Raw genomic sequence first — 144,179 nt, forward strand, 5'->3', positions numbered from 1 at the left:
GAACATATCAAGCGTCTACATGGGGAGTTTCAGGCACACATTACCAAGATGAATCAAGAGTATAAAGCTAGGGCCGATTAAAGGAGAAGACATAAGGAATTCCAAGTAGGGGATCTAGTCATGGTACACTTACGAAAAGAGAGATTTCCAGCCAGTACTTACAACAAGCTGAAAATGAAGAAATTTGGCCCCTGCAAAATTCTGAAGAAACATGACTCAGGAAATGCATATGAGGTGGAGTTGCCAGATGGTATTCACATTTCTCCTATTTTCAACATTGCAGACTTAACCGAGTATCATGATGATGGTGCAGATGAGGAGCCAATGTTAGAGCCATGTCCAATTCCTACTTCTAGGAAGGAGGAGATAGAAGACATTCTAGATCATCGTGTGGGTAGGAGTACCAAAAATAGGCAGTATGAAAAGTATTTGGTCAAGTGGAAAGGACGGCCGATCGAGGACTCAACTTGGATATCAGCAGCTAAAGTTTCCCATTTGGGATTTCCTCTACCATTCATAAAGTGACAGGGTCACTTTTCAATCTACCCTGGGTGTTTGATGCAGGAGCATCCAAAGGTATAAGGGCAATCTTGTGTCACCCAAAAAAAAATGTACTTAGACTTAGTTTCTATTTCATGTGTTTTCATTTCTGGATACCCATTTGGGTCAAATAAAGGTTCCAACTCTCATAGTTCCACTATTAGTGTTCTAGGATAGGGCATTTGAACACCTTGGGATACGTGTAAATGCTGAAAAAATAGGAGTATCTCATTGAGCCATCATTTTGGTGAACTAGAAGGTGTAAATTGGTTGGATGATTGTAATTGTAATTTAGAGCATTCCACAAAAAGAATCAGGTCAAAAGGCCCCATGGTTTGAAAGTTATCGCAGTTATTTAGTTTCTGGAGACCTCCTAAGAATGCTTCAAAGTTAGGTTAGGGGCATTAGATAACCTCGAACAGGGCCAAAAATGGGGGACGAGAAAAGCTGGTCCATAGAGCTATGGAGCACTTCGAGAGCTTTTCGAGAATGTAAACGGTTCGTCAATCAGAGCTACGGTTCAAAAGTTATGCCTCTTGAAAGTTTGGTTACCATTTTTGGATTCTTCTAATTTTGTGCCGACTTCTAATGCAACTTCTAGAGCCTTCTATTTGGTTGGTGGATGCCAACTAGCACTTTCTAGAATGTATTCCTAATCCTTAACCCTCTGGGGTCTATTTAAGAACATTTCTGGCATTGTAAAAGGCAGTTCGGAGTGGAGTTTAAGAGGAGGTACTAAAAGGAGAAATTATCTCCAGACTTATACTATTGTAATCCCTTAGGGCATGTTTTGAAGTCTATTTTCTCTGTACTGAATGTAATAGCATATTTACACAGTTAATACAATTTTCCCTTTCCTATTGTGTCCATTCTGTGCTTGGGTTATGTCCCCATCATTCCTCCCACTAAATATCCTATTGATATATTTATTAAATTATCTCTTACCTCTTATTTGAGTGGCCTCCAATTTAGTTTTGATTGTGTTGGGACTATTCTCCTTATGACATGTCCTTTATAGTAGTTGTCCTTTCTAATTGATTTTCCTATCACAGGGTCTACATGAAAAATATAGTCAATTCACATATGTCAAATCAATTACCTTCCTGATTAATGTGTGGTACTATTTGCTTGCTCGATAAATTTATAGAATTAATGTATGTTCATTGCATGTTCATCCATATCATAGTCTTGGTTCCTTCCATCCTATTTGATTCATTTTATTGGATCCATTTGTAATTATTCAAAGCTTCAAATTTGTCCAGGTAAAGAGGATTTAGACAACAACTATGAAATTTGGCTACATAGATGTTGATTTTATTTACTTCAAGATGCTCAAAATTTTGATTTTTACATATCATACCATCCTTTCACACGAGATGGTCAGTCTTTCATGTATTTTGACAAGTTTTTTAAATTTCTTTGTCTATACTGCTTCAAATTATGCATATTGTATACCAGAGCATTTCCAAAAACAATAATTATGGTTGATAACTATTTCTATGGTAATGATGGATGCCCAGGATCTATTTTGTGTCATCATGACACAAGCAAGCAAGATCTTTTTAACAGTTGTGGTCTCAGACTTTATACCCTCTATTGTATTTCTTGAAGAGCATCTAAGGTCCATTTAACAAATCTATTATACCCATGTCCTGCAATTATCCATTTTCATTAGAGATACTTTTACAATTGTCTTTCTAATTGCTTTACACTCTTCTCTTTATGAGGAGACAATCAAATCCAAAATCTTATAAATTATATATTCAAATGTACTTCAATGACTCTTGAGTTCTTACACAGGTTGGTAGGAGAACCTGCTCTAATACCATTGTAATATCCTAGTTACGACATTATTTATTTATATTATAATTTGTATAAGTTTGATAATATTTGTATGATATCATTTCCATTGTTTGATATTCTATAAATAAGTGTATTTCAAAGAGTCGTGTCCTTTCATAATAATAATTATATTATATTAATAATCATATAATTATGTTAACTATATATTTATTTTTAGTTATATTAATTAATATCATAAGATATATTATATTAATAATTATATTATAACATATATTATTTTAATAATATATCAATATTATATTCTTTTATTCTTTAATAATATATCATTAAATGTATTTTTATAATTATATTTATTCATTGTTATAATATACTTTTATATAACCATTTACTCTAATAATTTAATATATTTATTTATTTGAAATAATTAAACTATTTTATTTCATTCACCTATATTACCATAATTATGGGACATGACACACATCCATCTAATACACTTTAAACTTTTTGTTTGTTGCATAAGCCAAGAACATTCTTACTACTTTAATTCATGAAATTGGTGCAAATATCTCTTCATAGTCTATATCTTCTTTTTGTTAATATCCTTTTCACACCAGTCTATCTCTATTTCTCACAACCTCACCTTGTTCATTCCTTTTGTTCCTAAAAACCCACTTAGATCTTATAAAAAAAATTCCTTAGGTCTAGGAACCAATTCCCATGTCTCGTTCTTAACAATTTGATCTAGTTCTTTTTTCATTACTTGGATCCAATGATCATCCTTAAATGCTTCATCTGCACTCTTTGGTTGAACTTGAGAAATCAAACATATTTCTTCATGTACTACGTTTCTTGTCATAACTCCTCTATTTTTTCTTCCAATAATCTGATTAGTAGAATGATTCTTTGTCAAATTCTTATTTGGTGTTGATGGCAGTGACTCAACTCTTACTTCTTCTCTAGGTTCAAATCTTGGTTATTTTGTAAATCATTATTAGTCTTATAAAAGGTCTCAACATTTTCTTGATTCTGCTTAGGATTAGCTTCTTCATCATCATAATTATGATCAAGCATTCTCTCTTGAAATCCAATCCTCTCATTGACTTTTACATTTTTTATCTCAACAATAGTCTTAGTTCTCTTATTAAAACATCTATAATATTTTCTTTTAAATGAATAACCAAGGAACAACCTTCATCACTTCTTGGATCAAACTTACCAAAGTCATCATCTCTCTTGATGTAACATGTACTTCTCAAAACCATGAAATACTTTACTAAAGGTGCATGTCCAACCCATAATTCATAAGGTGTCTCATTCATACACTTTCTATTATGTACACTATTTATTGTACATATTGTTGTATTATCTGCTTCTTTCCAAAATTTCTTTGATATATTATTCTCAAACATCATAGCTCTTATTCTTCTATTACAGACCTATTTCTTCTCTTAATAATACCATTCTACTAAGGAGTCTCAGGGGTTGATAGATTCCTCTTAATGTCATTTACTTTACAAAATTTATTAAACTCATTTAAGGTAAATTATTCACCTCTATCATATCTTAAAAATTTAATTCTTAATTCTAGAATCATTCTGAACTCTATTCTTAAACAACTTAAAGTCAAATTCTTTAGACTTTTCTCTAAGGAATGCTACCCACATCATCCCAGTAAAGTCATCAACAATAATTATGAAGTAACTTTCATTGTAGAATCCTTGTCTTTTTGGGACCACTCAAATTTGTATAAACAATCTCCAATTTTGTTGTTATAGTGAACTTCTTGCTAGGAAAAGAAATTTTCTTCTGCTTAGCCATAACACATTCCTTGCACACAACATTAGTAGTTTTTATAACTTTTGGTAAATCCCTAACAAAAAAGGTACTCTTTACTTTCACAATATCATCAAAATTTATATGAAAAAACTATTTATCCAACAACCAAGTGTTATCAACTTTAGCAACCAAACATGTCATCTTGGTTGGTGATAAAAGACTTGTGGTAAATGAGAATGAGGCTTTGGTCAATGAGCCTGAGGTGGAGGATAACTTGCTAGTTCAGCGAGTGTTTCTTGGTAAGAAGGTGTTGGAACCTTGTCAAAGGAGGAATTTTTTCAGGACTCATTGTAAGTCTGGAGGTAATTGCTAGAATGTGATTGTAAATGGGAGTACTGATAACCTAGTTGCTAAGGAGATGGCTCAAAAACTTGGTTTGATGAAAGTGAGACATCCTAGTCCTTATAGGATCAATTGGCTGCAAGATGAACATGCTTTGCAAGTGAGGGAGCAATGACTTGTTGATTTTAAAATTGGACAATAGGTTGATTAAGTATTGTGTGATATTGTAGACATGAGTAGTTGTCACATATTACTTGCTAGACCTTCATAGTATGATTGTAGAGTAGTGCATGATTGTGTCAGGAATGTGTTTACTCTTGAGAAAGGTGGTAGGAGGTTTTCCCTGATTCATTTACAGAATGTAGAACTTGGTAGAAGGAACCTGAGTTTGGTAGTCAGGTTAAGTTGAAGGATTCTTGAAGGGTTAGAGATCAACATGGGAAATAGACCTATGGCACACCAAGAAAATATGTGACAATGACAGTTGCAGGAAAATAATTTCACGACTAGAACAAAGGCAAGAGTGTACAAGTTGATAACTTGGAGGACATGTATGTGAATAACCAATTCAGGGAACCTTGATAGATGTTCTTCCATCTATTAAGAACATCTTATCTTTGCACCTATGGTGTCTGATGTAGGAGCATCCTAGGTAGTCAACAATCTAGTATGCTAGAGCATCGAGCTTAGATTTGTGGACCTATGATTCACGCAATTAACGATATGTTCAAGGCACATTGGAGAACCTTGTCCTAAGTGCGCATAAAGTTTGGAGTATTCATGTTGGAGTTAGAGCAGTTCTAGTGGTTGTTGGTAGCGAATTCCTAATTTCAATGGCAAACTTTGGAGATTGGTTTCACAAGCTTCAATCCGTGGGAGATTTGGATCATTGGATGGCACATGGACCTACGCCTAAGTATGTGTACTCTTATGTTTTCATATGAGTTAGTTATGCATTATAAACTTGGGGCTTGTCCAAAGTGTTATTTAATTTAGTCTATCACATGGACTTGTGGCTTGAGTGTGTATTTAATGTGAATGTTTATAATGTAACTTGCTATGCCGACCTGTTGCTTGGTTCAGTATAAGTAGAGGGTCTTATGATGTCTTGAGTCATGGTGCATTCAGCATAGAGAAGATGAAGTAGTTGAGAAGAGAAAAGTTTGGCAGAGCTAGGTTCTAAGTGTGGGCTTGGGAAACAATAAGGTTGCTTGGTGCCTTGTGAGAAAAAATTTAGATTCTCCTTGAAGTTTTTACTAGATTGTGGGTTTGGACTACTTGGTGTTTAGGTCTTGTGAGGTCTTATAGAACTATTATTGTAATTTCTTTATATTTGGTCATAATCTGGAAGGCCTTACAGTCGAGCATACTGGATATAAATCTTATGATTCTATTATGAGAACTAGCATTGTTGTGGATCTAAATCTCTGTGTTATTGTTATTATTTCGTTGTGTGGTTATTTTCTAGGGGCTAGGACATCTCCTTTAGGGATTCTCTTACCTTGTACTACATCAAGATTGTCTTCTTCTTTATTTGTTGCATGCTTCAACTCATCAATATGCTCTAGGTATTATTTAAATTTGAGTTCCTATGAATATACCTTATCAAATAAACTATCTTTTATTCTTGCATCAAAAAGGGTTATACTTTGAATATTTCTAAAGAATTTTATGTATTGTAGATCATATATTGATCTATTCGTTATAAATTTTAATTAAATAAAGTCCTTTTAAATCAGAATTTATTGTAAGCAGAATTTTAACTTCATTTGATTCTTTGAATTCTTATACAATGTCTACACATGTTCCTATTGAGTCCCCTAACCATTTTAATATATAAATGTGCAGTAGTTCTACTCGTAAATTTCTAAAAACAATCCATGTTGGTATGTCTAACTCGTAAATTTCTAAAAGCTATCCATATTGGTATGTCTAACTGATTAGCAGCTTCTTGATTGAAGTTTATAAAAGCCTTTGTAAAACATAAAGGACCATAAGCAAATTCATCTCTAATTTCTTTATTCATACATTGCAGAAAGGCCAAAATGTCTGGAAGGAGAGAGATACTAACCTTGTATCCATGGAATATAACCATTTAACGAGTTTTGAATCTTTGGATTTGGGTCCATTCCAATGGGAAAAGCTACCTAGTGATTTGCATCGATGCCATCGATCTTCACTGTATTTGTTACTAATAATTCCGGTATTTTCCTTGGCATTGTGGTTAGGGTCCGACTGCTTCAAAGACTTGTCTGTAATATTGATTCCATAGGATTGTAAGTGCATTTTTCCCTGGTTTGTTCTCTCCCAAATTCTAGTTATTTTACGCCATTATAACCGCACAACCATTTTGGTTGGGAGACAACTTCCTTTCTGTTGTAGTAATCTTCAGATCTCATGCCTTGTTCATTACTTGGATTGATCCTTAATCTGTTTTTGTAAGATTCATGGTTTCCATTGGATTTATTGAGATTACGTCTTGATCTAAGGTTATGAAATCCTAGATTGAAAAAATGGCGAGAGTTCTTCCCTTGACCCATTCTTACATTCATGTCTGATATGGATTTAAAGGCTTCTGACTGCATTGGATGTGAACTCTTGATTGGGGGAATGTGTCCAGGATCATTTTTCTTCTTTTTCTTTTTGGCTACCGCAATCCACTCTTTTGCCATATCATTATCCCTGAATTTATTAGGATTCTGATTACACACCTTTTTAATGCTTCGTGTGCCTCCTAGATCCTTCTGATCTTCAAAATTGGAATTTGTTTTATTCCTGCTTGAATTGGTTTTGCCATTTTTGGTTTTGGTGAGGCGGTCATTGAAGAAAAATTGGATGATCTTTGAATTTTAAATCCTTGATATTGGAGTTTGATTCACAGTGTTTTCCCAAGGATTTACTCATGTTTTTGTGCTCGAAGATCTGCTCAACTTGTTCAAATGAATTGCAGGGCATCATATTTGTTTTTTGTAGGGATTGATTTCTGGATCGCATATTTGGATTTGCTGAAAGAGACTACTTGTTTGTTTTTCGCATGTAAATTCCCTGAATTCGCCATTCCGATCAGCTAAAAAAATGCCTCCTTATTTTGTGGTGTTGGAGTGTCCTTGTCTGAGTGGATTTGATGACTCCAAGATTGTTGGTTTTTTCACCAATTTGATTTCGCAAAAATATACGCGGCTATCCTTCCTATTAATAAAATCGAAAAGACACTGATTTTTTTTTAAATTTTCACCATTTGATTATTATGATCTTCATATTTTTGTGATCAAAAATAACAAAAAGTTTGAAAAAAAATTACTCTCATTTTGTCAATCTTGTCAATCTGAACAAAAAACATGTTTTGACTTTATTTTGTCTTTAATGCATTTTGTCTGGAGATTAGCCAATGCCATTATTTTTAGGGCTCATTGACAAAATGAAGTGAATTGAAATAGTAAAATTCCTCACCGATTCTCTAAAGAAGAAGATGCACTCTGATGCAAAAGATCTGGAAAAAGTAATGCGAACATAAATGTAAATTTAAAATGAATATCAAATACATGGCACTATCTATTTTCATCTCTATGTGATCATTATAATTATTCATTGTTTCTTTAAAAGAAAAATCTCTTCAACAATGACATGCTTGTTACCAATAAAACATATTTGGATATTTTCTTGTCTAAAATTTGAATTATTTTTTCCCTTCTAATTATAAGGAGGAGATGATTACAAGCAATGAGCAAGTATGTATACTAGCAATCACACTTTGGTGTACAATAGGTATGCCAAAGATATATTGAAGATAAATTTTCAAAAAAATATATAAAGAGAGAGAGGTAGATAGAGGAAAATGGCATGACTTCGTGTGAATAATTCTATGTTTCTTTCTCCACCTCTTTATGTAACTCTATCTACTTCTTTATTTAACTATTTACCTCTCTCTAGCTTGTGTCTCAGTAACTTTCTCTCTCTTTCTATCACTTGTTACTCATCTCCATATCTTATATCTCTATATATTTATGCCATTCTCTCTCTCCTCTCTCCTTCACTACATCTTCGATGCCCCCTTCTCTAAATTTTGGATGACCATGAAACACATCCCGACCAATTTTTTTATCCTTGATACTTTGTTGCTTTAGCTGTAGAAATTCACAGTCATCACAATCAATGTATCCCTTTGGTTGTGTCTCCCACTCACACTCTCTATAACTCTTTATCTCTCCATGAATCTATCTCACCATCTATATTATCTTTTCCAATATCCTCCATTGTATCTCTCCCTCTCTATATCTCCCTTTGTATCTCCCTAGATCTCTATCTATATGTCTCTCAATATATATAAATCTCTCTATCTATTTTCATCTTAGTCTTCTCACTCTAAATCCATCTCTATTTGTATCTTCCTCTCCCACCTCTATGTCTAGATAAATCTCAATCTCCCTATCTATCAATCTCTCACCATTACCCCTTCTTGTACATTTAAATCTCTACATCTCCATATTTCTCTTTATCTCTCTATATATCTCTAACTTGTTATCTTCTATCTATCTCTATTTATCTTTCTATCGCTCTTTCAATCTCCCTAACTCTCTGTCCTTATTTCTATCCTCATTTCCATCTTGTTTTGTTTCCTCTTTGTCATTATCTACCTCTTTCTATTGCTACATCTTCCTCTAGATCTCCCCCTTCTTCATATTTTAAATATAATTTGACCTTATTGATAGAGAATTTAAATCAAAAAACAAAAAATTAAATCTCATTTACAATTTTTAAAATAAATATAAATTAAATAAAGATATTAATCAAATAACTATGTATATATTTTATTTAGTAAAAAAAATACTAATTTAAACTATATAAACAGTATTTTAATATAAAATCTAAAACCCCATTAAAATAATAAGTATTAAGAAAAATATTGCATACACATTTATAAAAATAAAAATAAACATAACAAACTTTAAAATCTAAAGGGGGTCAGAGAAGTTATGCTCCCGAATGAAACATAGAGAACAAAAGTAGGGAGCTTATAATACATCTGTATGATTGTGCCCTTTGATCCTTTACAAGGATCTATGCGCGCTCCAACCCAAATTTGTCGGTCCATAGAGTCACAGGGTTTGAAAAAATGTGATAATATACATTCTCACTCCTCATTTCATGTTTTACAATGCCCTTGTTTCCAACTCCACAATGAGTTGATGAGAATCCAACAAGATTTAATTATTCAAACAAGATCTCTGAAGAAATAAAATTCGATGTTCTCAGCAACTTTGTTTCCCTGCCCCATCTCATGTCCATGGTAGACATGCGAACAGGGATGAGGTCAATTAATGAAGTGACAAAATAATACAAAGGGAATTTTTAATTTCGTTCAATTGAGATTCTAGCCGATTTTTAAAATGTGTTAATATTCTTTAATAACTATTAGTTGGATGAGCTAAAATTATAATTTTAGATTACAAATCTTTTACGAGAGTGGTTTTTAAGATTCTAATAGAATTTATTCATATCAAATATAACTAGTAATCGCATCTTAGTGTGCAATGGGTACATCGTAGATGTATGGAAGGTTAAGTACATATTTTCCCCTTTGTTGGTTCATGCCTCTCATCCTCTCTAGATCTCCTCATCTCTTTACTAATCTATCTCACCATCTATATCTCTTTCTATTTTATCCTCTCTATCTCATAGTTACCAAAAACAAGAAATGAGAAACGTGATGGCAACGGCAACGTGATGAGAAACGATGTTTTCTAAAGGTTGCGCAAAAGAAACGTGCGCGCATGTGTTTGTGTGTGTGTATATATATTTATTTATTTATTTGCGTGTATTAGTATATGCTTGTGAACATTATATATGATTTCACTTAATATATAACTTAAATGTCTCTTTCTCACACACACATGATTTTAATTTAATATAAAATATTTTATTTCATCTAAGTAGATATGCATGAAATTAAATAATATATAGCTCACTTTTAAATATTTTATATAACTTCTTAAATATATATATGTGTGTAAGTAAACATGCATGATTTTAAAGTTTGTAAAATAAAAAAATATTATTAATTTTATTTATATAAGTAAACATGCATGAAATTAATGTTTGTAAAATATAAAATATAATCAAATAAAACCTCCATTATAAAAAAATTCAAAAATATTTTCAATTCTAAAGAGAAAATTCAATTATCACAATCGTTTGTGATTACATAAAATAACACATTAAGAAATCATCAAAATTTAAAAATCCTATTTAGAACCTAGCTCACTAAGGGCACCGGTAGGAAAGAGCTAGGTGGAGAAAACCTCCGGTCTCACCCCAAAATTCAAGCAATATTTTTTCCTTGTCTCCCTCTCTCCGTTCCAACATCAAGTAATTTTTCTTCTGCATTATCTTCAAGTACTTCTATTGGCTATTCATCATTTCCATCATCCATTGAGCCACCATAATCCCACATCCTATGGGGCCCTGATTTGTAATCAGTAGAAGCTCGAGAAACAATTCGAAGATTGTGATGAACATACACAAGGTCTGCTTTTTTGCTGCCAAGCCTATTACGCTTCACAGAATGTATGAAGGCATACTCACTCCAATTTCTTTCACATGTAGAAGCACTTGAAACCTGTTTTTGTAAAATAAAAGTAAATAACATTAACATTTTAAAATACATTAATAATCAAATGAATTTCATCCAAATCCTAAAACTAATGATGCAAAAATCTACCTGAGATAACACATGAATTACAGTATTTTGTAGTAGTGGTGTTTTTGTTCCATAATTCTCCCAAAATGTTTTGGCTTGCATATTCAATCGGTCAAATGGAACATCTTTATGCAAAAAATCATCTAATCCTTCAATATATCTTGACATTTCCTCCTTGATTGTAGTACGGTCCTTTCTACTTGCATAAACTCTATCAATGTATGTTTTCCATCCTATGGAAACCTCATCATCTAACCATGGTCTTTTCTGAAACCATTTTGGATTGAGTAAAAATCCAACTGAATGAAGAGGACTATGAAGCATCTTCCATCTTTTTAAACTACATTCCCAAACAATATCATGTGTCTCTTGATCAAATGATGGTGCCCCAACAATAAACATATCTTTTATCTTCTCCCTCATTTGATCTAGCTTCTCAAACACATCTCCCATGCATGGTTTATCATCATCAAAAAGACGAAGGACTTCAAGAATAGGCCAAGAAAGTGTTAGAAGATCACTTGCATGTTGCCAAAATAAAGATGAACCACCACCAATTATGAGTTCATAAATTTCATCACATGTTTGGCTGTTGATACTTGATCGATCCCTCCATCTCTCCCATTCCGTAGACACAACCATTTGCCTCAATGCTTGTTTTACCTTTACAATTTGGTCAACCATAATAAAATTTGAAGCAAAACGTGTTTCAGCACATCTAAGTAGCTGCAAAGAAGCATGTTTCTTATAAATAGCATGTGACATAGAGTGATTTACAATAAAATGTTGGATTTTTTTAACCTTTGCAACTATATCACAAATCCAAGGAATCTTATTGTGCAAATCTTTAAGAAGCAAGCTCATGCAATGAGCTGCACAAGGTGTCCAAAAAATATTTGGAAATTCATCTTCAATCCACCCTCCTGCCAAAACATTGTTTGAAGCATTATCAGTTATAATTTGTACAATATTATCTTTCCCTACCTATTCAATTGCTTCTCGAAAAAGTGTGGCCAAACATGTAGCATCTTTCACATGTCCTGAAGTATCATGAGATTTGATAAACATTATAGCATTTGGTGAAGAAACAAGAATATTAATCAATGGTCGATGTGCAATGTCAGTCCATCCATCTGAAACTATGGATACACCTGTATATGACCAACTACCTTGGAAATCTTGAAGCCTTTCTTCAATGTGTTTCTTCTCATCATCTAGAACAACAGTACGAAGTTTTTCATAACTTGGAGGTACATATCCTTTAGGTGCATTATTGACCATACTTATAGCCTCTTTCCATAAAGGAGACCTAGCTATATTAAATGGCATTCCACAACCAAAGAAAAGTCTTCCAATAGCAGCATCTACATTCTTTCTATCAGTAGCATCAAACATTTTCCCAATTTGAGATTCATAAATAGAAGAACTAGAACCACCTAAAGATCGTGGAATCCCTACTTGAGAATCTTTTGATTTCGCCACAATAGGTTTTAAAGAGTATACATAATTAAACTCTCGAATAAAATCAGCTCTTTTTTCTTGTCCAATATCAATACAAACTACCACTTGTTCTTTCTTTCCAACTCCCAATAAATGATATCGAATACGTGCAATTGAGCCACACTTATTTTCCTTACAAAATGAACACTTCCATTGCTTACTTCCAGAGCTACCATGATCTCCTCCTGAATAATTTCCTGTTATTGTGACAAACTTCCACAACATTTGCTCAAATTCCTTCTTTGCTTTTTTATAGTCTGTAGGCTTCATGTGTTGACTTTGGGTTTCAAGCATGGAAGGATCTGCTGAAGTAACATCCATTGTACCTAAAAATCTGTGTACAAGTATAGACAATATAAAAAACAAATTTATAAAATCAATAAATTTGTTTCAAAAATTTAAAACACAAACTTTTTTATTAAAAAAAGACAATTCAATACCTGATTAGCAAGGTCTCCTTTTTTCTTTTCACTGTCTTCCTAATCAATATATGAATTATAATCTCTATTACAATTCTTTTATAAAAAATTTAAAAACTAAATATAGGCATAATTATATTTAGAATATATAGATAGATAGATAGTTTTAGTTTTAGTTATATAGTTATAGTTATAGTTTTAGTTACAATAATATATTAAATTAACTTAGAATAGAACAAATCTATAAATCATATATATATTTTATATAAATCTTTTAAATATATTTTATAAAAATAAGCAATATACCATGCAATATTACAAAGGCATTCTCTAAAAATAAAATATATCTCTAACATTGATTGTTTTAAAAAGACATGATCATTTAATAACAATAAAAGTTAACTTAATATATAAACTATTTTACAAATATAATACATTATTTAAATTTTAATGCCAAATATATATGAGTGTTTAAAAATTCTAAATTTAATTTTTAATGAATATGTAGAAAAAAAATCCATTTCATTCTTCAAAAAATATTTAAAATTAAACTTTTAATACAGATGCATGACAATTAAAATTTAATATTTATAAATAATTCACTATTTAATTTTTTTAACTTCACTTTCAAAAATAGAAATATCTAATTTAAGCGATGCATATTTCATCCTTTTTAAACTTCATTTAAGCCATGCATATTTCATCCTTTTTAAACTTCATTTTTAAAACAGAAATATCTAAAAATATATAATTTAAGCCATGCATATTTAATCATTTTTCAACTTCACTTTCAAAACAGGAATATATAATTTAATGCGTTGAACTACTTATTTAAAACTACACTTTTTAATAAAAAAGTAAAAAAACAAATTAAAAAAATCATTAAGAGAAATGCAGGTTTCATGACGAGAAACTCGTTTCGTCCATCACAACGGGGAACGGGGATCTCCCGTCACGTTTTTGACAACATAGCTCTATCTCTCCCTCGTTATGTCTCCCTCAAAATTCCCTTAGATCTTAGATCTATTTCTATCTCTACGTCTCTATCTATCTCTATCTATATATAATATTTTCTTCCATCTTCTTTCTATATATCGATCTCTATCTATATCTTCCTCTCTCCTCTTTATACGTAAACAAATTTCCCTCTCTATCCATCCATCTCTTCCCATCACCCCTTTTCATATACCTTAAATCTCTACATCTCTATTTTTCTCACACTATATCTCCCTATATATGTATATCTATTTTTTTATCTCTTCATCTCTCTACCTGTAATTTATCTCCCCCATTTTAATGTTCATTTTGTTATCTCTTCATCGCTCTATCCATAATATATCTCCCACCCTTAATCCATCTCCCCCATTTTTGTCTCCCAATCTTCATATTTATTTGTATATATGTACTTATCTATATATGAGGTCTCTCTATCTATCTAATTATTTCTGCCTCCCTCCTCCTCTTCCTATGTATCTCCTTATCTCCTCATCTCTCTATTAATCCATCTCACTATCTATATATTTTTATTTATCCCCCTTCTTTTTTATCATTGGATCTTTTTGATCTCTATCTTCCTAACTCTCTTTATCTTTCTCTTGTCCTACACCACTATCTATCTTCTCCTTCTTTGCCTCTCCCCCTCTATTTTCATATCTCTCTTTCTAAGCATGCATCCCTCTCTCCATTCATCCATATGTGTTTCTCATTATTTATCCATCTCTCTATGCTCACTTTGTATATCTACCACCTATCAAATGTAATTGACAAAAAAAATGATTGACAATTTTGACTTGTTTTACAATTTTTGATGGATCATTTATAACAAATTTAATTTTTTTTCAGAATTTCTATGTCAAGTTTGGAAGGAAGATTAATATCTTCTTATTATTCATTGACACAACAAGCTTATTGGTTGGAATTGAATTAAACGTAACTTCTCTACTCTCAAATTTTAATAACAATCCAAATTGGCAACCCCATTAAAGGAAAAACACTAACATATTGTAGCCAAATTTGACATATCTATTTCAAAATTTAATCATCATTGATCATTCCTCTATTGAAAGCATTTTAATACTTTAGATAACAATCCAAATTGATCACCCAGTTCACTTGAATAAAAATCAATAATGAGATCTTATTTTTTATAATTATTTTTAATAATAAATTTTTGAAGGAAATTGTCCTATGAATGATAAAAAAATGTAATATATTTTGCTAAGGGTGTAATTATACTATTTGATTTACACATATAGGCTACCTCCTCCAAGTACCAACATCAAGCTACAGGCTACCTCCTCCAAGTACCAACATCAAGCTACAAGTTTTCTATAGAAAATAAGAACGTGGATGATTTCAAGGAAACATTTAATAGACAATATAATAAATTATTTTAATAATTTATATTAAATTAAATATTATTATTATTATAAAATAGTATCACGTAATGATAATATAAAAAACATAATAATATACTTTATATATAAAGTTAAATAACATATATATAACCATTAAACATATAATTAAAGAAATAGATCTCATCCATGCCAAATCAATTGTTTAGATTATCAAATATTTCTTAATGAAAGACATATAAGCTTGCCTTTTATAGTGAATGTCAGGCTTAGGGTAAGCATGCTAATTGATAGATTAATTAAAAGACCTTATGTATTGAAAATCTAGCCATTTCATTTTAATGCTTCACAATTTAGGGCTCATGGATTGGGTTGTACGATTTTCAATGTTTTTCGACCCCAACATGGTGCATTTTAACGTATTTTCCAATGTTCCATATTTATTTACATTAACATATTTTCATATTTATCAACAAAGTGTGTTATTGGAAAAATCTCCTTGTGATAAAAGAGATGGCTAAACTACATAGTTAAAATGACAAAATATAGCTACTTAGAGATTTAAATATAATGATAATATTACTATTCTTTTTTAACATAATAATAGATTGAAATTCATTTCCACAAGAATATCAAAATATAGGAATATTTTAATTATACATGTATAAAAGTTTGATTTCTATAATATAGTATAGGTATTGTTTGAGAAAAAATTAAAATTGCTATTAAGATTTAAAAAATAAAATTTAAAACTATTCAAATTAATAATAATAAAGATTAAAATTATATTAAAATACACTTCAAAAATATTTGAAATTTTAAAAATAATTATATTTTTTAACATAAGGTAGATTTTTTTTAAGTTAAACAATGACATTATTAAATAAATTTATATAATATAATGTAAAGTTACTAAATTACCTATTACATTATAATATAATTATTATTATAAATTTATAAAATGACTTTAAAAATTAACATATCCAATTTGGAGCCATGTCTGTTACATTTGTGTTCACTCAACCATGGCACAAAATCATGACAAAGCTAGAGAAAAATGATTTCTTCCATGCCGTTTCAAACGTGACTACAAAGACAGAAAGGCAGGAAACTATCCTGGAAATGAATTTCCCCAAAGTTCCAACTGTTGAAATTATCGGGAGAGACTTGCAAAGAAGTGATGAAATTCCCAGGAAAGCCCACAATCATTCATGTAAAGTGTAGTGAGATTGGTGAGGGAGAGCAAGTATCCTCAAGCAAACCTCCCTATCACCAATTCCAATTACTTCACCATAAACTATCAAACGTAAGAAAGTGGGTAAGGAGGTGGTTTCAAACTCTCAAGCAACTGACCATTCCAAATGGGTTTCGACTACATTAATAAGAAGGTGGTCAATTCAATTCTATGTCCATGACCACCCACCCACTGCTTTTTGACCTTTTCTTAAATCAATCTTATTAATTTCTTCGATATTAGATTGCTTTATATATGATGGAGCTGGCGATTGAAAAGACAAAGAGCACGAAAATGACAATTCAATGAAAAGAGGCATTAATGTCTATCCTAACCTAAACGTTAGAGGTGATGGCTTTTCTCATTTGCAGAACAATGAAAACATAAGATTAGATCTACATTTCAAATCATCTCAATGGTAGTCATTCTCTCTCTATGATTGCCCATCATTCGATGTAAAATTTATCTTCTTATATGAGGGAATGCCTTTGGCATAAAAAAATAATTAAAATTCACCATAGGAAAAATCCCAAATTATAACGTTGTTGTAGGAACGAAATCAACACCAGCCACATGTCATATATAGATACAATGATGCCATTAAAACACCATAAACAATGTAGTGAAATAATGTGAATTTAAATATTATAATAAAGATAAATGTAATTACAAATATTCTAGCATCTCTTCAAATTCCTCAGCGAGGGTGATCTACAACCATTTTTTGGCATCTATCATTAAAGAAGGGTTCAACCAAATGATGAAAATGCAAAATTTTGCTCATTCAGATATCCATCATAGGCCAAACCTCCTTCCTACACTATCGCTTCTATTTCACAATCTATCAAATATTCCACCCCTAAAATTGTAGAATTCCTCCTCTCACTATGGACAGTGACCAAAACATTTTTTCCCAGTAGACGAAACCCTTTAGAAAGCTCTTTCACTAGACTGGTCCCACCCAACTCCTCTACCATAATTGGAAGAAAATCTTAGAATTCTGCCTTTCAAGTTTCGTACAAAAAATTTTGATCCTAAGAAAGGATTGGAGTATAGAATGCAACGAAATGAAGGATTTTGTAACTCTACAACTGAAAAAGGATTAGACAATAGATTGCAGAGATAAATCAAGAGAGTTTTTTATTAAGGAAAATAGGTTTTGAAGGGTGCCTAAAACCCTTTACAAATCTAAATATTTTCAATCAAGTCTGCACAAAAAATACAACAACCCAAGGGTGAAATAGGATAGTTGTTATTACATCCATCGATGAATTCTCCAAGAAATCATAGACATCAATTATGAGGAAATTATGCATCATTGTCCAGCATCTGATATCCAGCCGCATACTCGAGATGATATCATCAAGAAAAGGTAGGCATTTTGAATTGAAAATTATAAAGCATTTTTAGTGTGTGTCCAAAAGAAGGTTGAGGTAACTTTACAACGATATTAAATAAGGCTTTTGGAGATTCGAAGATGAGTCAATTCAATGATACAAAGAGTAATTGAATTGTATTAAAACTCTGCCATTGATACTTCCTCTACTTGCACTGACAATTGGGTCATCGTCTAGCAACGTAGTCAAATTTACATTAATGGTGTGTTGACTTTAGCCCAAGTTAGTTTTCAAGAAGTGATGATGCATTGAACGACCACGATTTATTGGATGGTCATCTGGGGTTCTTAACCATTCTCTACCTTTGATGGAAAAGATCAACTCCTCAACCTCATATAGGGGAATGCCTTCGATATAATAAAGAGTTAGTTTAGAATCAAACATTTGATGTTCTTTTAGTATGTCCTTGAATTAAATCTTTTTTTACGCTAATTTTCTTATGTGCATTGATAGAAATGAAAGTTTTATTATAATTTCTAATTAATTAACAATCATTCAAAAATATAACAAAATTTGATATCTTGTATATAAAGTGAAGTACATACATCCTTAATTTAGAGAGCAAGTGGAATATTCTCCCTTATTACTATAAGTGTAATTGGACATTCTCCCTTATTACCAAAAGTGTATTTACACATTTCCTTGTCCAAAAATTAAATTGTTTTTTTTTTTCCCTTATTATTGAAATTGGGAGATGATGAGCATATATAGAGAGTTGGTTAGTTTAGAATTTAACATTTGATATTGTAGAGAGCGAATTTCCGCAATCCATAGTTATTCTTAGAGTGTTTCAAGATTCAATTGGGTCAAAGCTTTTTTGCATCAACATTTCAGATCACTCTTTGTTCTCCATCATCAAAATGGAAGATGGAGAACATAGAAGCAAAATGTATTATTATTTAATCATGTGCAATTTCAAATTAAACAAACATAGTAATATTTTCATGGTATACTTATTTCTATTAACAAAATGTTAATTAGTGTTATGATTAAAAAACTAATTTTCATTCGTATATTGTTCTAGTATGTCCCCTGAATTAAATATTTGAAGGATGTTATTTACTTATCTACCTTGATGGAAGCAAATGTATTATTATTTAATTATGTGCAATTTCAAATTAAACAAACATAGCAATATTTTCATGGTATACCTATTTTTATTAACAAAATGTTAATTAGTGTTATGATTAAAAAACTATTTTCTTATTTGTATTTTTAAAGAACATATAATATTGAAGAATAAATGTTTATGATAAAAAAAATTAAAATACAAATAAAATGGTATATTAGATGTACGAAATAAAAATTTAACTATGTTCAAAATATTTCTTCAATAAGTATATAGACACACACACAACACACACACACACACATGCACGCACGCAGCGCACGCGCACGCATGTGCACACACACGCACACACCGTGCACGCACGCACCCCACACACGCACACATGCGCACGCACACACCACGCACGCACACACACCGCACACCACGAGCACGCGTGTGTGCGCGTGCACGTGCACACATACACTAAACACACATGCGCACGCACACACGCACATACAAACGAATCAAAAACTAAATTCTATATGCTTAAAGTTTGGTTCAGCTCATATGTCATAGTAAAAAAAAATTAGACACTAGCATGTTTGCTAGGTGTTGAGCTACATCTTGACCATTTCAAAAAAATTAATATTTACATCCTTACAAAAGAATTAATGTATTGGAATTTAAAGTTACTTATCACGCAGTTGAACTTTGGTTCAACTTACGCATTTATCATGGTGAAAGAATAAGATTATAGCATGTTCCACTGGAAGTTGAGCTATACTTGTCTAATATTACATGGCTTTCTCTATGTACATCATCAAGGGTTTCAAATGTACAACACCGTCCCCTAGAAAGAGATTTCAAAGTTGAACCATTTCTAAATTAAAATGAGAATTGTGCAACATATATTTCCAATGCCAACTTCCACATATTGACATCTCATCAATTAAAGGTTCCATTGTACTAGACAAACCTACAACATCATTTATTCAACAAATAGTTAAAGCCAAAAATATATATACCTTTTTTGTTCTACACTAAATGCATGTAAAATAACAATCAGAAAACTAAAAATCTTAAAGTTAATACAAAACGACAAATTTGAAATGCTTTTATGGAATTTATTTGAAAATATATTACAACTTCATGTTTTAGCATGAAAATAACTTTTAAAAACATGAAATGTGACAAAATATTTTTAAAGATCAATTTTTTATTCAATAATAAACTAATAAAATGTTTCTTGTTAGTTTTATACACTTTGATTGTAAAACCCAACAAGTCATTAGCTCTAAATGTAATATAAAGTTTGTTTTTCAAATCTCAAAAGACATTTGTAAACCAATAACTATTTGTAGTATGCAAAAATCCTTGGAAACAACCAAAACCCTTTGCCAAACTATTCTCAATATTTGAATACTTGATTTAGCCCTTATTCTAACAAGATAAATTTACATGTCTACAACTATCCCCAATTTCCTCTCTTTTCAAGTAGAAATCATGAATCATGCAATTAAAAATTTAAACGTTACTAATGAGAGTAAGAATGAAGGTATTAGAAGGTTGCATCAAACAAAATAAATTATTAAAATGATAAAAGACGAAACACAACACAAATATTTATTTGGGAAACCCACAGGGTGGATGCAATTGCTCTTCTATTAGAATGTATTTTCAAATAAACAAGTACATATACAAAGAAGAAACCCTAGAACCTATTTCTATGTTCAACTTGTTCACCACTTTCTTCTTTCTACAAGTGCAATTCTCCTCCTTGTGTTGGGTTGTCAATTTCTTATTATTAAGAACTATGAGACTCCATAGGTGTGGAAAAGGTTAGGTAAAACTCTTCATGTTTTTTAGTGATACAACCACTTTTCATCAACTAGTGTTTATATTCTTATCGTTGAGGTTCAACACTGCCCCATGGTAGAACCTATCAATTTTAAAATTGATACATGTTCAAGACTAAAGTTTTCTTATTACTATGTTATGAGGGGTAATTTTGGTTCGTAAAACATACTAAAATGACTTCATGTAACGATGAGGTTTCCTCATAGATACCACCTCCATTTATATGAAGCTTTTTGTCTCACATAAGCTTAGTTTTAAAACAATAACAAATTTCTCATTCCATCTCTAAAACTTCACATTTCCCCACATTTCCCTTAATGATCTCCACGTGGATGCTTTACAAATAAGTGCCTCAAAATAGGAATTGGTAGTGCTCTATGTGCATAGATATATTTTATTTGACCTGAAAAAAACTCCATTGTCTCCAAAGTAATTCTCAAAACAAGTGGTGTTGTAAAGAAAAATTCAATGATGTCTTTATCATGTTAGAAACCTAATTATGTAAGAAACTTCTAATGTATTTGTGTTCTTTCAATGATTAACTCTATCTTGACCACTTCTTTCATAATACTCGATACTTTTCACATACTTTTCACCTTGATGATTTACATAACATGGTTCAATTATTGTCATTGATCGTAAACCATGTGACAACGATGGTCTTTTTGTGTTGCAACATATAGCGCTACTTCCATGAATGCTTCTCCTTGTTGTATAATTATTTATGGCATTGTAATCTAATCATTGCAACTTTGTATAAATAGAGCTCTTTTAAGGACTATTATTCCATTCTACAATTAAGGTCATACATGATTAGAATTTTGAAACTATTTTAAAAAGTGATATCTCATCATAAAATTGTAATTCTGTTAAAGTTATGACAATAGTTTGTGCAAAATGTAATAATGGATATCATTCACATGATAACCTTGGCATATCAAGCCAATCACAGTCACATTGGGGTTCATCCAAATTGGCTATCTGCAAATTGCAAGTGATCACACAAAACGTGAACAACACAAGTCATGCAAGGTTTCCACATATTCCTTGCAGTGATTGTTCACTAATAAACTCCTTGCAGGTTGTGGTATTTAGAGAGCCCAATACTCAAGGCACAGTGCATGTGGGATAAATATCCCACATCACTGCTCAACCCTACTCCTCCACGCACTGCTCGAGCAGTGCTCCCCCTTCCGCTTAGCCCAACCGCCACTACACCTTCCCAGTGGCACCTCCTCCACCTCCACTGCCCTGCTCTCCAAAGACTGCCACACAGAACTACCCACCACGTAGACCACCACAGTACCATGTGGAGACAATGTCAACCATACCTGCAACATCCACATTAGCATACAGTGCCCGATTAGCAACAACACACATTAGCTCGCCCGTACTGATATATAAGTGACAATATGCCAAGTCATCGATCCAGTTAGCTTCCACACAGACTATCACATTAGCAGCCATACTACATAGTCACATGTCACGTCAACATCTATACGACACATCATCAAACCAGCTAAGATTACTTGCTAGCATCATCTTTTTACAACATTTAATTTTATCGTGTTTGGCCGTCATCAGTGGCCTTTTTTATTTTGCATTAATGGTCGTTTGGATGTCATAATTAAGATATTGTTTTGCTAATGTCGTCCAAGTTTGAAAAGTCACTCCCTCACCATTTGTAGTTTTAGATTGTAATAACTTGGTCATCTGGGCTCCAAATTGAGTACAATGTTTTTTTAATCTCTGCTAAAATTTCTTAAACTTTTCAATGGTATTGTCATTTTCTAGTTTTGGTGCACGGATTTTGCAAAAATTCCAATTTTTGGTGACTGTACCTATTTAATCCTTCATTTTGCAACGTCAAAGGCTTCGTTTGGGCTCATCCAAACACATTTTCAGGTGCATTATTTTTTTAAGTGCATTATTTTTTTGTCTACTTTCCAAATATGCAATAATGTCGTAGTCTTGTTTGGGCAATAATATCACTTTCAAAAATTGGTCTTTTTTGGCCTTGTATGATCATTGTAAAGCATCAGATGTGATATGTCCACTTTTAACTCCAAATAACTATGCTACATAGAAAGACAATGTAATGAGTGTGTTAATGATGCATGGGTTAGACAAATATGTGGATGGTTCAAAAAAGAACCTGATGAGGATGATATTTCTCACACAAAATGGGATAAATATAATTCAATGGCAATAGGTCTCTTGAGAACACATGTTCATAAAGATGTCTTATATCACATCAAACACTTGAAAATTGTAAATGAAGCTTGGGATAAACTTGTTGAATTGTATGGAAAAGTGGATGAGGATATGAGTTTTTTGATTGAGATTGACCTTCTAAAATTGGAGCCAAGGAATTTTGACACAATCCAAGATTATCTCAACAAGGTCAACTACTATACATAACAACTAAAGGATTGTGCTAATCCCATACAAGACGCAAAGTTGATTAGTCACTTGATGAGAAATCTTCCTCCTGAATATGCAGCTTTTGTTTCCATTTACAATACTCATAAGTTGACTATAAGAAGTGCCTTCACCAAGCCTTCATTTGAACAATTTGCAAAAATGTTAATCTTTGAACACGACAATTTGATGACTATGGGAATTCTCAAGTCTTCAAAGTCCAAGGCTTTGGTGGCTAATCAAGGGAATCAAGGGAATAACAAGGTGGTAAGAATTCCAACAAGAAGCAAAAGCGGTGGAAAGCTAAGCCTCAAGATGAGAAACAATAATCTTATTCCTCACAACAAGGCAAGTCTTCTTTCAACAATAATAAGAAGGGGAACAACTTCAATAATAAGGAAAACAAAACATGTGCAAATTGTAAGAAGAATGGTCATGAAGGGCATGGACACTACAAGAAGAAACTTGATGAGTTGACAAACATAATGAGGAAACACAACATTGAATTGCCAAATGCCTACGAGGATAAGGAATCATCGTCCAATTCAAAAGGAAAGGGACAAGCTTTGGTAGCAAGTACAAATAATTCTGAGCAATGGGTTCTTGATTCAGGAGCTACACATCATATGGGTGTTTCAAAGGAGAATTTTTCCTCTTTGAAACCATCTAATGTACTTTACATCTATGTTGGAGATGGAGATGATACACAAGTGGAAGTTGAAGGAAAAGAGGATGTTGAGTTGGACAATGGAGTTTTCAAGGATGTTCTTTATGTTCCCAAGCTTAGTACCAACCTCCTTCCAATCTACCAAATCACTCACTATGGATTTGGAAACAAAGTGGAAATCCTTCCTGATTCAATTGCAGTGAAAAACCTTAAGGATGATTCCATGGTGGTAATTGGAAAGGCTAATGATGATACAAGACTATCATTTTTCTCAATTTGTGCCTAAGTCAACTTCACTTTCCTTGTTGACACACTCAAATTCACAAAGTAAACTTTGGCACGAAAGGTTTGGACTCAATTGCCTCTATCTTTAGCAACTTAGCAACAAGGGTATGATCAAGGTGTTAATGTTTTAGTGTCATTAGAAGTAAAACATTGATTATCTAATATACTGAGTTGTGCTTATAGATAAATTAGATTGTTGTTGATTATCATACCTACATGTATGTATACATAAGTGTGTGTGTTTCTATGTGTGTGTGTGTATTATATGATTAACAGCAGCTATCTAATCCACTGTTATCGGGCCTCATGTTATCGGGCTTCTTGTTAAGCACATAATAAAGTTGTTTTGTTTTGTTAAGCCATGCCTCCGAAGAGGCATGACCCTACGTGGCTCAAAGGCCGCGTAGAGTCATGACTCCTTACAAGATATATATATGAGCTGCACAAATCACAGGACGAGGACATCAATTCACGGCATCTCCAAAACCTGTGATTGGATAAAATACATTGTTTACTATAATATCATTTGCAAAACAATTCATATTCAATTTGTTTCTTCTATTCATTCACAATCTAAAGTCGAAGGAAGGTAGATCATGATCACCATGCAAAGCACTAAAGGAGAACATATATTCAACACAGTAATAATTCAAGTAAGGACATTCTCTGCTATCATAATTATTGTAATTGTTTTATGTATCAGAGATCCACAATTTTAACATGGTATCAAAGCTATTCTGATAAGAAAAACTATTACAAAGTAAAGTCTAAAAAGGAAAGAGGCTAAAACATATTATTAAAATGATGACTGATGTGAGAATAGAAGATAGGCTTGAGGGGGCATCAAATTTCTCCTCATGGAAAATCAGATTATTAATAATATTAAGAGAAATGGAATTAGAGAAAAATATTGAATCAAATTTACCCAAGCCTGAAAATGAATCAGAAAAAGTAACTTGGAAAAGGCATAATAATAAAGTAATGAAGATCATTATAGATTCAATAAAAGATCATATTCTTCAATCAATAGCTAATCTTCAAACTGCATTCAAAATGTTCTCCTCTATTCAAAATACATTTGAAATCAACAATACTAGTAGATTATTAACTCTAAAAAAAGATCTACTATATATAAAGATGAAAAATGGAGAATCTATAACCTCATATTTCATATTTCTTAAGGATTACTGAACTAAAAGATCAACTCGCAACTATGAAAAATCAAGTTGATGAAAAGGAGTTGAGCATGATTGCTCTAAGAGGTCTTCCTCTTTCATGGAAAACTTTTATTCGAGGTTTAAGTTCGCAACCCGAACTTCCTAAATTTGATGAGTTAAAGAATGAATGTACTCAAGAAGAATCCAGACTAGCTTCAAAGGACTAAGTGCAAATCAAGAGGGAGACATCCAAGCACTTCATGCTAAATCGAACAAGAAAAGAAAATTCAAGCATAACAAAAAGGAATCTAACAAAAATCACAAATCAAACAAGCAATGTGATTGGTCCAAAGTTAGATGATTTAAATGTGATAAAATTGGTCACTCTTATATGTTTTGCCCCAAAAAGAAGAAACTACAAGCGGCCTTAGCAGAAATTAAAGGAGAAAGTAAAGAGAAAGAAGAAAAAGAAAATTATGCCTTTTACTTAACCCTTTCAAGTGAAATAAATTCTAACCACAACACTTGGATCATAGACAGTGGAGCATCTCGGCACATCACCGGCTTTAAAGACAAATTTGAAACCTTCTCTAAACAAGCCTTAGAAGAAGTTACCATTGGAAATAACTCTACTTATCCTATTAAAGGAATTGGTTCCTGTTCAATACAACTAAATTCAGGAATTACACTACAACTCAAAAATGTTTTATATGTACCAGGAATCAAAAGAAACCTAGTCTCTATTTTTGGTCTTGTTGATCAAAGCTTCAGAATTACATTTGAAGAAGATAGAGTTCTATCTTGGCCCAAGAACTTTAATATTAAGAATGCCATTTCCATTGGATTTAGAATGGAAGTCTTTATAAGCTTTGTAATAATCAGAATCTAAACCTAACTCTTAGTCATGAAACTTCAAATTCCTCTTAAATTTGGCATAGGAGACTAGGTCTACCTATGCATTATCATCTATAGGGAAAATTGTAAAAGGTCTACCTCATCTAAAATCTGATCATTCAAGTATTTGTAATGGATGTGCATTAGGTAAGAATAATAAGAAATCCTTCCCTAAAAGTGACCATAAATCCAAATCCATTCTTGCACTAATTCACGCAGATCTATGTGGCCCTATGTCAGTTCCCTCTCTTAATGGGTGTCTCTACTATATAATTTGTATTGATGATTACTCTAGGAGAACTTGGATCTATTTTCTAAAACGAAAAAATTCATTTGAAGTCTTATCCAAATTGAAATGATTCAAAGCCTTAGTTGAAAACCAATCAGGACAAAAGATTAAAACCCTAAGGTTAGACAATGGGGTTGAATATATATCTGATATTTTTAAGAACTTCTGCATTACTGTTAGGATTAAGAGGGAGTTTTATGTACCTTATAATCCTCAATAGAATGGAATAGCTGAAAGGAAAAATAGATCTATAGTCGAATTAGCCAAAGCTATGTTGCATGATTAAAATCTTCATTATTCATTTTGGGCTGAAGCATCTAACACAACAGTTTACATTCAAAATTGATGCCCACACTCCATATTAGAGAATGCCACTCCAGAGGAAGTATTCACAGGCATTAAACATGATCTAAGTCACTTAAGAATATTTGGATGTCCAGTTTATATTCACATACCAAAAGAGAAAAGAACAAAATTAGAACCTTCTGGAAAGAAGGAGATATTTATTGGATATGGTGAAACCACAAAAGGATACAGGATCTACATTCCAGGTCAAAGAACAATTGAAATTAGTAGAGATGTGAAATTTGAAGAAGACACGGCCTTTGAAATCTCTAGTAACAATGATGAATCCATTACAAAGTCCATATCTGAAGAAGATCAACCTACAAAAATTGAGAGCTAGAATGATTTTGAACCTTCATCTATGTCTAGAGATTCTGAAAACATTAATAATAATAAAAAGAGACCTCTTTGGGCTAGAAAAATGATAGAAGAAAATCAAGTTAAACCAGATGAAGTAATTCAAGAAAGCAAAAGGACTAGAAATCAATCATGTTATGTTGCATTGATAACTAAACTTATAAAATCAGAACCTTCTAATGTTGAAGAAGCACTTTCAAATCAGTCTTGGAAAGAAGCAATGATTGAAGAATATAACTCTATATTAAAAAATGATGTATGGGATGTTGTACCAAGACCAAAGAACAAATTAGTTGTCTCTTCCAAATGGTTATTCAAAATTAAACATGCATCAGATGGCCGTATTGAAAAATACAAAGCAAGATTTGTAGCTCGAGAGTTCTCTCAGAAAGAAGGCATTGATTACGAAGAAACATTTGCTCCAGTTGCTAGGTATACTTCAGTCTGAACCATCTTAGCAATCACAACATCCAAAGGATGGAAGGTACATCAGATGGATGTCAAAACAATGTTTCTTAATGGCAAGATTAAAGAAGAAGTCTATATTGAACAACCAGAAGGGTTCAATACTTATGATAGAAAAACTCATGTTTGTAAATTAAAGAAAGCACTTTATGAACTCAAACAGGCTCCCAGAGCTTGGTATGAAAGAATAGACAACCATCTATTAAAGTTACAATATTCCAAAAATGAAGCTGACCCAAATCTATATTTCAAAAATGATGGTGATGATATGATTATCCTTGTATTATATGTTGATGATTTGCTAATAAAAGGTGAGGAACATCTCATAAAGAAATGCAATCAAGAACACATAGCATAATTTGAAATGAAAGACTTAGGGCTACTTCACTACTTTCTGGGATTAGAAGTCTGGCAACAAGACAACTACATTATTCTAAATCAAGGAAAATATACAATTGACATTTTAACAAAATTTGGAATGATGGAATGTAAACCAGCAGCTACTCCTATGGAAGTAAATCTACACAAATTGAAATATGACATGAACAAATCTGAACCTGTAGGTCCTACTTACTACAGACAGATTATTGCATCCCTAATGTATTTGGTAAATACTCGTCCTAACATATGCTATGCTACTCATGCCTTGAGTCAATTTATGTGTACACCTAAGAAGATACATCTACATGCAGCTAAATATATTTTGAGATACCAAGGGCACTATTGGAATGGGAATCAAATATGATAAAGTCAACATTGAACTTCTTGGATATTCAGATTTTAATTGGGCTGGCAGCTCTATTAAACGGAAGATTACTTCAGGATATTGCTTTAGTCTAGGATCTGGGATGGTTTCTTGGTCCAGTCGGAAACAAACTTCAGTCGCATTAAGTTCCACCAAAGCTGAATACATTGCATCTTCCTTGGGTGCTAGAGAAGCAGTATGGCTATGGAAGTTGTTATCAGACTTATTCAAAAGACATTTGAAGCCCACTGTGATTTATTGTGATAATCAAAGTTGCATAAAACTTTCATCAAATCCAGTATTTCCCAATCGCTCCAAACATATTGAAATTTTGTTTCATTACATTACAGACATGGTGAATCGAAGAGTCATTCAACTAGAATATATATATATATATATATATATATATATATATATATATATATATATATATATATATATACAAATGAGCAAACGGCTGATATCTTTACCAAGCCTCTTGCTAAAGTGAAGTTGAAATACTCCAGAGAAAAACATGGTATGATTAATTGTAATAATGAAATTTAAACTAAATGTTTAATTCATGTGAGTTTATGCTTCTATTTGATTACTTAGTAGCATCTAATATGTAATGAAAGGTGATGATCTTTCATGGACATATTCATTCAGAAGGAAATTATTTACAAGGTGATGATCTTGTAAATAATAGACCTAGTATCATGAACATCTCTAAACATTGCTTAAGTGCAAGTAGAGATCATGAGTGTGTCATGGACATCTCTAGACATTGTTTAAGTGCAAGTAGAGATCATAGGAAATATTTCATGTTGCTAAGAGATTCTAAAATTGTGTTGATTACATAATGATTTTGATTTTAATCTAATGATGTTTTACTTCTCCCTTGCTAAAGAGGGAGTGTTAATGTTTTAGTGTCAATAGATGTAAAACATTGATTATCTGATATATTGATCTGTGCTTATAGATAAATTAGATTGCTGCTGATTATCATACCTACACACACCCACACACACACACACACACACATATATATACTTATGTATATGTAGTAATGAATGTGTATTATATGATTAACAGCAGCTATCTAATCCATTGTTATTGGGCTCCATATTATCATCGACAAATATGTTAATTTGGGCCTCATGTTATCGGGCTTCTTGTTAAGCACATAATAAAGTTGTTTTGTTTTGTTAAGCCATGCCTCCAAAGAGGCATGACCCTATGTGGCTCAAAGGCCATGTAGAGTCATGACTCTTCAAAGTCATGACTCCTTACAAGATATATATGAGCCACATAGATCACAGGACAAGGACATCAATTCACGGCATCTCCAAAACTTGTGATTGGATAAAATACATTGTTTACTATAATATCATTTGCAGAACAATTCATATTCAATTTGTTTCTTCTATTCATTCACAATCTGAAGTCGAAGGAAGGCAGATCCTGATCACCCTGCAAAGCACTGAAGGAGAACATATATTTAGCACAGTAAATATTCAAGTAAGGACATTCTCTGCTATCATTATTATTGTAATTGTTTTATCTATCAAAGATCCACAATTTTAACACAAGTGTCTAACTCAAGTCAAGTATTCAGAGGGTGTATGTTCAAGTTATCAAGCAGGCAAGCATCCCAAAGAAAAGTTTGACAAGGGGAAGTCTTGGAGAGCACCAATTGTTCTTTAATTGGTTCGTAGTGATGTAGCTAGCCCATTTGCAATGCCATCACTTGGCACAACTTGCTATGTTCTCACCTTCATTGATGACTTTTCACACTACTCTTGGGTCTTCTTTCTTGCTGATAAGAGTGAAGTGCTCGATAAATTTATCACCTTCAAGGCTCAAGTTGAGAAGCAATCAAGGAAAGCCATCAAAATTCTCCATGTAGACAATGGAAGGAACTATGTGAACTCAAGACTTGTAGACTTTTGTATACATGAGGGTATTGATCTTCAACATTTAGTTGCATACACTCCAAAACAAAATGGTGTTGCAAAGACGGAAAATAGAACCCTTAAGGAGATGACCACTTGTATGCTAGAACATAAGTCTCTTGATCAAGTGTTTTGGGCTAAGCTATGTGTTGTGCCAATTACATCCAAAATAGAAGTCCTCATAAGACCTTAGATGGAGTTACTCCTTTTGTGACTTGGTGTGGAACACAACATGTGTAAAACACTTTCAATTGTTTAGTTGTCCAGCTTGGGTGAGGATACCTTGACAAAAATGTAAGGCATTGGAACCACAAAGCAATCCGTGCATATTATTTGGTTATCCTAACCATCTTAAGGCATACAAACTCATAGATCCAGAGACATGAAATTTTCTTTGATAGGAGTGTTTACTTTGAAGAGAATTGTCCTAGCTTGGCTTCTTCTACTCCTCCCTCTTCCTCCTTCATGGAAAATGATGACAGTGACTTGGAAGATGAAAGGTCATTACCCTTACAAGGTCCACAGATAGTCAAGGATATTCCTTCTTCATCTTCTTCCAGTAGACCTCGTTGGGCACGAAAAACACTTGATTCAGTGGGTTTATTGGTGGGGAATCCTTCAAATACTAGGAGGGCAAGGGCACAACACAAATCATTGCCACATGCTTATATCGCCATTTCTTCAGATCCACAGTCATTTAAGGAAGCATTAGGAGCTCCTGAATGGGATGATGCTATTAAGGAAGAGTATAACTCTTTCATGAACAACAACACTTGGGACTTAGTTCCTCTTCCTAAGGGAAGGAAGTTGGTTCGTTGTAAGCAGATCTATCAAACTAAGTTTGCAACGAATGGAAGTGTACCATCCCCTTTATCCAAGTCTTAGTTAACAACTAGCATAACATTGAAATACAGATACTACTTCACATTCATGAGAAGACAATTATAAAAGTTATGTTCATGTTAAACAGATTAACGGTTACAAACAAAAATATCACAACTAACTATTGAAGGCATCATCAATAAATCTAAATAGAGGATTTAAGGTTTCCATACCCTAAATTTTGAAAGCGGAATCCGCCTAGGGGACAAATACGACTTAGGCACAAATAGTAATACCACTATATCAAAATGACCAATACCATTTAGGGCATTGAATTCCACTATATCATCCCTGCCATTTCCTATTGCTAACTATGGCAATAAAATATAGTTAAAAGATACATTCAAATTCATTATTCACATAAATGAAAGACAGTTATAACAACCATCAAGTAAGCCTACCTCATGCATACAGATACATTTCATGTTCAATTGGAAAATCAACTAACTGTTTTCCAAATAAATTAAAGAGGAACTTATTTCTAAGCATTGAAGGGAATAACTAATTAAACAATACTAATTAATCTAACATATCTTCAACTTGAAATTTTCAAATTCATTAAAGTGAAATACCTGTTATCAACAGATATTTGAATGCATAACTTATCTGTCTTGTGCATGTCTTGGCATCTAATGGAGAGGAGAAGCATTGCCAAGGGCTTAACCTTCCAACTACAAATCGGCCCTTGAATATCCCCACACAATCTCAATCGAGAAAGGCCCTCCCTACCCTGGGAGTTGGCCTAGGACACCACAATCCAGTCACTGAGCAACCTAGTGCCAAAGTAACAAACCATCGTTCGACTTGACAACAAGAATCCTTACAAGGATTTCCATGAGCTATCATTTTATTGTATCGGAATGTTTTAACTAATTATACTTTTCTTTCATTCCAGGATTCTTCCCACTCTCTCCCTTCATCTTGACCTATATGGTCCTCATGGATGATTATTTGGGAGGATCATTTCTTGATAAATGTTTTCTTTTAAGATAATAAGAAAAAGAAGTGATGTGCTTATACATTTGCCATCACTTTGCCAATTTTAGTTGATGGCATCATGAGAAAGTTCAACCTTAAATTTGCATATTGTTCTTTTGTATTTAGAGCAGCTTATCCATCTCAATAATATACGCCATATCTTGTTTGGTTCAAAGCTCATAACATAGGGAAACATAATTGCATTTGATCTTAATACATGTTGCATGCACAGTCAATCGACATTCACAATTTATACAACTCTGACAAAGTACAAAGGAAATTAAAATACATCTATCAACTTATTCAATCGTGACTTTCTGTAACCAAGATCGGTTCTACAATACCACGGCAATACTAATTCATGATATAAATAGGATCAGATTTGGTTTGATTACAAGACATGATAACTTGGTTTGGCAGATTCAATATGGTGAAACTAATGGAATTTGATGCAAGAGGATGCCACCGCTATCAATCACTGCAATAGTTTTACTCGAGCAAGACATACTCGGTTTCCTTCACAAGCTTGACCGGCTTTAGAAATTCTAATACAATATAGTCATATTGGTTACGGACCTCAACATAATCATAATTACCATAACAATTATTATTCATAAACCATCATAATGGCTAACCACCATTTCACTTTTCATGAATTCATGACGAATAACCAACTTTCCAAGATAACATTAAAATATCATCATAACGATTAACTAGCATGCCAACTTCATATGAAATTATAACAATTAACCATCTTATCATTTCACATGATCATAACTAATTTTTCCTGTCAATTGACTTCACATGAAAACTCAACGGCTATATGAACATTTTTAAATTTTTCCAAAATTGGGATGTAACAAGAAGTATGGATAAGTATAATGCTAGACTTGTTGCAAAAGGGTTCTCATAGGTTCCTAGTGTTGACTATACTAAGACATTTGCACGTGTAGCTAAGATGAATTCCATTCGTTTGACACTAGCTATTGTTACAACTTATAGTTCATGGCCGGCATGTCCATCACATGGATGTGAAGAGTGTATTTTTACATGCGGATCTTCTTGAAGAGATTTATATGGAGCGGACATAGGGATTCATACAAGATACTAATATGGTTTGCAGGTTGAGAAAGTTTATCAATGGACTTAAACAAGCTCCAAGGGCTTGATATGCCAAGATGGGTTCCTTCTTTCTCTCTGGAAGATTCACCAAGTGTCATTCAAATTTGAATGTCTGCATTATTCAGAGGGATGAATCACACTTGATACTTGTGCTTTATGTTGATGACTTGATCATTACAAGGAGTACTTCATCCATCACTGACAGTGTAAAGAATGAACAGATTTTCCATTATAGACTTGGGTTTGCTTCATTATTTCCTTGGTATTGAGATCACACAATCTCCAATAGGGATCATGCTTTCTCAACCCAAGTACGCTCTTGATCTACTTGCTCGGTTTCACATGAGTGATTGGAAGGTTGCACCCACTCCCTTTCTTTCAGTGGTCAAGTTAGAGGCCAACTGTACCACGCGACTTGTTGATGCTACATCGTATAGACAACTTGTTGGAAGTCTCATCTACTTGACACACACACCCTAACATAGATTTTGCAATTGGCATGGTTTACCGCTTCATGCAAGAGCCACATGAGCTTCTTTGGAAGGCAACCAAACACATCTTGCACTACATGTAGGGTATACATACACATGGGATACACTATGCAGTTGGTACTGGACTTGGTTGGTTACATAGACTCAAATTATGCAAGAGATCTTGATTCCAACAAGTCTACTTTAGGTTACATGTTTCATCTTGGTTCTGAAACCATTTGTTGGCAAAGTAAGAAGTAGAATTCTATTGCTCTTTCTTTGACTAAGGCTGAGAATCAAGGAGTTGTTACTTCAGCTACAAATACTATATGGCTACAACATATCCTGAAGGAGTTCGGTTTCAACATTCCATGACCAACAGTCATTCATTATGATAATCAAAATGTTGTTGAAATATCAAAACACTCAATTCAACATCAACAAACAAAACACATTGAGGTTCATATGCACTACATCATAGAGATGATACAGGAGTCGGTCATTGACTTGAGGTATTGTCCTACAACAAAGAAAATTACAAACATCTTCACCAAACCCTCACTAAGGTCAAGTATCTTCATTTGCGAGATCTGTTGGGGGTGCAGGATATTCCATCAAAGGGTGGTCACTTGACTTCTCTCTTCTCCCTTAAGGGAGGGATCTTTTCCCCACATGAAATCTTCTTCTCTCCCATTTTATCTTATTGTACTAATCTCTTTTTTCGGAGGCGGATTTTTCCCATGTGGTTTTCCTTCTTCCTCCACTTTATGAGAGATTGCATTGCATATCTTTTGCACTTGCAGTTTGTACATGGGTACCTAACATGGTTTAGTAGTCGGGACCCATTTTACATTATCCAGCTTTTGTAAGCTTAAGTGCATTCTACTAAGTTGCACATAGGGTGGGTGTTGGTATAATAATTATTTACTATTTACACTTTAATTAAGTTTACTTAAGATAATGCATTTTCATATTAGTTGTTATGTAGGCACCTAGGAGTTTGCATTATCATATTAGTTATCATGTAGACACACAGGAGTTTGCATTCTATTTGAGCACATGTTGTCTCACAACTCTCTTTGTGTGATACACGTATTCTTATCCTCTTATTGTAGTACATATTTTCATGCACAATGGAGAATAATCTGCCCCTGGTGGATATGTGCTTAATTGTTATGCTTATCATTTGCATGATTGCTATTCATCTAGCTTTCCTTTATATGCAAGCACATCTATGATGTATTCATCCATTATCATTTGATCATTATTGAGATTCTCATTTGATCATATATTGTCACTTGTGCTATCTTTTGAGCTTCTAGATCTCAGTGTTATATTATTTTCCCTAGGCAATTTCTTACAAAAACAAAATATCCATGCACACAATATTTAGTGTATTCATAGTGCTATCCATGTTACCGTGTGTTTTCTCATTATTATTTAAGCTTTATATCATCCATGTAGCCAATCAACTTGGCATACCCCTACTTGCCCTTAAAAATTGCATCCATTCCCTTTCCTTCATCGTCCGTAGGTTTGTGGTAGTAAACTGAGTAGCTCCACCTTTATGATAGACCTAGATTTGTTACTATTTCAAATAAGTGAAACAAGCTCCATGTTGCAATAAAAATATTGCCAACAAAATGCACAGATACATATACCTCTTGCAATATACTTATTAAGTTGTCCATGTTTTTGGTTTAACATTCTTTTAAAAAGTCATGCACTATCATGCAAAAAGAAATCGTATTTTCCCTCCCTTCTCACAAATAATTGTATACAAAATTTCTATAAAAGAAAGAAATGTAAGAACGAAAATTAACACATCATCTTGTACATTCTTCTTGTTCCTTATCCCTTCATGTCCATTAAGTGGACATGTTCATCTGTAGTGAATGGGTAATTTTCCTTTCTTGTCTTGCCCTTATTTTTTCCACGTAAGCATGTTTTGAATTAATTAAGTGACCTTAAAAAGGGGCTAACACTTACATAAACAAGGCCCAAAGACTATATTACAGGCCATTGACAACACATAAACAACACCACAGGTGTTGACAAAGAGAATAGAACATAAAGTACAAAGGCTAGAAGCTCTTCAACGGAAGGGCCAAATTCACTCCAAGAGAAGATGGGCGAGATTTTGAAAAATAGTTCTTCTTATCCGTCGACCAATTGTCCAAGTGATGGTATACTTAAGGCTCTCCAATGAAGGAAGCTCCACTAGGGCAATCATCAACATAGCAATCAGAGTATTGTAGAAGTTGTGATTTGTCAATATAAGCACGGTGCAGAGTCAAAGAAGAAACAGTAGGAGAGGAAAGCTCCTAGTGGACAAAGAGGGATGCATTTGAAGTGGCAGGGGCAACATCCAAAGTGGCAATTGGAGCAAGACCTACTAGATTAGCAGCTGAATCATGACCTTGAACAACATGGGCATCATCCAAATTTTTAGCAAGGCTTTCATCATCCTTAATAGCCTATGAATCCTCAAAGCAGGATTTGAAACCAAAATCTGAAGCATAGGCTGTCAAATAATCCTTGCTTGCATCCTTTCGTGCTAGTAGTACACTTGTAATGCAACAAGGTGTAGTCTGTAACTGTATGCCCAATGAAGAAGCACCAACAACAAAAGGGAATGCCCTCATAGTCTGACACATGGGTTCATGGCTTCGGCCCAAACATGAGCATCTCACCCTAGAGGCGATGAGGAGATATCTATCTCAACCATAATGCAAGAAAAAGTATAGTGGCCCATTGTGGGTGTAACATCATCCACCTTCTAGAAACGAACAAGAGAGTTTTCGATTGCCTCAAAGCAAGACACATCCCAAAAGTAGAGTGGGAGATAAGCATTGAACGCACATTGAGTGGTTTAGTGAGAGGGTTAAGTGATGTTGTGCAAGGTTTGACAGAAAGGGAATGATTCCCCCAAACCCACAACTTGTTCAAAATCAAACCACAACCTTCAAACAAAGAGAACTTAGTAATAAAAAACCCCTTTGCACAAGGGTAGACTTCAATGTTACCTAAAACCACGAGTCACCAAGAATTAGACACCCATTAATGTAAAATCAAAAGAGAAGGCCAAAGGCACATGAGTCTGTAAATCAAACCATGCTATTGATAATCCAAGTAGACATGTTATGTGTTACCAATAGTGAATGAAGCATATTCGTTGCTTGATCTAATAGTTGATTTGGACACTTCAACACATCTTGATTCATAGGAAAATCTTGGAGAGCTACTCATATGCACATACAAATGAAAGCAAATTACCCTTCTCTCCTTTGCAATCAGATAGGTGCTCATAATTCTTTTACCATTCAATTGCGGGGAGAAGTCATGTGAGGTTCTCTCTTTGAACTCAATTCTTTGGTAAGCTTATCTTCCCCTAGTGGCTCCTCACTCTTTTTTTAACAATATTTTTGGTGAAGTTCCCAATGAGTCTCCAATACTTTGTTATCCCATTACCCTTAAATTGTGTGATTTATGTTTTTTAAAATATTTTTAATGAAGCTCTCAATGGAGTCTCTAACACTTCACACATATTTAAATGAATATGCCCATTGCCTCTTTTGAGACATCTTGAACTTTCCCTTTTCTGTCTTTGAAAACAAAATTCTCATTTGACATCATTTCTATGGAACTTGTGCTCCTAGTATTGTTTCTTTTTCACATTGTCATGCAATATTTAATTCCTCTATTGAAAGGAAATATAGAGCCTTTACCTTTTCTACCCACATGCTTTTTGGCCACCTTATTGAGCTTGTTTAGTGGTCAAGTAGGTAGAATGCAATATCCTCACTTATTGTTTCCATCTTTTTGAGTATCACTATTTACTCCTCCCTTCTTTGTTTTCTTGAGGTAGAGTTTCCACTCTCCTTTCTTACCGAGTTTCCCATGAAAGAATTTTAAGGAAAGAAAAATGATTTTAGTGTTGTAAATTTGGGAAAGAAGTGTGAAACATCCACCCTAAGGATTTCAACCAAGTTTGACGCAATTAAGGAAAACCAAAAGAATGAAAGAATGTCTCTAAGTTGAGTGGCTATAAACTTAATAGAGTGCATCCAATTCAGTTTTACCAAGTTTGTATGACAATAACCTAGACAAGGAGCTCTTCTCAAGTATCTACCAAGTGGCAATAACAACCTCAGACCACTCCCAACAAAGTCTCAACAAATACTGAATGTTGACTAGGATGTTGGACTGCTCTTCAACCAGTTCTTCTATTCGAGTAGCAAATGTCATGGAAAAGTGCTTCTGAAGAAATGTTTGACCAAGTCTAAGTGAATGGAGTGAGCCAAAACTGCTCCTCAAGTATCCTATGTCAAGATAAGCATCAAATGCCAGTGTGGAATGTGCTTAGGCACCTAGACCAAATTTTTCAATTGCTTAGAGATAACACTCCCCCAAATTTTTTCCTAATATGAATTAATCATGTTAAGTCTCTATATAGTGCACGCCTAGGTTTTGATATTGTTTGAGTTATAGAAGTATGTAGATGGAGAGACATAAAAGTTTGAGGCAAATTTTAGCAATCTTTTTAGAAATCTTATAGTTTCAAACTGATACAATCAGGCTTTATATTGGGTGAAGTCACTAGTTGTTTGTAGCTCATGTTTCAAGATTGTTGATAAGATCCATTGCGTTTTAGAATGAAATTGTCATGCTTAGGAACTTTTATTTTAGTCGCTTCTTTTACACAGAATCGTTGAGAAGTTGATCAGCAATTTTCTATTTTTGGCCTCTAGCAGCTTTTGATAGCTTTATGCTTTAATGTTCTCTCCTTCCTTATTTTCAATAGTTTTGAGTATTTTGCTTTGAAGATCATGATTTTTGAGATATATAATTAATATCCTAAATCACAAATTTTGTGTTCTTGTAACCATATAAATAAGCTCTAAGAGAATAAAATATCTTTATAATGGTACTCAACTTCTGCTAATTAAGTTATTTTTCAAATTGTCTTCCTATACAATGTTTGGAAATACTTAATTGAAGTGTAAAAAGATAATAGTTCCATGTTTTGTACCTATGGCATTTATTTACCTAGGCTGTAGCTTCTAATGTAACACAGCTTTTTCAATCTTGGAATCATGTGTTTTTTTTGTCGAAGTTATTATTCGCTTCGAAATATCATGTGCATTAGTGTGTTGATTTCTACTTTTAGCCAATAGGATAGTGTTGTAGCATTTAATATTTGTCACTTTCATTCATCAAACCTATAAAATATTGCTACTGAGATGAGTTGTTACCAATCTTGTACTCATACCTGAGGCATTTATACAAGGCCATTCTATCGTTTTATTATTGCAAAACCCTCCTAAAAGATTTTTTAGTGTTTTGTTTTGAGATAAGAAGGGTATGGGCCCGGACCCATTATATGCCAGTCATCAAGGCAAAAGAAACAAATCTCACAAGACATGAAATTGAGCAAAAATTAAACTAAGAGTCCTTAAAACAGAACAGCAGAAAACACAACAAATGAGCATAGAACCCGCCAACAGCTAGTATCATTGAGAGACTTTAGGCCCTTAAGAGCCTATCATTCTTTCTATAAAAACTCTAGACAATCTTCAAAAGGACCCCTTTGACAGGGACAAAGAAACCAGCAGCAACATTGACATGTTGGGGAGAGTTGAGAAGCTCAATCATGTGTTTTGCTATTTTTAGTACTTGCAACAAGAGGTTACCATGGGCCAAGAGCACTACATCCCTTCTCATCCTCTTCTCCTTTTCTCACCAGCTCCCAACAAAACTTAGATGGTTGTCACGAAATTTTAACCAAGTCCCTACAATACTCAATAATTTTCTTGATATTGTTCATGAGAAACCCCTAGTTTTCCTTCAATTTGGCAAAGCTCCTCTTCAATCTGAGAATTCTTTTTTGGCCCCACATCTTGTTTCATGTCATAAACTTCATTCTCTATCATGGGTTTGTCAAAGCCAACCAGTTTATTTACAGACTCATCGAAGGAAGTGAAATCTAGCGCAAAATTAAACTTGCTATGATGTCTGAAATGATTAAGCATGGGGAATAACAAAGCAATTAGAATACTTATTGCGGCCCTATAGAGTTACATACCTCAGAACGACTTTGGTGCATGGACTCTAGGTCTAGTGTTAAAGGTCAAGGTAAGGACTAGGTTATACTAGAAGAGGTGAGTGACAGGGGAATTTGTCAGAGCCAGCCAATTTGCTCACAAACACATCAAGGGAAACAAAAATACAGAATAAAAAGTTAAGCTTGACATGAAATGTTCAAGCATAGGGAACAAAAAAAAAACATAAAAATAGTTATAGCGGCCTTTCAGACTTACATGACTCATAAGGACTTTGGTAACCCTATCCACAAATACCAGAGAGATATTCTCTATTAAAGCTATTTTGGAGTCTGTTGACCTTTTTTCACAGCTTTAAAAATTTCCCCATGGCCTACTATAATCATCCTTTGTTTTTTCCACCGCTTTCACATCTTCATTGTGTATAACCATGGTCATAGCAAAGGTATCTGTCAAGAACTGAAAGAAGATATCCTGAACCATCACCACCATATTCTTTAAAGAATTAGTGAAATGCAAGGAAATGGATTGATTGAATCCCTACATATCCACAATGTATGGGGCGACCTCATGGAGTGCCTTATCACTCTTCAAATATCATACTCCCTGGGTTCATTTTGGACCAGATCCCCACCCATTGCACCAAAGTGATAGACACTTGACAGAATGATGAAGACCATAGGTTCTAGTACCTTGGGAGATGAAATTAATGGGCCTAAATAGCATCAAAAAATCCGTACAGGAAGGCTGCCTCAAAGACAATAGAAAAATAATTTGAAATGACATAAGATCCAAGTGTAATCTCTGGGCAATGCAATCCAGAAGAGAGGACTCTTCCTTACATACAAAAGCATCATTATACTGAGTAGCCAGATTAGCAAGAAGATCCACAAGCCTGTTGCCCTCCCTATACACATGTATAGCAATGTGATTCTTGTAGGAAGTGATGATGTTACAGGCATTATCTATCAAATCACAGATCCCAATTAGGCTTTGCCCTGTCATTCAAGAGGTTGATGAAATCGAATTATTGATCGAGTCACCCTCTACTCATATGTTTTAAAATTTTATGGCCTCTATATTTTGCAATAAGAATGCATTGATACACCCCAGCCAGCTCAGCAAAGTGCAAGATCTGTACACCTAGGTTCATGACATAGAAAAAGTCAGCTTCCCTTTTCATCTCCCATAACACCAACCCCTCCCACCTTCCCCAGATTGTCATGAGAAGAGCCATCAAAGTTAATTTTTAACCAGCTAGGAAGATTTTGTACTGTTAATAATTATGTGCTTTGTTTCAACTTGGTCTCAAGGGTTAATTTAGTCCTCAAAGAGCTTTCCCCTATAATCCAAAAAGAGGTTTCACCTCACATACTTTTTGGTTTAAAGATGTTTTGAAAATGAGAAGTATAAATGTTAACATCTTTGAATATATGTATGGGAATGAGATGACCGTACCAGAATCCCCAGTAGTTATCTGGAGCCGATGACCATCTGGAACTTCAAACAAATGATCTCCCTGAAGAGATAACATAAAATTTATTCACAATCTCAAAAACACAGTACACAGTTGCACTAAAGAAAAAAAGTTGCTCTATGAATGAAACAAAATACTTACACCATCCCTGACAGAGTTTTTAAAATAATTGTGTTAATGTAATCAGAGATTTATTGTACCTTGAGTACCACATCACGTGCATCAAACTCAGCATTTCCATGAAGCAAAATCTTTACAGTTTCCAATCTCTCAACTTTGTGCTGCCAATACACATTTTCTGATGATTTCCAGTCAACTCCTTTGTTTTCAATTTTTACGTTCTGTAGTCTGCATTTTCCACACCTTTCATGTACAACAAAGTTTTAGTTGAAGAAGAACTTCCCTATCATTAGGCTACTGAGAACACAAAAATGATTTATCTATCTTACTTTTGTCCATAGTGCAGCATGGCGTCTTCATTTTCTGAAGATTTTTCAAACCCCATTATGTTTTTGGCCAAAATAATTAGACTTCCATCAAGCTGCTTCACACGTAAAACAAGAATTTAGTAGCCAGTTAACAAATATACATGTATAATATAGATAATGGGTAATATATTGTCTCTCCATGGTAGCTAGAAGGTACTCATCACTGCCCACCTGCACATCTACCCATGAAAATTCTGCAATTTCCAGTTGCAGCTCAGAACCATTTGCAATGGAACCTCCACGAAACTGCAATTAAGGTATTGATTCAATTTGAATTTCCAAAATTTTCATATAAACAAAACAGATCTTAGCTTGGACTTAAGCATTTAGAGTATCACTTCATGTAAATACTTTCATATCAAAAGATACATGTGTGCAATTGTTTCAGGTGCATCATGAGTGAAACCGGGAAAGCATTTTAAAGTTTTAAACCATAAAAGTGAAAGTATGGCAATTTCCTTTGTAACAGAGACTATCCAGATACTGTTCCACCATTTGCCCATGATAAAATTACGGATAAGACCTTCCTTGCAACTATGGCTTTGCAAAAAGAAAAATGAAAGCTACATGTATCTCTTGTGACTTCTTTTTCTAACAATTTTCTTCAATAATTATATATTCAATAAAATGAAAGTTTACATTGAAATGCCACAAGATGTAACATAAATTACTGGTGGAAACAATGAAAGGGAGTAACCATACATATGGAAGATATATGTCAGGTTTGTAATGCTTAATTAAACATTTGATTGATAAGCTTAGTTCATATGTGTTGAGATTTTCATTTACCAGCTAGGACTCGATCCTAGAACCTTTCATTTGGTCTGGAGTGTTCTACCAACAGAGCAACTGGTGCCTATAGGACCAGCCCAACATTGGCCAAGGTGCGGCTTATCACCAACACCCATGATGGTCATTCTTTCCATTCGAAACTGCTATACATGTGATGATTTTAGCCATTCTTCTAATTCATTTTGCAGTGTTTCCTGGGCAATTTTCAACCCAGGACAGAAATTTGGACAATTCCATTAAATCGTATATTTCTTGTGTCCAACTTCAAACCAATGAAATGTTTTCTTGGGGCTTTATACCAAATATTACTTCAATATGTATGTATGTGGGCATTCTTTCCATTCATATCTGTTATACATGTGATGATTTTAGCCATTCTTCTAATTCATTTTGCCGTGTTTCCTGGGCAATTTTCATCTGAGGACAGAAATTTCGACAATTCCACTAAATCATATATTTTTGGTGTCCAACCTGAAAGCAATGAAATGTTTCCCTAGGGCTTTATACCAAATATTACTTCAGTGTGTATGTATGTTCATCACAGAAATTCTGATCTATCCAGTAGATATCAGCTAAGATACTAATACTTGTGCCTGAGCAGTGGATGCCGAAACAGATGTGGACGGGTACATGGACGCAGACGAGCACCATGTGAGTGCCACCCACATGCCACCCATAGGCACCCGGATGTGGATGATACCGCATCAAGGTCCCCGTGGGTGGCATCCAAGTGGCACCCACATGGCACCCAGGCGCTTCTAGCCGCATCCATGGGCCCAATTTAAAACAAAAAAATGCCTTTTTCTAAGAAACCAAAAAAAATGTGCTTATTTGCACATTTTAATCTTTTTTTTTGTGTCAAACCTTAAAATGGCCCTAATAGAGGCCTTTCAACCATTCAATCTCCATTTTGTTTGCAGCTCCTCTCTTTTCTCTTTTGCTCTCCATTTTTGCATTTTGAAGGAAAGTTGATTATTTTCGAAGAGGATTGTTCATAGAGCAAGGGATAGCTTCCACAAAACAAGTTTTAAGGAACTAAGATAAGCATTTAATCCTATTCTTGTGTTCTTTCATGAGTTTTTTTGAGATTTGAACGAATTTTTTCAAGTTTTTTTTTTTTTTTTTTGCAAAAACAAAGTAAATGCAAGAAGTTTAGCAATCTATTTTAGTTTTCTATCATTGTTTTGCACTTATATGCTTGATGTTCATAGTTTTTTAATTTTATTTATTTATTTAGTTTCTTATATATGGCCACCATTGGTAGTCAAAGTTTAGTAGGCCAAGCAGCTGACAGTTTTAAAGTTGATGTGGCATCTCCTTTACAGAGACATACCACAACAGAGGCAACAAAGCTTGCTGATCAAGTCATTGCACGATGTCTCTATGCCAACGGTCTTCCTTTCAATTTGGTGAGATTGCCATATTGGAAGGAAATGGTTCTACATCCCCACAATCACCACAATCATGGATGATGATGCTGATAACATCATGACACATGTTTTGTATCTACCACAAGTAGAACCGTTTTGGGCTCAAATGATCTTGAACTTGCAGCAGTTGAAGGAGATGGAACCAAGAAATGTCTGAAATAATGATGAGTTTTTTGCAAATCCATATGATACGGATTCGGATTGATAATCATTGAATGATGAACTATATTTTGATTTTGTAATTGATGATAATTGATAAACTATATTTTAATTTTGTAGCTGTGATGATTTGCTGATTTGCACTAGAATCATGAACATAGACGCATATGATATTTATATTATTGATATGGTTCATATTTTATAATCTTAGAGCTTAGCTACTGGATTCATGCCCTAGAGGTTGGATCTGGATTCATGTAGATCCGAGCAGGATCCTTGTTTTACACAGTGGATTCATCTGGATTCATGGCCCACGAATCTAGACGAATCCACTGTGTAAAACAAGGATCCTGCCCGGATCTGCACGAATCCGAGCACAAATCCTCAAGGATCGACGGGTTTAAGTGGGTCTAAGTGATTTAATATGACTTTTTAAATTATATTTTTTGTTTTCTAGTCCTAAAATGACCCTTTTATGCATGATATATACTAAAAACTGAGAGTATATATATTCACGAATCCTAATTGGGAAAAAATAATTGTGAATCCACAAATCTGATTCGCGTGCCTAAATCGCTAACTAAGTCTTAGAGTATTTGATTATGTATTGGTGAAGTTAAAAGCTATCAAATGTTTTAATTTTGTATATTTCTTTCATTTCTTTGCATATACATATTATAACTGTATGTGTGTGTGTGTGTGTGTGTGTGTGTGTGTGTGTATATATATATATATTTATATTTAAAAAATCTATATTATTATTATATACACATCCGCATCACCCCCCCCCCATCAAAAAAAAAAAAACCTGCATCTGCTTCCAAATCCGGATCCGAATCAGTAACTTAGGATATCAATGTAGCAAGCGGATCATGAATATGTATGCACATGAACCCATAACATCCAATTTGTAGCCACAAGAGAGCCCAAGACCTAAATCATTGAAAATCCGAAAATCTTTTGTTTTTTTAGATTACGGTAAAAGCAGGTTTTGAAGGGACCCCGAAACCCTTTAACAACTAGAGAAAAGATATAGCAATAAAACCACCAGGAAAGAAGTCTTGAAACCAACAACAAAATCAGGTTTTAGAGGAACCTGAAACCACTAACATAGTCCAAAAAAAGAGAACCCAGGTTTTACAAGGACTTGGCACCACTAAAATAGTTTAGACCAAAAACCAGTACCAAGTACCACATCCAGAAAATAGGACCAAAACAGGACAAAACCCAAAGCAACTATTGCAGCTCCGTAATCATCTTGATAGCCTCTTTACCAATAACAACAGTATCCTGGATGGAATTAGCGGCCGAAGCAACAGCATCTTTCAGGGCTTTCTTCCTCGAGCTCTACCTTGTTCTATTGCTTGGACCCTCAGGAGATATAATTTCTTCATTGACTCTTTTGCCAAGGCTCGCAGCAGCAGCACAAATACTAGATGTGACCTGTTCCATCCTTGTTCCACTTTCCTTGATAAGCATTCTGAGATTTCACTCATAGTTTTTGAGTTTATTAGGAATATCTCCCATTTGCTCTTCCAACTGGCTGATTTTGGCACAATCGGTATCCTTGATGTGTTGCAGAGTTTCCACTTTCTTCTTCAGCCCCATCAAGTCATTATAAATCCAAGAATAAACAGGGAGAATGGAGTCAGCTTTGAGCTTGGCAGAATGCAAGAAGGAGAGCTTGGTTTCCCTCTGCGGAGAATCGGTGATATCATCTACAAACTCATGAGGAGGGGAGCCAACCATATCTACATGTTCCTCCCTATCTCTCTATTCCTCCTCCCTATTCTCAACAGGAATTTCATTCTGAACAATGTCCTCCTTGTCATGACCTCTAGTTTCTGTAGTAGGTAAGGTAGGATTAACCATTTGATCCTCCTCTCTCACCTCAACAAGATTCACAATAAGAATATCTTTGTCTTTAACCCCTCCACCGGAAACAGTCTGAATGTCCTCCTTCTCAAGGTTGCTCTGTTTTAAATTTCCTTCACTTATGTCTGTCTCATTCCCTTTCTCCATTTTTCCTGTGGTCTCCGGATATCCTTAAAAATTTGAGCTAAAATCCCCAACATCCATACCATCCTCTTCCTCACAGATATCATTCTCTGAGCTAACAATATTCTCAGGCTCAGACAACTCTTCCACAACTTGTTTCTGAGTATTAGAGGGTTTACGTTTAGGGTTCTTTTCTTTTCCTTTTACACTGCTCTCCTTCTTAATGTTTTTCGAGTGAGAACCCTTATGTTTTTTAGAAGGGGTAGAGGATATAGATTTATTTTTACAATAAAACCCTCTATGAGAAGAATCAGAACTTCATGCAAAATAGGACGAGACTCCTTCTTCCTATGAGCATGCAAACTTTGAAGCAAAGAAAACTGCAGATAGAAAGGGAAAGAAAGTCTATCCTTATGCCTGAAATGATTGAGAAAAACAAAATGAAATTTATGAACCCTTTTATTTCTACCGTCGAGGATGAAATACTCACGAATACAGCATAGCACATCCCGCCAAATTTCTTTTATCTGCTCCACATCAAAGAAATCTCCTTTCTTTCCCAGCTGTTTCTCCTCAGCATCCGACTTCGAAAATTTTTTGTAGGCAGCATTGGAGATACTAGTCTATTTGGTGAACTTAATGCCATCCGTGGGGAACCCCGTGATCTCAACAATAAAGTCCTCCGTTAAATTCACAGTGACTCCATGAAGGACCCTGTCAGCGGACCAGTTATTAAAAAAGGCAGTCGTGATATGGGGTTTAAAACCATGCAGTCTCTCCAAGTAACTGGTCACCTTCCCTTTCTGTAAGATGTTCCAAACTTCCTTCCAAGCCTTCCATTCATCACACTTTTTAGGTTTTGGCTTCCGTGGTTCACCCCCCATATTCAGAAAACAGATAGAGCCAAGAACCAGAAACAAACAAACATAGAGAGCCGAGTTAAAATAAAACCAGATTTTTGTCACTTGAAAAGGAGCTCGCTTATTCAATGATACGTGCAAAGGCCACATTACATTCATATGAGTGTACTTCCTCGGGGAAGGCGATCTGACAGCCGTAGGGTCACTCCATAAAATCATTAACTTTCTAATCTGGGCAGATCTTTCCCACTTTGGAGTGAATGGCATCATAATTAATAATAGCTTTTAGATCAACGTGCTTGTTTAACTCATCATGCCACCTCACCTTATATCCCGGCTGTACTGCATGATTGGCTATCCAGTCAGCAGCCCCATTGGCCTCACGATAAGTATGGGAAATGACAACTTTTTCAAATTTATGTATTAGGGATTTGATCTCCATGACCGTTGCTTCTATCGTCCATGAAATACATAAGTTTTTTCTATCGTCCATGACCATTGCTTTTATCCGAAAATCTTTTGTTAAAAATACATAAGTTTTTTCTATTTTCCATCATACATTAATAGTTAACACTGAAGATAATCTAAATACAATTTTTAAAAAAACAATTTGTTGCAGCATCAGGTGGAGAATTGTGTCGAGTTTCATTCATAGTTTATTGTTTTCTCCTAATCATGTTTGTCTTAAGCTATGTCACTGGGTAGTCCAGTACTACTGGTAAAGCCCAGGTCCTGGCATGCATATGGTCCAGGTATGGTTCTGGGTAATTCCTGGGTGCTTGGATTCTCTCTGAAGGACCCACAGCAAACCCAAGAACCTGGGAAGCAGCACCAAAGGGCTGTAAACAAGCAAATATACCAAAATATGTGCATGTATATGTAATAAAAATGTATTAGTTTTAAATTCACATCAAATCTCTGTATGAAAATCCAAGCAAATATTTGTATCAAGCCTAGAAATATTAGGAGCAAAATATGTACCCATGACTACGTATGATACTTCTGCTGGAGAAAATAAGAATACGATATATGAGGTATTTTATTTATAACTTTGATGTTTGAACATGAATGCATCTATGCATGCATCCATACATAGTATATGTGTGTGTGTGTGTATGTGTGTAGATAGAGAGAGAGGCCACACCCATGCCCAAGGAAAAAAAATTGCCATAACTGTGCAGTGTATCCCACATCCATACCTCAATTGGCTAGTTAAGCCTTAAGTGGACTTTGTATCCACACATTCTGTACTAAAGGGCAAAAGATTGGGAACAAGCTTTGTCAATCAGTGACTCATGTGTCTCTTAGAAATTGTCAGTGAAGGATGTGTTTATGATCTTAAAATGAAATTATGTAATCTCTTCTTGAAGTGATCCAAATTTCAAACCCAATCAATATATCAAATTGCAACCAATGATATGCTATAAACAGGTTTTATTTATTTTGGCAGAATTTTATTCCTACAGAAATTGAACTGTTGCAAAGTTTTATCATAATCGTGCATCACAAGTTGATGGATAAAGTATGCAGAACAAGAACTGAATAGAGATCCAGAGTAAATTATTTCCCAAAAGGTGGCCTCATGTGATTGTTGACACAAAATAGCAGCAATGTGTAGGTATCTTTATCATCAATAGCATGTCCCCCTGCAGTTGGTGGTAGATGGCAAAAACTGTAAGATAGTTATGTTGGGGTCAGTGCCTACAAAGAAATCCTTCTGTAGAACTACCTTTTGGATTACTAGCGTAGGTGTCAACATTGTGGTTGGAATGGGCATATGTGATTAGATTTTTGGACTTGAAGCCATTACTTCATTGCAAAAAGAAAAGCCAGCTGTTAGTACAATATTGTTCAAGGAGACCTTCCAACACATCTATTACAGAATCACCTTTTTTATTGATGACTAGATGGCAAAGGTACTTAGAAGGCAATTTAAAGAGATTGAGCACTTATTCAGTTCTACAATGTTGCATTTTTCACACCAAACGTTATGAACTATCTTATGGTCTTGGAAGTACTGTGTGCAGTTCTTATACTCCATATTTACATGATACTGTTGACTACATCTATTGGTAGTGCTTTTAATGATATTGGCAACCTTGATGATCTTTGTGCTTTATGAGTTCATTGCTATTGCCATTCAGTTGACATGGAAATGTAATTTGGTTTAGATTATATATTGTTTAGAGAAGGGTTTGTGGTTCTTGAGTTTATGCCACACCTATGTCAACCTGACAAATTGAGTTGTAGAGTTAGTATGATTATCCTATATTCAGCATATTTGATAAGATTTGGTCTACCTGGCAGTTCAAAATTAAATCACCATAAGATGGTCAACCTAACAAGGTCACAATTTCATTACCAATGCTCTCTATCTGAAATTGTAAAATGCACCAAAAAGATTCAGATTTCCTATGACACATTCCTCTGTGCATAGACATGTTGGATTTTCTCAACAATCTCCAAAGGGAAGTCAACATGAATAATGCAAGATGCAAACTTATGACAAAAATCTTGAGATATTGGACACTTAAAAACTGTCTTTCACTTCACGAAATACCTCTTCACTTCCTTTGAAACACTCATTGTAAGGCTTTTCAAGTTATCAAGTGAATAATTTCATCTTCTATTTTGATATTTTTCATTTCATTTTAAAATACATACAAAAAACATGAATGATTGAAGGAGGATGTCTCCTGTAATCTTGAACCTGTAAGCCAATTATCTATTGCAACACCTCAAGATTACAGATTCTTCTATTCTGCAACCCCCTCATCAATATGATTTCTCAGGGACAGACAAGGTTAGTTCCTTCAGTATTGCAATGGGTGTTCAAGCGCCCCTCATAATCCATAGATTCTATGTTGATTGATCATTCTCAACTGCATCAAATTGTTGGCAGGGATCTTATGTTTTGATCACAGCTTTGGGTTAATAAACTTAGGAGGGACATTCTCAACTATTCTGAAGTTGGCTTAGTTTGTAGGTTTCAAATTTTATGGCCAAGTCTGGTTAAGCTTAATGGATGTGTCACCAAGTTCAGGCAACCCTTATTCCCAGAGGTGTGTCTTCGTTCTCCCTATGTACTAGGGCTTTTAAAGAAATCAATAATTCCCCCAAAGATGACCAAACCCTCTTGGAGGGGAGTCCTTGGTATTGAGGATCTATGGTGCTTAAATTGTAACAATGGCATCTAGATTCCATTTGATCTACTCCTTTCTTTCCTTGCCCTGATTTGGGTGTGCCTTCCTAATTTGCCACTCCATTTTTGCCATCCAACTAGCCTGAAATCTATAGGCAATGTTCATTCATCATTATCAATTGTAGGTCATCTCGTGTCTTGGTCACTATTTTGCCAATAAACTTTGGAAGATATACTCAACTTTTTGAAAGTTGTCTGAATTTGTAGGTTTCAAATTTAATGATCAAGTCTAGTCAAGTTTAATGGGTGTGTCAGAAAATTCTTGCAACCCTTTCTTTCAAACATGTTTGTTCTTTATTCATATGTGCAATTTGTGATTTTCCCAAGATCACCAAGCCTTTTTGGAAGGGTGCCCTATTGAGGAAAGAGGATTGCTGCAAACGTATTTGCACTGCCATGTTTGGTATGTGTTTTCCAAAAGCAGCAACCTCTTGTATTTATAATGAGCATAAGCCATGAAAATACATGTCCCTTCATGGGACATGCCTATTCATTAATTAGATAATTAATATAATAAAAAATTAATTATATCTATATATATGAATGTATGTATGTATGTATGTATGTATGTATGTATGCATGTGTGTATGTATGTTTCATTATTATATTAATTTCTCTCATATAATAATAAATTTATATCTTGTTGATGTGAGTTTTGTACCACTACATAACATATTAGCAATTGAATATCTGATACGGAGTATCAAACACACAATTCCTCTCTTGAAAAGTTAATACTCATGGGACATGAGAATAACTCCAATGTTCCTTACACCTGTAATACTCGCTCAATTTATCGATGTGATTTGCTGGTAATCACATAGGCAGCCTTACGCTATTCATTCAAGGATAACTTTGGGTTTTTGGTGAGATGGTGATGATTTTGTACGAGTGCCAGATGATGTTGATGGTGATAGTGATGGTGGAGGATGTAGCACCAAATAATGTTGATGTGCAAGGAGGAGGCAATAATGGTTCTAATGACTTCTACCTTCCTAACTTTCTCAGAATGAAATTCGACTATCCAACTACTCGCTATTCTACTCCTACTCCTATGAATGGAAAGGTTAGCAAATGGACACGGATTGAATCTAATGAAAGCTAACCAGTGGCCCCACCTTCACAGATGCAATGATTCAAAAGAAAAATAAACTAGTTTGCCACACAAGGCTTCCCAACAAGCCGCTAGGATGCTAGTGGTCTAGTATTGATCCCTATCAAACATTCACTAACATCACCCTACAATTAGCCATCTACTTCTACTCTAGCAACATGAAATGAAATCCTACTTTAATTTGAGAGATGAGAAGAAACATGCAATACACCAAAATGATCATGTATATCCACCATGCAAGTCACAACAATGAATAGAGAACAATTTTGATAGTATTATGGCAACAATTCTCCAACATAACTCCATCACAAATGAGAGCAAAATGGCCTTACATAGAGGCCAAAAATACAACAGACGGTAGAGATCAAAAGCAGAATCCATGATCCAGAGTGGATCCTAGAAACCTTAATTAGGGTTGCCATCCCATCGGCCAATGAGAAGGTGCCACCTCGTCAATGGACCAATGAAAAAAGTGTAAAAGTGGCAACCAATGAGAAGGCACAAAAATGGTGGCCAATCAGAATTAGACACTTGTCCTACCCTAAAAGAAAGAGAAATTATCACTTGGGGCTTACATCAAATGATCTTCTAATATAAATCTCCCTTTTTCTTTCAATCTTTTAGCTAAGGCAATGAACCTAGCTAGCCTTTTGTTGATTTCCTCCATGGGAGGACAAGGTGTATGCTTTATCTTGAGCTTAGCTGATTTCATCATACTGCTTACTGCCTGTAGTGTCTTCTCGTGATCCTTCTCATATTCTTTTGCAAATCCGATAAAGGCATTGAAGGAGGAAAAGGTGTTCAAATGTTTCTTCTTGATAGCAACCTTTCCTAACTCATCCAATCTTGATCCAAATCTTGTCTCATTGATATCCTCCTCTGATGTCTTCAAAATCAAGCGCCACCCCAACGTCACTCATCATGGTCGAAATAGAAGTGTCGATACTTGGGTTGTGATGTGCAACCGCCTTCTATATCTTCTTTGCCAAGGGGGATTGTCCTTCCTTTAGTCTGTCCTTTACCTATATCATGTTTACTGTACTGACATTGGTATTGGTTATTCGCTTCATTTTCGAGAAGAAAGGCGTTTTGGGCATCATATCCTCTCTTTCTTAGTGTTTGTCCCCTTAGGATTCTTGCTTGTACTAACATCCTCCATCTTGTCACCCTATTACGGGATGGTAAAGTGGTGGACAATTAGACTAGTAGAACCAAGGGAGGCAATCCTTAGACTAGAACGAAAGAAGGAAGTCAGCTTAAGGACCCCTTTCAACTCTAAATGATTAGAAGTCACCTCTATCAATAGCCAGATCTTTCTTTCGGAATTTAGGATAGCATATTTACTGTACCAACATTGGTATCGGTTATTCGCCTCATTTTCGAGAAGAAAGTTGTTTTAGGCATCATATCCTCTTTGTCTTTCTTAGTGTTTGTTCCCTTAGGGTTCTTGCTTGCACTAACATCTACCAACTCGTCACCCTATTACGGGATGGTAAAGTGGTGGACAATGAATGCAAAAAGAACCAAGGGAGACAATCCTTTGACTAGAATGAAAGAAGGAAGTCAGCTTAAGGACCCCTTTCAACTCTAAATGATTAAAAGTCACCTCCACCAATAGCCAGATCTTTCTTTTGGAATTTAGGATCAGACTTGAGAATTTCAAACCCTCTTGCAAATCAGAATTTCAAACTCTTGAAACTTGAAAAAATTGCCAAACATAGAAGAAGTTTCAGATCTGCCCCTTAGAAAATTCGCCAAACATGGAAATTCTGCCCAAGCATGGAAAAATCGCCAAAAATAATGCCAATCTGCCCTCTCAAAAATCGCCCAAGGAGGAAGAAAAACTGCCCTTGCAAGAAAATAATCGCCCAAGGTCTGAAAATCTGCTCCCTTAGAAAATTCACCAAGCAAGAGAAGAAAGCATGCTCCAAAAAAAATCGCCAAGCAAGAGAAGGCTGTGAGGAATGAAGAAAATTGGAGAGGGAGGAGCCCTCTTATACCATTTTCCCTCCACTCCTCCAAGCTGGTCGATTGGGACCCTAGGAGCAAAAATAAATTAATTAGAACACAAGGCATAGCCCCCAATTACATGCTTAGCCCAAAATTAACTTTGCCAAGATGAAATTTATTTTTTTAAATTGCCAATTAGACCAAAATTGCAAAAGGAAAATAAATAATGCCTTGGAGATGATAAATATTTCCATTTAAAGAAAATTTAGCAATTAATATGTCATTAAAATCGGATTTTGGCTAGCCAAAAGCCAATTTTTCAATATTAAATTACCAATTTCATTAAAGGCTTGAAATTTTCAAGGCAATTTTAATCCATTTAAAGTCAATTTTTGCAACTCAATTCAAATCGATTTAGCTAAGCAATTTTAATTTTTTAACACTAATAAAATTATTTCTCCAAAGTCTAAAATCGATTTTGTAATTTGATTCCACCATCACAAAAATTAATTTTCATTCACCAAAAATTTAAGATTTTCCAAAAGACCAAATTTAACAAAATTTTCATTTTTTTGAAAATTATCCAAATTTACACAATTATATCCAAATTTTCAAAAGAAATCATCTAAGTACAAAATTTACAGCTTTCTCTTGCCAAGTGTTGCTCTTTGAAATTTGTTTGGCCTAAGGATGAAATTGTTTGCCCTGGAAAATCAAGTTGAAACCGGGTGAAAATAAATCTAACCTTTCTCCCCCTGGACCCGAAGGCGTCCAAGACTTAAAGTTTTCTAAGACCGAAATTTTTTTGGACAACTTCAAAAATCATTTATCGCCAAGGCGATCAAAAAAAAGGGAGGTCCCCAAAGTTTTGGGGCGATGGTGTGAAAACCTCACAACATATCTCATATATAATGAACACATATAAATAATCTCATATATAATTATATATATTCATAGGTTTATCCGACTGAAGCTACCAAACATCAACACTCCCTCTTAGCTAGGGAGGATAAACACAAGACAGATATTACACCATTGGTAATATTAGGAATGACAAATTTTAAGGATATCTATGATCAAAAGATATCCACCATTTTGATATCATGAGTATTGACCTTTTAGAATATCAACACATGATATTCACCAAATACTTTGACTATTGGCCTATCAGAATATCAACACATGATATTCACCAAGTACTCAATAAGTTAATGGCATGCAGAATATCAATGTGATATTCACCAAATACCTATCATATATCTGTACAAACAACTTGTAGACCATCAAGTGAACGACATTAACACTTAGTTGTTGATTTACAAGATATAATCCATCATGATCTGTTTCAACATTTACATAAAAAGTATATCATGACTTAAGTTATTGTAAGATCATCACCTTCCAATAACTTCTACAATTACAAGTGATGATCATTTGGAAGTCGTCACTTCCTCATAATGTACTGATGTAGGAACATCCTGGGTTGCCTTGCTATCCTGCTCATCTTTGTGCATTCTGTCAGTTATTGTCGAGTTCCAATCCTGGTCGAGTGCAATAATGACCGAGTTCCCTATGATGGCCAAGTTCCTACTTTAGCTGAGTCTTGTAGTTGTCGAGTTCCTTCAACTGACGAGTGAGCTCGCAAGTTTGTCGATGCTCGGTTCCTTCTTTGACCGAGTTTCTCTGTGATTGGTTCTTAGTAAGAGCTGACTTGTTCATTTAATTTGAGTCATGCATTTAATGATAAGATTGTGCATTGGGATGTGTGCAGACCATTATAAGGTCAGCCTTCTCTTATGTAAAGATTTAGAATCTTTTGTAAGTCGTTTTGGAAAATATAAGTAGAGGTGTCAAGGTTTAGGTTTGGTAGTAAGTCAAAAGTTAGGAGAAGTGATAAGGAAGTCTGAAAGAAGAATCAAAGATCTGAGGATTGAGTTTTCGATTTGTAATTTGTAAACTTGTTAGCCGCAACACGAAAGACCTCACAGTCAGGCATGTTTGCGGATAATTTGATGAAACAATAAAGATATTGTTGTTTCTTCTATCCTTGGTGTTATTCTCTGTGTTGTTGCTTCCATGGTGTTTACTCAGCAAGGTGGTAGGATAGGTAGGCATGCCTTTGATCCTACCTATTCATATCCCTCCTTTGCATCAGGTGGTATCAAAGCCTGTGGTTTGTTCTTGTGGAGATTGGATCATGTAGAACTCTAATTGGTTTTTGGTTATAGGGTGGTAGATCTATGTATTTGACCTATAACTGGCAAAGGGTTACGATCTTGTAGGAACCTGTTTGTCAAAATGGTTCGAGGTAGAGGAATTGTTGATAATGACATATTGGACATGTTGAGATAGATTGCAATGAGATTAGATGTTGTGGAGACAACCCAAAGGAGAAGAGCACATTTTGATGATATGAGTGATGATGAAGCAATGGCACCAAACCCTAAACCAGAGCCTAAAGAAGATCAAAATGAGGAAGATTGTTGAGAGTGTTGTCTAGGGCACATTCAAAGACTATTGTAGAAATTGTTCCTTATGATGGAATTTGGATACCAATGTTGTGTTGGATTAGATCTCTGATATGGAGAAATTGTTTGAGTTTGAAACAACTCCCGATAATAGGAAGGTGAAAATTGCAATCACTAGGCCGAAAGGTCATGCCTCACTATGGTAGGAGCATTTGCAAATTGATAAACAAAGAAGAGAAAAAGTAAAGATTAGAACCTAGTTGAAAACGGTGAACAAGATAAAGAAGAAGTTCCTTCCTGCTGATTAACAAGTTAGTTTGTTGAGGAAGATGCAAATTTGAGACAAAAGGACATGATTTTGATGGAATACACTGAGGAATTCTATAGATTGGACATCAGATCTAGACATGTGGATGACAAGGTTGAGAGAGTTGCCATGTACTTAAATGATTTGAGATCTAGAATTCAAGATGAGATAAGCTCTATGAAATTGGATAGTGTGGAGAAGGCATACCAATATGCCCTCAAAGATGACGAGATCTTGACAAAGAAGCATGAGAAAAGATAGAGAGGTAGAGATGGTAGACTCCAGAGAGGCAGAGGTAGATCTTATGGAAAAAGTAGCACATCTAACAATTTTGTGCAAGATAAGGGTAAATCTAAATGGAAGAGTGAAGATAAAGGCAAGACCAAGTGGAAAGGTGGTAATTCTTACCGAGGAGGTAATAGTTCTTACCAAGGCAGAGGTAATCCTTACCCTAGAGGTGGTTTTCGTGGTAATTGTTTCAAATGTGGTGAAGAAGGGCATAGATCCTTTGAGTGTAAATACTCTAGTAAAAGTGAAAATGGTAACAAAAATGTTGTAGTTTAAGGTGAACCTATGAATCCCCTATGTGATCCTGAGGCCGAAGAAAACTTGATGGTCCGAAGAACTCTGTGTAGTGAGAAAGTTGATGAAGAACCTATCCTGAGGAGAAGTCTTTTCAAGACCAAATGTAAGATAGCAAGGAAGTGTCGTAAAGTAATCATTGACAGTGGAAGCTCAAAAAATTTGGCATCAGAGGAGCTACTTACAAAGTTGCAGTTGCAGAGGTTGAGACACCCAAAACCTTATCATGTTTCATAGATCAAGGATGATTATAAGTTATTAGTAAGTGAACAATGTGTTGTGAAATTCAAAATTGGACACTACTTTGATGAACTTCTATGTGATATTATGCCTATGGATTATTGTCACATTCTATTGGGTAGACCTTGGCAATATGATAGACATGATGTGCATGATTGAGTCGATATACTATTTGGATAAATGGAGTCAAAAACACATAGTTGTCTTCGATTGAAGTTTGACATGAGATAAATTGTATTGTTGTGAGAATCTATATGGTTAATGGGAAACAATTTGAAAAGGAGATGAAGAAGAACCAAGTTTTCTTTATTGTAATCCCTAGAGGACCGAGTTGTGACAGTAATAGCCAAGTGAGAGAAACAATAAAGAACGAGCAAGAGAAGACAACAAAGGCCAAGTAATAGCAGAAGTTGACAATGTTGGCCGAGTGCCACTAGAAGTTGAAAACTTGTTGAATGAGTACAAGGAGATTGTTGCAAAAGATATCCCTGATGGTTTATCATCAATAAGAAGTATAAGTCATTGTATGGATCTAATTCCTAGAGCTAGTTGCCGAATAAAGCACCATATAGATTGACACCTACTGAGAATAAAGAACATAACAAACATGTGCAGGAAGGTTTAATCAAAGAAAGCTTGAGTCCATGTGTTGTACCTGTTGTATTGGCACCTAAGAATGGAGAATGCAAAATGTGTATTGATTCCAAAGCTATTAACAAGATAACAGTAAAATATAGGTTTCCTATGCCAAGGATGGATGACATAATGGATTGTTTGAGTGGAGCCAAATATTTTAGCAAGATTTATTTTAAGAGTGGTTATCATCAAATAGGAATCAAAGAAGGTGATGAGTGGAAGACTACCTTTAAGACAAGATTGGTTTGTATAAGTGGTTGGTTATGCCTTTTGGTTTGACTAATGCACGGAGTACTTTCATGAGGTTGATGAATGAGGTCATAAAGAGATTTTTGAGTAAGTTTGTGATTGTTTATTTAGATGATATTCTAATATTCAATAAGACTAAAGAAAAACATCTTGAGCACATCAAACAAGTACTATAGAGATTGGAGGAGAAATTGTTGATTAATTTGAAGATATGTTCATTGATGCAAGAAGAGATTGTGTATTTGGGATTTGTGATTTCAGCTTATAGTTTGAGAATGAATCATGAGAAGGTTAAAGCAATCCTTGAATGGTCTACACCTGAGAATGTGGGTGAGGTAAGATCATTTTATGGTTTGGCTAGTTTCTACAAAAAGTTTACAAAGAATTTCAGTTCTATTTGTAATGCTATGATTGAGACTATGAGAGGAGATGAAAAGGATTTCAAGTGGACACATGAAGCTGATAAGAGTTTTTGAGGCTTTAAAACAAAAGATTTTTGAGGTACCTATATTGGCTTTACCCGATTTTAATAAGACATTTCAAGTTGAGTGTGATACAAGTGGTAGTGCAATAGGAGTTGTATTGAGTCAAGAAGGTAAACTTGTTGCTTTCTTTGGTGAGAAATTTAATGATGCTAAAAGGAAGTATTATGTGTATGATCAAGAGTTTTATGCTATTGTTCAAGCCTTAAAGAAGTGGAGACATTATTTGATCCCTAAGGAGTTTGTGTTGTATACTGATCATAAGGGTACACAATATTCGGTAAGTCAACATAAATTGAATCAAAGACATCTGAAATGGGTTGAGTATTTGCAAAGTTTCACATTTGTGATACATGAGAGTGGAGTTACTAACCATGTTGAAGATGCATTAAGAAGAAGACATTCTTTGTTGACCTAGATGAAGATTGAAGTTCTTGGTTTTGATGAGATGGAATTGTATGACAGAAACTCTAATTTTTCAAGGGTTGGGAGAGAGTGCAAAGCACCGAATCTATCAAATCAACTGAGTAAGTACGAAGATTATTTTATTCAAGAAGGTTTGTTGTTCAAAGGAATTCAATTGTGTATACCAAGAAGTTCTATGAGAGTTAATTTGATCAAGGAAAAGCATTGTGGTGGATTGGCTAGGCACTTTGGTATTGATAAGACATTGAGTTTGCTTAAGGATATGTCTTACTGGGCACAGATGTATAAGGATCTTCAGAAGTTTGTAACGAGTTGTGCGGTTTGTCAAATTTCAAAAGGAATAAGTCAGAATACTGAATTTTATACACCTATTTCTATTCCTAAGAAACTTTGAAGCAACATTAGTATGGATTTTGTTCTTGGATTACCTAGGACAGCAAGAGGGTATGATTTCATATTTGTTGTTGTGGATAGATTTGCTAAGATGACACATTTTATACCGTGTAAAAAGACATCAGATGCAGTGTATATTGCTGAGATTTTCTTCAAAGAGATTGTTAGATTGCATGGATTACCAAGAAGTATTATCTCTAACAAAGATAGCAAGTTTGTTGGTTATTTCTGGAGGACTTTATAGAAGAAAATGGATACTGAGTTGAAATTTAGTTCTATATTCCATCCATAGACAGATGGACAGACTGAGTTTGTGAATAGAAGCTTGGGTAATTTGTTGAGATGTTTAGTTGGAAATAAGCCGAGTAATTGGGATATGGTATACTATTGACACAAGTTGGGTTTGCATATAATAATTTTGTGAATAGGAGTACTAGGAAAGCACTTTTTCAGATTGTTACTGGAATGAGCCTAAAGGAGTATCAGATTTGAGCCATATTGCTGGTGAAGAGAAGAGAAGTGTTGAAGGAGAAGTGTTTGCTGATTTTACGAAATCTTTGGATGAGGAGGTGAAGTTGAGGTTGGTACAAAGTAATCAAAAGTATAAGGAGAATGCAAACAAGTCTAGAAGTCATCATGTTTTTGAAGTTGAAGATGAGGTGATGGTTCATTTGAAAAAAGGTCAATTTCCTGTTGGTACATACAGTAAGTTGAAAATGAAGAAGTTTGGACCTTGTAGAATTTTGAGGAAGTTTGACAGTGGTAATGCATATGAAGTTGAGTTACCTGAGGACATGGATATATCTCCTATATTTAGTGTTGCTGATTTGTACGAGTATCATGAGTCAGATGATGAAGTTGTGTTACCAGATGATTATCCTAAGAAGAAGACTAAAGAGGTTGAACAAATATTGGAACAAAGAGTTAGCAAGAGAACAAGAGGAAAGAGTTACTTTGAGTATTTGGTGAAGTCAAAGAACAGACTAGTAGAGGATGCTACATGAATTTCTTAATCTGATTTGGATTCAACTCAGGCTGTCACACTTTCATGATTCAGGAGAATCATTTCTTTCAAAACCGATTGTCTGATGCAGGAGCATCCTCCTCATCTTTGTGCATTCGGTCAACTATTGTCAAGTTGCAGTTGTTGTCGAATTCCAGTATTGGCCCAGTGTAATAGTGGCCGAGTCCTGTGGTTGTCGAGTTCCTTGGAATATCCCAAATGGATATTTGCTTTGCTGCTGCTATAATGTTTAATTATATAAATTATATTTTCCTGTAGATTTTCCTTTGATCTTATAGAGCTAGACAGAAGTTGCAAAATAATGTTGTTTCTTTTTGTATTTTTCAGAATATAGGTATTACAATAAATAAATAACAGTAACTGATAAAATAGAAATTATAGAAATCATATGCAGCAATACATACTGATCAAGAAATGATTCTAAAACCATACCAACAGAGTCTGATTTATTTCAGAATAGTACCAATACAGATGTGCTTCAAACAAAGTTGACACTAGCTGAAAATGGGATCTAGGTGAGTTGCTATAAAGAAACATCAAGCTGAACCAAAGTGGCTGCCTTCCCTAAAAATCCACTGCCTACAAAGTGGGACTGCAACACTAGAAATCAATCCTCTTCCTTGATCAAACTGTATGCATAAGAACCTTCGAATCTGATCTTGTTGAGGGCTGCGTCCCAACAAATCTGCTCTCAGCACTAGAGTTTGCGTCCTAGGTGAGGAATGCTCTTCCAGAGCTATGGCGTCCAAAATAGGTTGACAAAATGATAAAAGATACTCACCTTTAGGTTACCATCTCCTTATACCCCCTCTCCAAGGCAAATCGAACCCTAAAAGAACCCTAAAGTGGATTTCATTTGAACTTTATAATATAACATATTTCCCAAATAAAGACGTCCAAATAGAGAGAAATCATTACTTTATTAATGACAAATTGCTCCAAGCATCAAATAAGTCCCGACAAGTGATAATCAAATAGTAGTGATTGAGCTCTTTCCAGCGAGCTATCACACATAGGCAAATCAATCCAAATGGAGCTAGAAAACTCCTTATTGCTCCAAAATGGCTAAACACAGCCTTATTTAAATTATTAAAATGCTAACTTAGGAGAATATTTAAATATATTAAAATATTTCCCAAGTAGCCAAGGAACAACCCAAACACCTCCAAAACATGAGCTGAGTTTGTCACCTGCCTATGACTGATGTCGGACAACCTAGGCCAACTGGTAGTCCCACCCTCAAATCTAGGGATACTCCTAAAAAATAGGGAACACAACTAAATCTCCTGAAATGAGATTAGTGGTGACCTCATAGAACCTCAACTCTCGAAAACATCACAACCTCCTAAAAGGTAAGAATCTGCTCCTAAAATCAAGGAACTGCTCTCAATTGATCTACTACTGCCTAAAATACCAAATCCAGACACTAGAAACCCTGATTGAGTCCCTGATCACCACTGCCATCCTACGAGACTTCATAATAGGCTAACTCTCATGTCACTGCTAGACAAAGCTAAAGAGGGAACATGACATTCCTTCAAGTATCGAGTGAGCTCATTGGTTTGCTAATGCTCGGTTCCTTCTTTGATTGAGTTTTTCTATGATTGGTTAATAGTAAGAGCTGACTTGTTCATTTAAGTTGAGTCGTGCTTTTAATGATAGGATCGTGCATTCGGATGTGCAGACTGTTAGAAGGTTGACCTTCTCTTATCTAAAGATCTAGAATCTTTTGTAATCCATTTTGGCAAGTATAAATAGAAGTGTCTAGGTTTAGGTTTGGCAGTGAGTCAGAAGTTAGGAGAAGTGATAAGGAAGTCTAAAAGAAGAATCAAGGATCTGAGGATCGATTTTTAAATTTGTAAACTTGTTGGCCGCAACCTAGAAGGCCTCACAGCCGGGCATGTTTGCGGATAATTTGATGAATCAATAAAGATATTGTTGTTTCTTCTCTCCTTGGTGTTGTTCTCTATGTTTTTTCTTTCATGGTGTTTACTCAGCGAGGTGGTAGCATAGTTAGGTGTGCCTTTGGACCTACCTATTCCTATTCCTCCTTTACGTCATGTACATAAGGGGTAGGCCCATAAAATCATTCAATCACACACATGATACCAAAAGTTGACATGAAGTCAAAACTCCCTTTGATTCTAATATGATTGAGATCTTCAAAGATCAACTGAAACATATCCTCTATCCGCTCCTTCAAACGAATGTGTCAGACTCCCTCTAAAACTGATACCAATCCTCCCTTTTCCTGCAATAACAATCTCAAAGGAAAAGATCAAGGCAAATAGCTCTTATAGTATGTAGTGAAAATAAAAATAAGAGAGAGACTACAATAATACTCAATATAAGAATTTTTCAATAAAATGCAAATAATTATAAACTAACGGCATTTCCTATTATCTTATTAGAATGACCCATATTAAGTTTTACCCCATTTAATTTTATTTCATTTCCTTACAAATTCCCTCAAGGACTCTTGTCTTAACATATTATGACATTACATATAAATGATTATTTTTTTCCTAACAAATTAAGTAACATAATATATCTTGCATTAATAGTTAACCTCCACTACATATACATGGCTCCAATGTCATCTCCACCACTTCTAACACTCAAATGGAGCATGTAATTGTTGTAATGAATGTATTATCCCCCCACCTTTCTTGCTTTTGTATTTTGTATGCTTTTTGGTAATCCAAAGTTTCACACTATGTATGCCACATGGAGAGGTCTATGGTTAATCCATCTTCATTGGCAATAGTAACTGCTTGTTTATAATTGGTGCCTTCATACATAACGTTTGCATCTCTCATAATAAACCCTTTAGCAATCTGTTGGTTTTCATAAGACAGGCAATAAAAGATGGAAACTTTTATTATTTCCCTTAATATTCTACACGGATGCCACATTACAGTGCTGAAGACATTCGTTACTGCTATTAGGAGTACGAGTATCTGATTCTGGCCAGTGATCAGTTGTGAGATGTGGTCTCCAACGAAATGAATACGAAGTAGCCAGACGGTGCCTAGCTGGTAGCAGCAACATCTGCAACGAGCTATTGCCTAGATCGCTGGAAGCAACTCCCTTTGACATGGTGGCGACAATGCTCATCAAACTAGCAATTGCACGGAGGAGTTTGGATAATATCCCTGTCCTCGTTGTAGACCTAATGTCTTTTGTGATTTCTATTCTGCCTGAGATCTCTGCCCGTTGACTGAGGAAAATGAAGCCTTCTAGTTTGACACTTTTCTCCTGGTGATATCTTACAATGCATATCCTCTGCTGCCCGCAACACTGCTTAATGTATAAATTGTTCAATGATGATTTGGAAACCTATTCACTCTTACTCATTGCTCGATGGTCTGATTTTCAACCTCTCATGACATCCATCTGTGCCTTATATCGTCTTCTACCAGCATTGTCTTTTCCTGTGCAGTGCAGGTAATCCCCTCTATGTTTTATTTCTTCTATCTGCTAATTGTTCAACTAGATCTTGTTTTCTTCAAAGGAACATGGCTCTGTTGGATTGCTGCAAATGTATTTGCACTGCCATGTTTGGTATGTGTTTCCATAGGCAGCAACCTCTTGTATTTATCAAAGTAACGTGACTCGCGGCAAGTCACGCGAGTCACACGAGTCCACAAGTCATGGCCAACCTCCCGAGTCATAATGACCCATGACTCGCGAGCGGCGAGTCAAGTGGCGTGACTCGCGTAACTCGCCTAACTCGCGAGTCACATGGTGACTCGCCTAACTTGGGCAGCTTGACCCGGCCGCGGCAGGCAGAAAATCGGGTGCTTAAAATAATAATTTTTGCATACTTTTTTAATATTTTTTTTCTTCTTCCTCACTCTTATAACCTTAAAAGGGCTTCCATAACACTCTATTGAGAGAGAGAGAGAGAGAGAGAGAGAGAGAGAGAGGTAGAACAAAAATAGAGTTTCCTTGTTTTGCAACCAGCTAAAAGGAAGAGGAGAAAAGCTTGCATTTGTGACATTGGAGATTGCATTTAGATCATCGAGGAGTTTATAGGAGCTCTTTTCAGCACTTCCCGAAGCATTTGAAAGAGGTAAGAGTTGATTTTTTAGATTTTGATGATTTTTTTCTCTATGCTTATGAGTTTTTTGCATGAATTTTTTTGTTTGTCTATGAGTTTTTTTTTACTTTAGATCTTCATAAAATACAATGCTTAAATGGTAATATTTTGTCTAAAATGTCTTATTGCAACAACCTTTACATTTTTCCTTACTCATAATGGCTCCTGGAGGTAAAAAAACCAAGCTCTCTAAAGGCAATAAAAAAGATGAGTGTTGGAAGTTCAGCATAGATTTTCCGAGTAGAACTAGAACTCAAACAAAATGCCTATTTTGCAAAACCATTAATAGTGGGGGGATAAATAGATTGAAATACCATATTGCTGGCATACGTGGTCATGATACTGAGCCTTGTGGAGCTGCAATTTTTGAGGCTCAACGTTTTTGTTATGTAGCCTTGGAAAAATATATATGAACAAGAAAAAGAATTTTAAAAAAAACAATTAAAAGAGTTAGCTCAGATTGGTTCTAGTTTCCTTCCACGCTCATCTGAAAATGTTTCTGAGTCCCCATGTTGTGTTGGAGAAGGTTCTTCCTTTCCCCCCTATCGTCCTAGTGCTTCTGCTGCTCATTCTTCTTCTACATCTATTCCTTGTACTGCTAGTGGTGCTGTGGTTGCTGCCCCTTCTAGTAGTACCGGTACTACTAAAATTGCTTCAGGAAAACTTTTGATGGAGAGACACCCAAAATTCTATTGGACTCCATATGCGGCCCATTGCATCGACCTCATGTTAGAGGATATTGGCAAGCTTGTATGAGTGAAATCATGTGTTACCAAGGCCAAAAATCTTTGTAAGTTCATCTATAATCATGCCTTGGTCCTCAGCACTATAAGGCAATATACGAAAGGAAAGGAGTTGGCTCGTCCTGGTATCACAAGATTTGCCTCTAATTTTATCACACTAAAATCCTTGCTGACTTCAAGGTTAGATTTGAGGTGCATGTTTGTTGGTCCAAAATGGAGTTCCTCCTTTGCCAGCAACCCTGCAAGGATAGATACAACAAAATGCATTTATGATGATGAAGGTTTTTGGGAGACATGTTCGAAGATTGTGGAGGTAATTTATATTTTAAATTTTAAAAGCTTAAATATTAAAATTTTATAAATTAATTTATCTCATACATATTTTTGTTTTATTTTCATTGTCCAACTTTGCAAAGTTTCATCATTCACTAAATTGTTTTTTTGTTTAATTGTTTTGTAGATCACTAAGCCCCTTGTAGCCCTCCTACGAGTTGTTGATGGCAAGAAGCCCTCTATGGGCTACATTTATGAGGGCATGGATAGGGTCAAGGAGGCTATTAAGGCCAAATATGTAGGAGTTGAGGAAAACTAGGGCCCTATATGGGACATAATTGATAGGAGATGGCAAAATCAGCTTCATAAGCCCACCCATGCAGCAGCCTATTACCTCAATCCGACATACAGTTTCCGTGAAGATTTCAAGGTAGATGAGGAGGTTCTTAGTGGCCTATACACGATGATATCGAAGATGTCCCCTAATCCCACAAATATATTGCTTGAAATGGATGCCTATAATAATGCATCAGGGCCCATTTTTTCAAGTCAAATTTGCAAAGAAGGTCGTACAAAATTGTGACCAGGTAAAAATTGCAACTTAAGCCTTATACAATCTAGTTTCTAAATTTCTAGCTTTAAACTTTAAAGTTCAAATTTTGAAATGAGACTAATACTTTTTTGTTTTCCTTTTTTCAAAATTCAAATAGATGGTGGCAAATGTTTGGGCCTTCAACCAAAAACCTTCAGCAAATCGCCATCCGCATTTTGAGCCAGTCAAGTAGCACTTCTAGATGTGAGCGCAACTAGAGCATGTTCGAGCACATCCACTCAAAGAGGCATAATAGGTTATCTGTGCAGAAAATGAATAGGCTAGTCTTTGTGCCTTACAACCTACGCATTAAGATTAGGGAGATTTTGGATAGTGACACCTCTCCGATTACTCTAGAGGAGGTTGATCCAGAGTTTGAGTGGATCACTGAGGCTACTGATCTTGTCCTTGATGATGAGAACCTACAGTGGCTTGACCAGGCAGATAGAGAGGGGCAGGCTGAGGCTATGGCTATGGCAGCAGAGGACCAAAGAGCTCCAATTGTTCCTAGTGGCACCTCATAGGCATTGGCAGAGCCAGAGACTACAGTTGATCCTAGAGGCACCTCACAGGCTAATGCTATGGCTACTCAGACATCCAGGACCTAGCTTAGATGCCTTACTAAAAGGCATTTTATAGATTATACTGAGCCTGAGGTTGAGGCTGAGGTTGGGGATGAGGATGAGGATGACGATGACGACGACGATGAGGATGACGATAAGGATGAGGATGAGGATGATGATAAGGACTCCAACTAGGAACCATAGCTATAGTCTTGTTTTAACTTTTTGTTTAACTTAATATATGATCAGAATTTGGAACATTTGATGATGACTATTGATGCATTGAATCTTGATGTGTTGAATTTATCATTTCATAATACATAATACATATACATTTTGATGGGTTGCATGGATTTATCATTTTATACATGATTCTATGTTTTACTTTTATAATATTTCCTTCAGCTACTGTTTAAACTTCAAAGTTTAAACTTTAAACTTTAATTACTAGTAATATAGTATTTAGCAATTTACCTTTGTAGTATTGTACTTATGTAATCAATGTATGTTTGACTTTTAACTTTAAGTATGTGCATTATGATCAAATTATCTTCTATTTAATGATGTTATTGTGTCTTTATGCTTTATTCAATAATGGGTGCATGGAATGTTCTTTAAATCCTAAAAATCTCAAAATTTCAAGATTTTTTCACTTTGTCGAGTCACCGCCGAGTCATTTCCAAGTCCGAGCCGGGTCACGAGTCAAGTTACCCTTGCCGAGTCCGTGCCGGGTCCGAGTCACGTTACTTTGGTATTTATAATGCACATAAGCCATGAAGAGATGTCCTTTCATGGGACACGTCTATTCGTTAATTAGATAATTAATATAATTTTAAAATTAATTATAGTTATATATATATATAAATTTCTCTCATATAATTATAAACTTGTCTCATATAATGAGCACATATATATATATATATAGGTTTATCTGACTGAAGCTACCAAACATCAACATCCCCTTAAGATTGAGAGCCTTTAGCACCTAACTTCAAATGATGGCAACTAGATTTTCTCTATCTACTCCTTTCTTTCCTTGCCCCAGTTTGAGTGCAGTTTCCTAATTTGCCACTCCATTTTTGGCATCCAACTAGCCTAAAATCTATAAGCAATACTTAGAATAAGTTTTTTTTCCTCCTCAAAGACTTTCCATAGACTGTTAATGGCATTTTTTTGAATTTTGACTCAAATGAATTGTTTTATGGTCTCCATAAGGAGATAAAGCTGAAAATGGGTGATAAAAGTTGGTCTCAACCTCTAGATTATGATGGGTTGGTATGCCGATGCCATTCTTGCTTTGTGAATGGTCATTTGTTTGGTGACTATCCTTCACAAAAGAAGCATGTGTACTTGTAACAGTTGGTGAAAGGATGCTAACATTAATCTTGACCTTTTGTGAGTTAATGGTTCCTCTTCCAAAAAGGAGGTTACTTGTTAACAGTTAGTTATTTTCTAGGACTAGAATCCTTGTGGTTCAAATGTCCCTTCAAATCCTAATACTTCTGTTGCATTCCATTGAACGAGGTCCTGACGCAACCTTCTCCTTTGCACTCAAATATGGTAAAATCTTTATCACCTTTGTCACAAGTTTTGATAGCCTCTGTCTCTTCTCTTTCCCTCAAAACAGGGTATCGGTGCCGCCATCCCTCTCTTTTTCAACATCTATGGCACAACTCTTGGTTTCCCTACTTCTATTAGTTTCATTCCTTGTGTCTTTCTGTCCAAACCAAATAATCAATATGCTCCTACAATTTAATGGCCACAAATCAGTAAAAGTAAACCACTGATATTATCAGAAAATAGTTTTTTCATTATAATAAAAGTCCATAAAAACATAACTTGCAGCAAAAGAGTGATTTCATGAATGTTTTCCACAAATATTCTATTAAGCATAAAACTAGAGAGAATCAAAATATTCTATAGGTGATCATGCACTGGCCAGACTAATTCCAGGTTTATCAATAATTCCAAGTTGAGATTTTATTCATCTTTTTGTTGTATTCTGGAAAACAAAAACTCTTGTAATCTTATCCACTTTAAAAGCATGATACAAGAAAAGTAAACTTGCTACTTTAAAAAGCATCAAATGCAACTAGTGTGTTTTCTGCTTATATGGATGTCTCAAATTCATCATTTTCACCCTACCATATATTTCAAAGATCTGTTTGAAAATATTGTGCCCACACAAAGATCTTGTAATTTTAAGTATAGATGAGATTCTAAAGAATTTTGAATGCAGGAAGCCTAGCACAATACCTTCTGCCTAATAACCTCCCAAAGAGGTCCCAGGGCGGGATGAAGGAAGACAAGGAAAGGTGGTCCAGAATTGAGGTACAAGGTATTATCTTCAACCTGCTACAATTCACAACAGGATTAGCAAATCATTTTTTTGGTAAGCAGGAAAATCCATAAATATACAGAATTCACTAAAACAAAGCAGAAGAGTATTACTCTGTTGTATCTGGATACATCAAAATGTCACAGCCCAAGAATTAAAAATTCCAAGCAGGCAAATATCAGAGACTGAAGATTTACTATATTAGTGGATATTTTTGTTTGTTGATTCATCTAAAACCCACCTCAATTAACCACTAATTCAGATACTACATGTTGGTATGAAACTAAGATCACAGCAAATAAAATTTGATTGCCCCAAGAACCGAAGTTTTAAGGAAGTCAAAGTATAACCTTCAACATTTAGTACATAGAGGTTCGTGTTATTCTTTGATTCTTCTAAAACATGCCTCAGTTTTCCAGTTTTTCTTACATGTTGTTGAGCATGAATCTAAGATCATGATATACCAGGACAATTACTTGAAGATTTTGCACTCGGACCAAACATAGATGCATGCTTCAGACTAGTAATGGAGCCCTACGTCACTAAAAGAACTAAAAGGAACAAATTGGTAAACCAATCATAGAAGTACTAATGAAATTTTAACAATGATAGCTATTCCATTCCAAGAATCTATCTCATCAACACAAAGCTTAACCTACTTAAAACTGATACAAACTGATCAAACCAGCCAAGACATCAAACTCATCTAAAATCCAGAGTGCAATAAAACCAAGCGATCTCACCTGCCACCTCTCATCCACCACTACATCATACACATGCTTATCCACTAGAGCTAGTTCTAGTTGAACAGTAATAAGGTATTTTTGTTCCTTAGTGCTCACAATACTCTTGATGTGTAACATTTGCTTGAAGGTACCCCATAGAATCAAGAGAATCATCATGAGTGTGGATGGCATGCAATAACGTTTGGTATATGATAGCGTACCATTCCATGTTTCAAGGATCTCAACATTGAGATTTGTTGGTCAATACATTGATAGTTACTGAAAGGGGGTTCAAAGCACATATTCTATAGATTTGAACAGACCATTGTTAGACAAAGCTATGAAAAACAATGTCATAGGGAGTCAACTAAGAATTTGGTGCAAAAAGAGTTGGACTATTTATTTAGAGGGGTAGATAGATTGGAGGTGCATATTGATCAAGATTTTAGTAGATTTAGATGGGTTATTGGTGACCTTATTGTGGATAGATGCCTACCATGTGAAAGATATTGATACCTTGTACACTATGTTGCACAAAGTGATCATGAAGTGGGCATGGAGAGTGTCATTCAAGTTGTGACAAATAATGAAGCTATTGGAGTAAATGAGTTTTTCATTTACTCATACTTAAGTTTACTTAGGCATTATTAATTGATAATTAGGTGTATTTAGTTTTCTAGCAATACAATTACATCTGCCTACTCATTCATTACTTGCCACCATTATAAGCAAGGCACATTTGTACATTTTTTCATCATCTCATTACTATTCATCTTCCTGGTGAAATGTTTTTCTCACATTGTGAAGGTTAATTGTAGATTGTGCTCCTGGGAGGTTGATTTCTCCAACATTGTTTTAGAGACTTCAATCTATATCTCCTTTCATTGAGAGTTTTTCATTAGCCTGAATTTTTTAGGTCAAAGGAGTTTCCGATTGTCAATAGATGTGCCATTGCATTTGGCGCAGCTCCATCTATTGTTGTTTTTGTTCTTGTTCATTCCAATTAATTGATCAATCTATTAAGATTTCTACTTGAGTGACGAGAGTAAATTCCTGTCTATGTTTTCTGGCAGGAACATTTTCTAGTATATTCAACGATCGCATTATTTTGGGGTGGTGTGTTTTTTCATTGGCATACCTGCTTCAAGTTGTGCATTAGCTGCACTTTATTTGGGCACATCCTTTTATTGGGCCACTGCTCTTATTGAGTTTTCATTGGCAATTCAAGTGTATTTTGGTCAATTACCACTTTTCACTTTGCAAGGATCACTTATTATGTCTAACCAAGCACTTACAAATTATTTGCAATGAGTCCCTTTTGTGCTTGACCGGCAGCATTACCTATTGTCCAAAGCCTTTTTTTTGTGATTATGTATTTTTCTAATCTAAGTTGCATTTGATTTGGAAGACTCTTCATTGCACAGTTTATATACATTGAATCACATTGGATTTGTTTCTAGCCCTTCACATGGGGATCAACCACTTATTATGTCCAGTACCATATTATGTTTTTCAGTCATACATTTGCGAAGAGAAATCAAGCCTACATATTCATTTCAGTGGTTGGCAGATTAATATATTGAGGTTTCATTCTTTATTGCTGCACATTAATTGGCAACTTGTTCCCTCAACTATTGGCAGTGGCTTCAATCATTTATATATACTTTCCTTTCTACAAGCATGTATATCATTATAGGGGGACAATTATCTGTGTTTCGTCACACATAGTACTAGTTGCCCCCCATAGTATCCATTTGAGCTTCTCCCTCTTCATTGCTCATGCCCATATCCCCCACACATTCTTCATTGAAAAGCATCCACATTTTTTACCTTTCTAATGTTATAGTCTTATGCACAAATATTTCCTTTCCTCCATTTGGGGTTTGGTATTGTTTGTCAAAGTATTAGCGATGGACCCCACAAGCACATGTTGCTTGGCACACTTTTATCCCATATGAATAGCACATAGAGTTCTTTGGTGATATATATCCCTTGATATCCACAATGAATGGTGAACTAAAAAGAAGTTTGTAGGCATTATTGTGTCTTGGTGTTTAGTGCACAAGGACTTTTTTTGGCTACTCATGCAGCTTGAAGTCACATGGGTAGTTGTATGTAGCCATGTGGTGATTTGGAAATGCCTTTAATAGGCCTTTTGCTCAAACTAGCACAACTTTTACAAACAGGGTCCATTTTTGGAAAATCATATATCATCATAAAGCTTTTGCTGCAAACTTTGCAGTGGCTAAGGTATTTTCCTAATATTTTGCAGTTTGCCACTCCATTTACTCTATTGAAGTTACATATTGGTTTTGTACTATTTCGTGTGAACAAAGGAGTTAGTTGTTGGACTTGTGAAGAATATTTGTTGTATTCTCTTGTTTGCTCATGGATTGTGTAATGTTCCCTTTATAAAATAAATCATTAATCTATTGTTAATGGGCCGATTGATTTAATATATCTCGGACCCATTTTTGTTTTGTTTCCGTAGTTTGTGTAGCCGTTAGCTATCTTTGTACACCCTCAGAAAGTTTTCCCCGACGGGTATTTAAGCACGGCTTAAAGGTAGTCATAGGTATGCATTCTAGTTTATTTCTTTGTACTGCAAATTCCCATTGGAATTCTCTATTGTTCGCCATTTTAGAAGTGAAAGACCTTCCCTATTTGGCTATTTTCGGTTCCGGTGGGATTCAACCCTCACCCTATTTCGTCACTTGTAATACTTCCCTCAGATCTAACAAATCGGAGCACCATCATATTGTGAATTGGAGAAATAATTATGTTTAATTTGATCAAGCTCTTTTTGTGTTGAATGAATAAATTCCTTGGCAAAACGTTTGTGTTTTACTTTGCATATTCCGTACATTTTGTTATTTGCACTTCCGTTCACCCAAGCTCTATCCATTACTCAATATGGCCTCCATAACAAACCTTCCGTACAACCTCCATTGCTATCTACCGTATGGTCTCCATAACAAACTTTCCATATGACCTTCATAGTTACCCCACCGTATCGCTAACTTACATACCGTACAGTCTTGTTTCCAATCCACCATGCATATCATCAAGCCCACCGTACGACCTTCAATCCTCTTTTGTATGGTATGCTTGTTTGTCACCGTATGACACAATATCACTGCTCCACCAAATATAGTTTATCAACCCCATACAGGTCTTGCCTACACTACCATACGGCACCCAGTTATTCATTACTGTACAACCACATTGTATTTGCATGTTGTATAGTGTTGTGTAGCATGAGCTCGAACTAGTTACCAATGCACGGAGGTCAGGAACATTACAGTGGTATCAGAGCTTCGATCTTACCAGCTTGTGGACAATGAATGAGAGTGTATAGCTGGAAGAGAAGAAGAACCCATTCCATTGATAGAATGGCTACAAAACTAGAACCCACAGCTACCGAACTTGTGGCACTACTAAGAGAACTTGCGAGGAATCAGACACAGATCAATGATACTCAACGTCTCATGGAAGAAACTCTCAAGAAGTTGGCTAACAATAAAATATCTAGTGAACAAAATGGTCAGAGTGGACTAGGTGTCGGGTAAAGCAAGCCCTCATCCAACACGCTCTCGACCTTCCATGTTGTCTTCTCCCCCACGGATAGAAGCACCACACGGAGGGAAGCAACCAACTTTTGAAGAAATGCACGAACAGCTGAGAGAAGACTGGAAGAATGCAAATTTGGAGGAAGATATATCCTACAAAGATTACGCAGATCTAAAAATGAGCTATTTGGGAGGCGGAAATCGAGGATATTTTAACAATGATCTCAAAAGGAAGTTGAGTAAAGTAAATCTGTCTCCATTTGATGGATTGAGATCCATATCTGCGCAAGCGTGGGTAATGAAAGCTGATACTTCCAGCTTAATCCTATGCCAGAAGAAGCAATTAAATTTGCGGCATTACACTTGGAGGAAGTTGCACATGAATGGTGGCATCACGACACCATCATACTGTGGTATGATCAAATAAATACCTATGCAGAATTCACTAAGAGATTGATTGATCGATTTGACGGTAAAGATCTGGAACTCAATTTCAAAGATTTGGCATACCTAAGGCAAACTGAATTGGTTGACTAGTACATTGTAGAATTTCAGAAACTCTTTGTTTTGGTCATGGACATTTCTGAAAGAAGACAAATAGTGCTTTTCATGGACAAACTAACAGAACCACTGAAGGGTTGGGTAAAAGGGTTCGATCCTGCCACCCTATCGGAGGCCATTAGGAAGGCAAGGAGTATGGCATCATCCATCGGCCCCATCCTCACGAAGTTACTCACATTCCAAACCGCCGGTGTTTCCGAGGTACAAAGATAACAAACCTCCACCGAGAAAGCCATCATTGGACGAAGCTACTAGACAAGAAGTCCAAAGGAAGAAACTATGTTTCAACTGCAAGAGACCATGGGAACTTGGGCACAAATGCCTCGGGAAAGGAAAAATCCACTACAATGAGGTCATGTCTAATGATGAGGACGAACAGGAAGATATACCCTCCATAGAGGACCAACCCCACGAGGACTCCATAGTAGTTAGTTTGAACCGCACGAAAAGAATTGCAAAATTGGTACAGCGCGAAGGAACTATTGCCCTAGCTGGTAGCCCAAGGTGTATGGTGCTTCGTGTACGGCGAACCCTCCAAAGACAAAGGGTTATGGTAATGCTCGATAGCGGGCCCACTCTAAACTTCATAAACTCATCTTTGGTGAAGCAAAGAGGTCTTCCTACAGAGACGCACACAGGATTCCAGGTCAAGGTTGCCGAAGGGACTCTTCTACCCTGCACACACCTTGTTCCTCAACTAAGTATCACAATGGCGAATCACATGGTAACCGAGGATTTCTTCATAGTGGACCTTGATGATATGGAGGTTATTTTGGGCATATAGTGGATGGAGACACTTGATGAATACACTCAAAGCTGAATGGACTTCACTTTTGTTGTCGATGGAAAGAAGGTTGTTCTCTGCAGAATGGCAAATGAGGGTCCAAAGGAAGTTTCTGCACATCGGATGGAGGCAATTTTTCGGCATGATGACGTTGCTTGGGCTGTACATTGTTTTGTCTTGGCAAAACCTATAAAAGAGCAACGAAAACCTCCCCAAGATGATGATCTCTAGAATATCTTGAGTGATCATGATAAAATTTTTATATACATTCCTCCTGGCATACCGCCTCATTTAGGGTTTGAACATACTATTGAGTTGGAAGCAGGAGCCAAGCCGGTGATAACCACACCATACTGCCATCCAAAGAAATTCAAAGATGAGATTGAAAAAATGATTCAAGAACTACTGGAGAAAGGATGGATCCATCCCAATTCTAGCCCTTTCATGTCATGAATGGTATTGGTCAAAAAGGACGGGACAATGCACATGTGTGTGGACTACCATGCGTTGAACAAAAATAAATAAAAAATAGATATCCCATTCCAAGGATAGATGAGTTGTTGGATGAATTACATGTTGCAATCTATTTTTCAAAAATAGATCTCCGTTCCGGATACCATCAGATTTGCATGAGAGAAGAAGACATGGAAAAGACGGCTTTTTGTTGTCACTACAGCCATTATGAGTTCTTGGTCATGCCTTTCGAATTAACGAATGCACCTGCTACATTCCAATCATGCATGAATTGCATTTTCAACAAACAATTGTGTAAGTGCTTACTGGTATTTTTTGATGATTTAGAGCAGGACATGGGAAGAGCACCTAAAGCATCTGGATGAAGTCCTACGAATCATGAAGGATCAGTTCTTGTTCGCCAAGTGATCCAAATGTGAATTTAGTATGATAGAAATATTATACCTGGGACATATTGTTAGTAAATATGGAGTTCAAGTTCATCAAGAGAAAATTCAAGCTATCCTTGATTGGCCTCCCCCAAAATCACTCACGGAGTTGCAAGAATATTTTGGACTATGCAGTTATTACCGGAGGTTTGTAAAAGGATTCTCTCTGCTCAGTGCCCCACTAACAGATTTGACAAGAAAGGGATCCTTCCAGTGGAATGAAAAGGTGCAACTCACTTTTGATAAGCTGAAAGAAACAATGAGCACTTGTCCCATACTTGCATTATGTAATTTCACTCGACCGTTCCTTCTGGATTGCGACACATCCGGAGAAGGCATTGGTGTGCTACTGATGCAAGATAGACATCCCATAGCCTATGAGAGCAGGAAGCTTACGCAAACAGAACGCTTATATTCCATTTATGACAAAGAGATGCTAACCATCGTACATGCACTAACCAAGTTCCGACAGTATCTTGTGGGTGCCAAGTTTGTCGTTTGTAAAGATCACAATAGTCTGAGGTATTTTCTAGAGCAACGAGACTTGAACGAGAGGCAACAAAAATGGGTAAGCAAGGTTCAGGATTTTGATTTTGACATTGAATATGTAAAAGGAAAAAACAATGTGGTTGCAGATGCTTTGTCCAGGAAACCTGCCATCTGTTTACTGACCCAGATTTTAGCTGACTAGAAAGCACATTTGTTGGTAGAATATTCCAAAAACACATTTGCCTATGAGCTAATGGATGGCAACACCCAAGATGATCGATACAAAGTGTTGGATGACATCATTTACTATAAATATCAAATATTTTTAATGTCGGAATCCAAATTGAAGTAGAAAATCTTGGAGGTACACAACTCACCCTTAGTAGGACACCCAAGCTTCCTCAAAACTTACGGACGTCTTAGGGAGAGGTTTTCATGGAAAGGTCTTAAAGGAGATGTATTGCAATATGTAAGAGAGTGTGTGGTCTGCCAGTAGAGCAAATCTAAACATACTCTACTCGCCCGGTTACTACAACCCCTACCAATTCCAAAACAAAGTAAGATAGTGGAGTTCACTCCTAATCATGTATACATAAGAAATATGGACAATAGAGATAGTGTGGTTGATCATGCATCTCAGTCACATTCATTTTTTTTGCTCCTAGTGATAATGATGTTCCTTTGGATGATGTCCACACCCTTCCATCAAGTGTGAATCATGTTTGTGAGGAGAAGTTTGGTCAACCTTGGAGTTCTTGAGCCTATTGATGAGATTCTCCTCCACAACCTCTTCTTCAAAGTTGGAGATTTCTTCTATTCAACAAGTCTATCAGTTTTCCAAATCTTATTATGGGATGAATATTTGGTAGGTATTTTAAATTTATTTGTTGAGTCTCGTCTTGCATATTTTGGAGACAGAAAAAGGGGGTTTCTCTCCTCTTTCATGATAGTTTGAGAACTATTGTCAATACAGCTTTGGAGATTAATATTGATGAGCTTCCTCATTCACTTGTTTTGTCACATTCCATTGATATTAATGAGCTTCCTCATTCACTTGTTTTGTCAAATTCCTTGGTTGAGTTTGATCATGAGTATGTGGAGGCTTGTTTGAGCTTGGAGACTCTTACTTAGTTTCAAATGTTCCTATCTAGAGACTTCCTCCTTCATTTCATTGCATTTGGAATGGTTTCTTTATTATTCAGTGGATTTGTTGCTTCCTAAGGGGAGATGTGTTGCATAGGCATTGGGTCATCTTTTATTTTCAAGCATCTTTCATTGACATTCGAGCTTCTTCATTATGGGGAGGTTATTTTGTCTCCTTTCTTCCTTCATACGGAAGGATATTTCATTGATGTATGTAGACATTAGGGCTGTGATTGAGTCCTCCATCCATGTATCTTGATTGTTTCTCTCTTTCGGAGAGAATTTTTCTCCCATTCTCCTTTTTTCCACTCGGTGAGAGATTTCTATTTGCATTGTGCATGGGTACCTAAAATGGTTTTGTAGTTGGGACCCATATCGCATCTTGCTTTCATATTGCATAATGATCTTCTCCCTAAGTTGCACTTCAAGGGAGGTGTTAGACTAAATGATTTTTTCACATATTCGTGCTTAAGTTTACTTAAGCATTATCAATTAATTATTAGATGCATTTAGATTTCTAGCAATTGTATGGTTACATCTACCTACCAGTTCTATTACATCCCAAATTTTTGACCTAATTTAAATTATTATAGACGCTAAGTTGAATGGGTTTTTCTTTCCTATTCATGTGAAGAGGATAGTTGAATATAACTGTTGTATCCTATGAGATTGTTTAACTTTTTTAAGATGATGTTCGTTATCCATTATTTGTCATATGATGATGATAGTAGTTAACAGTTACTTGATTTCGGAATTATGGTTATTAACTAAATTCCTTGTTAAATATCAATGTTAAATGTTATTATGGACTTATCATGGAACTTGGTAATATTGTGGAAAACTGTTGCACGAGTGATTGCAGGAGCAGACGAAGGGGAGAAGCATTGGTTAATGGGATCTACAAAATGGGTTACTACGTTAGTCCATTTATCTGATCGACAAGTATGACCTCTAACTATCTTCGTAAGGACCTAGCGACTTGTATAACAAGATACAATCATTGGACACGCATGAGCTATTAGATAAACCTTCAAAAATATTAATCATTTTAACTTAATTAAAATACATACCTTTAAACGCTTATAGTTGACATTTCCATCACTTCATTACAATACATATTTATGCACGTGCACATAGATATAGAAATAAAGGTGACACCGTAGTATTATTTTTATACAAGATTCTATCTAATTAATACGTACATTTCAATACGTATACAAGGAGATAAAATAATCTTCCAAATGAAGCGTGTATTTAAATATACATATTGAAAAGGTACGACTTTGGATAAATATATAATATGATGTCATTTTACTAAAATTCATTTATGTGCAAGAAGATAAATATGTTATAAATTATCCTTTTGATTTGTAACCTTCAAGTTCTTCTCCATATTTATTCATTTCCTTGTAAGAGGCCAAAATGTACACTTGGCAGATGATATCGGTGTTTCAAGAAGACAAATCTTTTAACTCTTGAGTTATGGGTTCTTGGAAGCCTTTGATATATTGAATGCCTCTATATATTTTGGAAGCTGAGAGAAGCCAAGATATGAATATTTTTTCCACATGATTTACCTCTGCATTTTCTATGTTACTCCTTTCATGTTCTACCTCCCTTGCTGAAGGTCAAAAATCATATTTAATCTAGAAATTGCATACGGATTGTTTCCGTTTACTTCTTTCATGTTCTACCTCCCTTGTTGAAGGTCAAAAATCATATTTAATCTGGAAATTGCATATGGATTGTTTTAGTTAAGGAACCAGCTATTAGCATCAAGCCAAGGCTCACGTTTCCATTGAATCAGACCAAGTTAAGTGGTCATCATCCTTTTTGAATGATACATATTCCTCCTTTTTAATCTTGCATTCGAAATTACAGCAGAAGGAAATACATCCATGAAAATTCTGTATTGTATTATCAATGAGTCTAATCTTTCTGTATTGAGTCAAGACCAATAGAACATGATAAGTTTATACATCTTTGTTTTACTGTAGTATATCAGAATGTATATCCTTGCAAGCTTATTAAGATCATTCTCTGATATTTGATATACTGAAAAATGCAAAGTTCCTACCCCTGTTGGGGCTTAGTGAAAGAGTTGGATACTCTAAGATTATAAACACCTGGGACTCACCCGGCTATATGGCCAAGGAAGACGGTGAAGAGGTGAGAGAAATCTGCAATAACTTGAAAGCATAATTAGTTATGACATAACATATTTATATAATTTTTAAAAAGGAATCATATGATAGCTCATGCATGTCCATTTATATTGTTTCATATTGTCAAGTTGAGCGGTGGTGATCGGGTAATAGAAACCCATCCCAAAACCTTAGCCAAGGTCGTTAAAGGCATGCTTGCTTTCTTAAGATCACATGATGTCGGTAGTGTCAGTTATTCAAACATGTCCATCCATAACTGTGCAAACAATCTAAACACCTGTATTGCTCAAGTGGCTGGACTAGTAGTGCCCCAAGCCTAATCCCGGGGTAGGGAGGGCCTTTCTTTTAAAAAGATTGTGTGGGGATGGATATGGTCCACAGTTGGGAGGTTAAGCCTAAGTCAATGCTTCTCCTCTTACCCAAAAGCTGAGGCTTGCACAACCAGTTAAAGATTCACCAGCTACTTTTTAGTATGTTCTTTCTATATCCTTGCTATGCTTTTGTTTTCCCTTACACTATAGTAGAATGGCAGTAATCTACTTCACCTGCGTACAAGAAATGATTAGGAAATGGTTATTTTAGTTAACTGTTATTTCAGTTATTCATTACTCTAGTTAATCGTTATTTCAATTAATTGTTATTTTAGTTATTCATTACTCCAGTTAATCGTTATTTCAGTTATTCATTACTCTAGTTAATTGTTATTTTAGTTATTCTTTATTTCAATTAATTGATATCTCATGAATTGGATTATCGGATGTTATGTTTCGGAAGTTAGTTGAAGTATTATTCTCATTTCTACCTAGAAAAGATGATAGTTCTTTTCTTTTTCTGTTAAGAAAATTCATTTGTTACAAGTTCATTCCTTACCTTTATAAGTGTTAAACTATGGATCGCTACAAATGTAGTTGATTGCCTTTTCCTGGTATATGCTTTTCAAATGCATCAATCTCCTCTTATATGTATCACAAATGACACATGGAGAGACATGTCTCCTCATGAGACATGTCTATCCATTATAATTAATTAAATAACAAATATATATATACACTATAGTCTCATAGGTTTAACCGACTGAAGCTACCAAACATCAACACTCACTCTTAGCTAGGGAGGATAAACAAGAATATAAACAACATATTACCTCAATGTAAAAAATAGTTTCTAGAATATCAACTCATTTGACTTCCTAGTTTATTGAATGCCAACTCATTTGACATTTTAAAGTCAACTCATTTAACTTTGAATATCAACTCATTTGATATTTGAATGCCAACTCTTTTGACATTCATGAATGTCATTTCATTTGACATTTACTAGGTGCTTAAATGTTCATAAGGTATGTGCACTTGCATTCTCATAATGCATACCATATAAACATCCACCATGCAAAGTATAATCTATGATGATCTGCATAGACATCGTAAGATATCCACCATAATAGATTAAGTTATTGAAAGATCATCACCTTTCAATAACTTCTGCAAATACAAGTGATGATCATTTGGAAGTTGTCACTTCCTCATAATGTACACAGGGGGCAAGCCCATTAAAATCACATTGTCACAAGGTATATTCATGAATTTTAGTCCTCTTGACTGCTACAATTACTGGGGAATCGATCTTCAACATGGTCTACTCCCTCTTAATCAATACATCTGAGATCACTAAAGTTTGATGAAACCATCTCCTCTATCTGCTTCCTCTCTTTCCATGTTGCATCTATTGAAAAGTCAAATTCCTATTGAATCTCAATCTCCCTCTAAATTTGAAAACAATCTTCATTTTCCTACAATAACATTCTCGGAGGAGAAGATCAAGGCACATAATTCTTATAATTATGATAAAATAGCTTTAATAATTATTCTCAATGATTATAAGAACATCAAAAATTCAATTCATTAATTTCACAAGATATTAATTATTATTAACATAACTTTCATAAATGAAATCTTCATAATATTTAATATATACTATTCTTAAGTAATCTCTTTCTATAATGTTAATTTCACATTATATATATCTGACTAATAATAGTATTAGCCACATTCATAATAATCATATTAAAATAAACAAATTATACATTCCTACTTTATGATATGTGATCCATACTCTTTCCTGACGTTCCCTTTTACTATGTTTTGTTTCTTACCTTTAAAAATCCCTCTGCGTGGCAGTCTCCTAATATTCTAGTGATTTCCACGTTGGAGCCATATAAGATGTAAGATGTACAAGCAGATCAAGTACAGGATCGCCCATTTCCAAAAAATATAATTTTCTTTCGTGTATTGACCTTGCCCGATGGAGTGGGCATGCGGTTGCTATGTGATAGTTTTCTACTATATTTCTCGACGTATCACCCTCAATGTGTAAGGCAAATAACAAAATATGTCCTTTGATATCGAATCCGCATGTATATAGTTGATTTCTTAGTGGTGCGTCCTTCTGAGTGTTATTCCTTTCAGTTTCCCTTAGCCTGACGGTGATGTGGGCATTGATATTGTTGTCTGTACCCTGATGTGGTAAGTCTTTTAGTTGACTCTCCTTCCACCGTGATTGGTATATCGTCCAAAGTAGAGTCTGTAGGTGACGTTGGCTACGGATTCACAGCATGATGGTTCCTATTACGATGTGAGCCATTGCCCTTACAAATTGTCTGATCACTTATATATGTTTGATAAGCGAGGAGTATGTTGCCTGCCAATTGCAATTGTTTAGTCCGTGTATTGGGGTCAACTCACCTTGTCACATGGAATCGTACACAGTCTATATATTACTATTGTGTCTCTTGTTTTATTACATTTGCACTCTAGCTCTGATACCATGTTAAACTATGGATCGCTTTAAATGTAGTTGAATTGCCTTTTCCTGGTATATGCTTTTCAAATGCATCAATCTCCTCTTATATGTATTGCAAATGGCACATGGAGAGACATGTCTCCTCATGAGACATGTCTATCCATTATAATTAATAAAATAACAAATATATATATATATATATATATATATATATATATATATATATATATATATATATATATATATATATATATATATATATATATATATATATATATATATATATATATATATATATATATATATACTATAGTCTCGTAGGTTTAACCGATTGAAGCTACCAAACATCAACAATAAGCAAGGCACATCTATACATAATTTCATCATTTCAACACTATTCATCTTTGTGGTGAAATATTTGTCTCGCATTGTAAAGGTTGGCTATGGATCGTGCTTTTGGGAGGTTGATTTCTCCAATAGAAGCAGCATATGTCTAGGGAAACTTATTGAAAAAAATCTCTCTGGCATTTTCTAGAGCACTTGTGCCACCCATTCAATTGATTTTCTAGTTAAGCATATAGACCTAACTTGGATTAGCGAAAATGATGGCGAAAGTGCTACAAAAGATCACAAAATAAATCTAAAACTAGGTTGCATGGGTACGCCTACCCACACCCCTGGGACTTGTATCCAGGTACCCAAGTACCGGGTGCACATACCTCAAGTACCAAGTATTCAATATAAAGCATCATAGCTAAGGACCTTGATTAAGAATTCTGATTTTTGCTTTAGTTTTTTGTTTGTGTATCAGCTTGTTGTTTATCAAGCTTAATTCAATACGAAATCACTTTGAAACTTTGATACAATACTGAATAACAGTAAGCTTTATCACTGTTAAAGTCAGAAGTTTGTAATTTGCAATATGCCGTCGTTATATGATTTATGATCTTCGTGTTCATGTTTAAAGTCTACAAGCTCTGTTATGCATCTAAACATTTATCATATATTATTAATAGTAAATACAAACATTTTGGAAATATGAAACTGAAAACAATATTATTACATCTGCAAACGTTATCACTGTTCTTGTTTTGAAAAACCATTCTTATGACATATTTTCAGATATTCTATAAATATTAAATATTATAAAAACGTTTGACAAAAAAATAGCCATACCTATACCCTAAGTACCCTCGTCCCCATGCAATCTTGATCTAAAACCACCCTTGGATACTTAAATTGATGAAAGAGAACACCAAGGCAGCTTATCCAATCTAGAACACAATTCACCAAATTTATCACATTGTATGTCATTTCTACCTCCCCAATGTTTGTTAAGAACCTTTTTTTTTAAAGCGCTAGATGGGTGGAGTCTCCAAAATCAAAAATGGTCAAACGAGAAACAGTCAATAAGACCTTGTTTATGATATGTTGGCTAATGATATGAATAATGTTCAGGAATTGCAATATTAAAAAATTGCAAAATTCATTGTTTTCCATTTACTTTTTGTTATTTGTTGTCAGTCAGTTTTTAATTATTTTTTATTTCAAAAATCCTTATTGTTCTCTTTTACACCTATGGTCAAAGTTTTACGTTATGGATGGGGAAAAACACAATAGACTATCAGTATGAAGCCATACATAAAGCCAAAGAGGCAATCCAACATCAAGGGGTTATAAAAAATAAGTTATGAACCTATGTGATGAGCAAATGATTAGAGGGGATACAAGCAACTCCACCAACATATATGTAGCATCCTACAACTTTAGTCGAAAAAAGAATATTTGATTCATTTTGGGTTGATGAGGAGGTTATGAATGACCTCAACACATGCATAGAGAGGATGGTATTCTTGACAATATCCTTAGAGACATAGTTCTTGATGAGCTGTAGAATTTACAAGGGAGCAAAGGGCACATTTTCTTCAGCTCTATGGCTTTTAAGAACCACCTATAAGAAAAATGATCAAAAAAAGTCCTTCAATAGTTAAGTGGTAGTCCCTTAGATAGTGGACTTGTTTAATAACTGCAACTGTAATGTATAAAGTTACAAATGTTTCCCTTACAATTGTGGTGAGAATATTTTGGTGCAAAAACTCCAAATCATTAAAACATTCTGACCTACACTTTGTGGATATAATGTTCCTCAATGTGAGCTTAATTGGAACAGATTTGATGCCATCCACACAAGAAGTGCATGAAGAGGACTCAAAAACACATCGACGACCTCATTTTTGTTTATTACAACTTGTCGTAACATTAAAAAAAAAAATCAAGCAGAAGAAAACTAGTAGTCAATTGATTTGGATTGTATTGATTCATATTCAAACAAGATGTCGATCATGGAGCTCAATTTTTCTATTAAAGAAATGCAATGTCCTCTTTTTCTATATTATGGAATATTATAGATTTCTCGGTAATTATTTGAGCCAAATAATGGAAATGCACAGATCTTAACTTTTTTGCTTATTATAAATGACAACGGGAAGTAAATATGACTATTTGGAGCTTAATTCCAAATGCATATGCTATATACAAAGAATTCCGAATGCATATACAAAGATAATTTAACGTCTAATGTCTAATATACAAGGCAATGATCATCCAATCATTTGAATAATCGACATAAATCCAATACTCTCTTTGTGATATAACAAGAAATATGTACAATGATGGGATTCACTAACCATGTGCCAATTGTTGTGTCTGGTCTGCAATTGATAATATGCAATAATACGCAGGTTGTGTCCAATATCACGATTAATGTATGCTCTAATAAACACTTATAGCCATATCTGATATGGCAATAATAATATGCTTCCGAGATGTCATCTTTAATAATTTCTTTATATGCTTGCACAAAAATAGAATGTCAATAGGCAAATCATTGTTACATAGAGCGATCTTTACAAGATAACAAATAATAAATTCTTCCTCAATGATGCCTTGATAGAATGAAGCAGCCAACATTATATACTTGCAATCAAAGATGAAATGGTACATTTGAATAGTCACCTTCCTATTGGAGTGATTGGCTACGCTGGAAAGGGAGGGACTCATGACCTTCGCAATTGTCTCCTTATATTGATTATACCAACCAATTAGTTTCTTTACTAATCATTGATTGCATGCTTAGTCATCATTAACCAATGCCGATTGAATATATATTTGCTACTGTTACTTATGCATTCCATGCTTGTTGGGTACAACAACTATTATCATGTCTATTATAGTCACCATCCCTGGTATCCATTAACAATTATAGTCACCATCCTTCTCAATTGTTGTGCACCCACCTCCTTTCCTTCCTCCTTTTATCCACACTGGGTCTGCAATCTTACCATATCTTTCCTGTAGCTCTCTCATCCTAATGATGGATCACAGAGTGTGATCCAAAACGTTGATGCAAAAAAATTATAACGCAATCTACCAGAAAATACAGCAAATAATCATGTCATTGACTGTTGACTTCTATATTAGTCATAAGAGATATGATTGTGATACTTCATGTTGTATCATCTATTATCATGACTGATTTCATTACTTCCTTGTGGAAAACATGGCTATTACTATAGATATTTTCAAAAGCCAAGTGCTTGTGGTTTTTAGTCTTGCCAAATTTTTATAGCATCCAACATCACTAGATATTCATTATGTCTACCAAACAAGGATAGCGTTTATGCCTGTACAAGGTTGGGCGTCTCTTCTAGCAATACAGTAAGGTTATGCATTTCATTTATTCCATTATGCTATAGCAAAAAGATCGAATGATGATATCACAAATTTGAACTTCGTATGTTATCAATATATTACTACAAGCAATCCGCCATGCATATAATCCTTTCTAATTATTTGTATGATATGATATTTTGAAGCACCAAAGTGCCTTATTTGCACATGTTGCCTATGTGCGCTAGCTTAAAAAGAGGTGTTGTTGGCAATATGCATCTGAGATACGTACAACATTTGTTGCCATGAAAAAATTTTGTACACGAATATGATATCAGAAATGTAATTAGAAAACAAAACTGAAACTATACTCAAGGGATCTCCTAGGAAAGTACCTATAAGGACCAAAATGGTCGAGATAAAGGGTGGAAGGAGAGAACGTCCTTGTAATAGAACAAACAAGTTGAATCAATAACGTATATAATAGCATTAAATAAATGAGTCAGCTCATGGTAGTCCAATGTATAAGTCTTGTTGTCTAGTCGAGCAGTGGGTTGATACTCTAACACCAAGTTGCTCAGTGGCTGGATAGTCGTGGTCCTAAGCCTAGTTCTAGATAGGGAGGGCCTTTCTTGGTTGAGTTTGTGTGGGGTTACTTAAGGGTCCACGGTTGGGAGGTTAAGCCCCTGACAATGCTTCTCCTCTCCACCAAATGCCAAGGCTTGGACAAGGCAAGGATATGATCTGCATTCAAATATCTCCCGGTAACGGGTATTTTTACTCTTATGAATTTGGAAATTCGGGTTGGAGGTATGTTAGATGGTTAATATCGTTTAATTGGTTATTCCCTTCAATGCTTAGGGATTGATTTTCCTCTACAATGTATTAGAAAATCAGTTAAATCAGTTGATTTTTCAATTGAACATGAAATGTAACTACATGCATGAGATAGGCTTACTAAATGATTGTTATAACTGTCCTTCATTCATGTGAATATAAATATGAATGTACCTTTTATTTACAATTAATTGTCATAATTAGCAATGGGAAAAAGAAAGATGTTATAGTGGCTTTGTTCCCCTAAATGGTATTGGTTATCACGATACAATGGTATAACTTTTTTTGCCCTAAACGGTGTATGTGGACTAACCTGGGTGTTACAAGTGTTGCCCTAGGCGGATTTTGGATTCGTAATTTAGGGTATTGCAAACTTCAAATCCTCAATTTAGTTTTATTTGATTATGCCTTCAATTGTTAGTTATGATATTTCAGTAAAAATGATTGTAATCTCTTTCGTATGAACATGTAAAATAACTGTTATAACTGCATTCTCATGAATGTGAAGTAGTAACTGTATTTCGATGATATGCTAGTTATTAGCTAAGGCCCGGCAAATGGGGATGTTACACAAAAGTTGTGGGAAGCTTTCAATTAATCCTATTTTCCATGATAGAAACAAGCATGTGGAAATCAAATACCATTACTTAAGAGATATGGTTCGAAGGAATGCAATTGAGCTCAAGTACATTTGTACAGAAAAGCAGATAGTGGGTATTTTCACCAAGCCACTTCCTAGAGCAAAGTTTAGTTATTTTCAAGATAAGATTGGTGTTGTAGAGAATAATGCTCTTGTTGAGAGAGTCTTATCTTCAATGAACTTATCTTATGTTGTTCATGCAATCTTCTCTATAAGAGAAGTTTAAGGTGCAAGCCCTTGATAATGCATTCTTTTTTGTGAGAGAAGTTTGAGGTGCAAGTCCTTGTTGATGCATTCTTCTCTACGGGAGAAGTTTGAGGTGAAAGCCCTTGTTCCACCCTCTGGGAATAGCCATGGTGGATCCACCCTCTGAGAGTAACCATGGTGGAAGACATGTGTGAGACTCCATGAGTTAGTTTTCTATTCTTTCACCAGTTTCCTATTCTTTCACCCTCTGGGATTAGCCATGGTGAATTTCATGCTGAGATGACAATATTATGATGAGAAATCCTGTGATGAGATTTTGTTACTGACATTTTCTGGTTGCATCTCTTTGTGCTTGTTATGCTATGACATATGAATGATCTCTCTGTTTCTAAGAGGGAGTGTTAAAGATGAGATAGCTACGATAGGCCTCCTTTATACCTATGATGATTTGCCATGCAGTTGTGAGAAACACTTTTGTAATGTTGATCTATACTTTTCATAATCTGGTCTGCTCTGTTATAGTGATACTCTACAATGTTCCTGTTTCCCTGACTTGTTCAGGACCTACTATGTCAACTTATTTGATTCTACAGCTTCTATCTAAGAATGTGAAGGTTTAATCTATCGTGTTTGAACTCTTGCTACAGAGACTCTGATGTCTGATATGGTTCCAAGTTAGTGAGCTCATTTCTAATGGCATCGTGTAGCTCGTCTGATTGATATCAAGCCATTTCTGATACTCACCTCATTATCATGAGTTGTTTTGGCAGATGTGTCTTCAATTGTGTCTGTTGGTTTCTTTCCGGCTGACTGCGATTCTTGCATTTATTTTACCTATTCAATTCATCTTTGTTGTTGCTGAAACATGTGATGACATAGCACCATCACTGTATGACTTGTATCACTGTGGGTTGCTTCAACAATTTGTGGCTTCAAGTCAACTGTTCATGTTTGGATGCTATCGTGTGTTTGTAACTGATGTCTCTTGCATTTTGTGGGAGTTCCTTTTGTGTTTGGTAACGCTTCAATAAAGGAGGCGACGTTTTAGTCACGTACATTGACTTTTGAACTATTGTAGAGGAATCTGTAGGTGAGCAGCAGATAGCATTCTGAGATTGAGACATTAATATATCATTTGTAATAAGTGAGATCTTAATACTGTGTTTATCAGGTGGTCTGATCGTGATTGATCAATTATTTGTTTGTAATTCATTTCCAATATTATTAGTATCTGTGAGATACTCTTGGTTGTTGTTGTATACAGTCAAAGTATTAAATGTGAATGAAGCATATCAGGCTTATTGATTGACTGTTTTGAAGTCATCAATCATAAGCAGGAAATCTGTGTAAATGTTTTGAGATCTAAATAAAAGGATCATCATATTGTGGGATGGGTTTTTCACCCTCGAGTGGAGGGTTTTCCCAGGAAAAGTCTCTTGTGTTCTCTGTTATTTTTCTTTTTGCATTTCAGTTATTGTTGTATATACATGTTCTGGTTCAAAAGTTAACACATTAACCATCATGTCATTGACAGCTGACTTCTATTTGGTCATAAGAGATAAGATTCTGATACCTCTTCATGCCATATCATCTATTATCATGAATGGTTTGATTACTTACTTGTGCAGACGTGGCTATTTAGTATTACCATAAATATCGCTGTCTTCTGGTATGGAGTCTCATGTTCAAAGTATACTCCTGGTATGATGGTTGTTGTTAGTTGCTGACATACTTCATTTGTTCATTTGTATGAAGGTGCTGTATCTTCCTGTCTTACTTAGGCACTTTGATATGGTCATCATTTACATAATTATAACTTATCTAACTATTTATTTAGATGTTCTCCCCTTCTGGAATGGAGACATTACAAGAGATCACTTGTTTCCAAAAAGAAGTGGCAATCTGGTAGTGGAGGTGGAGAAAAAGACTGAAACCTAAAAAGACACTTTATTAGATGATGATCATGAGATTTTTGAGAATATTTATATCTTTACCATCCAAATCAAGAGCATCGTCACTGAGGAGCTTCGGTTGAAGGTAATTTTCTATGAGGAGCCAATCAAACATCCTATCCTACCTATGATGTGCATTATACTAATTTTTAGACTAAAACTAGTAGAAAAACAACCTATAAGTTCTCTAAAATTAGTATTTTGTATGTTATGTGAAGTTATTTTACAAATTTATGCATTTTTTACCATGCTAAATCTTGAGTCGAGGTCAACATAGTGCCTTGCTTACTTTTTGCTAAAGTATGAATCACTTAACTACATAATCATCAATATATAAAGAAAGTAAACATGGCATATAAATCATTTGACAACAATAGTGCATGCAATCTGGCCATGGCTATCACAAAATCTAAAGCTAAAACATAAATCACAAGTACTTTAAATAATATAGAATATCTCCTATTTTTTTCAGATATAACAGTGGGGAATCTATGAGAGCCCCCACCCTTGATAATAAAAGGCACATACAATGTAAGTCTAAGCAAACAAAACTAGAATCACTACCAAAATGAAATCTATGAGGTCCCCCACCCTTGATAATAAAAGGTAGATACAAATTAAGCTAAAACCAATACCAAAGTGTTGCAAAGTGATAGTGGCAACCACCATAACTAAACTAGCTAACAATCATATGAAACATTTACTTGAGAACAATCAAATCCCAAAAAATAACTATCAAACTTATCAATCTTCAAAAATATCCATAGACCAAACCATAAACAAGCAATACCTCAAACTATCCCACAACACACCCAAGCTATAGGGGAAGCATGTCAATATCACTATCACCCACCTCTTAACTCAATGTCGCACATCATTTTTCAACCAGCCTCTACGATGTCCCACCAAATAAAGAAAGAACGCGCTATAGAAGATCTCACATCACTATCGATGCATTGAGAGGTTGAAAAATATAGAGATAGTAAAGTCGCTACTAACTTCTAGCTAACCAAGATAATGATGAACATTTTAACAAGACAAAACTTCCCCACATCTACACAAAAAGCACACAAAACACTAAATTCACTATCCAACTCAGCTATTTCATTCACACTACCTAAAGGCTAAGCTGGAGTGGAAGAAAAGCCTTTCCCCTCCACTCCCATAGGCCATTGTTTCATACCCACCTTCAAACCTTCATTTTACAAAGATGTACCGATGGATTGATTTGGAAGAAAAAAGTCAGAAGAGACAAACCTGTATTGCCACATTCAAAAAAGTTAAAAAAGGAGATTGATAATTAAATCTTTGCATATAGCCATTGTGGATTGCCTCGTAACTAACAATGCCTACTCTCCCCATATTCCTATGACAAAGCCTAGGGTGATCAAGTCCTCACATGAAAAGATGCGTTGGAGCCTTCTATACAAAATTCTACTATGCATCAACTTAACACCATCATGAACCTCCTGCAATCAGTCCTCCATGGCTTGCAAGAATCCTTCACTCCAAGTAGAAAGCTAACCAAATGAAATCCCTCACTCCACCAACTTACCAAGGCCAAAACCTCTCCTATATTTACCATGTGTATCTACAAGATTAAAGATTATTAAAATGATGATAATGCACAATGTCATGAACACATTACTTTTTTGGAAGTTTTCAAACTATAAAATGATGATAATGCATAATGTCATAAACACATTCATCTTTATGAAGCTTGCTCACTTTCATTGTTCTTTCCAATCCTCATTGACTTATTTAAGTCTTCCCTAGATTTTAATATTATTTTTCTCTTTCTGCATCTCATAACAAGGATAATTTTCTGAAGTTAACTTCTACAATTTTAAAAGTTATAAAAAAATGATATGAATGGATGAAAATCACCTTGTCCATTTGAATGTTACAAGATACAAGAAGATCATATGCGTTCCTCATGATATCCAAAAGTGATCCATCTGGAGTCTGCAAAAAGGGAACTAATAATATTCCTTTACAACCCATTTCAGCAAATCTCAAATATATCTGAACAAGAAACAATTTTTCCTAAACTGACTATTTCAATATAAGCAGTTGGAGACACCAAAAGACAACTCAATGCATTAAATTAGGAACTCCGTGTATTCCTTCTCTAACCAGAAAATTACCAAACAAATAGACATCATAGTTTTTCAGGAATGACACAATTGTTATAAGGAACCTGATGCAAAGATTTGTCCATCGCTTTCCTTTCCCTTTTAGCAGATGATGTGACCTTACGCCTTTCATTGTACACAATAAATGTGTCCAGATTTTCTGTAAAACATCAAATAAAATTACAAAAGTATTTCGCAAGGCGAATACTTAAAAGACTTTGCATAACAAGATATAACTCTTCAAACAGTAGAGAAGACCTTATGCATACCTTGAACTTTGGAAAAGCACCTATAAGGGAAGCTTGTGAATAGTGAATCAGCCACATTTTGCATTGTACATTCAAGTCTTCCAGCATATATACTGCTTGATTTTACCCCACCCATGTTAGAATCCAACAGAAAAATAGCAGTATAAGCTCTCTGAATGTCCAAACAAGAGACTATTGAAAAGACAAGAAACTCGATTGAATACAATTTGTGGGTAAAAACAAATGCAAACCATCATAACATTAACTTTTCACATGCAAAATATTAAAAATGTGAGTTTCTATAAATGCTTTCCTGATGCTAATTAATTCACTCCCAGGAAATAAACTATATCTGATGCTTGAGAACATTTATAAGGACTTGTGGAGTAATCTATATGCCACTTGTAAGTGTCTCTTGTTTGGAGATGTTCAGCTACCATTTGGTTACAAGAAAGTGTGATCATTAGATAAAAAATTCTTAATTCCAATAATTCTTCATTGTATCTCATAATCAGTACAAACATTGGTGACTTTTTCACATTCCAGTTTGCTAATGGAGTCCATGTATAGTAGTACTCAATATGTGCTTCTGTGTCCTAGTAATTCAAGTTTCAACTAAATATATTATCTGTTTTGTCAAATGTATATCTTTGCAACTTAATTTCTTTGACAAGATTGGTCAACTCCTCCCTTCAAATTCAAATATAAATTATCCTTACAGATGTTTTAAAATATCTAAATATAGACCTTCAATGACATATTTTATATTGTTCCTCATTATTAAAAGAAACTGTAATTCAAGAATAACCAAGCTAGCATGTGGAAGGCCTATCATTTTTTAGGGAGGGCAGCACATCATATAGAGTTTCCAATCCACCAACAGCATCGTTTATAGAGGCGGCATAGGCAGTTTACCTAGTAGCATCTTTTCCAGTTGATTCTGTTGATGACCTAAGGGGGAGTCAATAGTTGAGAATAAGTAGCAAAGACAAGGGAGGGTAGGGCAGAGATGCAAAAAATATGATACTACAATATTTTTTTTGGAGAGACATAATTTCAATGAGAAACATGATTTGTCATCAAACATAGCAGATTCTGTAAAACTAGTCACCTTCAGTAATAAGTATACTATCTGAATATCTCCTCCAAATTTAATTATATTCTTCACATATTGTCAGTTGCCAGTCTATATTAGTGTTAAGTTGTTTTTTTTATTAACTCAATGATTACAAACCCTAAATTTGGTCTTCGTAGTCTACACTCTAAACTTCATAGAAAAAAGTACTAAACCTGGACAACATGATTTGACTTGCCATTTTATCCACCTTGTTTTGATTACAATTTTGACTTTTAGAAAAGGACTACAAACAGTATTCAAGTAAACACTATAATGATAGCATTTATGTAAATCTGTGCATACATAACCATATCAAGGAACATCCCTCACTACTCCTATACGCCTTTTTGTCCACCTTTTATTGACTATAATATTGACCTTTAGCAAAGGACTACAAACATCATCCAAGTAAACACTGTAATGGTAGTGTTTATGTAAATTTGTGCATGTATAGCCATATCAAAAACTTCACTCGCTACAGCTAGATAAACAAGCTACGCAAAGGGAAAAAGAGGCCGAAATTTCATTAGATCAAAGTCAATTGTCATTGAGATTGTACCTGTGTTTTACTCCAAGATAGTCCTCATAATTAATAGGCTTCTTCAAGTTCAAAATCATGCCTGGTAAGGATGCTTCACTTTTGCTGGATCCAATTCGTTCAACAGTGGCCAAGTCAACATAAAGAACATTGGTGTTAGCTGGATATTGTGCCTGCACACTAAATGATACAGTAAACATCTTTAGCTTAGTTGTGTTCATTGACTTGCCTATGGTGTTCTGAAATAAATTGTGAAAACATTTCGTGCATTATATTCTTCAAGCAAGAAAATGGTATGCAGAAATAATTAATAAACCTCATTATGTAGGAATAAGCTTCTTCATTTTAATGGATGATACAATTTACTAGAAAGAAATATTCTGAGTTCATAAATCACAGAATAAAGAATTTCAAAAACTTGATAAACAAATGGACGCTAAACATGTTGTGTGGGATGCACATATATCTCATAAATGGGAATCAGTCAAAAACTTACTTAAGAGATTATTTTTATATCTTACTCTGTGGCAACAATCCACAAGCATGCATTAAATAAGTCAAGTTCATTTCATCGCTTTCCAATATATGTGTCTATCATTAATGGGAACTGCTTTGTGATTTTGTCAACTAGATTTCATTATATTTAGTCTACAGACTTTATTTTGGCATGGTGTTATCATTGTGATCTGCAAACAGGATTTTATGTAATAATATCCAACATTTTTTAAAGTGATTCTGATCCAGAGTAGCATACTGGGAGAAGAAATGGGGGTAAAAAGAGCAAAGATATAAGAGATGAGGTAATCATAGATTAAAGAAATTAAAAGAATGGAGTCTGAACCCTGAAAATCAACAACCATTTCTTCTACACACATTAACCAAGAATCAAGATAGAAGACTGAATTTTTAATCATCGGACAAGAACAATTGCTAATAATTTCAATACCTGAGATACGCTAAACCAAACTATACAAACCATTAGCATATTACCACTAATTGTCCCGCAACTTTTTCACTTAGTCTAGGCATGATGCATCTGCATCATCTCAATATTAAGGGCCTTTCCATCTCCTTATTGCAGAATCTAGGTTACAGGGACAGGGTGCACGTTATTAAACACCGGAGGTTCTAAAAGTACACTGATTCCTCTTAGGATCATACAGTTTGGTCCATTAAGCCCTTGACACTCTCTCTTAATAGAAAATGCATCAAGCAATACATAGAGATGGAGGATAATACTGCCTGTTCTTTCAACTGCAGCTTTGACATGGAGTGTGATAGTGCTGGATTCCAGCCTTGTACTCAAAATTGATTTTCATCACCCCCTTACAGCATTACAGGGTCCTTGCTCCTCGTGGAAATTTGCATATTGTTATGTATACTTTGATGGTATATTTTTAATGTTTATTTTCTAAAGTTTCAGCCTACTTTCCCTCACCTAGTATTTTTCTATTCAATTAGATGTACTTTCTAGTCCTAGTGACCTACTTTAATCACTCAAGAACAATATAATCTCTTTCTTTATTGTGCTTTTTGAAGACTCGTTGCCTCTAAATGCATTTCTTTCAAAGATTGAAACAACATTCTCTTCACATATTCTGTACATGTGGTATAGAATTAGAACTCTAAAACAATCGCAAAATTTTGGTGGATATTTATACTCAACAATCAAAAAATTCATTGGAACTATTTTTATTGAACCAACTTCTAACCAGTAGAACTCAAATGCACACTTATTGGGAAATCTCTAAACCTGACCATGGAGAAAAATTGATGCAGTAACTTTCATACTCAACATGATTTTTTCTGAAAACCTCCTATAGGTTGGACTTTATGTATTCTCCTTATACATTATTCATACTTGTCACTTCTATCCACCAGGATTGCTTGATCCCCTTATTGTCAAACCTACACAATATTGTAGACTTGTGAATTACTAATGAATGTCATCTCAATGGTCTTGCTTACATATTTATTCAAGACAGGCCACTATAACTAATATCTTTTATTCAAAGCTCACTGTTCTAGTGAGTGTCTGTTGTTCATCAACCTGGCAATGTCATAATACTATTTATTGACAAATGATTATACACATTTGAAATGTAAAACGGACTCCATGTAGACAGTGACTTGATAAATTGTGAATCAAGATGTGTCGTAGTATATAGATTAGTTGCTTTAAAAGTAAAGTAATTCAGCTAGTTCAGATTATTCCTGTAAACAATAGAACATCAGAGAAAGATGAAAAGAAATATGAATAAAGGGAAAGAAAATTGCCTTCCGGGTGAAACAGGAGCATCTATAATGCCCAGCTTATCGAACTCTGTATATTCAATACAGGTTAAGCCATATTCCCAAAATCCAGCCATTGTATTACGTTCCAACAAAACATTTACTCCCTCACTTGCACCAACACTGCGTTGACATGAGGCAAAACCAAGTTTCTGCATGAACAGATCACAAATATAGAAGAGAAATATTACCATTGAAAGAAGTCAACTGTAAAAATTACCAAACCTAAAATTAATCAGACAGAGTTAGTTCAGAGATGCATTAGATATTAGCATCTGTTTTTTATTATATAAAAAGGGGATATTAGCATTCATTTATTGAGTCTTGGTTTCATAAATAAAAACTTGAACAAAATCATAGCTATAGTCCACAGAAAAAGGTATTATGTAGGTGAAACTAAAATCTTTGATGCAGTTTAGACCTTTTAACATTAGAATATAAGGCATGCCTACTTCTCGATATAATCCCTCATGTTATACATCTGAGGTTAAAACGTGTGTATTCAAAAAAACATTGTGAGTCAAATTTATCAAACATTGAAAAAATACAAGAAAGCTTCCCAGTACTATTATGCAAGAAAAGAAAATTATAATGTATAAACTATCAAATTCTGAAACATTCACAACTGCACTCTGAAAGCCCAGGGTCAAGCAACATTACAGTAGAAAGGTTAACAGACTATAAGATAGTAGACTGATAGAAACAAATGCCAAACCTACTTGGCATTAAAAAACAATGATAATCTTGGAGTCTGGCAAGCCGATATGATGAATGACTTCCAAGAAAAGCAATAAGGATGGCATGGAGGAATCTAAATATAATGTTAAGAAGAAAAACAGAATACAAACTGAAACCACAGTTGAGGAAAAGGTTACACATAGGAATACAAAGAGAACATAAATTAACATGCCAAATCTATTGACTTGAGAACTGTGTAATGCCATAAATAGAATAAAATGCAATCTCAACAGAAGTATTATTTCTTCCACTGATAAATTTATTTAACGCCGGTAGACACTACAGTACCAGATTCAGTGAGCAATATCTCTATATCTGCTTATTGTAAAGACATATGATATAAGCCCTAGGATCGCAAGTGCACTTTGTCCACAAACAAGAAACTACTAATGAAATTCAAACGTTACCCTGCAATGTTTGCATAAAGAAATTATGAAGAGAAACTACATGCATTTTCTAAAATTAGCTAAAGAGTGACGTTCAACCTTTCCATTGCGAAGACCTGTGCCAGCCAAGGCAAGAAGAGTTACATCAGTAGCAGCAACTGGATTACTGTAGATTTAAAGAAAAACATGTCATCAGTTTAGTCAAACAGATGACTTTTACATCTAGGTCATCATAAAAATTCATTGAGGGCTCAAGAAATAATAATGGAACCTTAAAGCCTCTGGTTGTATACCTGATCTGTCGAACAGTTGCCGATCTACAACCATGACTGTAAAACCAGTCAAAGATTCCTTTATCACTGGCAAGCTTCCATATTACACCATGGCCTCCTGGCTTGAGTACCAATTTAAAAGGCTCACTTTTCACCCACTTCCCCTCTTCTGCATCAACAGTCGGTACTAGAGGCTGCAAGAGACATGGAATTGTGATTAGATCCTTAAAACAAGTCTAAAGCACTTGCCATCATTTGTTTTAATAAGCAAAAATGTAAATTGAGAGAAACCTGTTCAAACAATTGAAAGCTCCGTCTTCCTCTGCCAAACCAGTTATGCTTTTCACAAAGTGCCATGATGTGTTTGTGGTTGTCTTTTGCTGCACTCGTCATAATTGCCACAGGAGTGATATGTTGTTTTCCATAAGTTTTATAGTAAAGAAACTCTCTTGCCTGCAAAATCATTTAAATCCATCATTGAAGAAATTTTTAGCCTCTTGCTCTCTCTCTCTCCCTCTCATCCCCCATTAAACAAACTAACAAAGCAAAAGAAGAATTGCATTGCTTAAGCAAATTTACACATGCAATATGTCTTAAGCTCATCTTGAAACCTCAGCTTGCAAATTTAAATTTTACAAATAATTAATCAGACAAATACTTAATATAGTGCACAAGCAAGCAAAAGGCAGGTGCTTGTCACTAAATCATGCAAATTCTAGCTTCAAATGATATGTTAGCCATCACATTGTGATTATGACCTCTAATTTGCACATCAATTACAAATAAGGTCAAGTCTAGATTTACACAAATAATGTCACAAACATGTAGAAATCATTGACATGATAAGAAATATAACAAACAACACACGTGGTATATCAGGAGTCAAGTTTTTGGTTTGCAGTTGCTAACAATGTTTTCCTATTGTACAGGCCATCCAAGTCTAAAAAAGTGACCATGTTATGCAATAGAATGGAAAAATTGAAAATATGCAATAAAATTTTATATATATATATATATAAAATATGAGAGATGATGTAAGGAGCGCATAAGAGAGAAGTAACTAATTAGGATATACCAAAATATGTCATGCTCAAAGCATAGGAAGCCAAGGATGAGAGAATCCACAAAAAATGGCTTTCCAAATAAAATTCTTTCTTTTGTCATATTTTCATTGCATTACATATTCCTTTAGTGTCTTGAAGTATAAGATCCTAGTTCATGTCTACAAAACTCTATGGTTATAGAATAAGTCTTTTTCCTCCATCCATAACTGGAAGCTGAAATGAACAAGAGAGTGCACCCCTAACTTCTCTTAGACTTGAGAGATTGAAAAGCATCATGAGTACACCCCCTGTTTAGATGATCTTAGACATATGCTATCTTACATACCTTTAATTTGGAAAAGACTGCAGTAGTTTAGAGACAATTTAAAATTTAGCTAGCATTTCAACTTGTGTCTTTTGAGACAACTCAAACCAGAATAGCGTGTCGCAAAGATGTCTTTGAATCATAAGGGGAAGCTCCCAAAGGTCTAAAATAACCCTTCACACTTCGCAATATTTCTTAGGGGACTATGCAAAAATGAAATAACTGATTGCCCATCATTTTACCTGGGGTACAAGCACAAGAATAGTGGTATCTCTTGAATCACAAGCAATAATTACAGATTTTAATAATGAAAATATCTAACTCCAGACACATGAACAACACCTTCCTACTGGCTGAAGCAAAGACTAACAGTTGAGGGCATAAACATTTGAAAAAGGAATAACTTTTTGGACAAATCACAACATGTAATTCCATAAATTGAAAGGCCAAATTGCATGCACAGCTACAACATTGATAGACTATCAATACAAAGCTTGACACCATAATCAGCTTTTGATTCAATTGATGAAATTACAGAAACGGTGATGCAAACACCAAGATATCTAATTGAACAATATTTTAGCAACAATAATGTAGCATCAACTATCAATAATAATTATTTTCCCCAAGCACTTGTTTATAGGTTGCAAAATATTCATTTTTTTAAATTTGCAGTAATAACTAATTATCCCAGAAAAACAGTTTTTTAAGCAGAAACTCTTAAAAGCTTCTAAAAAGTAGTAGAAAGAATTTAAAACAAACAATGAACCTAAAAAAGAATAAATAAAATCTAGCTAAAGCAACCTAAAATAGGCCTTCAACGCCCCACTCAAAAACATGGCCTCAAAAAAGCAACTTCCAAAAATATTACTTCTGAATCATGATGTATGAATCTTCCCAGTATCCTTGCATAGCTTCTCTCTAACGCATGGCAGACTTAGAGTTCTAAACCCTAGCTATTTTGATCAAAACTGCAAATTGAGTATTACTGTTCTTAGTTTTCCTTAGGCAGTCAACCCAAAGAGAAGAAAATCCAGGGGAACCAAACTAGGAAAACCAATAGACATGCTTTTGAAAAAACCACGCATGTTTTATATAATTAAAATAGAGGTCTCAAATCTACATTAGGGTTGATTGTCTAGAAGCAAAAGCAGGAGCATTAATTTATTAAAATAGTCAATCTAGTGTGCCTTAAATCACCAAGAAATCAATGTGAAGTAAGACAAATGTACCAAATGATGTTATAAGGGCCAAACGGAAGACTTGAGAGGGGACAGAAAACAGCATGTTTGTAATCAGAAATTTCATAAGTAATTGTATGATATCTTAATGTTGTCAAACATCAACAATGGCAGTACCAAGTCACATGTGTTGAATTTGGATCTCATCATGTCTCCAATCACAAGATTTCCTCCAAAGGTTTGAATATGCAATTTTGTTTTCTACTTGTAGTGAAGCCATATCCAAGGCCAAACACAGCCCTTGATTTTACAAAAGTTGCACCTTTCCATAGAGGGGTTTGATGCATGCTTTATTAAGTGAGCAATGGTTATCTTTTTATCCCAAGATCTACTACATGAAGATTTCCTTCAGCCATCATGAACCAGATTGTATTCTCATTAAAACATATTATCTTGCACCTATTAATAAAAAGTACTCCATGTGCTTTGGTGAAATACATAAATTTTATATGTAATCTTGAGTTGACACTTTTGAAGTAAGCCTTGGCTAAAGGAAAACAATCTTTAGATCCTACTGCTGCAAGTTGGCTTTGTGCATTGAGATTCTACAAACCACCATCAAATTCCTACAGATTTTCCTTCTCAGATGCATCTTGCCCTACGAAAAGATGGTTCAAAAGAAGATTTTAAAGGAAAATTAGGAAACAAGTTCATGGGAAACTCCCGCCACAATTATTGCTACACTAATAAGCCTATGCCCAATATTCTGTTCGTTACTAAATTTTAGAGACCTTTGATTACCAATGGATATGCTACAAGGCTTTTTTAACTAAAACTTTTATGTGTTGTGTAGAATATAAGATGATCTATGGAAAAGACTGCTATTGTATTATTCAATTTATTTTCTTTGCATGGACATCTCTTGAAATGATCCTCCAATCTAAGATGAACCAGTAGAAGTGTCATGCCTGAATCAATTTCAAATTGCTAAGCTATGTTATTTTGGTTTTACTTACCAAATTTTGATTTTACTTACCATTATTACCAATCAAAGAATTGAAATAGTCCTAAGTTTATAAAGATTCAGCACTAAGAAAAAAAGATGCAACAGGAATAATCTGCAGTACCTGCAAATCTCTAATAAGTCCCTCCAACAAAGTTCGACCACAATAAGGAAGCATTGCTACAGGAAGAGAATGGCCTGTCTCTTTGTCAATCAATCCAAGCCTATCTCCAGAACCTCCAAGAGGATAAACTTCTCCTAACTCTGGTAATCCCTACAAAGCATACAAATTGAATATCATGTGAGGGAGAGAGCAATTAACTTTTATATTAAATGTCTTTAAATGAAGATGATTTCCAGGAATATGGATGCCTAGTTCTCCCTGGTAGATAAGCTTACCTCAATACCCCAGACAGCAGCTTGAGCTGCGTACTCTATGTTCTTTGAAAGATCTGGTCCAAGAGGAACATGGAACTCATTCAAAGAGCTTGCATCAGAAAAGTCTTGATGATATTGACTGCTTAAAGAGTGCCATTCATTTTTTGAGGCCAAGATAAGTTCTAAAATTGCAACTTGGTACCTGTAGAAACGATTAGAGTTAAAACCACCAGACATTCTACAGACAAGCATAAGCAACATCATAACATTTATAAGTATTAGCTGACTAAAATATATATATCTTAAAATATGAAAACTAAAACCCTATTGAGTACAAAAGAAAAAAGAAAACAGAAAACTAAAACCTTATTGGCTACAGGAGAAAAAAGAAAAATGAGTACAATAAGTATTTTTGTGAAGGTTCAAACCCATCATTCAAAACATAATTGGCTTGAACATACTGATTTCAAAACTGCACCACATTTTTGGATTGTCCTAAGAGAGTACTTAATATGTTGCAAAACACTATCATGGAGGAAAAGCCTCAAACAAACTATTTTTCAAAATGTAAATCTACATATCCTACAGGGTGAAATTCCTTCATTTAACGGAGACCATGTCAAAGTTTGTGGCAATTCTTTATACAAACCTTTTCCATATATGTCATATGTCATAGCAAAAGATCTCATTAACAATAAAACATGTAAAATTCAAGAAAGACAATGACTATTCCTAGGCTAAGTAGCCGAATCGGGTACGGGAATGGGTACGGGTACATGGGTACGAAACGTTGGTATGGCAGAAATTTTTTAGGGTGTTACGCACGGGTACCAGTACGTCCACATAGATATATAATTTTTTTATTTATATGTATATGTGCTGCTAAACAACATACCAATATCAAAAACAAATTAAATTTAGAATTCACATACCAATACATATGCTGGCAGTTAAACAAAATCATTAAAAATCTCAGATTTTGAAACATAAGTAATTTAATTTAAAATTCAGTTTATCAAAATGATCAAACTAGTGTCATGAAATACAGTCATTGTTTGAAATAGAATTAATACTAGAAATTACTGATCGGCTCACTAAACAGAACCATATGGGTCATCATCAGTATCACGATTGTCATCAACATTTACATTAGATGATTGACAAGTGGAAACACTGAAAACAAACCACCAAGAGCCGTCACTGCATGTAAAGCCATCGTGGGAAGGAAAGGCAGATGTGGTGAATTAAATAATAACCTAAGCCACATTATTGAAAAAGTTAAATTTTAGGTTTTCCTCTGTCAGTCAAAGTCAAAAACACATTAGAGTCGACGTGGAATTGCCACGTCAGCACCACAAGCCTCCTGAAATGAAACGAAACAGGCAGAATTGCAGTTTATTGTAAAATTAGTACCCTGGTCGATTCCACAGTGGATTCCATGTGGTTTCCGATTCGGAATTGATTCGTTTCCAGGTACGAATGGCCAAAGCTGACGATTTGGTAACTTAGTTCCTAGGTGACCCTCATTTTTTTTCTAAAAGGGAATTTGATCTCCCTTTTGCCTCCGATAGTAGGTGCCTGAAGTCTGGTTTGGTTCTTGCACGGCTTTGCAGTCATTTCAGATTTCTTTAGTCATAAAGGAAAATACTATTGCCAAAAGATGAACACAGATGGCCTAGTCAATAGCATCCCTTATTCCTCAAGTTCCTTAATTTTCCGGGACTCTCTAGAAATTTTAATCCTTCAATAAGGCTTCTCAGAAACTCAGTCTTCCTTCTACTTCTTAACAGTCCAGACACCTGAACCAATTTTCCCTGCGATTTTTCTCAGGACATCTAAGAGTTTTCCTTGATTTAAGTTGGATTTGGAAGGCATAAGATTTCCTTGTCTCTCCATAGTTCTACTGGATTCCTCTTGAGCAATAACATTGTAAATAGATATTTGCTTTTTTTTGCTAGATTTGTAGATTTTTTCATTCTGAAAGAAAATCACTCTTGCAATTATCACATCTCTTGTAATTAACCATATCGGTGTACGTATTCAACATGTAGTCTTGGCCAAGCTTACTGGATCTATACTGATTGCATATAGATTAAACTAACTGCGGAGAACTACAGTTCGTTTAAGCCTCACTGACTGCCTGTAGGCTAGGGAACCACACTGACAGCAAGTTAGACTAACTGAGGTGATATCACATGCCCATTTCTGGGACACTTGCACTTCTGATTGGCCTTATCAAGCCACCACACAACCTCCGTCCTGTAAATCTGTTCAATCATGCTAATGAAGAGTTTACAGAATCAACTTTTGCTGGCTAATATCTTATGCGCTCTTGTTGTAATGTAGTCTAATGTTTGTCCTCTTCTTGAGGTTATACAGTTCATATCAGTGATAACTTCTGCCACACCATTATTGTCTTGGTGGAATTTTGGCATATGATACTCCTGCTTTAACACCCATCTGTCCCTTCTAACATTTTCAGGCCAACCATGCTCGATCAGCACTAAGTCTCTTTTTGTGGAGTGAGGATTTAACTATGTGATTTTGAGTCAAACTGATTGACCCATGTTTCACGAGTAGTGATTCAACATGAATCCATCTCTCATGAGAATAAATGGAACACTTAAGCACTCATTGGATCTAGGTGATGCTCACAGGGGTGAAGCCCTAGGACTTCCTGGGAGGTCACCCATCCCAATACTACTCCAACTTGAGCACGCTTAACTACGGAGTTTCCTTCATGGTTAAACCCAAAGCTTGCAACCCCATTTGCAAAACCTTCACCAAATGTTGTGCCTTATGAACCATTCATTAGAAAGCCCCTTAAGCTCATCAATTAATAAGTAGGAGATAATTTCCACAGCAAGTCATTTTGTGATATTGCTATCAGGATATAACTATGTGATTTTGAGTCAAACTCATTGACCCGTGTTTCATGAGTAGTGATTCAACATTAATCCATCTCTCATGAGAATAAATGGAACACTTAGCACTCATTGGATCTAGGTGATGCTCACAGGGGTGAAGCACCAGGACTTACCAGGAGGTCACCCATCCCACTACTACTCCACCCTGAGCCCACTTAACTACGGGGTTGCAAGCTTTGGGTTTAACCATGGAGGAAACTCCATAGTTAAGCGCGCTCAGGCTGGAGTAGTACTAGGATGAGTGACCTCCCAGGAAGTCCCGGTGCTTCACCCCTGTGAGCATCACCTAGATCCAATGAGTGCTAAGTGTTCTAGTTATTCTCATGAGAGATGGATTCATGTTGAATCACTACTCATGAAACAAGGGTCAATGAGTTTGACTCAAAATCACACGGTAAATCCTGATAGCAATATCACAATTCGACATGTTGTGGAGATTATCTCCTACTTGACAAAGATCTTGCTAAATTAGAGAGAAAAGTGATAGTGTTTGAAGCATCAAAAGCTAATATGTTTGAGGAATTATTCAGACTACAGATGATTCAAATTTATCTTTCAGTTCAAGAATGGATGCTACCAGTACTAGGAGGGGAACAATGTAGGTTGTAGATTGTAGTTGATTGTTGTACAATAATACAATACTTGAAATTTTGAATTTGAAATTTTTGAGGGTCATATGACATATGTAGCTACTATGATCTATGATAAACTGATAATCAAAATAGACCTACGTACTGTATTAAATCATTTTTTATGTGTCATACATAAACGATTTTTGAGTATTGATATTATATAAAAAAATCCCATTTATTTTTCCATTTCTTGTCCAACAGCTGTCCAGCGAGCTGTCATAATGCAGTTTTTCCTCAACACAGTGCTGACGCATTCTTCCTCTATTGCTCACATCCTACGTGTCTAGAATCTAAAGCCACGTCCTCACTATCAAACTAGTTGGATTCAGTGGTAGAATGATGTTGCCAGAACCGCTAGGTTTCTTCGCATCTATGGGAGGAAGTTGGCGGTTTTCAAAAAAAGATCTTATGAAGCCAATACCAAGGCCCTCAAGAAGGCTTCTGAAGCTCTTACCCTTAACCCATTTGATGCTGATTTACAAATCCAATTTACCAAGCCTCACCATGATAAACAAATTAAAGATAACTATGTTGCTCGGGGGGCCCAAATCAAAGCTCGCCTCCATTGGTTGGAGGTTGGCGATAAAGCTTCTAAAGAGTTCTTCCAAGCTCTCAGAGCCCACCATACCAAAGTTGGGATTAAAAAGATTAAACAGCGCAATATTATTCTCTCCAATCTCCCTGACATCCTGCAATCTTTTGTGCATAATTATGAAAATGTTTTCACTTCGCAGGGCAATTTGGTTCCTCGGGAGGAAGCTCTCAGAAAGTGTATGTATGTTACTCCAAATCACCTAGCAGTCAAGCAACGAGCTTTCTGTGAGCAGCTTCTCACCATCAGGGACCTCAAAGAGGCTATCTTTTCTATGGCAGATAACAAGCCCCATGGGTGTGATGGGTTCCCTTGTGAATTTTACAAACACCTCTAGGAGTTTATAGGTCAAGACCTACACAAAGTCTATCTGGAAGCTTATCATACTAAGAGCCTAGGAGCCATTATTAACAAAGGAAACATTAAATTCATACCTAAAGCTAGTGACCCTAAGGATATCTATAACTAGCGGCCCATCACCTTGTTGAATGTGTCATACAAGATCATTGCTAAAGTGTTATCTCTTAAGATTAGACATCTGCTTCCTTTAATTGTGCGGCCAGAGAAAACTGGTTTTATTAAATTCAGGTATATTCTTGACAACATCATTGCTGTTTCAAAAGGCATGGAATGGGTTCGCAAATCCAATCAGTAGACTTTGTTTTTGAAAATTGATTTTTCCAAAGCTTATGATCGAATTGAATGGCCCTTTATTTTGGCTATGCTTCAGGCTTTGGGTTTCGGCCCTAACTTTCTTCAGTCTGTGGAGATGCTCTTTGGAGATGCTAATACTTGTATTACCATTAACAATTCTCAATCTGAAGCCTTCGGGCTCTTTCGATCTATCTAGCAAGGTTGCCCTCTGGCTCCGGCCTTGTATGTTCTTGCTGCTGAAGGGTTAGGTTACTTACTGGCCCACTTTGTTTCCTCTGGTTTGGTTCATGGCATTTCCTTGCCTGAATCTTCTTCCCAGCTTGTCAATGGGCACTTTGCTGATGATTCTTTTCTCACTCTTTTGGAGGACAAGGAGAACATCACTAATGCCTTGCAATGCTTGGACACCTTTTGTCAAGTTTTTGGTTCGGCTATTCAATGGTACATGGCGCTCTGTTATAGGCAATCTTTTCTTCCAACCCCACCCTGGCTTACTTAATTCGAGTGGAAATGGGTCACTCACAGGGAGATTTTCCACTTTCTTGGCATTCCCTTTTCTTTTCAAGCTTCACCGATGGACTTGTGGAATGTTGTGCTCATTAAAATTGAAAAAAAGCTTGACTACTAGCTTACTAAACCCCTTTCTCTTGCGGGGAAATTCCAGATTTTCTCAAAGGTGTTGGTGGCTACTCATGTATATTACTCCTCGTGTTGGGCTCCTTCCAAAGCCTCTTACCTCCGTGACCTTCTTTGGGCGTCTAGTTTTGATCTCCATGGCTTGCACCGCGTTGCCTGGGATTTTTGTTGTCTCCCCAAAGAGTCTAGAGGTCTTGGCCTTCTTTCCACTCAGAGACAAGGGCTCACACTCTATGCTAAGTGGATTATTCGTGCTACCCATGGTGGATACTCTCAACCAGCGATGGCATCTGCAATCTTCTCTTTATCACTGGAGGATGTGTTTTGATACTATTTGGAGTGCTATCATTAAGCCCAAGATTGCCCATTTCGCATGGTGTCTACTTCCCCTTGGGTCGCGGCTCAAGCATATTGGGGTTCCTGATCCTCGATGTCCTTTTTGTGGGCAACCTGAATCATTTCTGCATATTTTTTGGTTCTGTAGGCGTGCTCAAAATTACTGGAATTAGATACATGATTTCTTTAAGCCTTCCAGGCTAGAACCCTTTTCTTGGCATATGGTTGTGTTGGGTGATTCCCCCAGGATCCCTAGGCAATTTACCCAGATCTGGCATACCTTCAGGATGGAGATTTTGTTTACTTTATGGAAGGATAGGAATGTTCTCCTTTTCACTGACTGCTTTCTTGATATCAATGTTGCTATGTACACTAAAGCATGCATTTGTAATAATGTCATGATGCAGATTCAAGTCCAAGATAAAAAAGTGGCTCTGGAGGTGGTCCACCTTCAGGAGTTACTCAATCACTGGGATAACGCACCTTGTAGGTCACCAGAGTGCCTCCCGATGCCTCGGCTAACCATACTCCACCCAAGGGCTTTCGTCAAGGGCATAGCACCTCTACTCGCTGCTCGCACACGCCACACTCGCAGGCTCCCTTCCATCGCTCTCCTAGTGGTGGCAATTGTGGTTGGCAGCATCGTCACTCGGCATATCCGCCCCGACGTGGGTCTGGCTAGTCCCCGAGTCTAGTGGCTCCCCGTCCAGGTGCTCCTCCTATTGCTTCTAGCAAGTGGCCTTTCCGCCTGAATTTGGCTATATCTTTGCCGCAGGCAAAGGAAAAAGATAAAGACAAGGTTCCTAATGACGTTGTTGATGTCTGAACTATTCCTAGTTTGCTTGCTAATCCCAGGGATGACTAGGGTTTTAATGGTCGAGATGAACCACCTCCCTTGACTACCACTGCTTTGGCAGCCTAAGGGGTTGCTTAATGTTTTTTTTTAATGACTAGTTGTTGATTCCAGCTACGACCGTCTTAACTCTCATGAGGTGTCTTGTATCCCCCGGCCCCTTTTTTGTGAATTTGTAACAAGTATATTAATTTATTAATAGAAAAGGACTATTCATAAAAATAAAAATAAATTGTTTGCTAAGTCCCAGATTTTAAACTATGCTTGACATTATGCTTTGTAATCTGCAATGTTTCTTTATTAATCCTAGGACTGCAAGTATGTTATGTCTTTCATATTGCCTTGTCCACCGATGAGAGTAATCATAGATATAAGTGTGAAGAGTGATGTCGCCGTAGGGGCATGACTCTACGTGGTCATAAACTAAGTTTGTTAACCATAAACATACAATGGTTTAACCATGCCCGATAACATGTTCAATAATGATCTCAATGTTTATCGAAGGCAATACAAATAAGACCCGATCCTTGATCGGAGACGATAGATAGAACTGAAAGTAATCCAATGTGTAATGATGGCAGTCGTAATACCAAGAATGATAGAACCCGTGTAACAATAGTAATATATATATGCCTGATCACATCTCTCTAAATCATACATATACATATCTGTACATATATATGTATGCATATTATTATTATTTTATATATATATATATAATATAGAGCATAACATATTTAGATGCTCAGTATTACTCGACCGAAGCTAAACTTTCAACACTCCCTCTTTAGCAAGGGAGAAGTAATAAAGAATCCAGATATTAAAATATCTACACATAGTACATTATTTGACACTACCACTCTAAGAAATAAAGACTCGTCAAATAATATAAATCACAATGCTATGAACACTATCATAACATAAATTATGATCTCTAATTGTCTGAAACAATATCTAGAGTAATCATAATGTATTTTTTATTCATGACTTCCGGAATATCTAGACCAATAGTCATAATAACAGGCCTATCATTTGTAAGATCGTCACCTTACAAAGATTACCTTCTGAATATATATGTCCATGAAAGATTGTCACCTTTCATTACATATCTAAAGCAACACTCATAGAAGCATAAACACATATGAATTGAAATTAAATTCAATGCTCAAAAATTACAATTTAATCATACCAAGCTTTTCTCTGAAGTATACCAACTTCACTTTAGCAAGAGATTTAGTAAAGATATCAGTGGTCTGTTCATTAGTACCGATGTACTCAAGTTTGATGATATCTCTATCTACCATATCTCTGATGTAGTGATAGGGAATTTCAATATGCTTTGACCAATTGTGAAACACTGGATTAGTTGATAGTCTAATACAACTCTAGTTATCACAATGAATGATGGCAAGCTTCAAAGTTTCTCTGAACAAATCAAATAAAAGCTTTCGTAGCCATACAGCTTCTCCGGCTCCAAAGGAGGTGGCTATGTATTCTGCTTCTATAGAGCTTAGTGCAACTGAGGACTGTTTCTTGCTGAACCAAGAAATCATCCTGGGCCCAAGACTAAAGCAATATCTTCAAGTACTCTTACACTTAGTAGAACTACCTGCCCAATCTGAATATGAAAACCCATGAAGATTTATCTCAACTTGATCATATCTGATTCCCATGCCAATAGTTCCTCTTAAATATCTTAGAATATGTTTAGCTGCAATCAAGTGAATCTTCTTTGGTGTTAGTATGTAGTAACCATGAACTAACTCAAGGTGTTAGTAGCATAGCATATGTTAGCACGAGTATTCACTAAATATATCAATAAGCCAATGATTTGTTTGTAAAGAGTAGGATCAGTAGGTTCAAGTTTATCCATGTCATCCTTCAGTTTATGTAGATTAAGTTCCATAAAAGTAGAAGTTGGTCTGTAGTCCATCATTCCAAACTTAGTTAGAATATCAATGGTATATTTTTCTTGGTTTAGAAAGATGCAATTTCTCTTTTACCAAACTTCTAGTCCTAGGAAGTAGTGAAGAAGACCTAAGTCTTTCGTGTCAGATTCAATTGTTAATTCTTGTTTGCATTTGCTTATTAAATGTTCTTCACCTGTAATTAATAAGTCATCAACATATAACACCTGAATAATCATAATCATTTCCATCTACTTTGAGATATAGATTAGGATCAGCTTCATTTTTAGAATACCCTAGCTTTGCAAGATAACTATCTAATCTTTCATACCACGCTCTTAGAGCTTGTTTGAGCCCATATAGTGCTTTCTTCAACTTGCATACATGAGTATTCTTGTTGTGAGCAATAAACCCTTCAAGTTGTTCAATCTACACTTCTTCAAATTCACCATTTAGAAAAGTTGTCTTAACATCCATTCGATGGACTTTCCATCCTTTAGATGCTGCAATGGCTAAGATGGTTCTAACTGATGTATACCTAACAACTAGAGAAAAAGTTTCCTCGTAATCAATACCTTCCTTCTGTGAGAAACCTCGTGCTACAACTCTAGCTTTGTATTTCTCAATGCTGCTATCAGGTGCATGCTTGATTTTGTATAGTTATTTGGAAGAAACTACTGATTTGTTTTTAGGTCTAAGTACAATGTCCCATACATCATTTTTTAATATTGAATTGTATCCTTCAATCATAGCTTCCTTCCAAGGTTGACTTGATAAGGCTTATTTAGTGTTAGAAGGTTATGTTCTAATTTTATAAATTATGTTACTAATGCAACATAACAAGACTGAGTTCTTGGTTTCTTGCTTCTTTTAATACTTCATCAGGTTCAACATGATTTTCTTCTATCAATTTTCTGGCCCAAAGTGATCTCTTTTTATTGTTGTTATTTTCAACATCATCCAAAGTAGGTATAGGAGATGAAGTGTCGTTCTCCCTCTCATTCTCTATCGGATGATCTTCATTTGTCTCAGTGGTAGGTTCTATGAATATCTCATCATTATTTTTAGAAAGGTTGAAGGCAACGTCTTCTTCAAATTAACATCTCTGCTGATTTCAATTGTTCTCTGACTTAGGATATAGACTATCTAGTCTTTGGAGTTTTCACTATACCCGATGAGAATTCCTTTCTTTCTAGATGGTTCTATCTGTGTTCTCTTTTCTTTAGGAATGTATACATAGACTGGACACCCAAATATCCTTAGGTGGCTTAGATCTAGCTTGATGCTTGTAAATACTTCTTCTAGAGTGGTATTATCGAAGACTCAGTGTAGACATCGATTTTGAATGTAAACAGCAGTGTTAGATGCTTCAGCCCAGAACAAAGTATGAAGGTTTTGATCATGCATCATGGCTTTAGCTGATTCAATAATTGATCTATTCTTGCATTCTACAACTCCATTCTGTTGAGGATCATAAGGTAGGGTACAGAAAACTCCCTCTTAATCCCAACAGCAATGCAGAAATCTTTGAAAATTTCAGAGATGTACTCTCCTCCATTATTTGATCTTAAAATTTCGATTTTCTTTCCTAACTGATTTTCTACTAGAGCTTTGAATTCTTTGAATTTTGAAAGTACTTCACTAGATTCCTTTTGTTTTAGAAAATAGATCCAAGTTCTCCTAGAATAATCATCAATAAAGATTACATAATAGAGGCACCCATTTAGAGAGGGTACAAACATAGGACCACATAGGTCAACATGAATGAGTTCAAGTATTGCTTTAGATTTATGAACACTTTTGGGAAGGGTTTTCTTGACATTTTTACCTAGGGCACAGCCTTTGCAAACACCTAAGTGATCTAATTTTAGATTAGGTAACCCTTTGACAATTTTCCCTATAGTTGATAATGCTTGGAAATGTAGGTGACCTATATGCCATATTTCTGTGGACTCTGAGATTTCATGACTTAGTGCAAAATTTTGTTGATTACAAAGTTTATATAAACTCCTATCTCTAACACCAATAGTGATAGCTTTCTTGATGTTAGTATTTTTAAGCCAAGACAGAACTCTGTCTTCTTGAAAAGCAATTATGTATCCTTGATCAGAAAGGCCAAATATAGAGACTAGATTCCTTTTAATTCTAGGTACATATAAAACATTGTTGAGTTGAAGAGTAATGCCAGAATTTAGTTGAATAGAGCAAGACCCAATACCTTTAATTGTATGTGTGGAGTTATCCCCAATGGTTACCTCTTTTGAGTTGCATTCTGAAAAGTTTTTTATTTTGTCTCCAAAACCTGTTATATGTCGAGATGCTCCAATGTCTATGATCCAAGTGTTTTTGTTTGAGTTTAACTCACTAGAGAGCGCTAGATAAAATGCATGATTTTCTTCTACTTCCTCCTTTTCTTCTTTTATTTCTGCTAGAGCAGCTTGAATTCTTTTACGTTCGGGGCAGACATTATGAGAGTGACCAATTCTGTCGCATATAAAACATCTCACTTTTGACCAATCTCTTTTCTTATAAGGTTTGTTGGATTCTCTCTTATTTCAATTGAATTTTCTTTTCCTAGTGAAACTTGCTTGAAGTGCATGAATGTCTCCCTCTTGATTTAGGCTTATCCCCCTTGAGACTAATCTTGATTCCTCTTGAGTGCATTCATTCTTGAGTAATTCAAATTTTGGAAGCTCAAGTCGAGAGCTTAGTCCTCGAATAAAAGTTTCCCAAGATAGAGGAAGTCCCCTTAGGGCAATCATGGTAAGTTCTTTATCATCAACTTGACTTCCAATTGTGGCAAGCTGATCTTTTAGTTCAAAGATTCTTAGAAAATAGGAAGTGATAGTTTCCCCACTGTTCGTTTTTATGTATAATAAATCCTGCTTTAATGTCAGCAACCTACTAGTATTATTGATCTTAAAGGAGTTCTTGATAGTGGAGAACATTTCAAATGTTGTCGAAAGGCTAGAAATAGACAGGATAATATGATCCTTAACAGAGTCTATAATTATTTTCATGGCTTTGTTGTTGTGCCTTTTCCATGTTGTTTTGTCTGGATCATTTTTTGGAATAGTTTTATTTGTTTCTACATATTCTTCTAATTCCATTTCCCTTAGGATTATCATGACACAAATTTTTCGTGAAGAAAAATTTGAAGCCCCCTCCAATCTATCCTCTAACCTTACGTGGTTAACCATTTTGAAAAATAAATTAAAATGGTAAAGTCTGAAATTTTAAATGTATAAGTTCTGAATAAAATTTCTTATCAGTATGGCTCTGATACCCTATTAATTTTATAGGATCTCTAATAGAAATAATAACAGTTTTATATCAGACTTTACTTACTTGAGTTACTTGAATGCAACCGGTAGATACCTTCAAAATGCTTCTCATATACTATGACTGGAATGTCGAATGCTGATAGGAATGAATTTTGTAATCTGCAATGTTTCCTTATTAATCCTGGGACTGCAAGTATATTATGTCTTTCATATTGCCTTGTCCACCAATGAGAGTAATCATATATATAAGTGTGAAGAGTTATGTCCCCATAGGGGCATGACTCTACGTGGCCAAAGGCCTTATGTCCACGTAGGGTCATGACCCTATGTGGCCATAAACTAAGTTTGTTAATCATAAACATTCAATTTGTTAATCATAAACATTCAACGGTTTAACCATGCCCGATAACATGTTCAATAATGATCTCAATGTTTATCCAAGGCAATACAAATAAGACCCGATCCCTGATTGGAGATGATAGATAAAACTGAAAGTCATCCAATGTGTAATGATGGCAGTGGTAATATCAAGAATGATAAAACCCGATGTGAATCGGTAACAGCAGTAATATATATATGCCTGATCACATTTGTCTAAATCATACGTATACATATTTGTACATATATATGTATGCATATTATTATATATATATATATATATATATATATATATATATATATAAAAGACAAACAATAACATATTTAGATGCTCAATATTAGTCGACTGAAGCTAAACTTCCAACACAATTGCTCCAGCTTGCCTAAAGCCATTTTGGTTTTTGCCAAGGTCACTGGGAGACGGGGAGACTTGGAGGTCTCCGGTACTAGTACTGGTACCGCTACGGCAATTTTTCAAAACTCAAAGATGAGGGTTCTTGGAGACAGCAATTTTTTTAATAGTTTAAAGAGTCTAATACTAAATACAAAATTTGAAAATAATAATATTGTAAAACTAAAAGACTAAAGTAAATAATAATAGTAATGTCACATTAATATAGAATCAAATATTTCAAAACTCGCATAATCACAATATTGTATCTCATCAGTCTTAATTTTTGCAATAAAAACATTAAAATGAGGGCTAAAATATATAAAATTATTTAATATTATATTTTACATTTATATTTTATCAAGAGACTTCGGAGAGACTTCACTATTTGGATTAGGAGACTGGGAGACTTCGGGAAACTTTGTCATGGAGTCTCCAAACCTTTTTTGAGGTCTCTGGAGATGCGAAAAGTCCCTGAGACGCAACTTTTGAGGGGAGACGGGTCTCCCCCTAACCATGGTTTTTGCGGAATATCGATTCATTCCTCACATTTTGGGTTTTCAGCCATTTTTTGAGGTGGGCCATCTTGCCTCTCTCTCGTTTCTTTCTTCATTTAAAATTTTTGTGTTTGTTGCAAAGGGATCGTTAGAGATAGAATTGCATTTCCATCATTTCTTTGAGTGTTCGTTATGCCCTTTTGGGTTTATATGAGTATGTGGGTTTTCGATTGTAAACTTTCCATCGTTAGGCTGTTTGTTTTCTTCCCTCATGTCAAAATTGGAATTTTATTGCATTTTTGGGTTAGTGGGACTATGAGAACCAATTGGTTTTAATTTTGTAGCTTGATTTCGAGTTTTAATTTTGGGCATTTTTGGTGTGCGCCTCATTTTGGGTTCTCCCATTTGAAATTGTTGCCATGTTGGCATCTTTTGCGATTGGGCCTAGGTTATATCCCATGATTGTGGTTCAATAATGTAGTCAGAATGAATGGAGGACATTTAGGTTATTTCATACTGCAATCCGAACCTTGGGTTTTAATTTAATTTTGTGGCTTGTGCACCTAGCTAGTTATGGCCAGAAATGGTTGCCTTTATTGGTTATTTTTCTTTTAGAGCTTCTTGCTTGGGATTTTATTGTGGGAAACCTTTATGGATCCTTTAGAATGTTTGTATCTTGAGTGAACTTGTATATCGAATCGTCTTGGGATGTGTGCTCTTAGCAATGAGGCCAATAGAACATGCTTGTGCACAATCTTATTGCCTTGGTTTCTTGGCTTTACTTATGCTTGATTTGACTTTGCATCGTATTTATTGATGCATGAGTTTGAGACCGTTGACTGTAGTTGAGCTATGCCTAGTTGACAAGATCTTGATATTGAGTGCTTCTCGTGTTTTAATGGAAGCTTGACTTTTGAGTCTTTTGTGGTCATACGTTTACTATCGTTGCATTTTCCATTTGTATTGGCACACGCAATGCTTAAGTTGAGCTCTCATGTGATATGGGGATGTAGGGTTGTTTACCGTACAGGGTAAACGGATACTTATTGCATGTAGTATAGTAAGATATAACACAGAATAGATACTTTATTCATATACGCAACATGCACTCCAATGCTTACAATATGATTCTGATGATGTCTCAATAGTCCTTACGAACGATGTACATATACTTTCCCGAAGGGGTGACTCAACCATCACACGCCCTTTCAGATACAATTCTACCCATCGGCTACAATATAGAATTTACTGACAACTTCATCCCCCCAAAAAGTAAAGTCGTCTCCAGATGACAAAATAGAGACAACCCTCACAAAAAAACTCAAATTACAACCAAAACAACTAATTAAATCAATATTTAGACACTAAGAAGAGGGATGCATCCCTAGTGTAGTAGCCGTCCATGCCCTAAGCTCGTTCAACTCTGCTTGTAGCTTATAAACTTGCTCCTTCCGTACTTTCAATTCTACTTCAACCTCCATCTGAAGCTCCAAAGTTGATTGGATCATTTCAGCAATCTCTCCAAGCTCTCTCTTTTCTCCTCTGCCACCCACTCCTCTGCTGCTAACTGTTCCTTCTCTGCTGCCACCTTTTGTAGCTGACTCTGTTAGGCTAACAATTCTACCCTCTCGGATTCCCAAGCTGCCCTCTCTGCAGCTAGCCTAGTAGCTGACTACTCCCGAACCCTTTCTGCTACTACTTGGTCTACCTAGCTCCTCTAAAGGGTGTAATACGCATCCCTCTGTATCTTGACTATTTCCTGAGTCAAAGCCTCTACTCAACTCTCCATACCTGGATCTCTCATAGTGGCCCAATCTTGGCACGTCTCTGCAGTCTCCACACTCGGCCATCCTCGCTCCTCAAAACAAACTGTAAAGGCTATCGGGCATCCTAATCTCATGAAGGATCTCACACTCTCTAGCTCCTTTACTACTAAGTCCAAGGCTTGTATCTTTGCAGAGGCCACTACTTGGTGAGCCTCAACAATGGTGCCAAATGTTTACTGTACAGGGTAAACGGATACTTATCGCATGTAGTGCAGTAAGATATAACACAGAACAGATACTTTATTCATATACGCAATATGCACTCCAATGCTTACAATATGATTCTGATGATATCTCAATAGTCCCTATGGACAATGTACATATTCTTTCCCGAAGGGGTGACTCAACCGTCACGCGCCCTTTTCGATACAATCGTACCCATCGGATACAATATAGAATTTACCGACAACAAGGTTGTTGAGACAGTATCTAGGCGTGTAGTTGAGCTATGCTCCTATGCCAAGGTTCGAGTGACTCATGCTCTTGGTTTGAGAACAATAGAGCTTACCATGTTTCATTATGATTTTATCACTTTTGAGGCTTGCCTTACTTATTTCTTGTTGCATTGATTTGCTTTGTTCCTCGTTGTTGTAATGAGATGAGCCCGTTTTAGTGTTTGAGTAATAGACTAGAGTGGCACTCCAAGGCAAGCTACGACACAAAGGGGTCCTAGGGTATCCCTTGGTAGAGTTCTTAATAAAGTGATGACTAAATAGATGAAGGGGATTAAAACATAATTACAAGAATTTAAGTGTCTACCTTGTCATCATTTGAGGACATTGATATGGTATGCTTTTGTCTGGCTATAATTTGAGGACATTGATATGGTATGTTTTTGTCTTGTCGTTGTTTTAAGATAATACCTTCCCATCTACGAATGTTGATATGGCACGGATAGCCTTGTCGTCTACGAATGTAAATATGGCTCAATAGAGCTTCCTTGATGAGAGAAGGATTGTTTGAAGCCACATGCGCCACCATGTGCCATTTTCTGACACTTAGACTCTTGAGTCTATACAGTAAACCATTTTTAGTATTAAGTACGGACCTTGGTATTCTTGCATTCTCTTTATCTGTATGTTGAGTGTTCTCCCCCATGTACTTGTTATTCTACATTTGAGTGACTGCATGGGATTAGTGTACCATCCTTCGTTCTTGCACTTGTATGGTGTGCGTGATAACCTACATCCTATTTGTGAATTATGTGTGTTTGGGTTGTGTGACTATCTCTGCAAGCACGATGGGCTGGGCTTGAGGGTACACATGGTTAGGTGGTGTAGCACATCACTGCTAGGGACCGCATTGTAGTTGGTGGACTCCTTCTAGTGGTGGAGAGTGTCGAGCATGATGTACTCTTGCATTGTTCCTTATTTCTCCAAGTTTCGGGAAAAACTGCAGATTGGCGTTTGTGCTTGCACTAGTGCCTGTGCTACTCGACATTTTAGCCTGCAAATCATTGTATGCGACTCACTAGTTTCTTTGTCTTAGAGTTTATCAATCCTGAATTGACATCTGTACATGTCAACTAGCATCTCCACAGATCAGCACCACTGGCTACTTGGCATTTGCGCCTCCTTTGTCCTATTCAGGCTTGATAGCCAAGCAGTTTTTTTTAAGCTTTCAAGATGGATCCATAATAGTTCTTTGTTGGTTTCTTGATGGTTGGAAGGTAATGAACTTGTATGTTTAACCATCATACGAACATTTCCCTTTGGATTAAAAAGAATCTTTGTTTAGATGGATTAGTCTCCTCTACATTCAGCTGTGGATTATTACCGATTTAGCCTTTTGTGATTCATTGGACATTGTCTGAATCCCTGTAGAGCAGTCTTGTGAACGTGTACTCCGTTCCAAGTGTGTTTCAGGTTGTAATGGAATCCTTGGAAGTACTTGTTAAGTCTTCCAATTGTGCGGCAGTCATGGTTTACTTCCTTGTATATTTGTATCGTTGCTTATACATATGGTTAATGATTGCACTTATGTTCATGACATTAATTCCATGTTCAAAAAAAGTTGTTTAGTGCATATTTGCCCCTGTTTTTTCGAGGGTTCCCTAGCAGGGACATTACAAGGAAGGTGGAGTTACAAGTCTGAAAACAGAAAAACTACGCAGGTTCTATTTGGGTCTTTAGTTATTCTGGTGGTGTTTTACAGATGTGAATTATAGGATCTCAATACGTCTGGGGTAAAATGAAAGCAAATAGAGAAGATTTGAAAATATGTGAACACGCACAAATTCAAACTCAAAGCTTCAGCCTCATATGATATTCTTCAATGTGAAACAGGTACCTTGCCTATTGAGGCCATTGCTATGGTGCATCTCCTAAGTTATCTTAAAAAATTGAGGAGATGTAAAAACATAGGTGGCCTGAGGCTGTCATTAGAGAAGTCTCGAGAGAGAGAGAGGGAGAGTGGGGGAGAAATCGCGAATAAAACAAACTTCAAGTGAATGAACAAATTGGGCATCCACCTAAATGCTGCCTAACTAACAGCAAAGTAATAAAAGCTTTTGCTATAAATAAATTCTGTTAAGTCTCTGTGGAATAAGTCATTAAAGAGAAAGAGAAAGTATTAACCCGACTTATGATCATCAATGAAAAGCATAAATAAGGGCAAACAAGTATTAGAGGGTTTAGATAAAGTATAATTGTGAACTAGCTTACATCATCTTTAGTTTGAAACACATTGATGGAAGGAGCCTAAAGCAGAATAGAATGAAGGAGTTGTCCACTTCATTACATCGATGGAAGGGGCCTAAAGCAGAATAGAATGAAAGAGTTGTCCACTTTATTTGCCCCTGTTTTTTATGAATAGTTGATATGTACTATTTCTGGCCTATACCTGTGTGACTTTGGCGGGGTGATCTTCTATATTTGACCTGTCTTTTTGTGAATATGCATTTTTATATTACCTTTTAATTTAAAAGACCTGTTCATAAAAAATATATATATATAATGAAGTTAATTAATTAAGCATATTATTCTTAAGTGTAAAGATTACTGCAACATTTGAGTCAAATTCATGGATTCCTCAGCAGCTGCTTCTTACTGATTTTGTTTAAAGAACAGAGGTTAAAAAACAAGAGAGCTCCAAGTTTTTAAACCATACATCAACGAGTCGAAAAACTAAATAACAGAATCTACAGTGCTATAATTTAACGGAATTTGCTGTCCTACAGATTATCTTTGACCTCATGAAAGTGAAATTCTTCTATTTTATTCGAATGAATCAATTACTAAAATTTCAACTCTTACCCGACAATTCCTCCAATGCAATCATAAAATGTCTCCACGTCCTCAAGAGTACTAAGAAGCTTATCCATCGCATGCGATATCTCTTCCTTGCAAGACTTATTTTTTGCATTAACTGTTTTGACGCTATTCTCGCCTATCTTTAAATTTAAAAACGTGGGACTTTTAGCGTAATTCCCCGTCTTCTCCCAGTTTTCAATCATGCTAAGCAAAGCATATATGGCATTCTTAAGCGGGCTCGAACAGCGGGACTGTCCACCATTTTCTGGCCCCTGTTTCAGATCCAACCAAGACTGTTCTACAAGCAAAACATGTTCCTGCCCTATGGCCACAAGACATTTCAGCAGGTAAAATTGGCGCTCTTCCAAACTTTCAAAATCTAGGAGGTCTTTCAGTGTTTCATTTCTTTCCAAGAAGGACGCTACTCGTCGTTGCTGGTTGATTATCTGATTTTTTTCACGTTGAGTCTCGGCAGCTCGGAGCTTGGCTTGCAAAATCTTTAAATCGCGGAGTTCTTGTTCTAAATTTGACGGCCGGGAGGAGCTTTGAGCAGGAGCATCGATGATAGATACTGCTTTGATGGCTATAAGTCGCCTCGTCACTGCAAACCGGCTAGCAGAGCTTCTGGGGATTTTTCTTCCCACGCCCGAGTTGCGAAAGCAATGCCTTGTTGGTTTAGTTGAAACCAATCCGATTTGACGCCCACCATTTGCAATTCCCCTGCTTGGGACGTTACGACAAGAAGCCATGGCCGAGCCAGAGCATAATGCACTAGATATTTGTTCTGTAAACAATATTTGTTCTGTGAACAAATCGAGCATTTGAAGTGATTTTGTGGGCAAAGAATCAGAATCTATGACGAAAGATGTTAATCACAAGAATATGCTCCCAGACATTCCGCATCTTATGGGCCGAGAAATTGGAATGTAAGCATGTCGTGATTTATCTTTAAGTATGATCTCGCATGGCTCGCGAGTGGATATCATCCGGAGGAATCTAGCACCAGTGTTTCGCTTGGTTAAACATTTGGCTCTTGCCAGATATATGACTTTTTCATCAGTCTTAATTGAAGGAAAGGAAAGAATGTCACTTTTTCATGAGTCTTAATGAAGGAAAAAAAATAGAATACAATACTTCCATTCAAGAGATTAGGAATAATGGAGTTCACAAAATTAAGTAATCTTCAAATTCGAAGATAATAAATTAAGTTAGGAATAATAAAGTTCAAAAGATAAGGAAATTCTTAGAATTAGAATTTGAGGATAAGCTTTAATGACAATTAGTTTTTTCTAATAAGATTTAATTTTTTATTAGTCTGTGTCATTAAAGTAGGAGATTGTAGTTTTCTTTCATCATTTTAGTATTAGTTTGTTTTTGAAAATTGTGAAAAATTAGATAACACTATAGTCTTACACAATATTTTTATTAAAGTGATTTTTTTATCAACTAATTTCTGATTTCTTATTGGTTATTTCAATTTTTCCTCGCAGTCTTTTTAATTTTTTTTTTTATAAATATCACAATAGTTCTAGGTCGAGATTCTTTGACATGTAAACATTAGTTACAACATTTTTGTTTGAGGATTTTTTGTAGGACGTGTATTCATTGGAGGGTTTTCTATAGGATGTGTATCTACATGTGTTTTTAACTAGGCAACAACTCCATAAGCCACATGGCATAATCCTAGGTCATCCCACAATGTTCATATGTTTGTAGTAAAGTTTTCTATTACTTTTTGTTTATTGTGAACAGGTTGAATTGCATAGACGATAGTTTATGTTCATCCATTTTTGGAAAATTTATTTTTGAGTTATTATTAGACTCATCTTCAAAGTTGGCTCATAAGTTTCAGTTGGGCCATGATGATTGTAGTCTCTTTAGTGCAAATTTTTTAACCCTAAAGTTGTAACCCACAATTGAAACTACTACACCAAAAGAAATCGTAGTGGAATCCCTCCTACTAGAAAGGTGCAAAAGATAAATATAGAGAAAGGGAGTGGTTCCAACAATTCAAAGGCAAGAGATCCTTGTTGTTTACTAGATTTCTATATTTCTTTCACTGCAAGGTCTGCATATTTTAAATCCATTTTTAAATTTTCTTTTTTTGTTTTGTTAGCTCAACCTATATTGAGAAGAGATTAATGATATAAATGTTATTTTCATAGTTTCATAGTCAATTTAGATTATGAGATTCTATAGTGACCTAATTAAATCTAATTCTGGGTGTGGTATAAATGATCTCTTACATTTATACCCATTTTAGTATGAGCAAACCCCTAAGATCAAGCGGATGTGAATGAATTGGTTAGTAGTTTAAGAAGGCCCACACTATGTTTATTAGTTGCTTTTTCACTTAAGAGTGCATTGGATGATTATTGTGATTATTTAGACAATTTGCAAATCATTTGGTATCCTTTATCAAGCTTGAGAGTGTGGATATAAGAATTGATAGCTAATAGTTCAACACTTCTTTAAGAAAATGGAATAGATTTGCATTTATGTGTTGAACCAACCCTTTAATTAAAGCCTTGGCAAAGCATATTTTTTAGTTTTGTTGTCTTAAAGTAGCCTTTAGTCTTGTAATCTTGACAACAATTCTCTCAAAAAGTATAATCCCTTTTCTCTAAAGTTGCAGACCTTGCTGACCTTTGGTCACTAGCTCAAATTATTAGAGAATATATCTATGAACTATGGTAAATGACCACAATTGGTTGCTATAGCATTTAGAGAGATTATGTAATGCTTTGCCCGGAGATCCTTGGAAAAAGGATGAAATACAAGCCAAGATTTTTTATTTTTTATAATTACAAGTATGAGTGTACATGAAAACATCATACACGGATCACATAGATCGCAACAGAAGACTTAACTACCATCTCGATAACCAACAAATCTCCAAATGCCACTACCTGAACTAACACACTCACAACAGGAAGCGAAAAACCAAAATGACAACAAAACTAAGAAGCTAAGATCTTTCAAGGCATGAAAAATTAAGTAAACCCAAAGCGTACTAGAATCACCAAAAATCGATCCCCGAAAACCAGCGAAGATACCCCCTGTTTTTCGCGTGAGGACCAATAGAAGACATATTTTCATGCAAAGATGTGCAGCATGCCACGCAAGGAATTACCTTTCGTGCGAGGATGTGCACCAACCAGTGCAAGAAGATACTTAGCCAAATAGCCAAGGCACCTGAAACTGGTGTCAGGTTTCGTGTGAGAAAGTGTTAGAGGTCGTGCGAAGAAACCCAATACACCACACGAGGACTTGCATTCTCACATGGGAAACTGCAAGTTCGTACGAGATCCCAAAATAGAAAACTAGAGAACAAAAAGGTAAAGAGCTAAGGCATGAATTTTCTCCACACCGAGGAGTATTAGATCCACAATTCAAGGTGTAAACACACTACTAACTAATGAAAACAACATCTAACCATCTAACAAGTAGTGAAGGGAAAGTATAGAAGGAAACATCACAGTGAACTGAAAACAACATCACAATGAACAAAACAACCAAACTAAGTACGCAGTTCCTCCCAACCGTAATAGCATCATAAGACCATCATGGGCCCTAGCCATCCCCTATGTGTAACATCCCAAGCTACTGATCAGATCGTCAGTACTATCATATAAGGATGTCACTACTAAAACGTGCTACAACATAAGCATAAGGAAATCTAACATGCTAGTAGTAAAGCATAAGATAATCCTAGAAATATGGATAACATTATCTATCATATGCTAATCATCATAATAAGGAAATGCATCAATAACTATCATCATCTAAACATGATATACAATCATTTCAATGAAAGCATAAATCACAAGAAAGCATACTCCGAAACTTGAAGCACCAAGTGAAAACATCCAGCAATGGTCGCACTAGGACAAAATACCATCTTTGTACACCAGTCCCTAGCAGTGGTATAGGTAGCTACACCTCCCAACCACATGGAACCCATAGGCCCACTCCCATCATGTTGATGGAGATAATGATCCAACTACAAACACACACAAGCAAATGTCCATGGCTAACACACATGCCAGATAGTATGATGACTGAAACCAAGAACATAGATAATGCATAAATTGCAGGTCCTGGTTAGACACTCAATGGGCTACTAAGTAGGAGCTGGCATCATGGAGAGTCGCTTGGCATCGACAAGCCCAAGCTTGGTACTGGCAGTTCTCCACTTCCCAATGGAAGGAGCACATCTTGAATCTTTTTATTATCTTAAGTTTTATTACCACCCAAATGTTTTATTTAGTTATCACTTGTTCACAAAGCTTCTACACACCAACCCTCAAGAAATAGACACCAGGTTGCAGAGATAAAAGCCCCCTCCATATGCTACCCTACCCTATCCATGCCCATCCAACGATGAGTGCCTGTAGGCATGCATATTCCCAACCCCAATGATCATAACTTTTGAAAGTACCACAGAAGATCGGGCCTTGCAACTCACTTGAAAATGTATGTGCACATACTCATGTGTGGCACACCACCATCACGAAGATCATAACACAAAGACTAGATGAGAACACAATGCAGAAACACACTCCACCAAAAATTGACTTGGGAGGAAAGATGTGACACACATCCCAATGCAACAAAAAAGTGCAATAAAGGTCTGACCAACATCCAAATGGATAATCCAGGTCTACAACCAAACTCATGCCTAGAAAACTCGAAAAAATAGGGTGGCACACAAAACAAGGTAAAAACCCTAAGAATTGGAAAACTTTGAAATTAAAACCCATTTTTCCCTTGGGTGCAATAACCCTAAAAATCTAATAATATTTGAGTTTGAACACTATATGCAAAAATGGCCAACATAACGGTGCGAAACCCCAAAATCCCATCCCAAAAATAGCGTAAAATATTCATTCCTGACTAACTAGGTAGAACCAACAAACAAAAATAGAGGGGAACACTAATGCTCAGCCTCCAAACAAATAGCTACCAAAAATAGAAGTTGAAATGAAGTAGAAACAAAAAAATTGGAAAGCCCCACCTAACAGCAGAAGGGGCAAAAACTGAAATGAGGCTAGTAAAATAAATAATCCATCGAAACTATCAAAAGTGACAGCAACGCAAAGTCTCCCCAAGTAGGACCCAACGAGACTGATCTTGCGAAAATCTCATGCTCACAGCTCCCAAAACGAACAAAAATCCAATCCTTTGGAAAGAGGATTTTAGAAAAGTTCTCTAAATTTATAAAATTCCAAAATAGAAAAATTGAGGAATTAAATTCCTCTTTCCAAACTTATTCATTTTTTGAGTAAATAATCGATTAGGGAAATAGCCAGTTAGACTAGCTTGACTCCAAATCAACTTAAATGAAAATAGGTTATTCCTCATAATGAGAATTCACCTAAGGCAAAGATGCTAGAAATTAAATTCAATAAGATTAAAAGCCCAAAAACCCAAAATCATAGAAAATCACTTAACAACTTTCATGACAATGCGAACTTCTAAATGCACAGACACACTCACTAGTCTAATCACATAGTGCAGATGAGTTCAGATTTAATAATCATTGAAAGGTTAAATTTAAAAAATTAAATAAGGATACATCAACCATACAAGGACGACATTGGTAAAATATGAATAGTTGAATCACTAACTCCATGTGCCACTGCCAGGGATATAAATCTTGTAAAACACATGATCAAGTGCAATTGCATATAATAACATAGTCATAGCAATAAATGCATTAAATAACTAATTTAACCATTTATTCAATTATACCTAATTAATCCATTTACATCACTCGCATTCACATAAATCATAAAGAGACAAGAATGAAGTAAATCACCATAGCATAAAATCCATCACATAACATAATAAGAAAATATGTCCAAATACTAGATAATCAGATATCATCATAGATCTATTGTCATCTCAAAATGGCATCAACATGCAAATATGATAAACTGAATAGTATAGTAGTATAGCATCTATGGTACTGAATCAAAGTATAACATTCGACCCTTGGGTCATCTCAAAGTGCATATAACAAGAGTATCAAGTATCTCTCGAATAAAAAATAGACAAGGTGTAGACTGCAAACATGAGAGGCACTACAGATTATCTTGTATCTCTATTTTTTTTTTGTTAGAATGATTTCTTATTGCTTCAATTAGTTAGTAAAATTATTTGAATAAATGTATATCATTTTTATGGTGATTTATTTTCTTATGATTTTTTGTAGAATGGTAATGTCTTACAAGAAAAATGGGTACAAATCTATAAGAGTAGGTCATCTCTTATGATCAAAAATATTAATCTAATCAAACAAGAGCCTACAACACAATGGTAAATTGTGAGCCTCTTATCTCAGAGGTCTTGGGTTCAACTCTACTTGAGGTTAACACATAATAATAATTAATCATAACAAATAATAATAAATGTGTTGACCTCTTGTGGTCAAATCATTTGTCAATTGGTGACAAAACACTTGATCATTTGGTCGGTCACAGTGTTAACCAAGCTATTGTAGTGTTAACCGAGCCTCACAGTGTAAACCGAGTTGTTGCAATGTCAACCAAATAGAAAGTAAGTGTTAATTGAGTAGAGCAAAAAAATAATGTAAATCGAGCTAGTTGTGTTAACTGAGCAGAGCATCAGAAGTGTTGACTGAGCTTCAGTGTCAACTAAGTTCTACAGTATTTGTTGAGCCATTAATGTGAACCAAGTTATCACCTACTCCTGAGTGATCAATGTGGACCGAACACCAGTGTTAATCGAGTGCCAGAGTTTGTCGAGTTCACTATGTTGTTGAGTGTCAGAATATCATTTGAGTGGTCTTTAGAACTCGAGTATCAGTAGTGAGCCAACTTGGTGAAGATTTTTTTAATTTGGTACTATAGCCGACCTCATAAGGTAATTGTTTGGATTTGCATATATGTAAGACATCTTTTCATATCCAAATGAGTTAATGTGTAAAGTATGAATGCAAATTTAAGAATAAAGGCTACAAGAAGTATAAGGAAAAGTAGAGTCCCATCTATCATAGTAAGGTGATCACTTTACATTAAAGGAATCTCATTCAAAAAATTGAGTTACAGAGCAATGATCAACTACTAGTTCATCCTAACAGGTATATCAGTCAAATCCTCTCACAAGGTGGACTTAACAGTCTTATGCAAAATCTCCTAGCTGGGTGCATACTTCATTGTATTGTATAAATCTTTTTACAAGGTAGACCTAACAATCCTTATTGCTCCTAACATGATAGATCACCATAAGTGATCAATCGTAAGCCTTAACTGGCCAACTTTATATTGCAGTACTAAAGCTTGTGGGTATCAATGCCCACCCAATTTTCCTTTCTATTCGAAAGGTTTTTGGGTTACCAAATATTGTGCCAATTGTTATGAATGTTTTATTGATTTCAAACTTTCATGCATGTAATTGGATCAGATTAGCTTAAAGAGGATTAGTTGGTGAATTGAAGTAAAAGTTTTATTGGTTCCTAATTCACCACTCCCCACCCCCCCCCCCCCCTCTCAATCACCTAGTCTACCATACATCCATTATTTTATAAGAATAGAAAGAAACTTGTTGCAAGCTAGAAATTGATTGTACGCTATGTGCATGTTGAAAATGACTTCACAATAAAATTCTACAATCTATTGCAAAATCTCTTTGGAAACCTTGTCCCCCATTCCCTATAGCATACACACTTTTTTCAATGTGTTTCATTCAATCGAAAACTTTTCCTAAGAATCTTTCTCAACGAAGAAGAGATACATTTTGTCTATGGTTTTCTTTCTGGTATATTCCAACTTTCTCATTCAATAAGATTATTTTCCATACAAGAAAAAAAATAGTTCAATTTTCTAGTTTATTATTTTTAGATTAATCTCTCACTTTCTGTGATAGGGAACCTCTTTCTTTTCTCTTTATTATGTTCCCAATATAAAATGCATCATTCTATGCATAGTCTCATAACAAATTTGATTTGGAACAATCTCTTTTTGGTCAACCTTAAATAATATATTCTAAGTATAGATATGTTTTCATGTAGGTAGGATACTTTCAAAGTATAATCATTTAGATTATTAAATAAGAATTGGTTAATTTAATAGCTTATCTAATATAAGATTTAAATAGATAAGTTATTTTGAAAAATGAGAATAATTCCAAATCAACCATTAAAACATATCAATGCCCCACACAAATCCAAATAACAAGTAATGGATGATAATATGTTCTAGGAAGATGGGAGCAAGGTCTGCACCTTCCTAACAAAAGAAGATGTTTTGGTTGTTGTGCAAAATCAGGTAAAAGGATGGGCAAAAGGATGATTTGCATTGCTCATTTTGTGTTGCAATAGTTTCCAATGTAGAGGAGAAGTGAAAAGAACTTACTTGAATGGGTTGGGGTTTCTTGTATTTTCACATTGCATTTGTTGATGTCATATTATATGTGGTGAGAAGGAATAGGGATTGAGCAATTTTATAATGTTACAATCCTCACACACAAGTATGGAGGTCCTTTATTGGTACATGATGGGAACACATTATCCTTACTAGTACACAGTTGAGGATATGACAATGTGGAAAAGTGAAATTGTTATATGTAGAGAATATTAATGTTTTTAGATTTCTCTATTCAAGCCTCAAGAAGTGGGGAAAGAAAAAAAATAGATTCCCATGAAGAACTTGACAATCTTATGTTGTGGAATGTTATAATTGCTTGGGTGATTTTTTTAGTGATCAAATATCTCAAACTTTGTAATAAATTAAATTATATAATTTTACTAATGTGTTTTGTTAAAATCTTAAGGTTTATTTTCTCATCCATTTGAGTCACAGCTAATGGAGAGTTTTAGTAGAAAAGTGTAGTTCTAAAGAAAATCTTCAACTTTTATGATTGAGATAGCTACGAAATATTTGAAAAGAAAACTCAACTTGCTAGTCCTTGACTTAATAACTAAAGACTATTGTTTTCAGGTGCCTCTATTCAATTAATTTGTACCTTGAAATTTGTGACATAAAATTATAACCTAAATTTTTAATTCATTTATTTATTAAAATGATTTATTTTCATTTTTACTTTTCTGCTACACTCAAAATTTCTTGAAGTTTTAAAAAGTTTAAAATATATATATATATATATATATATAAAATTAAAAATTATACTTCTATTACATTCTACTAAGTATGAAGATTTGTTTGATTAATTATTAAATTTATTTAGTGAGTCCACCCTTCAATGAAAAAAAAAAATTAGCTTTTAAGGGGCAATCGAGGCAAGATAGATTGGTATATGTGATGTGTGGTAGCATATAGCAATGTAAATCCAGGTTTGAAACCTTATCTAACATTTTCCCCATATGTCTGAATGTAGGAGCTTTGGAATAAAGTATGCTATTCATAAAATCTTTTTTTTCTTTTCCTAAAATCTCATTTCTCATCATTTTTTTCCATATTGGTAATTGACAATTTTAAAGTAGAGAAAAATAGAAAAATAAATCTGGTGGATTTACAACACGAAGTTAGTAATGGCCTCTATGTCTGAGATCCCAGAGATCATTTTTTTTTAATCATAAAAATGGGAGGAAATAGTATTAATTGTTGTGTATATATTTATAGCACCAAAACTAGCTACAACTTCAAATGTTAAAAGTACAACTTATAACTAATGCAAGTATTCTATGTACCTTTAATCCACTTGGTTATTGGAAAGAAAATAAATAATTAATATTATCATTTTCCTGAAACCCTCTTAGAATAGATATGCATCATCAGTTATTATAAACTTTTTAAAGAATTATTGAAACCATATTTCCTATAAAACTAGCTCACTAAAATCCTCAAAGTTGATGTGTTCAAGGGGGTGGATTAATAGTTGAAAATTAATAACTTATTTTGGAAAAATAGAATCAACTTATGATGTCATAAAATATAAGCTTCTAATATTGCATTGATCTGTATGTTTAAGTGTCTATGACATCAAACTATAAATGCTCTGATTCGATGTGATAAACACTTTTTTGTAAATATCAAAAGCCTTGTCAACTGATATGTTATCTTTGATCATCTAGGACTTGTAAAACTGCCACAATTTTTTCCCAAATCATCTTCTTGTAGAAGCTATCAATTAGTTCAAAATAATACTAATCAGTAGCATTTTATAGCCCATTTTTAAAATAGTGAAAGTCCAAAGTCAAACACATATTTATATTATCAACAACAAAATGTATTTGTTTCATCTCAATTGTCTAGTATCATAGTAAAATTGAGTCTAGTTGTTATCAACTAACTATATATTATTAAGTTTTAGATGTGTTACATTTTCTATATTTTTTTACAAGTAGATATTTGATCACGTTTATTATAGACTCCCCAACCTACGGTAGATTATAAGAATTTTTTGCAGTCGAAGAGAGATAAATAAAGAGTTCTAAAGCTTCCTAGAATTAAGAAAAAGATGAGAATTTTAAATGTGTTTGATGCTTGGTTGCCTTATTTTCAAGGTAAACAATAAGTTAGTTTTAGTTTAAGAAACTAATATTCTATACTTGGTTACCTTTTATTAATTAGTTTTCTTCATTTCAATATATTTATCATGGTAAGTTGTAAATTACTTTGAGAACCTCTATGAGTATCTGCTGGTAACATAGCTATGTAAATATTTTTTGCATTTTTCTTCAAATAACTTGAAAACAAGGCATGTTGTTACATGGTTACAATTGCATAACATTTAAAAAGTTGTCTCTAAATATATGTAGTTTGAGCTTATTATAGTCTGTGTTATACATTCATATATCTTTATTGAAGTCCTCATGAAAACTTAGTTTCTATTTTAATCTGTGTAAAATAATTTAGAACCTCTTATTGACTAGTAAGATAAACAATTTAAAATAAAATTTCATTCTAATATTTAATTAATTAGCCTAATATTTTGGTACATAGAAAAACTAAATAACATATTTCCAAGAGCTATATAATTTAAACTGTTATAATATCTTACACCTTAGCATTTTTTTATCCATGTTAGTGATAACAATTTACAACGTTTGTAGAGATATCTTCCTATTATAATTATTGTATTTATAGATATTTAACATAAGTGTAAGATGAGGACTCTTCAATTAGACATCTTTGTTCTTTTTAACAAAATTATAAATTGAAATTAAAATACCAAATTTAACAATTTATAAAGTTTTACACTTGTATCTTTTCATTACTTTTCCAATACTCACTATTATCAATCATGAACAACTTTGCTTCTTCATTTTCTACATTTAACCTTCAACATTTTTATCATTTGTCATTAATTGTTTCTTATAGACATATATGCACATTATAAGTGTTAGAGTAATTAGATATTTTCTAGTTAACTCTTTTTTACTTAAGCTAAACTTTGGGCATATAATAATTAATTCTTTCATCAATTATTATCATGGAACCTAGGTTTTACCTTTTAGGGTATCTAATCTCTTTTATACGGATGATCTCTCTTTGTAATCTTATTCATGTTGCAAGCTAGAGTTGTTGTTGCACCAAAAGATCGACCTATCAATGCCCAATACAACCACTAGACTTATATAACACAAGAGGCAGTTAATTCATGTCATGAATCCTTAAGGGAAACATTGGTGGTTGGTCCAACAATCCCCCCTTCAGCATTACACGAGGAGATTCAAACCTATGACCAAGCTTTGATACTACTTGTTACAAGCTAGAGTTGTCGTTGCACCAAAAGATCGACCTGTCAATGCCTAATACAACCACTAGACTTATAGAACACAGGAGGTGGTTAAGCCATGTCACAAATCCCGAAGGGGAATGTTGGTAGTTAGTCCAATAATTCATTCACTCAATATATTTTTGTTTAATTCAATTGCAATGTAACCTCTATGGATTTGGGAATTCCAGCCTCCATAGGTTTTGCTCCTCTTTTTTGTGATAGGTGTTTGCATGCACCTGATTCTTGGGAGATGTGGGTTTGTTCTTTCATCAACTTCAACATGGTATCAGAGCTCGAGATCTTCATGCCTATGTTTAGTTTATGAGAGGTTTGGCTTGGTTTTCAGATATGTGATTTTTCTTTTAGAGGGTTTCAATTTTCAGAAGTCTTTTGTATTGGATCTATGGAACCTATTTCTTTGAGCACTTTGAGCTCAAAAAAACATCACTCTTGAGCTTAGAGCGCTCGAGAACCCCCATTTCCATGTAAAATACATCAAGTTTGGATGATGTTGAGATTTTAGGAAAAATAAATTTTAACCCAGGGCTATATAGGCTTGGGCTCAAAAATTGAGACAACGATATTTTTTTCCCAATTTTTTTCCAAGCTCAAGGTTTTTTCAACACCTATTTTGTTCCAAAACTTTGGTCCTAGGGAATGGGGCTCTACTACAGTTTCTTGCTTCATGCAAACTTACAATTTTCTTGCATACGACTCTTTGTCTAAGCTTTCCTTCTGTAGTCTCCACTTGTCACGCCAGATTTACTATGAGAGATTTTAGGCTAGGATTTAATGGCCCTAGCCAGCGGTGAACTAGTTGTTTCTAGTGTTTGTAATACTGTTTCAGATTGCCATGACGTCGCCACAGAACAAACTCCCTCACAAGTTTGTCCTGAAGGTTTTTAACGAGGTAATCTTGATATTATCCTTCCTTTACAAGAATTTGATGTTGCATGTGACTAGTTAGAACAACATACTTTGATAGGATATTTTGTGGGTAGGACTCCTCCTGAAGCTATGCTTCGAGAATGGGTTAATAAGTGTTGGACTCCTCATGGAGTCTACCTTGACACTGTGCAAAACCTTATTAAAGGTTTTTTTTTTTTTTTTTCCGCTTCACTCACCTATCACAGGCAGATGCAGTCTTTAACAATGGACCTTGGTCTATGCATTCATCCTTGCTTGTTTTTCAAAAATGGTCGTGAGACTTCATAATCTATGATGATAAAAAGCTTAGGGTTCCTGTGTGGGTTGAGTTCCCAGGTTTACCCTTGCCATGCTGGCCTTTCATTGAGTCCATTACCAAAAACCTTGGCAAAGTTTTCACAAAGGAGCTTGAGAAATGTTTTAATGCCTGCCTATAGAGACGTGTTTGCGCCAAGGTTGATCTTTCCAAGGATCTTAAGGATTCTATAGAAATCTAGATTGGGGCTCAAACCTTCTCTTAGGAGGTGCTCTATTTGAACCTCCCCAACACGTATTATAGGTGCTAATCCATGGAACAAAAGATCAGGGATTTCCCTTTGGCTACACCTAGGGTTGAGCCCATGCCTAAAGAAGCGCCTACCAAGCCAGTCAAAGGGAAAAAAGAAGGGGAAAATGAAGAATGGGTTACTATTGGGCTCAAGGGCAAGGCTACCTTGAATCGCTTACCCCCTAAACAGTCCTATGCAGCGGTCATCACAACTCTTTCTCTCCCCACATGAGCATCAATTCCTACTAGCGTAGGGATGCAAGTAGTTTCCATAGCACCTATTATGGGGGTTTCATAGGTTTCAAACCCTGCTAGTATGCAGGGGATTAAAGCAGCCACTAGGGCTTCTGCCTCAGCTATGGTTTCTACCCCTCTTGCTACTTCTTCCATAGCGCCACAAGCAATGCAACATTCTCGTAGTCCTCCTGGATGTGCAAAGATACCAAGGGTGAAATGGAAGGCTATAAGTACAGAGCATTTTCCTTTTGATTCCACCAAGTTTCTACTTTTTTGCAGAATAGCTACTCCTCTCTTAAGGATGAGGATGATATGGAAGAATTTTCATGAATTTTTTTATCATGGAATGTTAGAGGTCTCACAGACCTCTCTAGAAAGTATTATGTCTAGGATACCCATCATAGACTTGGTAATTTAGATTTTCTCTTTTTGCAAAAAGTTAAGATTTTTGGTTTCATGCTCTCTTTTGCATGTTGCATCATTTGGCAAGATGGAGTTGTATTTTCCTCTTAGCATGAAGCTAGCTGAGGTGGTGTAGTTACTCTCTTGTCACCTCGTCTTCATTCTGTTATTATTTCACATGGTTCTGACCCCACACATAGAATTATTTGGCTTTTGCTTTTCATTAATAATCATTCTTTTGGATTTATTAATGTTTATGCTTCCAATGATGTTATGGAAAGATCCCAGATGTGGGGCTGGCTAGCTGACAACTTGCCTCCAACAACTTGGGTTATGTGTGGTAACTTCAATATGGTTGAAGTGGCCTCTGACAAAGATGACATTCTACCCTTTTGTTGGACAGTTGGGGAAAGGGAAGCCTGGTACTACATGCACAATAAATTGGGCCTTTTTTATCCCAATATTAACTGCCACTAGGATAGTGGGGTTGGTCCAACTTTTGAGCTAGCTCTGATCACATATTAAAGCGTCTCAATCATGCCATGATTACTGCACAATCTTTTTCCTCTTTTTCTAAGGATCAAGATTTACTTGTCATTCTCCTACCAGATGTGATGTTATTTGACCACTATCCCATTTATTTTTTCATTTCATGGCAAATAGCTATCTCAAAAGTTGTCAAGTCTCAGTTCTTCCTCAACACGTCTGTGCTGATGCATGCTTCCACCATTGCACATATCCTATGTGTCTGGAATTTGGAGCCATGTCCACATTCTTAGAAGGGATGGATTCAATGATGGAATGATGCCATTTCCAGAACTAGTCCTTTTTTATGCATTTATGGGCACCAGTTGGTAGTTTTCAAAAAATGGTCATATGAAGCCAACACTTTTGCACTCAAAAAAGCCTCTGAGGCTCTCACCCTTAATCCATTTGATGTGGATTTGCAAATTTAGCTAGCCAAACTTCACCATGAAAAACAAGTTGTTGATAACTATGTCACTTGAAGAGCCCAAATCAAAGCTCGTCTCTACTGGTTGGTGATTGGCAACAAAGCTTCAAAGTAGTTCTTTTAGGCTCTTTGTGCCCGTCATACCAATGTTGGGATTAAAAAGATCGAACAAGGAACTATAGTTCTTTCCAGTCTCCCTAACATCCTTCAAGCATTTGTTCATCACTATGAGAACATTTTATCTTCGCAGGGAAATTCAGTTGCTCAAGAGGAAGCTCTTAGAAAGTGTATCTCTGTTACTCCAAACCACCTAGCAGTTGAGCAATGTGCTTTCTGTGAGCAACTTCTTTCCCTCTATGACCTTAAAGAAGCAGTCTACTCCATGGCTGATGAAAAATCCCCTGGGCATGATGGGTTTCCTTATGAATTTTAAAAACACCTCTAGGAGCATATAGGTCCTAATCTGCACAAAGTTTATCTCGAAGCCTATCATTCTAAAAGCTTAGGAGCCATTATAAATAAAGAAAATATCAAATTCATACCTAAAGTCGGTGACCTAGAGGACATTTGCAATTGGAGGCCCATTACCCTTCTGAATGTGTCTTATAAGATTATTGCCAAGGCACTCTCTCTCCAAATTAGGCACATGTTGCCTTTAATTGTGCACTCTAAGCAAATTGGCTTTATTAAGTCTAGATACATTCTAGACAACATTATTACTGTCTAGGAAGGCATGGAATGGGCTCACAGGTCCAACCATAAGGCCATCTTTCTAAAGATTGATTTTGCTAAAGCTTATGATTGCATTGAATGGCCCTTTATTTTGGCTATGCTCCAGGCTCTGGGTTTTGTTCCCAATTTTTTACAATCTGTGGAGATGCTCTTTGGCAATGCTAATGCTTGCATTACCATCAATAATTCACAATAAGAGGCTTTTGGCCTTTTTTTCTCAATCATGCAAGGTTGCCCTTTGGCCCCATCACTTTATGTCCTTGCTGTTGAATTTTTGGCTATTTGCTAGCTCATTTGTGTCTTCTGGACTAGTTCGTGGCATTTCCTTGTCTGAATCATCTTCTTAGTTAGTCAATGGCCACTTTGTAGATGATTCTTTTCTCACTCTTTTAGAGGACAAAGAAAACATCAACAATGCTTTAAGTTGCCTGGACACCTTTTGTCAAGCCTCTAGATCTACCATTCAATGACATAAAACGCTCTGCTTCCACTAGTCATTCTTGCCAGCTCCACCTTGGCTCAATCAATTTGAATGGAAATGGGTTACGCATGGGGATATTTTCCACTTTTTGGGCATTCCTTTTGCTTTCCAGGCTTCACCTGTTGAACTTTGGAATGTTGTGCTTGCCAAGATCACAAAGTAGCCTGATTATTGGATTAAGAAACTACTCTCCCTTGATGGCAAATTCTAGATTTGTTCGAAGGTTCTTGTGGCTACTCATGTTTATTATTCTTCTTGATGGGCTCCCTCCAAAGCTTCTTATTAGAAATTGGAAAGATTGCTCAGTGGTTTTCTTCTGGGCTTCTGGTTCGAATCATCATGGGTTTCATAGAGTTTCCTGGGATTTTTTTTGTCTCCCAAAAGAATCTGGTGGTCTTGGCCTACTTTCCACTTAGAAACAAGGCCTTGCACTTTGTGCTAAATGGATTATTTGTGCTATCATTGGAGATGAAGCCTAGAAGATTTTGATTTGACATTGCATATCTTCTGACTTTCCTATCAATAGGCTTACTTGGAAGGGGATTGGTTTCCACACCCTTCTCATCATGCGTGAGCCAATGACCATACAGGGCTCATTTGTCATCAAGAGCATATGGAAAGCATAGGAAGCTATTAAGCCTTGGCTTCAATGGGCTGGGGATGAGTTTCGCAATGGCTTGTCCTTGAATCAGTAGAACATTTGGTGGTCTCCCATGTTTTCCATTTAGGGTATTCCTCTTGCCAAGACTCAAGGTGCTAGTGCTCTACATTTTTTCAAACGGGGCATCAAAACTCCCAAGGACCTATTCTCGAGGGTTTCCATGAGTTTTAGGTCCTGGGAAGATATGCAAGTACAATACCACCTTATTCATTCAGATCGATAGAATTTTGACCTATTGCTCTGTTCAATTCCAATTCACTTAATTCATAAAGTGGGTATTTAGTCTGTTCGGCCTTGGTGGCATGATTGGAAGTGGTATCCTGCCACTCCATTTTCCAATTATAAGCCAAGTTTGGGATATCAATGGCTTTTGCCCCATCTTCCAATGGTGGACACACTCAACCAGAGATGGCATTTGCAATCTTCTCTTCCTTAATGGAGAAAATGCTTTGATACCATTTGGAGTGCTATAACAGAACCCAAGATTGCCCATTTTTGTTAGTGCCTTGCCTTCCAAGGTCTTCCCCTAGGGTCTCAGCTCAAACATATTGGGGTTCTAGATCCCAGATGACCTTTTGTGGACAACCAGAGTCTTTCTTGCATATCTTTTGGTTTTGTAGGCGTGCCCAAAATTATTGGCACTAGATTCATGTTTTTTCCAGGCCATTTAGGTCTGAACCTTTTTCTTAACACATGATTTTGCTGGATGATTCTCCTAGAATCCCTCATAAAATCACCCAGATTTGGCATACTTTTAGAATGGAAATTTTTTTTACTCTATGGAAAGATAGGAATGTTGTTCTTTTCACACATAGCTTTTTGGATATTAATACTGCAATGTACACTAAGGCATGCATTTGTAATAATGTAATTATGCAGACTCAGGTGCAAGCTAACAAAGTTATCCTTGAGCTAGCTCACCTACAAGAGCTGCTAAACCACTGGGGCAATGCCCCCTACATTATAGCTAGAGTTCCTCCTGATGCCTTGGTAGAAACCTCAATGCTTCGTGGCCACTGTTCATGGCGTCATTCCTCAAGTCGCCACTTGCACACCCCATGCTCCTAGGCTTCCCTCCACCACTCTCCTAGTAGTGGAAATGGTGGATGGAGGCACCACTCAACTTCCCCACCTTGTGGTGGTTCTAGTTGGTCCCTGGCTCCTCCTCCTGGTGCTCATTGAGCATTTTCGAGGAAATAACCTCACCTAGATCTGGCGATTTCTCCTTCACGGCCAGAGTTCAAAGATGTAGAGGCTACCACTAATCCTCCTATTGCTACTATTGAAGATAGCTAGACTATTCTTAGCCCAACCCCTAATCCCAAAGATGATTTGGGCTTCCAAGACAGAGATGAACCATCACCCTCAGCTGGCACTGCTTTGGCCACCTGAGGTTGCCTTATATATGTTTTTTTTGATGAATAGTGTATGATTCCGATTGCAGGCATGTGTTTTTGCTCTAGTTATAGCTGTGTGAACTCATTCAAGGGGTGATCTTGTATCCCCTGACCCTTTTTGTGAATTTTATTCTTAGTATATTTTTATTAATAGAAAAGGACTATTCATCAAAAAGAAAATTTGGTCCTTTATGAGCACATGTTTCTATTTGGGGCATGCAAATATTTTTGGGGGTTGCATATTTTAATGCCCATTCATTTTGGAGGGATCTTTTGGGGCTCGTCATCCTCTCTATATTCATGTAACTCTTGAGCCTCCTATATAGGTCTGTAAGATTTTCAATTGGCCCCATTGGTGTAGTTAGCATCCTTTATGGACCAAGCACCCATGTGTGCACCCTCCTATGTGCTCTTTGGTACTCCCGCCCTTGCATGCACCGATGGAGGATCCCAAGGTACATTTTTTTGTTTATTGTGGGGCTCTTTGTCCAATCTAAGTACATGGGAAGGTGGACCCTACTCTTGAGGCACCTATCAACACTATTCCTACTACCCTATGTTTTGGTGTAGAATGTCAACACATGGTAATTGTGCATGCCTATTTTTTGACTGTGGGCTCCTTTTCCTCAGGCTCTATTATCAAATAGATAGGAATTTTGACATGTGATTTACATTGGAGTCACATTTTTTCTTTGGGAGGTATGCTTATTTCATGCACATGTCATTGGATCATGGGCCAATCTCACACATAGACTGAGATGCACTCATACTTCTGGCTCAGCATAGTCCTACCTTTGATTGTCCATGCAAGCCTTCTTAGGATCTAAATGTTCATGGAGGCTCACACCTAACATGTACTAGGTCTACACACTTGTCAAAGGCATTAATATATGTTTGTGTAGTGTGATTATTGGAGCTAATGGCACCTTTCTTTTGGAGCTACAAAATTCTAGGTCCTTGTGTTAGCTTTTACCAACCCCTCCACACATTTTTTTTGGACCATTCATATCGGGTGTTTTTGCCAAGCTATTCATGGGAGGTATTTTTTTCCAACTTTTTGTATTTTGTGTTAGTTATGGTGGATGTGCTTAGGATCTTGTATGCTTAGGATCTGGTGCATGTTTCTTATGGAGTTGGCAAGACTTTGGACTCATTTCTTGCCCTACATTCTCCGATGGTTTTTAACCCTATTGGGCAATTTTTCTCATGTTCAGTAATTTTCCATTGACACATGTACTTTTTATATGATAACTAGATTTTTTTCAATACTGAACTCTTTTTTCCAAGATCTCTATTTGTTTTCAAGTGGTTGGTTATTATTTTTCTGGCAAGGGGGTCATTTTTATAGCTTTTTTTTTTTTGCCTTGATGACCATTTGAACATCAAATCTATGCTTGTCACTTACTGATGGCAGCACTGCATCATCACACCTAGTTACCCTTCTGGCCCTGTTTGCACTGACCTTTAGGTTTTTTCTCATATCTCAAGCATACAAAATCCATTTTTCATAAATAAGATATCCTCTAAAAGCTAGTTTCGAGCCCGTCAAAGCGAAACATGTGATTTTCAATTTTGATGCTTTTTTTATGGCTTTTTTTGTTGTCAAAGTTAAGAGTTCTTTTTTTCACTCTGGGAGACATATCTTGAGCATTCAATCTCTAATTTGGGAATTCTTCATATCGTTGGAAAGGTCTTTCATAGTTCTTTCCAATTATGCTAGTTGTTTTTCAAGATTCTTCTATAGGAACATTCTATTTTGTTTTTTGTTTTCACATATCCTGGTGGATATCTTGGTTGTTTCAGGTCTGGGGATTGACTTTATTTCTTTAGATCATTCGCCATGGGTTATATTATCTATTATATCGACTTTGTGTCTCTTCTAGTCTTTGTAGACATCATTTGTATGCATTCTTGCAAGCACACTGAGATCAATTGTCATAATACATGTGTATTTTTATTTCAATTTTTTTTCCTTCTAATTTGAGTAGTGTCATATGAGGACACTCATATAAATTATTATATTCTTGGGATTAACCATATCCTGTGCCTTATTGTACACACACTACTCTGATTAAAGTGCCATGGAGGGTTGATGTTTTCCATCTTCATTTGTCCATTGAGTATCCCTTATGTGATATTAGCATCATGATATGTCTCGAATTGATCACCTTAGTACATACATTTGTATTAAATTTTGCATCTTGATCGTGGTTCCTTGACATGCAATTCTTTTAGCCCACTTTTTTAATTTCCTATCACCTCACCCTTGTCTTTATTAGGGGGGGGTTCTTCTATTGTTTCTTATGCTTCCTTGGTTTGATGGAGTGAGCTATGTATTCTGTATTTGTTCATATGTACTAGGTGGATGCAGTTGCTAGGTACATATGCATTTTGGTGTGATTGATCATTTATCATATAGACAATGTTCTTTCTATTCCTATTGTGGTTGTATCCTTCCATGTTTGATTGATCAACTCTTTAGGCTTTGGTGTTTTATGTCATCTATATCTATTAGCTCAGTTATTTGCCTTTGTGTGCCTCCTGATTTGAGTAGTGTCTTCTAAGAGCACTCATGTAGATTATAGTCTTCTCTACCTAGTCAGCTTCTATTTTAGTGGAGGTTATTCAGATCAATAGTTACTTTTGATAGAGTTTGTAGCTTCTACATGCTTTAGTGGTGTTCTACATGATCATCTTTTATTCCTATCTTCTAGGACATTCTCTAGTTTAGAGGCTTAAATTAGTCCTTCACTAATTCGTTCAACATTCTTTTTAGCTCTTTTTAGAGTAGGGATTTCCCATGTGGTTTTCTTTATTTCTCCTCTTTATAGAGATTTGGTTGTGCTTGGGTACCTCATCAGGTTTTTGCTAGGATCCAAATCTACTTTCAATAATAGTTTTTAAATTTTTAACTACTCCCTAAGTTTATCTTAAGGGGGGTTTTAGAGTAATTAGATATTTTCTAATTAATTCTTTTTTACTTAAGCTAAAATTTAGGCATATAATCATTAATTCTTTTATTAATTATTATCATGCAACCTAGGTTTTACCTTTTAGAGTTTTGGCCTCCTTTATAAGGACAATCTCTCTTTGTAATCCATATTCATTCAATACAATTTGTAATTCTTTTTTGCACATCAAGAAGAGCATCTTCTATGGATCTTTGAATTTGAGCCACCATAGTTTTTGCTCCTCTCTTTCCGTGACATGTGTTTGCATGCAGTGATTCTTGGGAGCTATGGGGTTGAGCTTTCATCAACTTCAACATGGTATACTAGGTGGAGGTAGTGGTTGGTTACCTATGCATTTCAGTGAGATGGGTGATTTACCATATAGTCATTTTTCTATTCGTCCCTACTTTGGTTGCAACCTCCCATGTTCAATTGATCAACTCTTCAAACTTTGGTATTTTTATGTCATCCGTATCTTTGAGTTTAGTAGTTTTAATTTGTTTGTCTCCTGATTCAAGTAGTGTCTTCTGAGAGAACTCATGCTGATTATAGTCTTCTCTACTTGGTCAGGTTCTATTATAGTGGAGGTTCTACATATCAACAATTACTTCTTGATAGAGCTTTGCAACTTCTACATGCTTCAATAGTGTTCTTCATGATCATTCTTTTGTTCCTATCTTCTGGGACATTCTCTAGTTTGGAGGCTTTTGTAGTCCTTCTCTAGTTCTTTCATTATTCTTTCCATCTTTTTTTGGAGTAGGGGTTTTCCCATGTGGTTTTCTCCATTTCTCCTCTTTATAGAGATTTGGTTGTTCTTGATACCTCATCAGGCTTTGTTGTTGGGACCCAAATCTACTTTCAATAGTAGTTTCTAGGTTTTTAGCTACTCCCTAAGTTTATCATAAGGGGGAAAGGGGGTGCTAGATTAATTTGATATTTTTTAATTAACTCTTTTTTAGTTAAGATAAACTTTAGGTATATAATAATTGATTATTTCATTAATTATTATCATGCAACCTAGGTTTTACCTTTTAGGGTTTATGGTCTCCTTTATAATTGTGGTCTTTCTTTATAATCTTATTCATTCACTAAATATATTTTTGTTTGATTCAATTACAATGTCTCTTCTATGGATCTGGGAATTCCAACCTCCATAGCTTTTGCTCCTCTTTTTTGTGACATGTGTTTGCATGTACATTATTCTTGGGAGTTGTGCGGTTGATCTTTCATCAACTTCAACAATAACTTTTATGACTCTATTTAAATTGTTAAGAAATGTCATTTCACCTATAACTAGTCTTTAACTCATTATAGATTAGAAATTGATAATTGTTAACATAATTTCAAAGAGTACTTTTTAATTTCAACTTTCTACATTAAAAAAATTCTATACCGAGAATGACATACAAATTTGTGCATATTTTTTCTTCTCCTTATCATTTATGCTTACCATTCTCATCTAGATCTAGATCTATTTTATATTCTTGATTTATATTATCTGGTTAATTTGAAAATAATAAATATTTTCCAACATTATACAATTGCAAAACACTTTTTCAGTTAGAATAATTTTTAGAGAAGATATGATTTAAAGGTGCACATTTAAGTAGGGAGTTTGTCATTAGTATATTTTTGGAAGTAGAAGAATCAAGATTTTTAAGACTTTTGAAAGCAACACATCACCACATCACAATATAACTATCATGTTTATATTAGTACAATCATCTAATCAATTTATTATTATGTAACACAGGTGAGTAAGTTTATATTTTTTATTCTTAATTATACTATATCAAACCAAACATCTTACATATGCACTCTCTCCTTAGAACTATCATCAAGTGTTTACTTTTCTCTCTAACATCATTCAGGCCATTCATTTTTTGTACAAAAAAAAATGAACTTTTGAATAATATAGACATCCTGATTTTAATCCTACTATATCACACCTTTCTATTGCTTTCATTATCTATTTTATATTTCCCACACAAGGTAGGACTCTAGCTCATAGAGAGCTCTTGCTTTTATATCTAAATCTTGAGAAATAAGGTTGATTGTTATCATTATTTCAATAATTTGTTTATAAATAAGAAAGTATATGATATATTTAATAGAAAATTTTTGTTGATAATTTAATAAATATTATTGTTATGATATTGTTATCATAATTTAATTGTATATATTTTTAGTTAAAAGTATTGAACTTTGTTTTATGAGTAGTGTTTTACAAACATCTTTCATAAGAATCAATGATACATTTGGCATTCATTGCATTTAGGTGATCTTCACAGAGGTGAAGCATTGAACTGTTCGAGTGGTTGTCCATCCTAGTACTACTTTAACTCAAGCACAATTAACTATGAAGTTTCCTCCAAGGTCCAAATCAAGCCCACCTAACTATAGGATTTTCTTCAGTTAAGCTCAATTTTAATTATTATAGGATAAATGGATCAAAGGGATACTTTTTTTTTTTTGGATCTTCTTAATATTAATATTTGTATTGTGTATTATGTAATTTCATTGATATATTTTGTAACAATTTAGTGTCATTTTTTATGAGTTAAATAACTTAGGCAATAGACCAAAGGGTATTTTAACAAATAAAATCAAGAAAATCAATGATAAACATGCATATGCTATTTTTTAATGTTTCTCAACAAATCTAGAAATGGTAGTCCAACTTTTGGGAGCATAACTTTTGATCCGGGACTCCAATTGACAAACCGTTTACATTTTCAAAAAGTTCTCCAAGAGCTTTATAGCCCTATGGAGAACCTTTTCTTGTCCTCCATTTTTGGGGCCCGTACGAGGCCATTTAGTGCCTCAAATATGACTTTGAAGTGCTCTTAAGAGGTCTCTAGGCAACTTAAAACTATAATAAAATTCAAATTGTAAAACCTTTTGACTTGATTCTTTTTTCAGAGTGCTTTAAATTACAAGAATAATCATCCCTCTAACTTACACCCTCTAACTCATTATAATTATGGCTCAATTAAAAAAAACCTATTTTCTACATTGGCACATATCCCAAGGGGCTAAAAAACACTAACCTAGAAAATCAATAGTGGAACTATGAGAGTTGGAATCTTAATTTGACCTAAATGGGTATCCAGAAATGAAAACACATTAAACAAAAACTAACACTAAGAATTTTTTTGATGATACAAGATTGCCCTTACACCACTGGATGCTCCTGCATCAAAAAGGTGTAAAAGTAGGCACCTTATATATTTGTACAGGTCATAATGTTCCTTCTACTTTGATTGTTTCAGAGAAAAATTAATGTTCAAAAATAGTTGCTGCAGTTGAGAAGGGAGAATAAATAAATGCTGTAGATTTTGATACAATGTTGTGGAACCACAGACTTGAGCACATGAGTGAGAAAGCTACAAAATTACTTCATTCCAAGAAATTTTTACCAATTCTAAAATGTGTTAATATGGATTTCTGTGAAATTTGTGTGTATGGAAAATAAAAAAGAGTGAGTTTTGTGAAGAGTGGGAAGGAAAATAAAAGTGAGAGATTAGAGCTTGTGCATACAGATCTATAGCAACTAGCTTAGGTATCTTCCCTTGGTGGCTCTCATTATTATGTTACATTTATTGATGATGTAACTATAAAAGTATGGATTTATTTCCTTAGACGAAAATGTGATGTATTTCAAAATATTAAGAAATGGAAATGCTTGGTTGAAAATGAGACTTGTAAGAAATTAAAATGTCTCAGATATGATAATGGTGGTGAGTATGGTAGTCATGAATTTGAAGATTATTGCTCCACTAATAGTATTTGTAGAAAAAAACTATTCAAAGAACTCCACAAGAAAATGGAGTGGCTCAATGCATGAACGAGACTATAATGGAGTGTGCAAGGAGCATGAGGTTGCATGCATGGTTGCCCTTAAACATTTGGGTGAAGACTAATAATATTGTTGTATATTTGATTAACAGAGGTCCCTCTACTCCTTTGGGCTATGGTATTCCAGAGGAAGCATGT

The 144,179-nt window shown here is 35.2% G+C and overlaps 3 protein-coding genes across 5 annotated transcripts; all 3 read right to left on the bottom strand.

Annotated features, from left to right (window-relative positions):
- Positions 1–10,867: 10,867 nt before the first annotated feature.
- On the bottom strand, positions 10,868–11,923 carry LOC149549398 (uncharacterized). The gene is made up of 2 exons (XM_089794310.1): positions 11,180–11,923; positions 10,868–11,077 (listed from the first exon to the last, which is right to left on the bottom strand). Exons 1-2 carry the CDS (start codon positions 11,921–11,923, stop codon positions 10,868–10,870), a joined length of 954 nt encoding a protein of 317 aa, XP_089650436.1.
- A 219-nt stretch (positions 11,924–12,142) lies between these two features.
- On the bottom strand, positions 12,143–12,979 carry LOC149549399 (uncharacterized). The gene has a single exon (XM_089794311.1). The coding sequence runs from the start codon at positions 12,977–12,979 to the stop codon at positions 12,143–12,145; it is 837 nt and encodes a 278-aa protein (XP_089650437.1).
- Positions 12,980–19,683: 6,704 nt separating this feature from the next.
- On the bottom strand, positions 19,684–120,210 carry UGP3 (UDP-glucose pyrophosphorylase 3). Of its 3 annotated transcripts, none has more exons than XM_089792791.1 (17): positions 119,194–120,210; positions 101,048–101,228; positions 100,773–100,922; positions 97,388–97,549; positions 97,118–97,290; positions 96,924–96,990; positions 95,686–95,852; positions 93,430–93,588; positions 91,775–91,866; positions 91,571–91,665; positions 91,258–91,335; positions 68,847–68,942; positions 42,177–42,251; positions 41,967–42,058; positions 41,718–41,880; positions 41,499–41,559; positions 19,684–20,086 (listed from the first exon to the last, which is right to left on the bottom strand). In XM_089792791.1, exons 1-17 carry the CDS (start codon positions 120,009–120,011, stop codon positions 19,974–19,976), a joined length of 2,742 nt encoding a protein of 913 aa, XP_089648917.1. In that variant the 5' UTR covers positions 120,012–120,210; the 3' UTR covers positions 19,684–19,973. The 3 variants fall into 3 exon arrangements, with proteins under 3 accessions (XP_089648917.1, XP_089648918.1, XP_089648916.1); XM_089792792.1 differs by lacking the exon at positions 19,684–20,086 and adding an exon at positions 21,798–22,298; XM_089792790.1 differs by lacking the exon at positions 19,684–20,086 and adding an exon at positions 40,807–41,183 and having other exon boundaries at positions 119,194–120,153.
- Positions 120,211–144,179: the final 23,969 nt, after the last annotated feature.

The sequence above is a fragment of the Cupressus sempervirens genome, chromosome 7, assembly GCF_028749045.1.
Source record: "Cupressus sempervirens isolate cs-2001-9-10 chromosome 7, ASM2874904v1, whole genome shotgun sequence".
NCBI classification, from domain to species: domain Eukaryota; kingdom Viridiplantae; phylum Streptophyta; class Pinopsida; order Cupressales; family Cupressaceae; genus Cupressus; species Cupressus sempervirens.

Bases quoted from the DNA above. Each gene is read 5' to 3' on its own strand.
- LOC149549399 (XM_089794311.1), bottom strand. From the start codon at position 12,979: ATGGATGTTACTTCAGCAGATCCTTCCATGCTTGAAACCCAAAGTCAA.
- UGP3 (XM_089792791.1), bottom strand. From the start codon at position 120,011: ATGCTCGATTTGTTCACAGAACAAATATTGTTTACAGAACAAATATCT. The intron at 68,943-91,257 runs GTGATTTTCATC...GAATTGTAGCAG, and splicing joins GTAACATTCAAATGGACAAG to GTTGAAGATAATACCTTGTA. The intron at 20,087-41,498 runs GTACGGTCATCT...ATGATGTTGTAG, and splicing joins GATAACTACTGGGGATTCTG to GTTTGTCTAGTACAATGGAA.
- LOC149549398 (XM_089794310.1), bottom strand. From the start codon at position 11,923: ATGTCACATGCTATTTATAAGAAACATGCTTCTTTGCAGCTACTTAGA. The intron at 11,078-11,179 runs GTAGATTTTTGC...TTACAAAAACAG, and splicing joins TAATTCATGTGTTATCTCAG to GTTTCAAGTGCTTCTACATG.